The following is a 144,179-nucleotide window of genomic DNA, read 5'->3' as shown; positions in this document are numbered from 1 at the left end:
TCATTATCTGTTCTGAGATCAGATGACGGGGAAGAAGCTACTTTTGTGACATTGAGTTGCGTCTTCAGGTTCCTGTACACCCTTCCTGATGTTAGCAAAAAAATGTTTTGTTTTTTTTTACATTGAAATTGCGTGATTTTTTTTTCATAACATAACATATAACATAACAATTACAGCACGGAAACAGGCCATTAGGCCCTTCTAGTCCGCACCGAACCAAACACCCCTTTCTAATCCCACCTCCCTGCACAATGCCCATAACCCTCCATCTTCCTCTCATCCATATACCTGTCCAACCTTTTCTTAAATAATACAATTGACTCCGCCGCCACTATTTCTCCCGGAAGATCATTCCACACAGCTACCACTCTCTGAGTAAAGAAGTTCCCCCTCATGTTACCTCTAAACCTCTGCCCCTTAATTCTTAACTCATGTCCTCTTGTTTTAAACCTTCCTCCTCTTAACGGAAATAGTCTATCCACATCCATTCTGTCTATCCCTTTCATAATCTTAAATACTTCTATCAAATCCCCTCTCAACCTTCTACGCTCCAAAGAATAAAGACCCAATCTGTCCAATCTCTCCCTATACTCCAGATGCTTAAACCCAGGCAACATTCTGGTAAACCTTCTCTGCACTCTCTCCACTCTGTTTATATCCTTCCTATAATTAGGCGACCAGAACTGCACACAGAACTCCAAATTAGGCCGCACCAACGTCTTATACAATCTCAACATCACCTCCCAACTCCTATATTCCATGCAATGATTGATAAAGGCCAGCATACTAAAAGCCTTCTTCACCACCCTATTCACGTGAGTTTCTACCTTCAGGGAACGATGTACCGTCACTCCTAAATCTTTCTGCTCTTCTGTATTCCTCAATGCTCTCCCATTTACCACATATGTCCTATTCTGATTCTTCTTACCAAAATTCTGAAATGTCTCCCTACCTGCTGGGAGTGGCCGTTCACACAGGAACAACCAAAACTCCAAATATCTGCAAGTTTAGACAGAATACCAGAAGTGCGGTGCTTAAGGAGGCTAGACGTCCTATTCATTAGCCTGCTGTTCATGGACCTCCTCCAGTTCAAATTAGACCTCAGGCATTCCATGAAAAGAACTAGGGGTTGAGGTGGTAAAATGACGGAACAGGAACGAGTCCTTATGCATGTTCAGAAGTTTTACACAGACAGCGTTCCATGAAATTGGGAATAATTTCCTCAAACGCAACAGTTGTGTAAAAAACATAAATGAGAAAAGGACCGAGCCTAAATAAGATTTTTTAGAGTGTAAAGTGTGAAAGAATGTAAACAAGGTGTAGATGAGAGAAGCAAGAAAGTATGCAGATGCTGGGATTCAGTGCAATACAGAAATGGGCTGGAGAACCTCACACAGTGTCCACCAGAAGTAAAAAGCAGTTGCGTTTCGGGCCTGAGCCAGGAATGTGGAAAATCAGGCAGACATGTAAATAAAGAGGGGAGAGGAGAGGGAAGAGGAGAGGGAGGAAGGAGGTGGGAGAGGGAGGAAGGAGGTGGGAGAGGGAGGAAGGAGGTGGGAGAGGGGCAGAGGAGTGGGAAATGGGGAGAGAGGCAGAGGAGAGGAGGGAGGAAGAGGCGATGGGGAGGGGCAAAGAAGAGGAGGAAGGGGAGATGGGCAGAGGAAGGAAGGAAGGAAGGAGATGGGTAGAGGAAAAAGGAAGAGGAGATGGGGAGAGGAGAGGAGGAATGGTAGACAGGGACTGCATTGGCATATTCAGTTCAAGTTTATTGTTATCTGATTGAACAAGTACAACCTGACGAAACAGCGTTCTCTGGTCCTCAGTGCAAAATACGCAGACACACAACCAGACTTAACACACATACATACAAACAATATATATGCAAAACCTATATAGATATGTAAAAATAAATGAATGTTGAATAAATAGTAGAGTTGGAGGGTTTGTTCATCAGTTGTTCAGCATTCTCACTGCGCACGGGAAGAAACTGTTTCTTAGTCTGGTGGTTCAGGCTTTGAAACCTCTATACCTTTTTACCAATAGGAGTGGCAGAAAGAAGCTGTGTGCAGGGTAGAAAGGGTCTTCAATGATTTTGCATATCCTCTCCAGACAATGATCCCGGTAGATCACGTCAATGGGGGGGGGGGGGGGGGATAAGATAAACTGCCATCTTGAAAGTGAAGGTGGAGCTCGGACGAATTTGAACACATTTTTGCACTGCCGAGTTCTACCTCCTACTCATGATCACAGAACCAATAGTTCCAGTAGACCCATTGTTTCCATGTGGTCCTGCCCATCCGAACTTACCTCGACTCCAATTCCCCCTCCGCCGGTCCCTCCCTCCCTACATCAACAATACCTCTCATGGCCTCCATCTCTTCAACAACTTCCAGTTCCGTGGATGTCCAATCTTTATGCACTTCCATCTCCCATACTGAAGGTTTCAAAGCCCTTTCATTTCTTTCTCAACAACAAACCCAACCAGCTCCCCTCTACCACCACCCTCCTCCACCTGGAAGCACTTTTCCCACCAATAACTGGACTCAAGATCAGAGAACAGAAATAGGCTTTTCCACCATTCTATCATGAGTTGATCCAACCTCCTGCAGCCCCACTCCCCGTAACCCTGACTCACTCATTTTCTCCAATAGCTTTCCAGCTATTCCTGTCTTTTTATTTGCTATGTGGAACAATCCATGCTACAAGCCAACCCAGGCAAGGCTCCTCAACTCTTCCTCCGCTCCATTGATGACAATATTGGTGCTGACCTTGTGCACCCGTGAAGAGCTTGTCAATTTTATCCATGTTGCTGCTAACTTTCACCCTGATCTCAAATTCACTGGGCTCACTCTCCCCTCTCTTGATCTCGGTCTCCATCTTGGGAGACAAACTCTCTACAGATATTTTCTATAAATCCACCAACTCCCATGGTTACCTTAGCAACATCTCTTGGAGCCCTGTCTCCAGAAATGGATTCTATTCCTTTCTTTCAATTTCTCCATCTCCGCTGGTCTTCCATTCCAGATCATCCAAGATGTCCCCCAACGTGGATTCCCTTCTATAATCATCAACTCAGCCCTCAACCACATCTTGCCTATTTCCTGCACAGCTCCCTGGCCCTCTCACCCCTTAACACAACAAGGACAGGATTCCCCTGGTCCTCACTACCACTCCAGCAGTTTCTGCATCCAACATATTATTGCTCACAATTTCTACCTCCCACAACATGATCCCACCACCAGATACCATCCCTTCTCCACCTTCCACAGAGATCCCTCCATTCCCACTAATCAGCCCCTCCATACCTACCCAAGGCCACATAGAATGCCACACTTGGGCCCACACCTCCTCTCTCACCACCATTCGGCATCCCAAAGAGTCCTAAGTGAAGCAACCCTTCGTGAATCTGCAACCATTTAAATTCTGTGTCCCATTCCGACAAAGACACGTCTGTCCATGGCCTCGTGCACTGTCAGACTGAGGCCGCTCGCAAATTGGAGGAATAACACCTAATATTTCATCTGGGTGCTCTCCAACCAGATGACATTAACCTCAGTTTCAATTAGATCCCTCCCCATCTCTCTCTTGCCCTATTCCTCTGTCTCCTATTCTCCATCACCCCACCTTCTTCCCTCTCCATTCAGAGATCTTCTCTTCTCCCACCCATATCCACGCATGCCTGTTGGCCTGGGTTCCTCGCCCTGCCCCTTCCCTCCTCCTTTTCTTTCAGGCCCCTTCCTGCCTGCTTTTTGCACAGACCATGCCTGAAACGTTATGCACCTTCACTAACGTTATGCACCTTCACTTCCCATGGATGTTGCACGTCCTGCTTAGTTCAAAACCTTTAAACCACAACCCTGCAGACTTTCCTGTTTTAACATGTTTTTGAACACTAGAGGCATGAAGTGCAGACAGGCTGTGCAAACCAGGAGCCATTTAAGATGAATTCTTGAGCTTTGTGGTTGTTGAACAAACAGCAAACCCTCATTGGTTTTGTTCTCACCAACAATCATTTATGGTTTTCACATAATATTTTTGTGGTCAATTTTCACACTTAATTTCTAGAGTAGCCATTCACCCAGAATGACCTGTGTACAGTTCTCAACCTTTTTTTGCCCTAGACCCCACATTAATTTTTCAGAAAAAAACCATTAGCAAAAAAAAGTTACATATTCAAAAGTAGTTTTAATTAAATCATTTACAGCAAGTGTATTTCAATGCAATTAAGGTCAGGAACACATTTCATATTCAACGACATCAATATGCCAACCATAAGAAACACACATTCAACAACTGTCGTCACTTCGGTGGGAACCTTCCCCCTAACAGTTGCTGTAGATTTTTTGGATTTGAGGAACGAATTTTGTTAGTTTCAACCTTAAATCTCCATGTTTTGTAATTTCCAGTCAGTTTCTCTTAGCTTGTAAAAAATCACCAACAGCACTGAAGCCACATTCTACTAAATCTCTCTCTTTCTCTTTGGCTTGGCTTCGCGGATGAAGATTTATGGAGGGGTAATGTCCACGTCAGCTGCAGGCTCGTTCGTGGCTGACAAGTCCGATGCGGGACAGGCAGACATGGTTGCAGCGATTGCAGGGGAAAATTGGTTGGTTGGGGTTGGGTGTTGGGTTTTTTCTCCTTTGTCTTTTGTCAGTGAGGTGGGCTCTGCGGACTTCTTCAAAGGAGGTTGCTGCCCGCAGAACTGTGAGGCACCAAGATGCACGGTTTGAGGCGATATCAGCCCACTGGCGGTGGTCAATGTGGCAGGCACCAAGAGATTTCTTTAGGCAATCCTTGTACCTCTTCTTTGGTGCACCTCTGTCTCGGTGGCCAGTGGAGAGCTCGCCATATAACACGATCTTGGGAAGGCGATGGTCCTCCATTCTGGAGATGTGACCTACCCAGCGCAGTCGGATCTTCAGCAGCGTGGATTCGATGCTGTCGGCCTCTGCCATCTCGAGTACTTCGATGTTGGAGATGAAGTCGCTCCAATGAATGTTGAGGATGGAGCGGAGACAACGCTGGTGGAAGCGTTCTAGGAGCCATAGGTGATGCCGGTAGAGGACCCATTATTCGGAGGCGAACAGACGATGGAAAATGTACCAATGGTTCCTTTGCTAATGTCGTCGAGTTTGGGTATTTCTTTTCGATCTTGTTAGAACCACATCATGGTTCCTTTCACTTTGAACAGAGTTTTCAGATTCATCATGTTGCAACTCCAATAACTCCTCTTGGTATTGCATTGGAACTTCAGATCAGTCACAGGCCTCCAGTCTGAGAAGCAATCATCTACTACCATTCTCTGGCTTCTCCTGCAGAGCCAAACAGGTGGATACTGAAGTCGACCATGGATCTATGTGCACAGAGGAAAGAATGATCATTGCTGAACATTACAGTGTATTCTTTGAAGAGGCTGACTGTCCCTTGCAGAATAATAACGCTTCCCGTCAATGCCAGGTTGTTTTCAGATGAGCAGAATGAAGACTGTTGGAAACTGGAGCATCAAAGAACGGCTGCAGAAGCTGAGCAGATCAATCAGCATCTGCCCAGAGTCAGGGGGGAGGGGGGGGGAAGGAAACATCAACCTTCTCAGGTCATACCTCTGATCTCGACACAGAGGTTTGACCTGAAACGCCAACAATTCCTTACCCGACCCGCCGAACTCCTCCAGCTGTTGCGTTAAGTTCCAGTTTCCAACATCTGCAGTCTCTCTAAATGAGCAAATGGATTTTCAATGGTGTGTCCGACAGCAGTGTTTAAGAGAATGCATGTTGGTGAAAGGGGGGTGGGGTTCCCAGAGGTTGGTCCTGGGAACATATGTTGCAATCACTGAGGCAGCTCTCAAGTAACACTGGCTCCTGCCTTAAACACAATGGATTCCCAGCTTCTAACCTGCTCTGCAGTGGTAATACCCATGTGGTTGGCCCTGCTGAGTTTCTAGTCAATACTGGTATTGGCGAGGAGGCTGTGGAAGCCAAGTAACTGGCCACATTTAAATCAGAGATTGACAGGTTCTTAATTATTAAACGTGTCAAAGGATACACTGGACAATTTTTTTTAAATATAAAAGATTTGCTTCCTGATATCAAATTAGACAACTTCAATCTGAACACAAAGATAATTTGCTGTATCACGTAGGAAGTTGGATGGCATAGGGATTACTTAAAGTGGCATGTGACTTGAAGGGAGCAGTTTGAAAACCACTGGTTTAAAGTGAAGAGTGTAATCTTTTTCAATGCATTGGAAGGCTTACCATAGATTCAAGATTCCTTTATTGTTATGTCAGAATCAAAATTTATTGTTGCGAACATCATGACGTTGCTTTGCTTGGTGGCAGCGTCACAGGGCAAATATTTCTATGAACCACATTTCAAAATAAATAAAATGGTGCAAGAAAAATGAGATAGTGTCCACGGCTCATTCAAAGGGGGAAAGCTGTCCTTGTGCAAATAAGTGCTCGTCTTCAGGCTCCTGCACCTCCCCCCCCCCACCCACCAAAGGTAAAGGGAGCATAGTCTGAGTGGTGGTGGGGGGTTCCTTGAGGATAGAGGGTGCTTTCTTAAGACACCACCTCTTGCAGATGTCCTCAATGGAGTGAAGTCTAGTGATATCAGTTAATAACCCTCAAATTCCCCCCCCCCACCCCCCGCAAAGTCCTGAGCATTGGTTCCTCTGTACCAGGCAGTGTCACAACCAGACAGAATGCTCTACACAGAATTGCCTTCTGTCCGCCGCATGGCAAAGTGTCGCCATTAGTGTCACCCAGCGCCCCCTCACAGAACCAGAGAGGGAAAGCAGCAAAAGCGAGTTCCTTCAGGGTATCTGAGCGTCCGTGGATTCGCCATCAGCAATCCCGCAGCTTTACAGACACCAGTTCAATTTATCGGCACCCCGGGCTCCAGATCCAAACCTCTGACCCAATCAGGAAGCCTTCGGCACCCAAGGCCCTTCTTGCCCTCAGCGCCCTCTCAAATCTCGGCTCCAACACCTGGTTCTTGTGAGCCGCTCTCCATCAGCCCGCAGTCAGTCCAGGTCCCCCAGGCACTGAGCCCCTCACTGGTCCGCTGCTGTGGTCTCCGACCTACAGGGTCATCTCCTCTGCTTCTCTTTCTCAGTGGGATTTGGGGGGGAGTGTTCTTCCCATTTCAGATGCCCTGCACTGGTCCGCTGCTCCCTGGAGTTTGCAACCCCCTTCTTTGCCACTGCCAAGCACAGGAGCAGCCATCTTGGGCACAACCTTATGGTCTCATGAGCCATTTAACACCGGTACAAAGCCACAGGTATTATGACCGGGCGGTTGAATCCTGCGGAGGATCACCATGTCTCCGCATCCCCGGGACCTACGCCAGAGGCAGTGCTAGTTTGTGTAGTTGCCACTTCCACCTCCCCCCAACGACACCACCTATCCCCCACTCCAACACCGCCTCCCCCCCACTCCGACACCACCTCCCCCCCACTCCAACTCCACCTCCGCCCTGCTCCTACTCAGCCGCCCCCACCTCCATCTCCCGCTTCGACACGGCCACCACCGAAAAATCAGTGCAGCCTGCCATTCAACCACAGACTCACCACCTGGCATGTGTCATGGCACCTTTTGGATGCACTTGCTCCCCCCCCAACGTTAGAACCTGGCTAGGCCCCCTGCTTGCACCAACATTTTTTTCCATTGATCATTGTTAACTAATGTGAAATTGCAGCTGTTGTTCATAACCCCTGTAGACTTGTCCCATCAGTGGGTCTCACACACCCAAGCGGGTCCTGAGGACGAGCTTATTACTTCAGTTCAGCTTACAACACCCAGTGAGTGTCTGCATTACTCCTTCAGTTTGGGCCACAGCTGATTCTAATTAGTTTCTTGGCAACTCCCAAAACTGTGGCTGGTTTCCTTCCAACAAGTTTCTAACTTTGTAATATAAAACACAGCGACAACCACTTCTGCCTGTGCACCTCCATTTCACATTAGTATCCGATGCTCCGTGCCAGTCCAAACATTCGTAATTGAAGAGTGAAATGGAAATGTGGTCCTGAGGTGGGGAACCCCCCGCCCCTCTTTCCCCCAGGGCAATGTCACTGAACAATGGAGCAGGCTCCCATCACTAACATTCTTCCGACCCTCGTCTCTTACCAAATACTCCATTCTTCTTCCACACACACACACAAAAATAATTCTTCAATGACTTTCCGCATGAAAGATCGTGAAAAGACATGTTGAGGGGAAATGGTTTGAGTGTCATTAACCAACTTGACAACTTCAGCAGAGCAGTTGTTCATGTGTTCCGGTGAGAATGCGTCTGAAAGAAGTCCAACTTAATTCTGTTTGAATTCCCTTCCAGCCAACAATTGAAACATAATCCCTAAATTAAACAATCTGGTTCGAGATAGAGAAAAAAAGGAAAATGTTTGGAGGGATGTGGAGCCTTTCACAATCCATATTCAACCCAATGCTGTTCCAGAGCCAGTGGCCTGGGTTCGAATCCCACACTGTCTGTGAGGAGTTTGGACATTCTCCCATATAACCATATAACCATATAACCACTTACAGCACAGAACAGGCCAGTTCAGCCCTACTAGTCCATGCCGTAGCAAATCCCCACCCTCCTAGTCCCACTGACCAGCACCCGGTCCATACCCCTCTAGTTAATCCAGTCTTTTCTTAAATGTAACCAATGATCCCACCTCAACCACATCTGCCGGAAGCTCATTCCACATCCCCACCACCCTCTGCGTAAAGAAATTTCCCCTCATGTTCCCCTTATAATTTTCCCCCTTCAATCTTAAACCATGTCCTCTAGTTTGAATCTCCCCCTTTCTTAATTGAAAAAGCCTATCCACATTTACTCTGTCTATCCCTTTTAAAATCTTAAACACCTCTATCAAGTCCCTCTCAATCTTCTACGCTCCAGAGAAAAAAGCCCCAGTCTGCACAACCTTTCCCTGTAACTCAGACCCTGAAATCCTGTCAACATTCTCGTGAACCTTCTCTGCACTCTCTCTATTTTGTTTATATCTTTCCTATAATTTGGTGACCAAAACTGTACACAGTACTCCAAATTTGGCCTCACCAATGCCTTGTACAATTTCATCATAACCTCCCTACTCTTGAATTCAATACTCCGATTTATGAAGGCCAACATTCCAAATCCCTTCTTCACCACACCATCTAACTGAGTATCAACCTTGAGGGTACTATTTACCATAACTCCTAAATCCCTTTGTTGCTCTGCACTCCTCAGTTGTCTACCATTCAATGTATATGACCTATTTAAATTTGCCTTTCCAAAATGCAGCACCTCACATTTATCTGTATTAAATTCCATCAGCCATTTCTCAGCCCACACCTCCAGCCTTCCTAAATCACCTTTTAATCTATGGTAATCTACCTCACTGTCCACAACACCACCAATCTTTGTGTCATCCGCAAACTTGCTTATCCAATTTTCTACCCCTACATCCAGATCGTTAATATATATAACAAATAATAGTGGACCCAGGACCGAACCCTGAGGAACTCCACTAGTCACCGGCCTCCAATTGGACAAACAATTTTCTACCACTACTCTCTGACACCTTCCATCCAACCACTGCTGAATCCATTTCACTACCTCCTTATTTATACCTAATGCTTCCACCTTTTTTCCTAACCTCCTGTGGGGAACTTTGTCAAAAGCTTTACTAAAGTCCAAATAGACAACATCCACAGCTTTCCCTTCATCAACCTTTTTTGTAACCCCCTTGAAGAACTCAATCAGGTTTGTCAAGCATGATCTACCCCTGACAAAACCATGCTGATTACTCCCTATCAATCCTTGTACCTCCAAAATTTTGTAAATAGCATCCCTCAGAACACTTTCCATCAACTTGCCCACCACAGACATCAGACTTACAGGCCTATAATTCCCAGGTTTGCATTTGGACCCTTTCTTAAACAGAAGAACCACATGCGCCACCCTCCAATCCTTTGGTACCACCCCCGTGGCCAGTGACATCCTAAATATCTCTGTTAATGGCCCCACTAACTGTCCACTAGCTTCCCTGAGTGTCCTAGGGAATATTTTGTCCAGTCCGGGAGATTTATCCACCTTTATCTTTTTTAACACAGCCATCACTACCTCCTCGGTTATCCTTATATGCTTCATGACCTCCCCACTATTTTTCTTTACTTCAATTGGTTCAACAATTTTTTCCCTAGTGAATACCGAAGCAAAGAAATCATTCAAAATTTCCCCCATTTCCTCAGACTTCTCACTCAGCCTACCCTTGCTATCTACAAGGGGTCCAATTTTATCTCTCACTAATCTTTTACTTTTAATGTACTTATAGAAACACTTTGGATTTATTTCTACTCTGTCAGCCAAAGCCTCTTCATGCCTTTTTTTGGCCTTTCTAATTTCTTTCTTAAGATTCCTTCTAGACCCGTGTCTATATGGGTTTTCCCCCTCCCAGGGGCTCCCATTTCCTGTTCAAAAACATACTGGGGGGGTGTAGGTTAATGGGGTGTAAATTGGACGGCATAGACTCATGGGCCGAAATGGCCTGTTACTGTGCTCTGTTTAAATTTATTTATCTTTATCCACATCTATCCATATCCACATCTATCCATACCCACATCTATCCATATCCACATCTATCCACATATAAATAAATCAAAATTTACTTCACCATCAAGTCCTTTTTAGAAATGTAACAAGTAACCACAAGCGCCAAGATCTTAATGATCTGTTTTTTAGGGTCGCTGATTGAGAGCTTAATATCGGCTCGAACACTTGGACGATTCCCTAAAGGTTAACTTGCAGGAAGAGTTGGTGCCAAGGATGGGAAATCCAGTGTTAGCATTCGTTGTGAAAGAGATGGAATAGAAAAGTGAGACGTACTGCCGAGGCATTACAAAGCCTGCACTTGGAAGGTCACGAGCAGTTTTTGGCACCTTATCCAAGGAAGGATGTGTTGGCATTGGACAAGGTCCAGAGGAGGTTCATGAGAATTATCCCTGGAATGACATGGTCATCGCACGAGGAGCATTTGATGCCTCTGGGACTGAATGCACTGGAGTTTAGAAGAATAAAGGATCATACCTCCTATGGACACGGAGACCTGCTGAGTTTCTCCAGCAGTTCTGTATTTTTACATAGGGGTCCCTTCATACACAATGTCATAGATAGAGTGGACGAATAAAGGATGTTTCTGATGTTGGGTGGGGGAAATCTGTGACACAGAATACAAAAATATATCCCTTTAGAATAGAGCTGAGGAGAATTCCCTTCCCCCCCCCCCCCCCCCCCACCTTCAACACACACCATCAAGAACATCTCCAGGGAGCATAAACAAGGATCCATACCACCCAGCACACAATGCTGCCATCAGGAAAGAGATACAGGTGCCACAAGACTCACTCCAATTGGTTCAGGAACAGCTGCTGCCCCTCCACCATCAGGCTCCTCAATGACCAACTCAATCAGGGACTCTAACTTTTCCACTTTATTGATTTTTTTCAGCTCTGTATTGTACAGTCTGTTTGCTAACGTTTCTTTATTTGTTTACAAGTGTAATTTTTTTGCACTACCAATAAGTGGTAATTGTGCCTTGCCCGCAAGAAAAAGAATCTCAAGGTTGTATGTGATGTATGTGTTCTAACAATCAATCAGAAATCTGAAGTTAAAACAGAATGCTGGAGAAACTCAGCAGGTCAAGCAGCGTCCTTTATATAGCAAAGTTAAAAATGCATAACCGACGTTTCAGGCTTGTTATTTTTATCTTTGCTATATAAAGGACCCGAGTTTCTCCAGCTTTGCTTTTTTACTTCAACCATGGTAGCTGTAGATTTTCATGTTTTACATCTGAAATATCTCAGGTATTCACTATTCTCGTCCCTAAATCTTGTCACAGACAACCACATTGATCTTTAAAGGGAACCAATTCTCTCCTGTGTTACTTCTTTGTTATTAGAGAGACCTTCACCAGAAGGACTACTCTGGTTCAAGACTGCTTGCCACCATCTTCTCAGAGTTGCGTAGTCTCCCTGTCAACGTCCAAATCCTGGCAAATTAGTTTGAAGTGAAACGCAAACCTTACACCAGGACTCTCGTTAGCCAGTAACCTTGATCCGGGTCCTTTCCATTCTTTCACAAAAAAAAATCAATCCTGAAATGGCAGAGGCCCAATCGACGTCAACCTTTTCTTCTTCAGAGGTCCTCCAGCAGGGCAGTACGGCACTGTTACGGTGCCAGCAACCTAGGCTAGAATCCAGCACTATCTGAAAGGAGTTTGTATGCGCTCTCTCTCGCTCTTTCCCTCTCTCCCCACGTGTCTACGTGGGTTTCCTCCCACCGCTCAAAAAGGTACTGGGGGTTGTAGATCAATCGGGCTAATGGGCTGAAATTTCTAAATGTTGGGTTTTTTTTAAACAAATTGTGTTCAGATTTCTGCAGTCTCCTGTGACTGTGTGCCCAATACAGGGTTTTCCAGTCTCCTGGAGATTAAAGCAACCTACTTTAGCAAAGCTTATGCAATTTCACTCATCCTTTCAACTCCAACCTGAAGCAGAGAGAGAGAGTAAAGCAGGAAGTCCTGGGAATTACTGAGCGAAACAGTAGAAGTGAGAAATCAGACATATCCGACCTTCTGTTACCAGCTTGCTTTGAAATAAATCTGAACAATTGCTTTTTGTGGTGCTGTTTTTATAATGCATCCCAAGGCATTGAACGTATCACCATTTTAAATTAGCATTGGGATCATTTGTTTCCACTGCTATTTGATCTTTGTCTAACAAGCTTTCTTGGAACTTTGCCACAGCAGTAAATGGTGAGTTTTCTTTCTGCATAGAACAGTCTGAGTAAATAGAAATTCTTGTGGGATTGAAGACTGCATTAAACATCTCTCACACCTGCCCTCTCAGGGGTGACTGGATCTTTTTCCAATGCTGAATAATGTCAGTCGTGGAACTGAAGTGTAGGTTTGAGTCTCAACCGTATTGTGGCAAAGGTCCAGGCCAGCCAAAACACAAGGTACTACAGGTATACATCGCTTTACGAAACTAGAGCATTCCCATGAATCCTTTCCGAAGCCAAAATGGTGCAAATTGAAGGCCCCTTCACTACTATTGGAGGTTATTTTCGCAAAAATCAAATTCAAATCCTTTGGTAGAAGCGAACCAACCATAAAAGCAAATTTCCGTCAAGTGAGTATTTGTAAAACCAGGATAGCTCTATTCCCTTTAGATAAAAACCTGATTCTGGTGGGAAGCAGATCCTTGCCCACAAGTCAACTCTAAGAAACAGCCTTAGGTGCTAAAAAAGTAATTGGAAGACATTGGGGTGTCCAGAATGAACATCTTTCATACTTTTTGATATTGCAGATGGAAGGAAGCAAGACCTGGGTATAAGGGAGAGGTAAAAATGGCAACACTGTCAAAGACATGGTAATGGTGGAGATGCCATTGGTTCTGACCCACAGAGAGCAGGGAGCTGTGGGGACAATCACCTACCGTCGGCTGTACAGGCTTTCAACTGGCTGTTAAAGGAGACATCAGGGGGGTCTGGACTCAAGCCAATGATTGGCAGCGACCTTGAGGGATTACAGACTCTGGGGAAGTGGAGGACAGGTGTAGGGCACCAGAAAATGGGCCGACCACCTCCCTGTTAGAGAAGGTGAAGCAGAGGATATGACACACGGGATGATGACCATGGCGGCAGACCAGTGAGGGCTCTGTGGCTAAAGGACACATGGGCAGCGGGCTGTTGGTGATTCTAGGCGAAGGACCGACATAGGCTGCTGGCCACTGCAGTCAAAGGACTCACACCAGGCTGCAAACTGGTGGAGACCAGCTCAAAACTGTACTGTAATGTCCCATGTTCAGCAGAAATGGAAAGCAACGAGATTGAATGGTCTGCTATCCCCACTAGGAAGTGAATTATCGAAACAGAATGAGAGCTTCTTTAGGTATGCAAGTAGAAGGAGGAAATATGTGAATTCCTAATAAATTGGCAAGGGTAAATTAATATTAGGAAGATGTATTCAGTGTCTACCTGCATGGCAGAGGGGCCAAACTTCAAGAATTAGTGGAGAATCAAGTTTTCAGTGCAAATGAGGAAGTAAAAGGAAATTACTTATTTACTGTATATATGTGAAATATTTGAGTTTTTGGGACCAATTTTTGGGGGGTCAAATTTGGGTCAACTTTTATACAGGTCATACTTTTGACCACAGTACGTACCGTGAATCCTCGCCTCGGTCAGCCACCCACTGGAGCTCCCGACGCCCTGACCCTTAGCTCAGCTACCCTCCCTTCTGAGCTTCTGACAGCCCAGCCACACAATCCTTCTTGGGCCCCAGCCGCCCGCCCATCCGTGCTCCCGATGCCCTGAATGCAGACTTACCATGGTCCCAACCAGTTGAGCTCCCAGTGCCTTAAACACACTCCAGTGGACGGGCAGTTGGAGCAAGTTCCGCTGTTGGGAGCTCGGATGGGCAGGCAGCTCGGGCCAAAATAAAAGCTTGCTCGACTTTTACACAGGTCATACAAACACGTGTGATTTCTGGACCAAAATTTACACTAAATTACACAAATACATACAATCATTTCTCTTTGGTATTACTTTAAATGAGGTAGAGAATTGACAAATGCCAAGGATCTAATGGCTTGTATGCAAAAGGTCTGAACATGGTAGCTATGGAGATGGTTCACATCTATCTAGTCATTTTCTGAGGCTCCATAGTTGCAATTAGAAGGTGACAAATATCTCTCCTCTCATTAAGGGAGGAGAGAGAGGAAACAGCAAATTATCCTTTGGTGGGGAGAAATCACCTCCACATAGCATCCACAGGTAAAAATGGGAGTCAACATCAAGCTGAGATAGTCTTCATTCTTAGAGAATTAAACAAATCTCATATGACATGAAATTGCTACAAGTTTGCTACAAGGCAGACAAATTATCACCATTAGCATTGAGAGGAGAAAAGGCAGCAAAAGAGTTTTACACCCCCCTCCAGAGTCACTGAGTGTCCAGTGATACAGAGCTCTGTGTTGTGTATTGGCCTATATGTGTTGTGTGGTTTTATGTTAAAAAGTGACAGTTTACCTTAGAGAGCCAAGGTGAAGGTGAGCGTGGGGGACAGACTGAGCATGTGCAGAAAATGATCAAAAAATTTCTGGACGGATGAAAGGCCCCTCCCCCCTCCCCTCCTCCCTCCCTCTCCCCCCTCCCCCTCCCCCCTCCCTCCCACTCCCTCCCTCCCTCTCCCTTCATCTCCCTCCCTTCCTCTCCCTCCCTCTCTCTCTGCTGGGGAATTGGAATTTATTAGTTTTATACTGTTATAGAAATTTGTATAGTAAACAGTGGACATTGTTATAAAAGGGGGGATTTTGAATTAAAGTTTGAAGGTGAATTTTTTGTTAATAAAGTAATTGTTCATCTTTACCCCTGTGTGATATGCCTTCTTTGTGGTTGCTGGTTTGATCTTGTAACACAGGGAATTTGCCTCCTGCAGCAGCACGAGTCTCCAGTTCTGTTCAAACCATCAGCAGCCAGAGCCCAGATCCAAACCTTTGACGCCCTCAGCACCCATGGCCATATGGGAGCCCTCAGCATCATCTGGAATCCCAGTTCCAGAGTTCGGTCCTCGTGAGCCAGTCTCCAGCAGCCGGCCGCCTGGTGCAAGTCATGTGACCTCAAGTCACCAGTGGGTTCCTCTCCTGCCACTTGCCAGCGGCTCACTGCTTGTGTCATTCCGCCTCAGAGCCCAAGGCAGGGGAAGTACACTGTCAGAAGGTGCGAGATTGCCCACTTCTGTGAAAACTGTCGCATTTCTTTAAATTATGAGAATAGGAGAGGTTGATGTCCAAAGAGAACTGGGTGTTCTTCTACAGTTATACCCTGTTATACCTCACTTTACAAAAATTCACTTTTAAGAAACCTGTGCATTTCTACCAAAAGGATTGGAATGGGTCTTAGCCTTACGCCATTTTGGCTTCTGAAAGATTTTGTAGGAACGCTCTAGTTTCGTAAAGCGGTGTACCCATACACAATTCACAGAAAACTAACATAAAGGTAATGGTGCGCTGAGGAATTGAAAGAGTAAAGTGAAAACTTATACAGGACTCAGGCAAAAACACATCTGGGCTATTTTGTACAATTTTGAGTTTCTTACCTAAAAAGAGATATTTTTGCTTTAAAAGGAGTGCAGCAAAGATTCTCTAGACAGGGACTTGTGATGTATAAGTTTCTCCTGGCTATACTCTGTATTCTCTGGATTTTTGACTGGTCAGCGGAGACCCCATTTCACAAGACTCTTGGTTTTTCACTTGGGTTTCCTCCAGTTCGTGAGAAAGTTCTAGCTTTTATCATATTGATAACCAGACAAGCAATTTTAATGAAATGGAAAGATGATTCTTCACTTACTCATACAGTGGTTACATGATATGTCTTATTTAAGTTTAGAGATATATTAAAAATAGAAAGTTTCAATTTGACAAGATGTGGGGCCCTTCATAGATTATGATCATAACTGGAAGATTTAAGCTTGGATGCTCCAGTGGTTCTCTGTCTGATATCCAAAGGTCATCATTCAATCCATATCTTTACAATTTTTTTAATATAAAGGTAACCTTGATTAGAGGGAGGGAGATAGATGTATGTGGTGGGAAGGGAATGTTCAGACCCAATTGTTATGCAAACATTTTGCTTGATAAAAATCGTCATTGGCCCATTTCCTTTGGAGTTATGAAACCATGCACATAACGAGTCAATGAGGTACGATTAAAACAGTGGTTTTCAAACTTTCTTCCCACTCACATATCACCTTAAGCAATCCCTTATTAATCAGAGCACCGATGGCATAGGGATTGCTTAAAGTTGGATGTGAGTGGAAAGAAAAAGGTTGAGAACCATTGGATTAAGGGTTGAATATGGGTTTAATTATGGTTGTCATGGATCATATTAAATAAGACAATTTACCCTTTCAAAGGATTGTTTAATTTAGTCTTTTCTTTAATCCAGAACTATTTGGGAATATATTAGGGCAAAGATAAATGGTTAATTACAATATTGACAGTATTTAATATTTTTTAAAATATTGTTAAATAAACAAATATGAATAGGTTTTCAATTCACATTTATATTTAATTTGTGATATGCATATAATATGACCTGTTGTTTCTTGTATTAGAAGACATTGTATGTAGGATTTATATGTTAAACCAATGGTTCTCAACCTTTTTCTTTACACCCACATACCACCTTAAGCTATCCCGACACGGAGACACAGATTTCTGCAGTGACTTTTGGAAGCTTGGTTGTAACCCCATTTTGAAGATGGGTTGCGAGTGCTTAGTTCAGCCTGGTCAAAGCCCTTGTGGTCCATACAAGAGGAGAGGACTGGTTGTATAATGTTTCACCTGAAATAAGGGAAACAGAAAAGGAACTCTGGTGACCTGAAAGAAAGAGGTGAACTTCTGGAAAACCCTGAGGGGGGAAGTTTCTTCAGCAAGACACTGAAGTGGTTGATTAGAAGGAATCACTTGTGGGTGTCCAACAAGCAACAAATCTCTGAAAAGCGACAAGAACCTTCCTGAGCAGTAACCATTTAGCTTTCAAGCCCCAAAGCCTGGTGAAGATTCATAAATGTTAAATTCTGTGCACAGTATAAGAATTGCCTGCAATCAGTGAACTTGGAGGAATGAGAAGTGAGATTGGACTGTGAATCAAAGGACTTTTCTGAACTTACACACACATTACACACATGTGCACTTAGAATTAAAAGGAGGTTAAGTTCAATCAATAGTAATAAGTTAAAGTTTGATCCTGTTTTTATGTTTAAAGAAAATTAAAAGATACTTTTGTTTGTGACCATTTGTCTTGGTGAATTTCTATTGCTGCTGGGTTTTGGGGCTCCTCTGGGCCTGTCACACTATCCAAGGAGGAATAGTTTGGCATGTTTTATTGCCTTCAGATGCTATGCAGATACAAGCTGCAGCTGGAAGTACAAAAATTGGGATAGCTACATGGATGGGAGTGGTATGGAGCGCTGCGTGCAGGTCTGTGGGATTAGGAAGAGTGATACAGGTTCTCCTCAACTTACGATGGGGGTTAAGTTGCAGCAAACCCATTTGCAAGTTGAAAAAAACCATGTCAATAAAGAATACTGCTCCTATCATTTTTATTTTATAATTGCATTTTGGATACCTTGATTCCCCACCAAAAAAATCACTAACGTGCACTGCGAGCGTGGTCGAGTCAGCATCGCGGGAGAGTAGCATATCGCAAGCGTAGACTCAATGCAGAATGCAAAATTGAAAGCACGGATTCGAACCATCGTAAACAAAAACACTAAGTCGGTCCGTTGTAAGTGAAGGAGCACCTGTAGTTCACAGACTAGATGGACTGAAGGGCCTGTTTGTGCTGTTGTGCACCATTGTTCAAAGGATCGAGACTCTAGGCACAAAGGAAAATGGATCAATGAATAAAGCAATGAGAGGAAGATTGTTTTGCTAAGAGTATTATCGTTCTTGAGGCCCCTTATTAACTGAATCAGCAGTAAAAGCTGGAGAAACTGCCGGACTCACAGCGTCCACAGGAGGTAAATATATATTACTGATGCTTCGGGCCTGAGGTAACTTAAAAGGCTCAGGCCCGAAACGTCAGCATTTACTGTTTTACTAGAATCGTGCAGACTTTCAGGTTTCATTTTGGAATCAACCTGCAGCTCCTTCAGTTTGCCCGTCACTCAATCAATCCAGTGACAATCATATCCCTCAACGATCTCTTCAGTTAACCAACAGTTTATTCAACCAGTAACTGTGCAGGCCATTACACAATTTAATAACTTCCTTTCTGTGCTCCAAGTTCCATTAGCAGTTCATTTATTCACTCTTAAATATCAGTCGATGACTTATGCACAACCGTGGCATCCTGATAATGATTAGGAGAATTCAAATGTAATTAGCAACCGACCAACTTATTCATCAAAATGCCCATTGAAGCATCGTTACTTCTGGAACATTTATGAACGGTGCAAAATATCGACTAATCAATTAGTCAAATAGAGGTGAAATTTTAATTGCTCGGCGATATGACGATGGTGTAATCGGGTCTCTCTGGGCCATTCTTTAGCTGAGAGTTGGGGCTTCAAGAGGGAAAGAAATCCGAAGCAAGGCAATAAGCTGATTGTTCCAGAGAATCTGGGAATGGGGCCGATAATAAGGGACACCAGAAATAGAGGGTATCCATTCATTCAGCTGTCAGGCCAAGACTTGCTGAGGAAAGCTTGAACAGAGAACATACAGCACAGAAAGCGGTCTGTTCGGCCCTTCTGGCCTGTATTGTGTGAACTGTATATTCTGGCCCAGACACATATGTCAATCTCAGGCCTGCGGGCCAAATTTGGCCCATGATATAATTATATTTGGCCCACAAGATCATATCAAATATATATTAGAGCTGGCCCGCTGGCCGCCGCGCCAGTATAGCGCATGCACAGCTAATACTACAAATGCAAATGCTTTGCAAATGCGTTGGCGCTGGCCCGTCAGCCCGCTAATCACCCCCACCTCCTCTCTTTCATTAGCATCTGCGACCTGTCGCCCAACTCACATGTAATAAACCCCTTACGAAAAATGGCCAAACAAAAGACAGAAAACAGGACCTTTCAAGACAGGTGGGAGGCAAACTCTGACCCCAGAGTTTGATGAACTTGCATCTAAGAAGAGATGCCAAGTATCTGGTTTAGACCCAGGTGCATCAGAGTGAATCACAGTGTAGCAAGCTAAGCTTGGATTAATATTTTCTTTGGTTAACTTTGGACTGTTCATAGTTGAAAGATTGGATTTGCATTGAAGCAAGTTGTTATTTTTTTTGACTTGTTGGCTTGTGAAAAAAAATACATTTAAATGGAGCTTAAAGGCTATAGAGAAATATTATTTATTGAATATTTTATTTCTCATTTGTTAATGCTTCTTCTGGAAAGAGTTTAACCAAAACTATTATTAAACATTTATTTTAATAAGAAAAAGTTTAACATTACATATATTGAAAGAAGAGAAAACATGCAGATGTTGTTGAAAATTTTCAATAAATATTTAGTTTGGCCCACGACTTAGTCCAAGTTTTTAATTTAGGCCCTCTGTGAATTTGAGTTTGACATCCCTGGGCCCAGGGCTCCTGCTCTTCAAGGTAGGAGTAAAACAGAAAAGTCTGCAAACACCGTGGTTGAAGTTAAAACAATGCAGGAGAAATTCAGCAGGTCAAACAATGTCCTTTATAGAGCAAAGGCAAAGATGCATAACCACTGTTTATCCACCCATTACTCCTGCCTGTGGGACTATGCTCCTCCCCTCCACTTTTGTATTACTGTGGTGAGGGGCTCAAGCCCAAAACGATGGTTATGTATCTTTACCTTTGCTCTAGAAAGGATATGGTTCAACCTGCTGAGTTTCTCCAGCATTGTGTTTCTGATGTTCTTCCAGATGTACCATAGTTTTTAATGCCAGGTTGGGGGTTGATTTAACACTAGATTTACACAAGATCCAAATCTTATGTAAAGGATGTGGTCAGGACTTGAGGAACTGAGTTCAAGGTTAAACAGGTTAGAACTTTATTCCCTGGAACATAGAATAATGAAGGGAGACTTGATAGAGGTATATTTTTTAATAAAAATCAGGATGGATGTCAGTAGAATAAGTGCAGAGACAAGGATGTAGTAATAGAACAAGCTGTAGTGGAGAATCCCAACTCAATTTGGACCGGTAAATGGATGAGAGGGGTCTGGAGACCCATGGTCTGGGTGCATATCAATGGAAGCAAGCAGAATAATAGTGTAGCACCAATTAGATGGGCTGAATGGCCTGTTTCTGCAGTGTTCTAATGAAACATGTAGTGATCCCAAGCAGAGATGGGCTATTCCTTATAGCATAAATGGGCACACATTGAAGATGCCTTAAGGGGTGCAGCATCAGCCGGGAAGATCCTGGAGCCATTACCTCATCCCAAGAGGAAGAAAATCAGTCGTGACCATGTGAAATGAATGGACAAAGTACTCGAAGAAAGAAAAGGACTGGCCCTAAACTGATATTCATTGTTTCTCCCCAGTCAGAGAGAGATGTGGCAACATATTAGCATCTGGTAGCACAATTATAAGACATTGTGCTGCAGTTACTTCCATGCACTTCCAGAAGAGTTTTCAAGGGGCACTGGCTTGTTGGACGCAGCATGGAAACAGGCCCCAACACCCACGCCAGCCAAGGCCAATTTGCCTGTGTTAAAGATCTATCCCCCTGATCCTTTCCCATCCATGGACGTTGCTGTTGTTTCCCCGCCTCTACAACTTCTTCGAGGCATAAAACAGTGGAGCCCAGGGACAGACCCTTCGGCACACATTGCCTGCGCTAAACAGGATGCCTAACTCCACTAAATCTCTTCCACTGGCATATAGAGCAGAGACATGGAAAATTATAGCACAGGCCCTTCATCCCACGACATTGTGCCGACCCACGTGACGAAAGTCTGCAAACGCCATAATAGCCATAAAAATTCTTGAGGAAGAGCTCAGGCCTGAAACCGCCAGTAATATATCTACCTTCACATGGATGCCGCAAGGCCTGCTGAGCTCCTCCAGCATTTCTGTGCTTTAATTGGAATATTAGTTCGGCACAGACTAGATGGGCCAAAGGGCCTGCGTCTATGATTTTAGTTGCTCCTACAGTGAGTGGCTGAGTCAGGGCTGCAGAGTCTAGTCCTGCCCTGTTAGTTGTGGGCAATGTTCCCTCTAATTCTTAGGTTGAGGAATTTCGCCCCAGCCCCACCCCCCACCCCGGAAAAAAGTCTCCGCACACTGAATGCTTGTGCAAATGTTAACTTGAAATGGTTTCAAGATAATTTTGGCCCAGACTATCACTCATGGCTAATAAAACTGTATTGACATGTTTTAATATCATACAAGCATGACTGCATTGTATGAAGTAACATACACTACAACTCCGATGATCCAAAATGTTCAGGACCGGGCCTATGTTAGATAAATGGTTTTCCCCGCACCGGAGAACTGGTCATGTTTTGAAAAAACAGTCCATTAGCAACAGCAAATCACTTCTAAAAGCAGTTAAACAAGTGAAGCTTTTTAAAAACCATTAAAATAATGTTTAATTCTCACCAAAAAAAATGCTGGCCACTGCCGATCACCTACACCTCCCCACTGAGGCCCCGTTCCTGCCAGCAGCCTGACATCCCCAGTCAGTTGGGCTCTGAAAAAAATTTCAGAGAAATGAAGATTTCTCTTTTGGAGAAATGAGGATCCCCAAAACAAATTAGAGGGAGAGAGCACGAAGAGGGGGAGGGCACGAAGAGGGGGAGGGCGCGAAGAAGGGGAGGGCATGAAGAGGGGGAGGGCGCAGAGGGGGAGGGTGCAGAGGGGGAGGGCGCAGAGGGAGAGGGTGCAGAGGGCGCAAAGAGTGCAAAGGGCGCGCAAAGAGCATGAAAAGAGAGCAAAAAGAGAGAGAGAAACCTAATATATATAAATATAATATAAATATAAATATAATATAAATATAATGTAAATATAAATATAATATAAATATAATATAAATATAATTAAATATATAAATAAATGTTCGGATAAATGATTTTGGAGAACCTGATTTTGGATAATTGTGTACTGTAGTTAAGATTTTTAATCTACACTGTTCAGCTTGTTGTTCCATTAAAACCTCTTCTTTATGTGATACAATGTCCAAATTGTCTACGCTATTTTAGATCACTGACCTTTGGTGCACACATTTATTGCACTGGCTACAAAACACATGCGCAGATCAGAGGACACAACAGCTCTGGGTAGCTTTACTCTGAATCTTGCCCGCTGTTTACATTGTGTAGCCTCGCCAGGTTGATCCCTCATTCTGAGGCGAGCCGCAAGTTCTACCCCTGATGTGCCCTCCCTCACTTTTCATTGTCCCAGGATTTGATGGTGGACATGCTGGGTTGCACATTATGGTTAAGTACAAAGATTCCCAGCCCCAAGTCACTTTCATCTGTTCACATCCTGCCCTGTTTTACAGGGTGATATTGCCACACCACATGAAGTGTATTTTCAACACTGAAGACAGAAGTGCCTAAAAAGCCTTGTAACCTGTCTTAATGACTATCAACCTGTGGCACTGATCAAGTATTTGGAAAGCCTGGTGTTGAAGCACATCAGCTCATGTCTGATCAGTGATATGGATCTGTTCCAATTTACCTATTGTCACAGCTGATGGATACCATCTGCACAAAGCCCTGGAACACCTGGACAGCAAAGATGCATTCATCGAGATTCTCTTTATCGACTACAGTTCGACATTCAACACCATTGTCTCCCTCAAAAGCTGATCAGCAAGACCTGGGACTCAACACCCCATAATTAGATTATGGATTTCCTCACTCCCAGACCACAATCAGTGAAGATTAATAAGAACTTCTCCACAATCTCCATCAGTACCGGAGCACCATCCTTAGCCTCTTGCTCTACTCATTTTACAACTATGACTGTGGGGCTCAGAACAAAGACAACACCATCTAGAAGTTTGGTAATACCTGCATCCGGGGGGTGGGAGTGATGGAAATGCTTGAACCAGAATATACATGTTGGGCTGAATGGGCTCCATTATCATAAGATAATGAAATATAAGATATAAACAATAACTTTGGAAGAGAATTGAGTGATAGAGGAATATTTTCAAGGTTTCAGAGAGAACATGGAACATTACAGCACATTATAGGCCCTTCAGCCCTCAATGTTGAGCTGACCAATACAAATCTACTCAATCTGCCATTCTTGTCTGGCATCATAACCCATTTTTCCTGCATCCACGTGTCTAGGGGCCTTTTGAAATTTTCTATTGTATCAGCCTTCACCACCACCACCACCCCTTTCCCCCAAACTTCCTCCCCCCCACCCACCCCACCCACCTTGTAGAGGTGTCCTGCAGCATCTGTTGATCTCACCTTGGCTGTCCATCCTATTGTGGTGATACAACCACCAGCTGACTGCAGGAGGCGCTCTCTGTATCTGCAGGAAGACCCCCTAGAGGGCTGACTACCTGGCCAGCTGTCAATCAGCCAACCCGAATATAGACCTGAGCTGGCCCCCCCTGAGCCAGTCACACAGGGAGCCACCGAAGCATGAAGTGGTGTTCAGACTTTTACCTGAGTAAAGCCTGTTGTACAGTCTTTGGAGTTTTGTGCTTGCTCGCTGCTACCTCAGCGCACTACAAGGTGCTCCTCAACCTATGACAGGGGTAAAAGAAAAAGTGTATATCATGACTATTGTGATTTATGGTGTGAAAAATAAAAAATTTAAAAAAAAAAAAAAACTATGACAGGGGTTACATTCTGGCAAACCCAATGCGTCAAAAGTCAAAGAAGAATACCACGCTTAGAATTTTTTAAATAATTGTTTGTGCTTTCCTCATTCTTGAATACTTCAGACTCTCAGAGTGGTAGATTAGGAAAGGTTTCGATTTGAACCTTGCATCATTTCCACCCAAAAGCAATCTGACTGTGAACGTGGTTATTATCACCGCATAATCGCAAGCGCAGGAACAGATTGTAATTCAAAATTAAAATTGCAGATTCAAACCATCGTACCACTACAAATCCACGACCCTCTGACAAAAGAAGAGTTTTTCCTCATCGGTTTTAAATGGATAACTTCCAATATTAAGACTGTGCCCTCTTGACCTTGATTCACCCACCAAGGGAAACATCTTATCTACATCCACTGTCAAAACTTTTCAAATTCAAAATGTTTGAGATCCCCTCTCATTCTTCTATACTCCAACCGCTCCTCATACGTTACCCCGTGTATTCCAGGAATCATCCAAGTAAATCTCCTCTGCACCCTCTCCAACAACGTCATATCCTTTCTAAGATAGGGGGCCCCAAAACTGCACACGGTACTCTAAATGAGCTCTTACCAATGCCCCATAGAGCCTCATCAACACCTTTTTACTCTTATCACTAATCCTCTTGAAATGAATGCCAACATAGCATTCGCTTTCTTTACTAGCATTCCAACCTGTTCATTAATTTTTAAGGTTTCCCTGCATGAGGACACCCAGGTCCCTTTGCACATCAGCGGTCTGAATTTTCACCCCATCCAAATAGTATTCTGCTTGTGTTTTCACTGCCAAAATGTAGAACCGAACATTTCTCAATGTCATATCTCATCTGCCATTTTTTTGCCCAGTCTATATCCTTCTGCAACTTTTCAGTTTCTTCAACACTCCCTGCTCCATCATCTGCAAATTTGGCCACAAAAAGCCATTCAATCCACAATCCAAATCATCAATACAAATTGTAAACAGCAGTGACCCCAAGTCCGACCCCGATGGAACAGGCTGCCAACCTGAACAGGATCCTTTATTTCAACTGTTTCCTGCCCATCAGCCAATTTTCTATCCAATCGAAGATCATCCCTGTAATTCTATGGGCTCTCGTCTTATTAAGCAGCCTCACATGCAGAAACCTCTTCTGAAAATCCAAATGTACAACAACCACAGCCTCCCTTTTATCCATCCTACCTGCGATTTCTTCAAAAGATTCTAATAGGGTGGTCGGACAGAATTCATCCTTAAAAAAACCATACTGACTTGGGCCTATCCTGCCATGCATCTCTAGTTAGTTCATAACCATGTCCTTGACGATCGATTAATACCTTCCCAACCACCAACATCAGATCATAGGCTTATCATTTCCTCCATTGTCTCCCACCTTTCTTAAACAGTAGAACCTCATTTGCAATCTTCAGGAATCATGGACTTCTGGAAAATCATCACCAGTGGGTCCACAATCTCCAAAATTACTTTTAGAACCTATGAGTCTCATCCAGTCCGGGAGATTTATCAATTTTTTTTAACCATTCGGCTTGCCCCACACTATTTTTCTCGTAATCCTAACAGCATCTAATTCAAAACCTCTGTCTGTCAGGTATATTGCTAACTTCTTCCACAGTAAAGACTGACAAAATATTGATTAAGTTCCTCTGCCATCTCTTTATTTCCCATTATAATTCCCCCAGCATAGTTTTCAATGTCCAATGTCTACATGTATCTTTTACTTTATATTTAAAAACATTTTTTTGTATATCATTTGTCAATCTCGATTCATCTTTCCTAATGACTTTCTTTGTCTCTTTCTGCGTGTAAAAGATTCCCAGACCTGTTTTCCAATGAAATTCAGCTTCCTTGTATGCCCCTCCCCTTTGCTTTCAACTTAGCCTTCACCTCTTTTGATAGCCGCATTACTCCCATCTTTCCATTGACAAATGTCCTTTTCCTTGGACTATCTCTATCCTGCACATTTTTATTACTTGTTAAAAAAAAATATTCTAATTCTTCTCTGCTGTCCTTCCAACTAGTTTGCTTTTCTAGTCAACTCGAGTCAGCTCCTTTCTCATGCCACTGCAATTTATTTTATTCCACTGAAAAATTGATACACCCAAGAACATATTTTCAAAATTTGAAACTTATTTCTTTTATTCCACTGAAAAATTGATACACCCAAGAACATATTTTCAAAATTTGAAACTCAATATTACGATCGCTACTTCCAAGATGCTCAAATACCTTTAATTCCCTAATGACCTCCAGTTCATTGCACATCACGCAATCCAGAACTGCAGATCCCCCGGTGAGATCATCAACAAGCTGTTCAATAAAGCTATCACTAAAACTTTCTACAAACTCTCTCTCAGTGATTTAGTAATTTCCTGCCTTTCCCAATCCCGTCATATTAAAATCCCTCAATTACTTTGACATTATCCTTGTGACATGCCCTTTCCATTTCCAGTTGGAACTCGTAGTCCACTTCCCAGCTGTTGCTTGGTGCCTGTATATAATTGCTAATGTGGTGATTTTACCCTAGTCATTTTTTAATTCAACCCATAACAATTCTACCACTGCTGACCCCTTTGTCCTTTCTATTGATTTAATGTCATTACTTACCATCAGGGCCACACTTCCACCTCTGCTTATCTTTCCTATGCACTGTGTATCCTTGGATATTGAGCTCCCAATTGCATGCTTCATTGAGCCATGTTTCATTAATGACCACAGTCATTTGCCAAGCTGAATCTGTGCAACCAGGTCATCTACTTTCTAATGCTACGTGCATTTAAGTGCCCTTAAGCCCACTATAATTTTTACTGTATTCCTGTTGAACAACACTTTCACCTGCCCCTCCTTTGGCAACATTAACACATTCATAAATTAGATCAGCCATGATCGTATTGAATGGCGGAGCAGGCTCGATGGGCCATTTTTGGCCTACTCCTGTTCCTACTTCCTATGTTCCTATGTTCCTCTTTCTCCATTGTAGCTCCCTAGGGTTCTAATCTCTTCACTCTCATTTGGATTCTCCCCTGCCAAACTAGTTTAAACCTTCCCCAACAGCTCTAGCAAACCCTCCTGCTACAATATTGGTCCCCTTCCAGTTTAAGTGCAGCCCATCCCTTTTGTAGAGCTGATCCTCCCCAGAAATTATCTAGGAATCTGAAGTCCTCCCCCTGCACCAACTCTTCAGCCACAACTTCCTATTTGTGCCCTGATAAGCACACAGCACAGGCAACAAGCCCAAGATGACCACCCTTGAGGTCCTACCTTTTAACTTCCTTCTTAACTCCCCAAATTCTCTCAAGGACCTCATCTCTACTCATATCTAGGTCATTGGTCCCCACATAAATCCAGCTGCTTCCCCCTCCCAGAATGCTGTGGAGTTGATCCAAGACACCCCTAACCCTGGCAGGCAACATACAAACCTGGAGTCTCAATACATTCCAACAAGTTTCCTGTCTGCCTTCCTAACCAACAAGTCCCCCATTACTATGGATTTCCTCTTCTCAACCCTCCCCTTTGGATCCTCTGTGCCAGCGGCTTGACCATCTTGACTTGTCTTTGGTAGATCAAAAATGTAGCGGACACAGCCCAGAACATCAGAGGCAAAACCCACTATCGAGAACACCTACAGGGAGCGCTGCTGTCGGAGAGCAGCAACGATCATCAAGGATCCGCGCCACCCAGCGCATGCTCTGTTCTGGCTACTACCATCAGGAAAGAGGTGCAGGTGCCACAAGACTCGTACCACCAGATTCAATAACAGCTGCTCCCCCTCCACCATCAGACTCCTCAACAACATTTTATTGATTTTTTATTCTCTCACTATTGCGCAGTTTATTTATATTTCTTTATTTGTTTACCATCAGACTCCTCAACAACATTTTATTGATTTTTTTTCTCTCACTATTGCGCAGTTTATTTATATTTCTTTATTTGTTTACAGGTGTACGTTGTGTACAATTCTTTTGCACTACCTCTGCCTTGCTCACAGGAAAAGAATCTTGGGGTTGTATGTGATATTATGTATGTACTTTGACAATAATCTGACCCTACCATTTATTGTGTATGTTTGACACCAGGAATAGCAGGAAACTGGAAGATCGGTTGAAATTTGAAAAGCACGAATGCACATGTCCAAACTTAAATTATCTCGCTTTTATGTAGATGCTGGACCATTGAGTGAAAGGTGTAAAATTTTAGAGGCCTCACTAATTCACGTGTTTTGGGAATATCTCAAATTAGGAAGATTCTGGGAGAACATTTACCAAAACATAATCAGCAACCATGTCCTTTACTTGGGCCTTGTTTGGCTTTGTTCGCGATCCGACTAAACCTTTTGTCAGCACTTCAAGAGAAGGTTTTAGAACCCTCACTGACTCGTGGACAGTGGCTACATGACATAATGGCATATTTAAGTTTGGAAAACAATGAGATCAAGGATTAAAAAGTCCCAGTTTGAAGCGATATGGGGTCCATTCATAGATTAGTGTCGCGGTTGGAGGCCATTTTAGGCAGTTGGGCTGCTCCAGTGATGCTCCGTCTGGCTTCTGGATGAAGCGACCCAATCAAGTTTCTTGTCTCTTTTATAAGTAACCTTGATTAGAGGGAGGGGTTAGATTAGCATAAGTTTTTATTTTGAATATTTTATTTTAAATGTTTCCACACGTGCAGAATTAATAAAATTATACAGATTCCAAAAATATCAAATTAAAATTGCATGCATGATGGTATTCTCCCCTTCCCCAAACCCCTCCCTCAAAACAGCAAACATATAAGATATGATTGAGATATATAAATATAGAAAAAGGAAAGAAAAGGGTTTTTTTTGGATTGCACAGAGAGGTGCTGTCTAACACACATTTATAAAAGTTCTTCGTTGCGATTCAGAGGAGAATTTCGCAGATCTAGAGGTTTACAGAGGACATGGTTACAAATTAAGTCCTAATATTTGGTTGTACGGGCACCAAATGAGCAAAAACGTACCGTATTTATTCCTCAAGCTATGTGTAATATTTTTCCATAGGTATATAATTTTGAATTTTTGCATGCCTAAAACGTTATCAGATTTCCAAATGACTGTAATACATTTCCTTGCCACCACTAACACCAATTTAACAAATTCCAGTCAGTATATTGATAGTTTTAATCAAGGCCTTATTCCTTCAATATTTCCTAACAAAAACAGATCCAGAGTGTGCAGAAAAACTTGTTTCAAAAGCTTTTCATAAATCTGCCCAAAAGGACAAGACCAAGTTGAAGGCAAGGAAAGTTCCTACATCTTCACTGCATCTAAACCATTGATCTGATAAACCAGTTCATCTTCTGTGGTGTAAGATATAACTGTTGTAGATGAGCATTAGTTTAATTTTTTTTTAAATTCCTCTTCAGTGATGAGCAAAATGCTTAAATGTAATTCAAATGATTTTCATTTTTAATTGTAACAATATTAATCAATAATTATGAATGAAAATTGGAAGTTGTTAAGTACCATTTATATATGTTGTAACGTGCGCGCCACCGCAAGTGTGGAAAGGAGAGAGAGAGAGAGAGAGAGAGAGAGAGACGCACACACACGCGCGCACGAGGAGACAAAGTTGAAGACTGGTTTATTGCACTGCTTATATTTGCTTCTCACTACTGACGTCAGGAGTGATGTCATGGCAGCGCCAATCTCCAACTGTGCAGCATTCCCGCTGTTGCTCACTGTTTCCCGCCGTGCAGGTGCTCACCTGGGATGATGGTAATTGGCCCCTGTGGAGTCGCTGTGTTCGCCAGCCATGTTGTGTATCGAGACGATTCCCGGTTAGCGGTCCACTACAATGCATATATTATGATATTTTCTCTCTGTTATATTAACGCAACATGTATATGGGATTATTATATTGACCTCAGTGAAATGGAATAAAGAAATTCAAGATAGAATTTGAAAATAAAACAACACAAAATATATGAACACATAATTTTTTAAATATTTATATAAAGTGGAAAAGGGTGGCTAAAGTGAACTTGGATCCCTTGGAAGATGAGAAGGAGGAATTGAGTTCGGGTGATTCAGCCAAGTCTGAGGCCCTGTGTCTAATATGGAGTCTAACATGTAAAAGAGAGCTGTTGTGAATGCAATGGGAATTTGATGTAAACACTACAGTTACCGAGGTATTTCTGAGAAAACTAATGGATCTACAGATAAGATGGAATGCATCCAAAACACTGAAATGCTGGAGGAACTCAACCGATCTCCCAGCATCCATAGGTGGTGAAGATATATTGCAGACATTTCAGGCCTGAGCCCTTCCTCAAGGTGTGAGTGAAAATAGACAAACTTCTGAATTAAAGTCTGGGGAAAGAAAGAGGGGTAGGGGAAGAGAATGGGAGGGGGAGGAATCCAGACCAACAGACATAAGGTGTTAACTAGATATGAGGAAAGGTGAGAATTTATTTTGGCTCTGTGAAAGGCAGACAGGGAAAAGAGAAGAAACAAAAGGAGACAGAACTAGTGTTAAGGAAATGGGGAAGAAGATTAGGGGGTGGAGGGTGGTTTAATGGAAACCAAGAAGTTGATGTTAATGCCATTGGTTGGAGGGTGCCCAGATGGATGAAGAGTTGTTGTTTCTCCGATTTACGGGTGGCCTCAGTCTGGCAGTGCATAAGGTCATAGATAGATGCGTCGGCATGGGAACTGGATGGGAAATTGAAATGGGTGGCCACCCATCAATGAATGGAGGGAGAGGCAATGGGAGCGGAGCGGTCCTACCCCTGCTCGTATTATGTGGGCAGGCCGGGGAGGTTGCATAGTGGGTTCAGGAATACGGTTGGACCCCATGGCAATCCTACTTTTTATCCCATCAATGAATCCTGATTCTGTCCCCATTTATAAACCCAATACATTGATAAGTTCTGTGGATATGTTTACTTCATTAAAAACACTGGGCGTTACCAGCTGGATAACACTATATTTTATGATTATTTTTTTTTTCCAGTGTGGAATAGAAGGTATTCAACATTTAATTGTAAAATGGGCTTTGTAGTAGATAAATTTACCCAGCTATGGGCTATGGTAAGTGTTCTAAGCACATTTAATGTAGGCTAGGTTATGATGTGGTACTGTGTTCTTTTTCAACATACGAATTTTCAAGTCCATTGTAAGTCAGGGATCATCTGTATTGCGATAAATCATTACCTTCAGAGATATGTTCCCCAGTTGGTACAAGGAACCAGGTGTGTGTAAGAGTCCCCGCTTGTAGTGTGGGAACCGAGTGTAACTGATGACATGAAATTGAGTGGAAAAGCAAGGTGCAGAGGGATATAATTTCAATTTTTTTTTCAAAGCTTATTAATAGTTATAAACTGAAACATTCAGCACAGTAACAGACCCTTTTGGCCCATGAGCCTGTGCCATCCAATTACACCCAATTGATCTACAAACCCCTGGTATGTTTTAGAACAGTGGGAGCCTACGGGGAAAGCCCATGCAGACTTGGGAAGAACATCCAAACTCTGTACAGACAACATGGGATTCATACCCCAGACCCAGTCACTGGCGCTGTAACAGTGTTGCGCTAACCACCACACTAACCTTGGCGGAACAACCCTTCTGGGCACCCTCCAGCCAGATGGTATGAACATGGACCACTGCTTTCCTTTAAAGCTGCTTGCCTTGCCTTCCTCCTCCCCCATTTCCTGCCTTTCCAGTTCTTTCACCTCCACAGCCCTGCCTTTCAACCCCACTTCCCCTCATCACTGCAGTCCCTTCCCTCCCTTCTCCACCTATCATCTCCTGCTCTGCACCCACCCCCCCCCCCCCCACACTCTTTATTCTGACACTCACTGGCATTTCTTCATACTTTGATGGAAGGCTCAAGCCCAAAATGTCAGTGATGCATCTCTGCCTTTGCTACATTAAGGGCACTGTTTGATCTGCCGAGTCTCTCCACCATTCAGTGCTTTTACTTCAACCACAGTGTCCAAAGAATTCTGTGTTTTACACCTAACATTAACCTTGCTGCTAACCATGTCAATAATTTGGTTAAGTGAACAGGTGAAGGTCCTGCAGATGGAGTACAATGTTGGTAAATGTGAGGTCACCTCGTTTGAAAGAAAATCAGGTGCTCAGATTATTATTTAAATGGTGAAAGATTGCCACGTGCTGTTGTGCAGGGAGACCTGGGAGTGTGCGTGCATGAATGACAAAAATGTTGGTGTGCAGGTGCAACAGGCAATCAAGAAGGCAAATGGAATATTGGCCTTCATTGCTAGAGGGATTGAATTTAAGAGCAGGGTGATTTTGCTGCAACTGTTCAGGGTACTGGTGAGATCAGACTTGTGTGTAGTTCTGGTCTCTAATGGAGAGCGGATATACTGGCATTGAAAGCAGCACAGAATAGGTTATCCAGATTAATGCCGGAGATGAGAGCTTAGTCTTCGAGGAGAGATTGAGTCACCATGGACTACACTCACTGGAATTCAGAAAGGTGATCTTATAGAAACATACAACAATTATAAAAAGCATTGACAAGATGGAGATAGGAAAGTTAGAATGAGGGGACATAGTCTCAGGAATCATAGAACATTACAGCACAATAAATGTTGTTCCAACCCATATATTCCTTAAAAAAAGTACTAAACCCTTCCTGCCTCATGACCCCCTATTTTTCTTCCATCCAAGAGCCTGTCTCCCTTAAAGGCCCCTAATTTTCCAGCCTCTACCACCTCCCTGGCAAGGCATTCCAGGCACCCACAACTCCGTTTGTAAAAAAGTATCCTTGATGTCTCCTCAAGGCTTTCCTCCCATCACGTTGTACATGTGTCCTCTGGTGTTTGCTGTTCCTGCCCTGAGAAAATGGCACTGATTGTCCACCTTATCTATGCCTCTCAGAATCTTAAAAGTCTCCTCTCATCCTTCTACGCTCCAAAGAGAAAAGGCTGAGCTCTGCTAACCTTGCCTCATAAAACTTATTTCCAATCCAGGCAGAATCCTAGCAAATCTCTTCCGCACCATCTCCGTAGCTTCCATATCCTTTCTACAATGAGGTGACCAGAACTGAGTACAATACTCTAAATGGGGTCCCACTAGAGATTTGTAGAGTTGCAACATGGACCTCTCGACTCTTGAACTCAGTCCCCCTATTAATGAACCCCAGCATCCCATAGGATTCCTTAACTATCCCATCTACCTGTGCAGCGATCTTGAGAGATTTGGATTTTGACCCCAAGGTCCCTCTGTTCCTCCAGATTGTTAAGTATTTCACCCTATTCTCAGCTTTCAGGTGTGACCTTCCAAAATACATCACCTCACAATTAGCCGGATTGAACTCCATCTGCCACATCTCCGCCCAACTCTGCATCCTGTCCATATCCTTTTGTAACCTACGACAACCTTCAGCCCCATCCACAACTCCTCCAACCTTCGTGTCATCCACAAACTTACTGACCCATCCTTCCGCCTCTTCGTCTCGGTCATTTATAAAAATAATTAAGAGTCCCTACAGAACACCACTTAATCGCCAACCTCCAGGCAGAATCTTTTCCTTCCACCTACGACTCTCTGCTTTCTCCATGCAAGTCCATTTTTAATCCCCACAGCCAAGGTTCCATGGATCCCATGCCTCATAACTTTCTGAATGAGTTTCTCATGCGAGCTCTTGTCAAATGCCTTACTAAAATTCATATAGACCATATCTACCGCCCTATCTTCATTGATTTCCTTTGTTACCTCATCAAAAAACTCAATTAGGCACTTGAGGCACGACATTCCCTTCACAAAGCCAGGCTGACCATCCTTGAGTGGACTGGACTTCTCCAAATGCTCATAGATCCTATCCTTAAGAACCTTCTCCAATACTTTACACACCTCGACGTAAGCCTCTCCAGTCTATAATTCCCAGGATTCTCCCCATTATCTTTTTAAAACAAGGGGACTACATTTGCCATTCTCCAATCCTCCAGCACTTCCCCTGTGGCCAAGAAGCTATCTCTTCTGTCCCTTCCCACCGCAACCTGTATCATGTCTGGTCCAGGGGACATCAATCTTAATGCTTTTAAGAAGATCCAACATTTCCTCTTCCTTAATCTCAAAGCCAGCCTGTTCTATTCTGATCTCACTATGATCAAGGTCCTTTTCTCTTGTGAATACAGACGCAAAGTGTTCATTTCGGACCTCCCCAACCTCCTCCGCCTCCAAGCACATGTGGCCTCCTTTATCCTTAAGCAGCCCCACCTTATTCTCGTCATCCTTCTGTACTTAACGTACCTAAAGAACGACAGGGCTCTCCTTAATCTGACTTGCCAAGGCCTGCTCATGTCCCTTTGAGCTCTCCCAGGTCCTTTCTTAAGGTCCTTCCTGGCTACTATATAATTTCCATCAGCCCTTCCTGCTTCCTGCTTCCTAAATCTAATGTACACTTCCTTCTTCCTCTTCACTAGCTACCTCTCCTGTTTTGTCACCCACAGTTCACTTTTCCTGCCATCTTTTCCCTGTCTCACTGGGACATCCTCTCAAGTGGTCCCTAAACTTCCTCCACATTACTTCTGTACTTTCACCCATGATCATCTGTTCTCAATTTACTCTCCCTAGTTCCTGCCTCATCCCATCGTAATTAGCACTACCACAATTAAACCCTTTTGTCTGCTTTTATCCTTGTCCATAGCTATGCTGAAGCTCAAGGGGTTGTGGTCACTCTCACCGAAATGCTCCCCCACCAAGAGGTCCCTCACCCGACCAGGTTGATTACCCGGAATTAGATCCAGTGTGGCCTCTCCTCTTGTTGGCTGGTCCACAGACTGTGTTAGGAATCATTCCTGGACACACCTGACAAATGTGGCCCCATCCATCCCTCTTGCAGTCAGGATGCTCCAGTCAATATTTGGGAAGTTGGTCTCCCAAAACAACCCTGTAATTTCTGCACCATTCCAAAATCTGCATACTTAGATCACTCACACACACACACACACACACACACACACACACTCACACACATGCACACACCCACACACCTACACACACACACACACACACTAACACATACACCCACAAACACACACATGAACACATGCACGCACACACATGCACACCCACCCAGACACATAAACCTGAGCACATGCACACATACATACACACACCTACCCACACCCACTCACCCCCACACTCACACACACACACCTACACTCACACACATACCCACACACCCTCACACACCCACACTCACCCCCAGACCCACCCACACACCCCCACAAAATCTTGTTGTCTTTCCTTTCCCACACTGGAATGGGACTTGTCTTCCACCAATTTTATATGAATCTTGAATTAATCGTGCACCCTCACTGCCTGTGAACACGTGATGATACACTGAATCATCATTTGGATATTGCTTCATTGCAATTTCCCAAAAGATCAGAAAGAAACCCCATAAAAGATAAGATAAGAAAGCTTTTATTTTTCACATAGCCTTGAAATATCCTGAAGTACCTTTCACACAACTGTCAGTGTAGGATCATTGTCCAGTGTCTGCCATGCACCAGACGAAGTTGTTCGCCCCAATGGAATAATTGACTAGGTCACCAGTGGCTTCCTTTCTCAGGCTTCCAGAGAGGATTCTGGACCCTCTACTCCAGAAAGTGATCTGAGATCCTTTACATCCATGAGGGAGCCTTGGCTTGAAGATGCCTTCTGAAATTTAATACCACTTTCCACTAGTCAAACAGGAGCAGGTCTTGATATTACCCCGCTTCTGTGCCTGAATTGGGTCAAACCCACAACTTTCAAACTTCCGTGGAAAAGGGTGCCCTGGTTAGCGCTGTTACAGCACCAGTGATCAGGACTGGGACCGCGCTGTCCGTTAGGAGTTTGTACGTTCTCCCAATATCTATGTGGGTTTCCTCCAGGTGTTTGGGTTTCTTCCCACCCATAACAACGTACCTCGAGTTGTAGGTGAATTAGATGTATTGGGCGGCATGGGCTCTTGGGTCGGAAGGGCCTGTTTCTGTGCTGTAAGTCTAAATTTAAATTTAAAAAAAGCCTTGGCTTGCTAACAGGCCACGTCAAACACTTGGCAGTGGTTGTGGGAAGCTGCTTTCCTGTGCTTTGGCTCAGCAAGGAGCTGACAACTCAATCCATCGCCACCAATTGTGAGCTTTAAAGAGGGAGGCTCGCCTTAACAGGTAGACCTCCACCAAGTCAATCATGCAAGCTCCTTCGAAAGGTACCGCAAATATTGAGGTGAAAGCCACAAGGGGGGAAGCAGTTTCCGCGATGCAGTGAGATTCACCCCACCCTCCCCCCCCAAGCGAAGCGCTGAAATGGATCAAAAGCAACAGTGAGGTCCAACAATGGTCACCAAAAAGCAGCCAAGTGGTACGTTATGAAGAAGAAGGAGTTTAACTTATTGTCGCGTGGACAGTGAAAAAAAAGTTTAATCTTGCACACTGTCCAGAGGCTTCGCTAACAAGTCACCACACTCTGGCACCATTTTGGATTAAGGGTTAAAAAAAAATAAGGTAGCAAGTTTAATAGTGATGATGGCCAAATAAACTTTTACATTTTACAGGAGCACAGTTGAGAGTGTCCTGTCTGGGTGTGTCCTTGTGTGGGACAATTGTCTGGGTGTGTCCTTGTGTGGGACAGTTGTCTGCGTGTATCCTTGTGTGGGACAATTGTCTGAGTGTGTCCTTGTGTGGGACAGTTGTCTGGGTGTGTCCTTGTGTGGGACAATTGTCTGAGTGTGTCCTTGTGTGGGACAGTTGTCTGGGTGTGTCCTTGTGTGGGACAGTTGTCTGCGTGTATCCTTGTGTGGGACAATTGTCTGAGTGTGTCCTTGTGTGGGACAGTTGTCTGGGTGTGTCCTTGTGTGGGACAATTGTCTGAGTGTGTCCTTGTGTGGGACAGTTGTCTGGGTGTGTCCTTGTGTGGGACAGTTGTCTGCGTGTATCCTTGTGTGGGACAATTGTCTGAGTGTGTCCTTGTGTGGGACAGTTGTCTGGGTGTGTCCTTGTGTGGGACAATTGTCTGAGTGTGTCCTTGTGTGGGACAGTTGTCTGGGTGTGTCCTTGTGTGGGACAGTCGCTGCAAAGCATCGAACCGGAAGGCAACATAGAGCAGTGGTTGTCAACTTTTTTCTTTCCACTCACATCCCACTTTAAGTAATCCCTATGCCATCGGTACTCTGTGATTAGTAAGGGATTGCTTGAGGCGGGATGTGAGTAGAAAGAAAAAGTTTGAGAACCACTATTTTAATCGTCCCTAATTGACTTGTTTATGTGCACGGTTTCAGAACTCCAAAGGAAATGGACCAATGACAATTTTTCTCAAGCAAAATATTTCAGCAATAATTGGGTCTAGAGCAGTGATTCTCAACCTTCCCCTTCCTACTGAGGTTACCGCAATGCAGCTACCGCAGCAGCAACCTGGTTGGAATCCTGTGCTGTCTGCAGGGAGTTTGTACGTGTCCGCGTGGATTTCCACCGGGGGCTCCAGTTTACTCCCACCTTTCAAAACGTGCAGGGTTGGAAGTTCATTGGGTGTAATTGGGCGGCACGGGCTTGTTGGCAGAAAGGGCCTGTTACCGTGCTGTATGCCTACATTTTTACAATTTTAAATAAATAAAAATGTAAAAAATATAATAAAATTTAACATGAACTGGCAAATCAGATTCATTCGCAGCAGTGAGGAGAGAGAAAGAGAGAGTGACTGAGACAGGATTCCAGAGCCGGGGGCCGGGGGGTGGGGGGGGGGGGGGGGATAGAGAGAGAAAGAGAGCGAGAGAGACAAGATTTCAGAGTTAGGGGGTGGGGGGGGGTGGTGGTGAGAAAGAGAGATAGAGAGGATTTCAGAGCCAGGGAGTAGGGGGGAGGTGAAAGTGAGAGAGAGAGAGAGAGAGAGAGAGAGAGAGGATTTCAGAGCCAGTGGGGGGGGGGGGGGGGGGGCAGGGGGTGGGGGGCGGGGTGTGAGAGAGAGAGGATTTCAGAGCCAGAGGGGTGGTGGGGGGTAGGGGTAAAAGAGAGAGAGAGAGAGACAGAGAGTCAGAGAGTGACTGAGACAGGATTCCAGAGCTGGGGGTTGGGGGGTATAAGGAGAGAGAGAGAGAGAGAGAGAGAGAGAGAGAGAGAGAGAGACATGATCCCAGAGCTGGGGGCGAAGGGGGGGTGGGGTAGAGAGAGAGAGAGAGAGAGTGACAGAGAGGCAGAGACAGAGACAGAGACAGGATTCCAGATCCGGGGGAGGGGGAGTGGTGGGTAATGATGATTGCAAATAGAAGGATGGAAGGAGAAGTGATGGACAAAATCTCCAGCAAGAGCAACAAAAGCTGGGAGCACGAGGAGAGATTTTCTTGCTTGCTTCAGGCAGCGACTCCAGCAGTGGCACCAGACAGAACCACTGCCCCACAGCACCCAAGGCCCGGGTTCAGCCATGACCACTGCATAGTTTTCATAATCTCCCCGTGACCTCGTGGACCTCTGCGCGCTCCAGCTATCCCAAAGACACGGTGGTTGGTTGGTTCAATGGCCATTGTATATTGTACTTGCCCTTATGGAAAAAATTGGGCAGGCGAGAAAGTGGGGAGAATAAAAATTGGGATTAGGGTCGGTGTAATCAGATAATTTTGATTTAGTAGGTTGAAGGAATGGTTTCCTGGCTGAGACTCTCAACGAACAGATCCATGATGAGCTATGCTTCTGGAAGACCAACCCTTCATAACCCTCTGCTCTCTCACCCCATTGTTTTTTTCTCTTCTACCTTTTACCTGCATCCAACTGTGACCTCCTTCTTAGCCTGTTCTCCTCCCCCCCAACCCCTTACTCCTTCCTTTCTCACCCCTCTCTGACCTTTTCCAGATACCTGACGACGGGCTCAGGCCCGAAACGTCGACTGCCTTTGACGTCGGATCGGCGCTGCTGAGTTTCTCCAGTGTCTTTGAGCGCCGCACTCGACCCAACCGCCTGCAGACCTTCCTCGCTTAGCTTTGGCTTCCAATGGGCGGTGCCCGCACCCCCCAACCCAAGGGCCCCCTTGGTCAAAATTGCAACCCACTCTCTGATTTGCTGGTGAGCCGCACTGCCAAGAGGCCAGGCGAAGGTTCAGACACATTGCTCCCAGCTGCCAGCTTCTAATGGATTGTGTCACCAGCATAACCCAGACATCCACAACTCCAACAAGTTGCCTTTCACTCCTCTCGCCAGAATGTTTAATTTGACGTGAAACATTTTTTTTGCGCTTCTCCCTTTTGCTGTCAACAAATGCTTCCTTTCAGCATTTTAGAATTTTTTTCCCCCAGAACAAAAACAAGCCTCATTCAGTGGCGCTGAGGGTTTTAGTGAAGCTGCTCAATAGAATGTCTTTCTTTCCGTTGAATTCTGCTTATTTTTCGAGCCACTCTCGGTGTGAACAGGAAGCTGAGTGCTGCTTTGTGCAGCATGTCGGTTTACACAGAGCAGGAGTCACACCGCCTGAATGTTGATGCCTCACAGTTCCAAACCTCACAGAGGCCTGTTCATTCAAAGATGCGCCCAGGGAATCTCTCAGATCTGGGTCTGATGAGATGGGGACATCATGCAGTGAGGGAGGAGAGCAGGCACGGCATCAGCTCATTAATCACAGCTGGTTGAGAAGACAAGGCCCAGTAGTGTGGACGTCGAAGTAAGTTTTTCAGGAGTTTCACCAGCCACAGGGCAGCTGGCGTCTTATGGTCATGGCTGCAGTTTATAAACACGACCCGGCAGATGACCGGTTTAGGCATGCAGCACGCCGACAAGCCCTTCCAGCCCACGGGCCTGCGCTGCCCACAAGCCTACAAACCCCACACGCTCTTTGGAGGATCCTGGGCCAAGCCCCCCAGGAGCCAAGGAGAACGTAGTAAACTCCTTACACTCAGCACCGGATTGGAACCCAGTGGCTGGCACTGTAACAGCGCCGGGCTAAGGGCAACATGAACCATGATGCCCATTGGGTTTTTTAATTCATTGTTCAGGATCAGGGAATAGTGAAAATGCAGAGATGCTGGACGAACCCTCGCAACATCCACAGACGTAAAGAAATATAACTGACGTTTTGGGCCTGAGCCTTTCTTCAAGGTGTAACCCGTTTTACGAATACTCGCTTTGCGAAAATTTGCTTTTACGAAGAAAGCTGTGTTCACTTTTACAAAAGTATTTGAATGGGTTTTCACTTTCACAAAAATAGCCTCCAACAGGGTCTTCACTTTACGTCATTTCGACTTCTGATAGGTTTCACAAGAATGCTCTAGTTTCATAAAGCAGGCTAAAACGGTTTCTGTAAAAAAAAATTGAGATACGGGCATCTTTAATCAAAGCTGAGGAAAAAAGGGAAGATGGCAGGGGGGGGGAGTGCATTGACCTCTGATTTCAGTTAGCACACTCCCCCCATCTTTCCCTATGTCTCCTCTCCTTTAGCTCTATCTTTCTCTCTCTCCATCTCTCTCTCTCTGTCTCTCTCTCCATCTGTCTGTCTGTCTCTTTCTGTCACTCTCTCTCTCTCTCTCACTTCCCTTTACCCCGTCTCCTTTCACGGAGCCAACATCAACTCTCACCTTTCCTCTTATCATATCCAATGAACACCTTTTTGGTCTGGACGCCTCCTCCTCCCATTCTCCCCCCTTTCCTTCCCCACCCTTTGAATACAGGCACCTGTCTCTCTCTTTTTTAACACACACCTTGAGCATTGGTAATCTATCTTTACCTCCTGTGGACTCTGCAAGGCCTGCTGATTTCTTCCAAACAAAGCCATCATGTTTCACTCCAGCGCCAAGGTTTAGACCCAACCTCGGTGAAAATCCAGGAAAATATTTTCCAGACATGAGGGTGTGAAATTTGGCAGAGAACCAAATTTGGCAAAGCCCCTATTTCTCATGGAGAAAAATCGTGAAGTGCGGGCAGGATTAGCCGGGGCAGCTACCAGCAGAGCAATCTGTGGTCGGAGAATGTGGGAGGCTCTGACCAGCCACAGTGGAGGGTTTGAATATTTCAGGTGGTGGATAGGGTGCCAATAAATTTGTCCTGGAGGCTGAATAAATTCCATGCATGGAATTTCAGCGGATCGATCTGAAATTAATTATTTATTGCCCTGGATAATGAACTTGGTTATTAATCCAAGAATAATACAGCTAAAGTCTTGATGCTTGGGGAAGTATGAGACTATCCCACTGCAGTTACAAAGATTCCCCGCAGAGATTTTCAGAACCAACTTCCAGTGAGAAAACCCCATTTGTTGCTTTGCAGCATTAATCTGTCTGACGGGAAAGGATTAAGCCATGCAGCATGGTAACAGGCCATTTTGGCCCATGGGTCCGCACTGGCCAAGCTATACCCCATTAACTTAGTTTTCAAATGGTGGGAGGAAACCTGAGCCCCCCGGGGAAAACCCACTCTGACACGGGGAGAACATACAAACTCCTTACAGGTCCCTGGCGCTGTAAAGGCATTCTGTTATCTGCTACGCCAACTGTGCTGAGATCAGAGTCAGAACTCAGCTTTAAACAGGGAAATACTCAGTGGACAAGATCGCGCTTGACCATCCGATCCACCCACGAGGAAAGGCAGGAAGCAGGCAGACCAAAGGACTGTTGAATTCAGAGTTTCCAGTTCCAAAACACCAAGTCCTCATTAGCAGAAATATAAAAATCCATTTGTCATCATGTAGCAGATGGTGTGGCCAACAACGTCAATAATGCTCCTGCAGAAACCTTTCGGAACTCCAGAAGACAGCCAGATGATGAATGATGAGTCACGTTGAATGACTGGACCAAAATAAAGCTCCAAACAAAAGGCTTGCTGTGTTAGGTTCCAACCCACCAATCAGGAGAGGGTAAACCTAAAGTGAGGGTGGTCTGACTTTTCCTTTTTGTGTAATACATCGAGCTGACGACATAAAGTCTCATGAAATCATCTGGTATCTTCGTCAGGATACCATAAATCATTCTACAGAATGTAGGAAGTAAAGTTAGTCTGAATAAGATAAGGGTCTTCTGGCCTTCTAGACGGAATCAGCAAGTTCTGCATATGCAAGTTCTGCATATAAGAGTTAGTAAGCCCTGAGGGTCGGGAAGGTGTGAATAAGGACAAAGGCAGATTTGTGAATAAGGACAATAAGGACAATGACATGATGGGACACCGACAGGATACCCCTTGGTCCTCCAAGTTCACAGAAACAGTAGGCAGACAGGATTGCCTAATGCCAAACTCATCCAGGAGGCAGAAGAATGTAACTGGGAGGGTACTTCTATACTGAAATAAACTGTATAAAAGTTGGGTGAGCCCCAGTGTGCGTGTGTATTCCCAGGGTAAGGGGAAAGCACCAATTTTGCATTGTTGTATAATAAATGTTCTTTGTTCTCAATTTTTGTCTCGAGCAATTTCTGTGAAGGTACTTGTGTTTCTCACAAATGGGGGCTCGTCCGGGATCCCCCTCCCTCCACTGACAGAGTGCCCGACAATGAGGGTAGGTGCACCCCGGCTGATTCAGCTGGACTCACGGACGGCGGGTGACTGGTCAGTGGATGAAGCGAGTGATATTCGAGAAGAGGCATTGAGAACAAACAACGGGAGGACGTTAAGGAAGCACGCTAGGATAGCTACTGGATCCCGGTAAGAGGAATTTTACTTACCTGTTAGTATGGGAGGTGTGAGTAGCAGGGGAGATAGTCCTAAGGAAGGACGAGATGATCAGATAACTAAGCAAAGTCCGTTAGGATTAATGCTATCTGATTGGGGTGTGGGGAGAACCTGCGGGAAAGACAAACAGACTATGGTCAGGTATTGCTGACTGGAATGGGTTAAAAACCCGATAAAAGGGAATTCGGTATATTGGCCAAAGTTCGGATCTGATGAGGACTGGATGTGTCAGGCATTGAACATCTGGCTCCATCAAAACCAAAGAGATAATATTGAGAGCAGAAAATATGCAGCCTGCTGGCTCAGTGGATCGGTTGATCAACTGGTTTTGAATGAAAAGGAATGTAAGGACAAGAAGGTTGAGAACCTTTTGTCCCTGAAACACAAGGATGGGATGTGTTACATTCCCTTCCTCCACCTTATGCTCCTCCTATGCCGGCTCCTATCTTTCCCCTCTCTCCTATGCTCTACCCTTCTTCACCTTCCCCTCCTCCCCCACAGATAAAGAAAGGAGAAGAAAGTGACCCGTTCACAAAGTACTAGATTACCACCTCAATTGACAAGAGAGGGAGGAGACTTGGATTCAGAACAGTGTGAGACCCTCCAGGAGGAAAGGGCAGAACCCTTTGATTCATTTCCCAGAGAGCAGGAACCTAGACATTATAAAGGAGAGAATGAGCCAGAAATTAACTGGATGAGACCTTTACGGGAAGTTCCCGTGGGAGGAGGTCTCGGGTTCGTAAATGTGCCCCTGACTAGTACGGAGGTGCGTAACTTTAAGAGAGAAATGACCTCCCTGATAGAGGATCCTCAGAGATGTGCCGAACAATTAGATCAATTTTTGGGACCAAATATATAGACATGGGATGAGTTAACATCTATCTTTAGGGCTCTGTTCACTTTGGATGAATGTGGAATGATTCGCCAGGCAGGGATTAGAGTCTGGGAAAGGGAACACCAAGGGGGACCAGAGGCAATACCTGGGGAATTTAAATTCCCCCTGGCAAAACCAAATTGGGATAAGAATACTAATGATGGCCACACATTAATGGAGGAATATAGGGATAATCTGATAAAAGGAATCAGGGAATCTGTTCCAAAGGGACAGAACTTTAAGAAAGCATTTGAGGTTCCCCAAGGTCCCGAGGAGACCCCCCTCTGCATTTCTGAATAGATTGCGTACGGCCATACAGCAATATGGGGGTCTGGATATAGAATCCCCAGCAGGTGAACAATTGGTATTAACGGGCTTCGTTACAAACTCAGCCCCAGACTTTAGAAGGAAATTGCAGAAGACTGAGAATTGGCATGAATAGGGTATTCTTGGGCATTCTTGGGAGGTGGGATCTGTAGACCTTTTCTTTCTTTGGCTTGGCTTTGTGGACGAAGATTTATGGAGGGGGTAAAAGTCCACGTCAGCTGCAGGCTCGTTTATGGCTGACAAGTCCGATGCGGGACAGGCAGACACGGTTGCAGCGGCTGCAGGGGAAAATTGGTTGGTTGGGGTTGGGTGTTGGGTTTTTCCTCCTTTGCCTTTTGTCAGTGAGGTGGGCTCTGCGGTCTTCTTCAAAGGAGGTTGCTGCCCGCCAAACTGTGAGGCGCCAAGATGCACGGTTTGAGGCGTTATCAGCCCACTGGCGGTGGTCAATGTGGCAGGCACCAAGAGATTTCTTTAGGCAGTCCTTGTACCTTTTCTTTGGTGCACCTCTGTCACAGTGGCCAGTGGAGAGCTCGCCATATAACACGATCTTGGGAAGGCGATGGTCCTCCATTCTGGAGACGTGACCCACCCAGCGCAGCTGGATCTTCAGCAGCGTGGACTCAATGCTGTCGACCTCTGCCATCTCGAGTACTTCGACATTAGGGATGAAAGCGCTCCAATGGATGTTGAGGATGGAGCGGAGACAACGCTGGTGGAAGCGTTCTAGGAGCCGTAGGTGATGCCGGTAGAGGACCCATGATTCGGAGCCGAACAGGAGTGTGGGTATGACAACGGCTCTGTATACGCTTATCTTTGTGAGGTTTTTCAGTTGGTTGTTTTTCCAGACACTTTTGTGTAGTCTTCCAAAGGCGCTATTTGCCTTGGCGAGTCTGTTGTCTATCTCATTGTCGATCCTTGCATCTGATGAAATGGTGCAGCCGAGATAGGTAAACTGGTTGACCGTTTTGAGTTTTGTGTGCCCGATGGAGATGTGGGGGGCTGGTAGTCATGGTGGGGAGCTGGCTGATGGAGGACCTCAGTTTTCTTCAGGCTGACTTCCAGGCCAAACATTTTGGCAGTTTCCGCAAAGCAGGACGTCAAGCGCTGAAGAGCTGGCTCTGAATGGGCAACTAAAGCAGCATCGTCTGCAAAGAGTAGTTCACGGACAAGTTTCTCTTGTGTCTTGGTGTGAGCTTGCAGGCGCCTCAGATTGAAGAGACTGCCATCCGTGCGGTACTGGATGTAAACAGCGTCTTCATTGTTGGGGTCTTTCATGGCTTGGTTCAGCATCATGTTGAAGAAGATTGAAAAGAGGGTTGGTGCGAGAACACAGCCTTGCTTCACGCCATTGTTAATGGAGAAGGGTTCAGAGAGCTCATTGCTGTATCTGACCCGACCTTGTTGGTTTTCGTGCAGTTGGATAATCATGTTGAGGAACTTTGGGGGACATCCGATGCGCTCTAGTATTTGCCAAAGCCCTTTCCTGCTCACGGTGTCGAAGGCTTTGGTGAGGTCAACAAAGGAGATGTAGAGTCCTTTGTTTTGTTCTCTGCACTTTTCTTGGAGCTGTCTGAGGGCAAAGACCATGTCAGTAGTTCCTCTGTTTGCGCGAAAGCCGCACTGTGATTCTGGGAGAATATTCTCGGCGACACTAGGTATTATTCTATTTAGTAGAATCCTAGCGAAGATTTTGCCTGCAATGGAGAGCAGCGTGATTCCCCTGTAGTTTGAGCAGTCTGATTTCTCGCCTTTGTTTTTGTACAGGTTGATGATGGTGGCATCACGAAGATCCTGAGACAATTTTCCTTGGTCCCAACAAAGCTTGAAAAACTCATGCAGTTTGGCATGCAGGGTTTTGCCGCCAGCCTTCCAGACCTCTGGGGGGATTCCATCCATACCTGCTGCTTTGCCACTTTTCAGTTGTTCGATTGCCTTATATGTCTCATCCAGGGTGAGGACCTCATCCAGCTCTAGCCTTAGGGGCTGTTGAGGGACAGCAAGGAAAGGGTAGGGGCTGTGTGCCAGCTCCTGGACATTGGGAGGAGCGCCGGGAGTGGGAGAGTAGAGACCAGAGCAGGGGCAAGGGTAGAGGGGAATTCCGGGGACGACGACCGTTCCCGGGACCTCATGGTAATCCCGGTAGGAATTGGGAAACAGGAGCATTAGTTTGCTACCATTGTAAAAAGGAGGGACATTTTAAGAGAGAATGCCCAATGCGAGCCAGGGAGACGTGATCTTATGCCCTGATGGAAGCAGATTATGAATAGGGGGGGTCACGGTTCTCAGTCAATACACACCGTGGGGCTGCACGGAGAACCATTGGTAAATTTAAACATAGGACCCCACAGTGACAAGATGACATTTTTAGTAGATTCTGGGGCAGCCCGGTCTAGTATTTTACAACCACCCGAGGGTGTTAAGAAAGAGGGGGCAGTGATGATTTCGGGAGTAGGAGGAAGAGATTTTACGGTCCCTGTATTAAGGGATGTAAGAATACAAATGGGAGAAAAGATAATAACAGGATATTTTACTAGTTCCCCAAGCTGGAGTTTGTTTATTAGGACAAGATTTACAGGACCAATTGGCTATTGGCACCAGGCCACTGGAATCAGGTATCAGGGTTCAATTGTATGTATTAACCAAGGAGGATCGAGAACTAATAAATCCTGGAGTATGGGCAAAAAGAGGCAAGAGGAGTGTTAGATATTCCTCCCCTGCAAGTTACTTTAAAAGATCCTGAGCAAGTAATTAGACAAAAACAGTACCCAATTCCTATGGCTGGCCGAAAGGGGCTGCAGCCAGTAATTGACCAGTTGGTGAAAGATGGTATACTCGAACCTTGTATGTCACCTTTTAATACCCCAATTTTACCTGTCCAAAAACCAGACGGTACCTATCGATTAGTGCAGGAATTGAGGGAGCTGAACAAAATTATTCTCACCCGTCACCCAGTTGTATCTAATCCCTATACGATAATGGGTAAAATCGATCCCCATAGTAAATGGTTTAGTGTGATTGACCTCAAAGATGCTTTTTGGACCTGTCAGTTAGCAACGGAGAGCAGAGACATGTTTGCCTTTGAATGGGAAAATCCTTTTACTGGACGCAAGAATCAATACCGGTGGACGGTCCTTCCCCAGGGCTTTACAGAATCACCAAATTTATTCGGCCAGGTCTTAGAACAATTACTAGACGAGGCCCCTCGGAGAGAGAACTGCCAGTTGATACAATATGTTGATGATTTGTTAATCACGGGAAAAATGTACGAATTAGTTAAACAGTATACTGTTGAACTTTTGAATTTTCTGGAGAATAAGGATCTCAGGGTGAGCGAATCCAAATTACAATTTGTTCAATCAGAAGTTAAATACTTAGGTCATCTGGTGAGTCAGGGGACTAGGAAAATAAGTCCAGAGAGGATAAATGGTATTCTACAGATCCCACCTCCCAAGAATGCCCAAGAACAGGAAATTCCTTGGTTTAGTGGGATACTGTAGAATCTGGATTGAAAATTATTCTAGCCTGGTCAGATTTCTCTATGATAAACTCACGATTCTTGGGGGCGAAGCTGTTGTCTGGACAGAGGAAGAGATTAAAGATTTTAACTTGGCGAAACAGCGCCTTATTAGTGCCCCAGTGTTGGCTTTACCCGACCTAAATAAGCCATTTGACCTATATGCCAATCCGAAAGGAGGTGTGGCCACCGGAGTACTAACACAAGAGAGGGCAGGCTGTAGACAGCCAGTTGCTTTTCTGTCAAAAGTTTTAGACCCTATTTGTCGTGGTTGGCCAGAATGTGTGCAAGCCATCGCAGCCACTGCTATTTTAGTTGAGGAAGGACGAAAGATTACGTTTGGTGCCCCGATGATAGTTCACAACCCTCACACAGTCCGCAATATTCTCTTACAACGTGCTGGAAGGTAGTTAAAATATGAAGCGATCCTAATGGATAGGGATGATTTGACCCTGATTACGAATAAAGAACACAATCCAGCAGCTTTCTTGGTTTCTCCAAATTCTGACAATACCATAAATGATGTAGAGCATGTAATTTACAGACCAAAATTAGAGAGGATTTAAGCGATGAGCCTTTACAGGAGGGTGAAAGGTGGTTTATTGATGGATCTTCCCGTTGCATTGATGGCACTCGTTATAGCGGGTATAGTGTAGTGGATGGGAAGGAAGGAGTAGTGATTGAAGCCGGTCGCCTTCCCAGTCATTGGTCAGCACAATCTTGTGAATTGTATGCCCTCTGTAGAGCTCTCCAGGGTCTAGAGAACAAGGTGGGCATGATCTACACAGACTCAAAGTATGCTTTTGGTGTAGTGCACAACTTTGGGAAGATCTGGAAAGAGCGGGGAATGATAACTGGGAAAGGACAAAAGTTGATCCATGAAAACTTAATTGTCCAATCTCTAGATGCTCTTACATTACCTGAGGAGATAGCTGTAGTTCATGTACGGAGCCATCAAAGTGGTGACAGTCCTGAAGCACAGGGGAACAGACAGAAAGATGCAGCTGCCAAACAGGCTGCGCTCACGGAGAAAATAGACATGCAGCTGTTACTGCCCACCCCATATGAGGTTCAAAAGACTCCCATCTTTTCACGGGAAGAGGAGGTTTACATGAAGGACCAGGGAATGCGTCAAACTGTTGATGGGTTGTAGTGGACGGCAGAAGGACGGCAAGTGCTGAACAAAGCCTTGGCTCAGCAAATTATTGATCAGCTCCACCAGCAGACACACTGGGGAACACAAGCACTTGTGGATACTTTTGTATGGTCTTTTCATTGCTCGGGAATATATACTATAGCCAAGCAAAGTACTCGGGGTTGTCCAATCTGTCAGAGAGTAAATAAGAAAGTTATGCGCCAGGTAATGCCTGGCGGTCGCGATATAGCTGTACGCCCGTTTCAACGGATACAAATTGACTTTACGGAATTACCTAAGATAGGGGTTTACAAATACCTCCTGGTGATGGTAGATCATTTCACACGATGGGTTGAGGCTTTCCTGACCCAGCACTGTTATCAGGATACTACTGGAGTCTGTGATTCCACGATATGGTATGATTCAAACCATTGACTCAGATCGAGGTACACATTTTACCTCTCAGGTACTCCAGGGTGTGTGTAAAATACTGGGAATAGATTGGCAGCTGCATACCCCATGGCACCCCCAGAGTTCAGCCCGTGTTGAACGAATGAATCAGACCTTGAAAAATCAGCTCACTCGACTTCATGAGGAAACTGGCCTCTCCTGGATTAAATGCTTACCCTTAGCTTTAATTAGGACTCGCACAGCTCCTCGTAAGGACCTTGCCGTCTCACCATATGAAATGATGTTTGGTCTTCCTTACATGGGATTCCACACTGATACCCCTATCCCTGAGGCTAATGACCAGTACATATCTAAATATTTACAGGGACTTTCTACTTCTCTCCATGACTTACGACAGAAGGGTTTATTAGCTCAAAACCCACCCCTGGACTATCCTATTCATTCTATTAAACCTGGTGATTGGGTATACGTAAAAGTATGGCAAGATCACCAACTAAAACCTGTCTGGAATGGCTCCTATTGTGTACTTTTGATTACAGACACTGCCGTGCGAAAGAAAGAAAAGGGATGGAGCCACATCCAACGAATTAAACGAGCTGCTGAACCACAGACTAACGGCATTGATAATCTACCCTCCACCTGGCGTGCAGTCCCTCATCCTTCTGATCTGAAAATTACACTACGCCGAGAAAAAGTGCTGTAATGCTGTTTTTACGATTTGTTGTTATGTTCACTTGTTGGTTCCCAATTTTTGGGAAATCATCAAATTGCTCACGATGTATTAACTCCTCCTGGAACAGGGGCAGCAGAGGTGACAATTATTTAACTTTAGAATGTAGACAGGGCGCAGGTATAGAGTATAGTCATAGTGGGGTATGGGTTAATATAGGATCCCAACATTGGCCAGGAGAACAGAACGGCCCTAGGGGAGTAGATTTGATTTGTATTTCGGCCTCTACAGGTATTAAAAAGGAGTTTTAAAGAGATAGCACAAAGAAGATGGGACAATGACAGACAGAATGTTAGTCAGAATTATACATGTGGCAGAGATAGAGTGAATACAGATGCTAATGTTCACAGACAGGCTGCAACTCACAGGTTCAGTGATACTTATGCTAATGTTCACAGACAAGCTGCAGTTCACAGACAAGCTGCAACTCACAGGTTCAGTGACAAGAAACATCCCTCCCCAACTTGGTCTCCTGTAAATCATCCTTTGGGTCACACAGACATTCGGAATGTTAAGAACCACCACTGTAAGGGAAGTTCCAGTTGTAAACGACATAAGCTGCTCCAGAACACCACAGCTGCTTGGCATTTAACTCGTTTAATCACACTCCAGGCAGCCTTGGAGATCATCACCGAACAGACAGCGATTGCCCTGAATTTATGGGCTGAAGAAAGACGACAAATACGAGCCACAGTTCAACAAAACCGCCTGGCACTCGATTACTCGTTGGCTGCTGAAGGCAGCGTTTGTGAAAGACTGGTTAATGACAATGCTCACAACAGTCAGGCGGTTAAAGACACTTCTTCAGGAGTTCGAAAATCTTCCCATGCGCAGGTTCAGACTTGGCAACCTCGGTCCGGTGTGGAATGGACTAGACTTTTTATTGGTAACTGGAGTCTGATACCCACAGCCCTTATAGCAGCTGGACTCACTATTCTGGCCATTATGGTGCTCCCCTGCCTAAAGACTTGTGTGCAGTATTTAATTCAACGGACCCCTCGTCAGAGCACTATAACCCAAAGGATGTATGTTTCCCAAATTCTGTCTGATGATGCAGTTCGTTTACTGACTCGCTGGGAAAAAGACCAAGTTACATTCCAGTTGAGAATTCACGAAGCGTAGCTAAAAGAAAAGTGAGGATTGTGAGAGATGAGTAAAACTAATATGAAAATATGAGAAATTAATAAAGCCAGTATGAATAGGATAAGGATAGATTATAGAATGTAGGAAATAAAGTTAGTCTGAATAAGATAAGGGACTTCTAGCCTTAGACAGAATTAGCAAGTTCTGCTAAGAAGGTTGTAGCCCTGAGGGGCAGGAAGGTGTGAATAAGGACAAAGGCAGGTTTGTGAATAAGGATAATAAGGACAATGACATGATGGGACACCCACAGGCTGCAGGACCCCCTGGTCCTGCAAGTTCACAGAAAGTCCTGCAAGTCCTCCAAGTTCACAGAAACAGCACGTAGTAGGCAGACAGGATTGCCTAATGCCAAACTCATCCAGGAGGCAGAAGAATGTAAGGGGGAGGGTACTTCTATACTGAAATAAACTGTATAAAAGTTGGGTGAGCCCCAGTGTGTGTGTGTATTCCCAGGGTAAGGGGAAAGCACCAATTTTGCATTGTTGTATAATAAATGTTCTTTGTTCTCAATTTTTGTCTCGAGCAATTTCTGTGAAGGTACTTCTGTTTCTCACACTTGCATGCAATGACTGCTTGAAGTCTGTGATTCAAAGACATCACCAGGTGCTGAGTATCTTCTCTGGTGATTCTCTGCCAGGCCTCTACTGCAGCCATCTTCAGCCCCTGCTTGTTTCGTGGGCTTGTCCCTTAAGTTTTTTCTTCAGCATGTGGAAGGCGTGCTCAATTAGATTTTGATCAGTGCCTGATTTGGCCATTTGAGGTTTTAGCTTTTAAAAACTCCTTTGCTGCTTCCGCAGTATGTTTGCAATGATTGTCTTGCTGCAGGATGAAGCGATGTCCAATGAGTTTGGGGACATTTGCTCGAACTTGAGAATTAATCAGCAGTTACATCATCAATGAAGATCAGTGCGCCACCCAACGTTTCACAGATGAAGTGGTCTGCTTTGGAATTTGGGCAGTTCCTTTTACGCCTCCACACTTTGCTCTTGCCATCACTCTGATGCAGGTTAATCTTGGTCTGATCTGTCCACAAGGCCTTTCTCCAAAATTCTGCAGGCTCTTTTAAGTACTCCTTGGCAACCTGTGATCTGGTCATCCTGCTTCTGTGGCCAACTAGTGGTTTGGATGTTGCAGTGTAGCCTCTGTATTTCAATTCATGAAGTATTCTGTGGACGGTAGTCGCCGACACATCCCCACCTGCCCCCCTGAAGAGTGTTTCTGATCTGTCGGACAAGAGTTTGGAATTTTTGGGATGAGTATTCTTCTGCCATCAGCAGTGGTGATCTTCCTTTGAACACCAGCCCGTTAGCGAATACTGAGCTCACCAGTACGCTCTTTCTTCTTCATGATGTTCCAAACGCTTGATTTTGATTTCCCTAAGGGGCGGGCAATATCTTTTTATGGTTTTCCAGCCTCATAATGGCTTCTTTGACTTTCATTGACTCGTCGAAAAATAGCAACTACAGACTCCAAAGGTCTTAGAACACTTAGAAATAAGCCTAACTCTTATTACCTGAACCAGTGAAGGAATTAAACATACCTGGGTACTCAAACACCTGTGAAGCCATATGTCCCAAACAATATGGTGCCCTGAAATGGGGCAAGAATGAATAAAAAGTGCTGTAATTTCTACATGGTCAAACCAAAATAGACACAAATAACCTTGAATAAAATCTGGAATGTGCACTTCCATTGCATGTGATTACAAATTTAAAACTGTGGGCAAATGAAGAAGAAAAATGTCTTTGCCCCAAAGGTTACGGAGGGCGAGGTACGTCCTGTCCCAAAGCCATCTGGAGGGGGATTGTAGTAAACAAGAAAGACTTCAGATGCTGGGGTCAAGTGCACCATGCACGGGAAGTAACAGGCAGTCGACATTTTGGGCCTGAGCCCTTCTTCAGGAGTATGAAAATGAGGCAGATATCTGAATTTAAAAAGTTGGGGGTGGGGGGATGAAGGGAGGGGAGCCCAGGGCTAACAGGTAAGGGATAAAAGGTGGATACAGTTGGTCGGCCAGAAAGAAGCTGTGAAGTGACAGAGTATTGTACTGATATGGATTACATCCATTGTGTCAAGAATCTATGAACAATGGTGTTCTTTGTCGATAGACCCACTTGACTTCAGGTTGATGTGGAGCTTCAGGACAGTTATAATCTGAGTTTAACCACCAACCCTTCTGAATGATCAAGTCGGCCACCACTGCAGCAGAGATCAGGAGACAATGAACTCCCAACCCCACTGCAGCCCTGAGTCGTTGGGAGATATGGAAGAGGAGATCTTGCATCAACGCACAAGGAGGCTATTCAACCCATGACTTCCAGGGAACCAATCCTATCAGTCTCATTCCTCCTCTCTGCACCCATCCCCCAAATGCTCCCGCAAGTCTGTCACACCCGCTTGATTCCCGTTACCATTGGACCACATGGGAAGCAATTTTAGTTCACTGGCCATGTTTCAGGAAGTGGGAGAAACCTGGAGCACCGGTGGGGGGGTGGGGGGGGGGGGAAGCTCACCCTGTGACAAGGAGACTGTACAAACTCCACCCAGGTGGCACCCAGGGCCAGGATCAAACACAGGAACCTGGAGCTGTGAGGCAGGGGCACCGAGTTCCTTGCCTCTCTTGGCTGACAAAGACCTCCTCCAGTTGCTTCTTAGATCCTGAGGCAATATTATACAAAATCATGAGCGGAATAGCCCAGGGAATGCAGAGGTTTTGCCTAGCATAGGGGAATTGGTAACCAGAGGACATACGGTGAGGGGGGAGAAATCTGTTTATTTACTTATTTATTTAGACCTTCAGCGCGGTAACAGTCCATTTCAGCCCACGAGACCACGCTGCCCAATTTACCCCCAATTAACCTACAACCCCAGTTTGAATGGTGGGAGAAAACCAGAGCTCCAGGAGAGAGCGGATCAGCGGGACCAGCAGAGGGACTGACACAGAGGCCATTTGATTTTACAAAATGTTTTCTTCTATAACTAAGCTGTTTCAGTTTTCTCAAGTAAATTACAGCACTATTATTATTAAAAAGATTTTTCCTATTGTCGAAGCTGGATGTTTTTCCAAGTTTTTCTTTCTGCTACACTGTAGATTTATAGTGAAAGGTTGAGAACCTCTGAACTCATTTTTTTTTAAATTTAAATTTAGACATCCAGCACGGTAACAGGCCCCTTCAGCCCAAGACACCGACACTCCATCGATGTACTCCCAGTGCATTCCGAACGGCGGGAGGAAGTCGGAGCCCCCAGGGAAAACCCACACAGACACAGGGAGAACGTACAAACTCCTCTCAGACAGCGCGGGATTTGAACTCCGGTCCCGATCGCTGGCCCTGCAACTGCATTGTGCTAACCTTGCTGCTTTCAGTGGGAAACCATGGGGCTGGTTGAAATTATGGTTTTCAATCTCACTATCGACGAGACAACAAGCAGCCTCTATTCTTTCTCCAATCAGTTTACTGATGGGTGCCTATCCCCCATTTATTAGTATTGCCAATAGGAATTTTCAACAAGAGAGAGGAATCATTTATTCCAGCAACAATTACTTTGGGGTGAGAAAGTTGTGGGTAATGACTAATCTCTGGAATGTGTGTCTTGCGTCGGTCGACTTCAAACCTAATTGAAATCTTGAGACTAAGGAGGGATGGCAAAAAATATTAATGAGAATGTAGAATTTATTCTTCGACCAGCATTAGTTCCTCTGCATAGATTACAATATCATTTGGATTTCAATTAAAGATCGATTAAGGAAAATAAATTCCAGAGTAAGAAGGAATTAAATCTCATATTCCCACTAACAAATAAAATTGTTTTGCATCTAATATTTAAAATGCACCTTGAAAATGTTGAAACTCATCCATTCCCCCTTCAAGTTTAGTCACAAAATTTGGCCCAATGTGTAGTCAAAAATATAATATTTGTTCTAAAGATATCTCTCTACAATTGGGAGAAAAATATGCCTTGAAATTCTATTAAAAAAAAGAATTTCTATAATTTAAAATTTAAAAATAAATTTACACCCTCCATAATTTGCCCGAACATCTAAATCCAGTACAAATAGGATTAAGATCCTTTGTAACCCTGTTTCCCCATCTAGCCTCAGCACCATGCTAAATCTTTATAAAATTATCATAAAAATAATCTTTCCCTTAATAAATAAATCCCTCATTTGTGTGCTTCATTGTCAAGGCAACTGTTTTGTCCTTGTGGTGCCTGGGCAGGCCATTGCACATCCATCCAGGAGATGTCGTATTGGCTTGGCACTTCTGTAGAAGGTCCAAGACGCTTCAAGTTTTATCTCTCCCTGCTTTGACTGCTCGGAGACAATTGCAACTTCTTCCGAGGTTAGGTTATCCAGAAGTTCCTATTCTCCAGCAGGCTGGCAGACCTGTTGGCAAGGGTCACTGCGTCGTTCACCAACTTGTAGCCGAACAGTTTCATTGCTGGTTCACACACTTGTTGGACCACTCTGGCTATCTTGAATGGCAGAGCAAGCCGCCACTTCTCAAACTGCTCTGAGGAGTTTTTGTGTGTTGAGTAGATGTTGTTGCTGCCCTTGGAAACTTGGGTGTTTTCGTAGATCCACTTTTTGACCTCGGGTGTCATGGGAATGCCAGAAAAGTGGTACATCTCCTGCGCCCTCTTCACGGGCTCCAGTGCAATGTCCTCATAACGCATCAGCAGGAAGCGATCCTTCAGCCAAGGTGGCTGGCTGATGCCCAGTTGCGCGGTGGCCCGGAGGTTCTCGCAGTTCCCTCGGATCTTGCCGACCTCTTCTTCATCTGGAACTCTCCCTTCGTTGGCCCACTTCTTCCACGCGTTGTACTTGCTGGGGAAGGCCACCATCCTTGAGGCCAGCACCGCCCTGGGGTCGCGCACCAACTGAATGATCTTCAGGTTGATCCTGAAGTCCTCCAGAAGTGGCCGGAGAAACTCCAGCTGCCTCAGGCGGACAGTCTTTATGGCCACGTGCTGCTTTTGGAGGCATGCCTGAGTGGCCAGGGTCAAATTGAGGAGCCCACAGTTGCTTCTCCGACAGGGAAACCGCTCGGACCCACCTTTCTTAGGTAGCGTGCAAACCTCTCCCTCGCACAAGGACTTACTGGAGCCTCGCCGGAACAGGATGCCCGTGAGATGGCGGTCGGCCATTGGGAATAGGAAACTTTCCAGTGTGTACAGGTCACACAGCATCAACTGCTGCACCACATCACGGTAGATGATGGAAGAGGCCACAGCATTCATTCCACCCGGCTCAAAGGTGACCGTCTTCTCCACATGCCATAGCGGCTCAAACAGGTAGAAGATGTCGTTGTTCTGGTTGAAGAACTCGCCCACAAAGGAAGAACCAGTCCTGGTCGTCGCCATTAGCAGTAAGTGCTTCCGGCCCTTCAAGCCCTTCATGCCATCACTGCTGGCCGCGCCCTGCAGGGACGTGTAGTTCCTCTGGGCTTTCAGCAGCTTCCAGATGGCAGCAACTGAGTTGGTGAACAGGGAGTTATTCTTCATCAAGGATCTGGCAGAAATCGTGTTGTTTGGCGCCACAGATTCCACGTGCGGGAATTTCAGTGTAAACTTGTCAGATACCCTGAAGGAGGAGAAAGTAGGAAAGTGGCACGTTAATATGATAGATCAATACAAGGAATAAAACCTTCCTGAAACTCAGCATCACAGGTCAAATTAGTTGACGGACCAAAATAGTAAAGAGGATTTATGAATGGAAAAATATGATAAATGACAATAAATAATCGAAGCATCAAAGTATCTAGAACAGAATTTGTCAAAGCAGAGATATTACAAATGTGGGTCAGCAATGGATTTGCATTAAACCTTGAATAACGTTGCTTTGTTCAACACTCATGAGAGATAAACAAAAAAATTAAGAATAAATAAGTAGAATGCCACCCATACTTTGTTATTGCTTGGGTTTGAACCAAGGCCTGGAAGGTGCTGTCTCGTTGTGTGTCTGTGTGTGTTAGCACCGAGGGCCGGAAAAGGCTGTTTGGTTGGGTTCTACTTGTGATATCAGATGACAATAAGCTTGGCTTGACTGTACAGATAAATAAATATCTATTGTTATTAGATATGAGAGCTCCCCCCCCCCCCCCCCATGTTTAATGTGGGCAGTTCCTTTGGCCGTTTATCATTCTCACTGCCTGTTCCTCAGCCTAGTGGTGCTGGCTCCGACACTCCTGAATCTCTTTCCCGACGGGAGCAGCTGTGTGCGGGAGTGGAAGGGGGTCCTCACTGATTTTGCATGCCCTCTTCAGACAACGGTCCCAGTAGATCATGTCGATGGGGGGGGGGAGAAAAGAGGGAGACTCCAGTGATCCTCTCTGCCATTACTATGGTCCTGTGGATTGACCTCCAATCCATTTCTCTGCAGCAACCGTACCACACTGTGATGCAGCCGGCCAGGACACTCTTGATTGAGCTTCTGTAGAATGGTGGGCAGTAGCCTTGCCCCCTTCAGTCTTCTCAGGATGTGTAGTCGCTGTTGTCCCTTCCTGACAATTGTGGAGATGTTTTGTGCCCAAGATAGGTCACTAGTTAACTGAACTTTGTGGAAGTCCATCTTTTCTGTGGTTTAAGGAAACATCCGATCAACTGTACAATAAACATTGGCCCAGCTGGTAACAGCCAAACCCCAGAGTATTTAAGAAGTAAACATAGCAACAGAACCTATCAACTGATTGGGATTATAAATGGAAAGAGAAGCAGGATTAATTGATGGGACAAAGAATGGGATTGCCATGGGTCCAACTGTCTTCCTGAACCCACTGTGCAAGCTTCCCGGCCTGCCCACATAATATAAGCAGGGGTAGAACCACTCCAGTCCCAATGCCTCTCCCTCCATTCAATAGGATCATTTCAAATCCCTGTTCCAATGCCAACTTGTCTGTCCATGGCCTCATGCACTGCCAGACTGAAACCACACGTAGATTGGAAGAACAACCCCTCATCATCCATTGGGCATCCTCCCACAGGTTGGCATTAACATCGAATTCTCAAGTTTCTGTTAACCACCTCCCTCCCATCTTCATTCCCTTATCTCCTTTCCTCTAACTCTGTCTCTCCCCCTCTCTCTTTTGGTTTTTACATATAAAGAATGTAATTTTTTTGTAGTCAATTTTCACACTTACCTCCTAGAGTGGCCATTCACATAGAACGACCTGTTGACGGATATCATCGCATGTAGGTGCAGTAATTACATAGGCTGGACATGAGTCGACGCCGCCCATCACATATGACATACGTGTGACATACGGCATCACTGCATCGATTCACCTGCATCCGAAAAAGCCCCAAGGCAGAAGAGCAAAATGGTTCTAGATCCATAATCCTGTGTATCACTCCAATGGTTCAATATTGTGGTGACAGCTGCTGGTAAGTAAATGACACCTTGCTGCAGATTTAAATCTCCCGTGTTGCAATGTCACGAGCTGAATGCTCGAGCACCATGGTGTCATGGTGTACGTCGTTTTCATCAGCCCGTCTGCCCAGTTAAGTTTAGACAGCAGGCAGCCCGCAAAATTGCTTAGGGCTGCCGCAGGTCAAATTTCGGAAGGGGATTGAGTCACTTGTTTCCGTTCCAAAAATTTTAGACATCCTGCGTTGTGGGAATTTTGTGAAAATTTCCCGTTACACAGCAGCTGTGTGAAAACCATAAATGTCTCTCTTTCATACAGTCAAAAAGCCTGACTATAAAGGCAGAGATTCTCCGCCCTTACGTCGGGAGACTTATCTCCATGAGTGTGCCCAGGCCAGCTCCAAGGCTCCGACTGCGATCCCTTTCAGGTGGAGGGTCAGCAGCGGAGCGCAGCGTTCCACCATCTAGTGGCTGCAGGTGGCTGGCTAGGGGGCTGGCCAATGGCGTCGTCAGCCTGAGACGCAGGAGCGGGATTTTTAAAACACCGAAAGCCCTGCGCGTGTGAATAACGTTGGCTCGGCAGGCAGCGCTGCGGCACCTGTTGCCCCACCTCTATCGACTCCAGAGGTGCCGCTCAACATGAATGCAATGCAAGAGGAGCCTTTTAGGCTTGCTCCATGAAAGTTAAGTTTATATTTTTCCCTCCGTGCTTGTAGCCAGCCTCCAGGCGAAGACTTGTCATAAAAGGACCATCTCTTCTCTTCTCCCCCTGTCTCCAATCAATTCTCACCTTTCCTCTTATCATATCCAATTAACACCTTTTGTCTGTTGGTCTGTGCTCCTTCCCCCTTTCTTTCCCCAGCCTTTAATTCGGACGCATTCGGACAAAGAAGAGCCCAGGTCAAAAATATTGGTAATATATCTTTAGCTCCTCTGGACACCAGGTGATTGGAAGTTCCACCTCCGTTTCTGTTTTGGCTACAATTGCAGCATCTGCAAACTTCTGTGTTTCATACATATCTTCTCATAGCTTTCAAAAAAAGCCCAGAAATCCAGCCTCTACAACCTGCTGAGACAGATTCACCAGATGTTTTACCGAAGTCCCGGCACACCTCAAGTGTGCACCCCCTAAACTTTAAACTAAATCCATTATTTGAGGTTCTCCTATTGGCAGGAACATCCCAGCATCTACCCATTCAGCATCTCAGCTATTCAAATAAAGGCCAACTTCATTTACTCGAACTCCATCTTTTGGAGGATGGCTGATTGAACTGCCTCTTCCCTTTGGATTGAACAAGTACAGCAAGGTATCCACAAGGAGCTGGTACCTCAGCCCCAGAAAGTTCTGAGTACATGGCAGACATTTGCCCTCCCTTATCCTTACAGTAGAAGCTAATTAAAGGAGGCATCCTGTTTGTGGATTTGGGAACAAAAGGTGTCCAGAAAACCGGCAAACATTAAAATTTAGACTTGCCTGCCTCTCATTAGTAAAATATGAAAGTCTGCAGACTGAAGTAAAAACACAAAGCTGGAGAAACTCAGCAGGTCAAACAGCATCCTTTATCTAGCAAAGATAAAGGTATATAATCAATGTTTCAGGCTTAAGCCCTTCATCTCCCACCTTGGTGAAAGGCTCAAGCTTGAAACATTGGTTATGTATCTTTATCTTTGCAATAAGGGGTTCGTTGTTTAACCTACTGAGTTTCTCCAGCATTGTGTTTGTAAACCATTGCATATTTTGTTGGTTAAGACCATAAGAAATGGGAGCAGGAGTCGCCCATCAAGCCTGCTCCACCATTCAGTGAGATCATGGCTGACCTGGCTGTGGACTCCGTTCTGGTTACCTGCCTGTTCCCCAGAACCCTTCATTCCCTATTCCTCAAAAATCTATCAATCTGTGTGTTAAGTACGTACTGCTTGGACATAAATTAAATGTAAATTTAGATATACACCATGGTAACAGGCCATTTTGACCCACGAGTCCATGGCGCCCAATTTACACCCAATTAACCTACACCCTTGATTCATTTCGAATGGTGGGAGGAAACCAGAGCCCCCAGGGGAAACCCACACAGACACGGGGAGAACGTACAAACTCCTCACAGACAGTGTGAGATTCGAACCCTAGTCTCGATCACTGGCACTAACCGCTACGCCAACCATGCTGCCCAATTTAATGTTAATTCAAATTCAAATTGTAAATATCAAATTTAAAACATAAAAATCAAATAATTACCAAATAAATTTTTTGAATTCCCAGGCTAGGATTAGAGAGAGGGATTCTGTATAATGGGCAATCTCCTGATGTTGGGACTAGCAGACAGAGGGGTGCCGGAGAATCATGTCTGTTCTTGAAGAGACCCAGCGCGGAAGCAGGCCCTTCAGCCCACTGAGTCTGTACTAATCCGCCAGCCACTTGTTCACAATAATCCTGCACTAATCCCACCTTTTCCCCTTTCTACATTCCCAACTATGGGAAAGAGGTACAGGAGTATCAGAGCCAGAACCAACAGGCTGAGGATCAGCTTCTTCAATCAACGGACCTGCTCCGAGACTCTGCTATTTATTTAACGATATTTATTTATTTTATATCTCTGTACTGTATATAAATTATTTGTAAATATGTGTGCTATGTCCATATGTGTGTTTGCATGTTTTTTCACCAAGACCAAGGAATGCAGTTGAACTTAGAAAATTGTATGGGAACAATAAACTTTTACTTGAACAATGGCCTGCACACTCTGCTATTCGCCTGCATGCTGGGGACAATATTCAGCACACAACTAACCCGCTAATTTGCAAGTCTTTCAGATATGGGAGGACATCAGAGCACCTGGAGGACACTCAAGGTGTCATGGGGAGCATGCAAACTCCACATAGACAGCAGCCGAGGACTGGATGAGGCGGGATGTCCACCAGCTGAAGTGACTGGGTGCCTGTGCGAGGTTGTTGTTGAGGAGGGCGGTGGGGAGCAGCTCCCTTCAGAAGGTCCAGGCACCCTGTTAATGACAGAAGGCGCCCACGGATGAACCGGAATTTCATTCAGGCAACAAACCTCAGAGATAATGTTTAAAATCATCAGTGTTTAAGAGGTGCTCTGTGATTAGTAAGGGATTGCTTAAGGTGGGATGGAAGTGGGAAGGGAAGGTTGAGAATCCCTGTTCTAACTGACATACTTTGCTTGAGAAAAATTGTCATTGGCTCATTTCCTTTGGAGTTATGAAACCATGCACATAACGAGTCAATTAGGGATGATTAAAACAGTGGTTTTCAAACATTTTCTTCCACTCACATACCACCTTAAGTAATCCCTGAGGACTGGAGAACGCTGTTTCGTTGGGTTGCGCATAAATAAACTTGAAAGAAAATGAAAATTGTTCGTTCATGTTCATTGACCAGGAATTCTCCCGTTAATGGCTGGAAAATAGGTTGACGTAGTGGTTAGCGCAACGCCTTCACAGAGCCAGCGATCGGGAACCAGGGTTCGAATCCTGCACTGTCTGTAAGGAGTTTGCGCATTCTCCCCGTGTCTGCGTGGGTTTTCCCTGGGGCCTCTGGTTTCCTCCCCCCTGTTCGAAACGCACCGGGGGGGTGCAGGTTCATTGGGTGTAAATTGGGCGTCAAGGACTTGTGAGCCAAAAAGACCTGTTAAAATGCTGTTAAAAAAAAAAAGGGGATACGAACACATTGGCTTCACTATCCATATTATCTCCATTTTTAATTTAATACATGGAAGACTTTGAAAAACATCCAAAACTGGAGTCAACAGTGTCCCTTATAATAGCAAAGATATAGATATATCATCAACATTTTGGCCTGTCCTCTTACCTCGATGAAGGGCTCAAGCCCGAAACATCGGGGATGTATCTTTACCTTTGCTACATAAAGGACACCGTTTAACCTGCTGAGTTTCTCCAGCTTTTTACTTCAACCCTGGTGTCTACAGATTTTTCGTGTTTGACAAGGAAGACTTCCTGTTCGAATGAACGATCTTTCTCTCAACTCAAGGTTCAAGGCTCTTTTTATTGTCATGTAACAATACATTAAAAATATAACATACACGATATACTTTAACTTTTGCCTACAGTGGGGTTGGGGGGGGGGGTGGGTGGAGTGGCGCCTAACTCCTTCAACCTAACTCCATTGAGCTGGTTAATAGATACAATCGTTCTGGAGAGGCAGATCAGGAAAAGAGGGAGTGTCTTACCTTGAAATTATATTCCTTTCTTTCTCAATGATCACAAGAGCCACAACAAAAAACAGAATAATTGCATATTTGCTTCTCATTTTCATCGCTACTGGCTTTGAGGCTGGACTCCTGACTCAGAGCTACACGGGTAATGGGGCGCTGCTTCTCAATGCTCCGTCAGAGATTCTGTGAAGCCTGCTCCCAGGCCAGGGCACGGCCAGTCTCCCGGTGAAGGCAAAGGTCACATCGGTATTTTCCAGTCCTCCGCCACACCAACCTCTGCTGCAAAGACAACACAGACAAACAGAGTTGTTAATGTCATGGCTTGTCGGATGCTAAGAAGGACCAGGAGACATGGAAGATTTCTTCGAGAAGTTTTAAACTTTTATTTGCAAGCAAAAGCTGTGGCAGTCAAAGAACTGGTCACTGACTGCCCGCACCACATGGCACATAACCCTTTCATTCTATTACAGCCCTGACATAATCACATTTCTGCACCCAATCATTCATAACCATGTAACTCAGCAGGATGACACCCCTTGGCTCACCACAATTGTTTTCCACCTATTAATCTAATCATGTTTTGAACCATGTGTTTCCTCTTATCTCCCCACCTGCCACTTTATCTTCACCGGGGGCTAGTGCAGTAAATGCATAATTAATGGTTACTTGTGTAGCAAAGTGTGAGTAAATTGCGACATGGTAATGGATTAATGTGGTTTATTTTCCATATGTTCCATACAGAGAGAGAAGAGTCCACACACATGAAAGGTCAGAATAAGCCACAGTAGTTATCCCCAGAATTGGGTTATTTACAATTTTCCGCATTCAGATCTCAAAGTATTCTCTCTTCTCTGGGCCACTAAGTCATAAACCTGCCACTCAATGCCTGAGACAGGAAAAAAAAGACCCGGAAGCCTTCAAAGACATTGTCGTCCTCCTCCTGGACATAGTGCAGATTATGACCAGTACATCGGTATCTGCCAGTGGGATTGTCTGATTATCCCACTCCCTCTCTGAGAATTGAACCAGGGAACGGAAAATCTGAATGGAGAACCTCTCACGTATTCTTTATCTGCACTGCCTGCATTCCAAACCCATCTGTTGGTGCCCTATGAAGATCGCACCAGTCTATATCATATCCATGGAGCCTCTCCATAATCTAGATGTCAGGCCTCCATTTTGTGTTTTAATTCACTTTAATACTTCTAAATTCTTTTAATATTCACTTTAATACTACATTCCTACCTTTTTATCATTGGATGGTAACTACTAAGTTATAATGTCAAAATGGTTCTAGACAAGTAATAAAGGTCTGGACGTTTATATGATAATTACAGTGGGATCGAGGCAGAGAATCGAGATAGTGAGGTTTCACAGCCGACATTTACACAAATAATTGCAGAACAGAGAGCAACTAACAATTGCATGTAAGATATATGACCCTCCGAATATTCAGGTTAGCCAAGGACTCCATCTGTTCTGTCCCCTCGGTCCAACTGATTATGGGTATCTTGTATTGCCTTAGGATTCATCTGTAACTTTAGTGAAGCCCTTATCCCCTACAATCGACCATACGCCACGCTTGGTAGCAAACTGATAATCCACCGCATATCTGGTTTGTTGTGAAGAAGAAGCCTCAATTCTATCAATTCTCGACTAACAGCCTCCAACCCTGCCACTGTCTCCAACCCTGCCCAACAGATGAGATCTATGTGATTCTTGGCAGCCAGCACCCCAGCTGATCTTCCAAGGGATTATGGAGCTGAGGACTCGCCATCTGACATCAGACCCTATAGTCTGCACAACATTCATTTTATCAATATATAAGTAAGACACATTTAAAAAGGTATTACGCCATCACCAAACATTCCTCTTTTCAATCACGACTCTGCTATTCAGTTCAAATGTGAGGCGACAAAAGGCATAACTATAAAGTTCTCATGTTGTAGATGGGCCTTTTTCCTTAAGTCTGGTGGACTCTGATGAACTCCGCCAATCCGGAACTCGCATGTGCGCAGACCGCTACCATGAGTACGGTGGCTGCCACGCAATTGGAGCGGGTGCCGAGCAACTGGTCTACATCCCCTTTCTTTAGTAGCTCCCCAACGCAACACAGTTTGCAAGGTAACATTACACAACAAACGCGGATCGGTCTCTGTACTTGGGGTTTGGTTTACAGATGCACTTGAAGCATATCCTGTAATAGCCCTTTGTGGAGGTGGAGGCCTGTGGTACCTCAACCTGAGAATGTGCACTGTCTGTTAGCTCAGGTGTGGCTGGCTACTGAGGGAGCACCACTGTCTTTATGGTCACGCCCTGTGTTCTGGTACACAGTCTCATCAGGATCACGTTGAACTGGGATCGGCTCCATTCCAGGATATGTCGTCAGTTTCTCCTGTACACTTTCTCTTCTGATCGGACCAGGTATGACCTCAGCTCCTAGCCGTGTTCATCTACCACGCATGGAGAGTGGTGAAATTAAAACCGAGACTAAGGTCCTGAATTTAAATAGAGGGAATTATGATGGCATGAGACGGGAGTTGAGTAAGATTGATTGGGTGGTGTTTATGGGGGAGTTGACTGTGGATAGACAATGGAAAGCATTCACAGATCTAATGGAGAAATTGCAAAAATCGTTTATACCGGTTTGGCATAAAAATAAACCAAAAAAGGTGACTCAACCGTGGATAACAAGGGAAATTAGAGACAGCATTAGGTCCAAAGAGAGAGCATATCAATTGGCCAAAAAAAGTACGACAACCGAAGACTGGGAGCAGTTCAAGATGCACCAAAGGAGGACAAAGGGATTAACCAAGAGAGCAAAAATAAATTACGAAAGTAAGATTGCGGCAAATATAAAAACTGACTGCAAAAGCTTTTATAAATATGTCAAGAGGAAAAGATTGGTGAAATCCAGAGTAGGTCCTTTGCAGTCGGAATCAGGGGAATATATAATGGGGAATAAGGAAATGGCAGACCAATTAAATTCTTACTTTAGTTCTGTTTTTACAAGAGAGGATACAAATAACCTCTCAAGGATGTTGGGAAACATAGAGACTAATGCAAGGGAGGAACTGAAAGAAATCAGTATCTCTAAGGACATGGTCTTGGGGAAATTGATGGGATTGAAGGCAGATAAATCCCAAGGGCCTGATAATCTACATCCTAGGGTACTTAAGGAAGTGGCCATTCAGATAGCAGATGCTTTAAGAATTATTTTCCAGAACTCGATAGACTCAGGATCAGTACCCATGGATTGGAGGGTAGCTAATGTTACCCCACTATTTAAAAAGGAGGGTAGAGAAAAAGTGGGGAATTATAGGCCGGTGAGCCTTACATCAGTAGTGGGCAAAATGATGGAATCCATTATTAAGGATGTAATAGCGGAGCATATGACTAGCAGAGAAGGGATCGGACAGAGTCAACATGGATTTACAAAAGTTAAATCGTGCTTGACAAATCTATTGGAATTCTTTGAGATGGTGACAGGTAAAATAGATGGGGGAGAGCCAGTGGATGTGATGTACCTGGACTTCCAAATGGCCTTCGATAAGGTCCCGCATAAACGACTGGCTTACAAAATCAAGGCTCATGGGATTGGGGGCAAAGTATTGATGTGGATTGAGAACTGGCTGGCAGGTATAAGACAGAGAGTTGGGATAAATGGTTCATTTTCTGAGTGGCAGGCGGTGACCAGTGAGGTGCCACAGGGATCTGTACTGGGACCCCAGCTGTTCACAATTTACATTAATGATCTGGATGAGGGGATTGGATGTAATATCTCCAAATTTGCAGATGACACTAAGCTAGGAGGGGTTGTGTGCATGGAAGAGGGTGTCAGGAAGCTCCTGTGTGATTTGGATAAATTGAGGGACTGGGCAGATACATGGCAAATGCACTAGAATGTGGATAAATGTGAGGTTATCCACTTTGGTAATACAAACCGGAGGGCAGATTACTATTTGAATGGCAATAGATTAAGAGATGGGGAAGAGCAGAGAGACCTAGGGGTACTTGTACATAAGTCTCTGAAGGCGAGCATGCAGGTACAGCAGGCAGTTAAAAAGGCAAATGGTATGTTGGCCTTCATATCAAGAGGGTTTGAGTATAGGAACAAGGATACCTTACTGCAGCTGTACAGGGCCTTGGTGAGACCCCACCTGGAGTATTGTGTGCAGTTTTGGTCACCTTATCTAAGGAAGGATGTTCTTGCAATGGAGGGAGTGCAGAGGCGATTCACCAGGCTGATGCCTGGAATGGCAGGAATGACTTATGAGGAAAGATTGCGCAAATTGGGATTGTACTCGCTGGAGTTTAGAAGATTGAGAGGAGATCTCATAGAGACATATAAAATTCTGGCAGGACTGGACAGAATGGATGCAGATGGGATGTTTCCAATGATGGGAAAATCCAGAACCCGGGGCCATGGTTTGAGGATAATAGGCAAACCATTTAGGACCGAGATGAGGAGGAATTTCTTTACCCAGAGAGTGGTGAATCTGTGGAATTCATTGCCACAGAGGGCAGTAGAGGCAGGTTCATTAAATATATTTAAGAGGGAATTAGATATATTTCTTCAGTATAAGGGTATTAAAGGTTACGGAGAGAAGGCAGGGACGGGGTACTGAACTTTAAGATCAGCCATGATCTCTTTTTAGAAGCGGAGCAGGCTCGAAGGGTCGAATGACCTACTCCTGCTCCTATCTCCTATGTTTCTATGTTTCTATGTTTTTTTTCTATGCAAGTCCAGTCATGGACCTGCGGAGCTTGACGGCTTACCCCTTTACCAAAGACTGGAGCGGTCAGCTCGCCTTGTCGGAGCGCTCCTTTTGTGACAGTCTTTTGCTCAATAGTGGGGCCTTGATCTCATATGGATTTCTCATTTGGGCCCCAAGAAGCTTCCTTGCAGTCCGGTGTCTGTGCCAGAGACCCAAGCGTGGCGTCATGAGGAATACGCCCGTTTTCTCCCTGTAGGACGTATCCATGAGCTGTTTTCACACTTCTCACTGCTCTCTCTGCCAACCCATTGGACTGTGGCTATTCCGAGTGAGGTGAGTGAAGTCTCACTCTGCCATGTCCTTAAATTTTTGGCTTGCAAACTGTCTGCTGTCATCTGATAACAGGGTGTGTGGTACTCCAAGCACTGAGAAGTGCCTTTTCAACTCGGTGATAACAGTTGTGGAAGTAACATCATGTGACAGGTCTATTTTTTACCACCTTGAATATGAATCAATCATCACTAGCTGACATCGCCATTGAAAATGTTAGTTGGCACAGTTGACCAAAGTAAGTCTGGAACCAGATGAAGCTGTAATGGTTCCTTCTGCTGGTGTGGCACATCGAGCATGCTTGCACCTCTTGGTCAATGTTCTCAGTCATTCCAGGCCAAAAAACTATGTCCCTCACTCTCCGTTTCATCGCGCCTGCACCCGATGTCCTCTGTGCAGAATGCTAACATATGTTTTCACCAACAAGTTGGGAATAACAGCTCTCTGGGCCTTCATTACAATCCCTTCCTCAATGAGCAGCTCATCATGGAACGGGAAGTAGAGGTGCACTGCTTGTTCGGCCAAGGGTCTTTAAAGTAGCCTCCAATGCCATGTGTCTCCTTAGCTCCTGAGTTGAGAATAACAGCTCTTTGGCCTTTCATTACGATCCCTTCCTCGAAGAGCAGCTCATCATGGGATGGGAAGTAGGGGTGCACTGCTTGTTCGGCCAAGGGTCCTTAAAGTAGCCTCCTGTGCCGTGTGTCTCCTTAGCTCCTCCAGGCGAGATGAGGTTATGTGAGTGACTTTCATTACGTCAATATTCACTAGATCTTCAGCAGAAATAAACAGGCCTCGGTTTTCCAACACCACAAGCTTTCCTCAATTTCAAGAAGCAGGTCATTCTGCTCTGTGCCCTGTTTAGATTTTATTCTATCCCAGTGGTTCTCAACTTTTTTCTTTCCACTCACCTTAAGTAATCCCTCTGCCATCGGTGCTCTGTGATTAGTAAGTGATGGCTTAAGGTGGGATGTGGGTGGGAAGGGAAGGTTGAGAATCACTGCTCTAGACCCGTTGTTACTGAAGTATTTTGCTTGACAAAAATTGTCATTGGCCCATTTCCTTTGGAGTTATGAAACCGTGCATATAACGAGTCAATGAGGTACGATTAAAACAGTTTTCAAACCTTTTTCGTTCTGGAAAGGTATTCAATCTATATTTAATAGATTATATAATATTTGTGTTATATTAGATCCTGATACATTTTTATTAGGAAATATGCAATCATTAATTGATTTAGGATTAAATGATTATCAGATTTCTTTTATCTATTTAGCTTTAGCAGTGGCCAAGAAATGTATAGCGTCTACTTGGAAAGATAGAAATATACTAACTTTGGACAGGTGGTATTTAGAGATGAAGTCTTGTTTAATTATGGAAAGGATATCTTTTTCAATCCAAGATAAGATGTCTTTTTATAAGTTGAAGTGGACTCCATTTGTTAAGTATATGCAATTAAGTTTGATTTAAGTATGTTTTTAGATGTGATATTTTAGATCTGATAAATCTTTTTTTTATTATTTTTATTTGTCATATTTTTCTTTTTTTTGTGTGTTTTTTTTAAATACATAATATTATTAATTTTCCTAATTCTTCACTCTTTATTTTGGGGGAGGGGAAGGGTGGTTTTTTTTTTATATATATAGATTTTTAGTTCTTGTATATGTAGGGGGGGTTAGACTGAATTAAGTTAGGTTATTAATGTTGTTTTGTAATTATATTGGATATGCTGGATGGGTCACGTCTCCAGAATGGAGGACCATCGCCTTCCCAAGATCCTGTTATATGGCGAGCTCTCCACTGGCCACCGTGACAGAGGTGCACCAAAGAAAAGGTACAAGGACTGCCTAAAGAAATCTCTTGGTGCCTGCCACATTGACCACCGCCAGTGGGCTGATAACGCCTCAAACCGTGCATCTTGGCGCCTCACAGTTTGGCGGGCAGCAACCTCCTTTGAAGAAGACCGCAGAGCCCACCTCACTGACAAAAGGCAAAGGAGGAAAAACCCAACACCCAACCCCAACCAACCAATTTTCCCTTGCAACTGCTGCAATCGTGTCTGCCTGTCCCGCATCGGACTTGTCAGCCACAAACGAGCCTGCAGCTGACGTGGACTTTTTACCCCCTCCATAAATCTTCGTCCGCGAAGCCAAGCCAAAGAAGTAATTATATTATTCTATTTTATATCTTTTTTTTTAAATGTAATCTTTCTTTTTATTCCTGTGATAAAACCTTTAAATAAAGTTTAAAACAAAACCTTTTTCTTTCCACCTTATGCAATCCCTTACTAATCACAGAGCACCGATGGCATAAGGATTAAAGTGGTATGTGAGTGGAAAGAAAAAGGTTGAGTACCACTGTTCTATCTAATCTGCATTCTCTCTCTCTCTCTCTCTCTCTCTCTCTCTCTCACACACACACACACACACACACACACACACACACACACACACACACACGCGCGCACACACACACACGCACACACACACAAAAACACACACACAAAAACACACACACACAAAAACACACACGCACAGACACACACGCACACACACACACACATAAAAACACACACACACACACACACACACAAAAACACACACATACACACAAAAACAAACATACACACACTTACTTTCTCTCCCTCTCCCTCTCCCTCCATAACTATGTGTACTCCCCGAGAATGTTCATTCAATTCCCTGGCCTTTCAGGCACAACATCCCAAAATATTCCCTTCTTTTTGCCAATTAAGTCTTTGTCCCCAATTGCAAATTCTTCTTCTTCTTGAAACAGCTTCTCATTATTTACTCGATTGAAACCGTTTGTGATTTGGAAATTAATCCCCGCTCTTGAGGAGAATTGATATCAGTTCCAACCAAGACATCTCCACAGCAGTCAAAAAAACCATCGAACCAGCTTGTTATTAACTAAAACAGACAAAAAAGTAAACAGTCCAATAATACAGCAGGTTTAAACCAGATCCTATAAAGAGGAATAGACAAATAAATCAGATGAGGGCCTTCAACTGCTAAAGGTTGGAAGCCTTCCTAAAAGGGGTACAAACAGTTCTCAGAAAGAGTGGTCATCTGGACTCTTATGGTTAGGGAGTTTCTTAAAAATAGAAAGTATTCATACCAACGCCAGTACTTCTGTATGGCCTGGGGAAAACTTGGCCAGGTCAGAAGATGACATAAAGTATTTCCTTTGAGGAGAAACAGAGGAACTTTATTTGAGCTAAACAAGAAAATCTGCAGATGCTGGGGTCAAGTTCAATGCCAAATGTGCTGAAGAAACTCCACAGGTCATGAGACATCCATGGTTTATATCTGCAGTTTATCTCTGCCCTTAAGGACACCCCCCCCCTCCCCACCACCACCACCACCCAGGCCATGCCCTCTTCACTCTGCTACCATCAGGAAGGAGGTACAGGAGCCGAAAGACGAGAACTCAGTGGCTTCTTCCCCGCTGCCATCAGATTCCGGAATGATCAATGAACCAAAGACACTGCCTCACTTTGACTTTTTGTCCACTATTTATATTTATTGTTGTAACGTTTACAGTGTGATGCTGCGACGAAACAGCTAACTTTGTGACTTGTTCATGGCGATAAATTCTGATTCTGATTCTCTGCAGTCACATTTGTTCATACCATAGTTTTTTTTTTAATTTAGACATTCAGCACGGTAACAGGTCATTTCAGCCCATGACTCCATGCTGCCCAATTACACCCAATTAACCTACAAACCCTGGTACATTTTGAATCTGGCGCCCCCGTGGAAAATTCACGCAGACACTGGGAGAGCATAAAACTCCTTACAGACAGCGCAGGATTCGAACCCTGGTCCCGATTACTGGTCCTGTAAAGGCGTTGCAGTAACCGCTACGTCAACCGTGCCGCCCCAAATCTTGGGAACATCTGGGGAAGCTGCTGATGGAAACACCAACTCCTCCTTCAGGTGTGCCAAGCGTAACAATATGTACACACAAACTTAAATCCCCTTTGCATTTGCTTATCTTCATCTCATCCCCGCGGAACATGTCCAACTGCACCTGACTGTGCTTCTCATAATAATCATTGATGGGACAGAGGGTTTCCAGTTTCTGGTGCAGCTCAGTGCCCAGCAGAAACTGGCTCAAGGCTTCCCTGCCTTAGAAAATGTTCAGCCTGCCCTCTTCCTGGCACAGTAAGGCAACCTGGTCAATTTATTGAAAGGCTGTTACTTGAACTAGGCCTTAAGGTTAAAAGTCAAAAGTTGAAGGCTGAATGTGGCTCTCTGTGGCTCGAGTTACCTATTATTATAGGTCAGAGAGGAAAGGAAGATGTCAGATTCGTTCTTTGCCTGGCATTTTACTCTCTGAAGGTCTTTTGGCTACTGATGCAAACACTTCTATAAGAGGCTGTGTTCAGCTGATGAAATGTCTTGAGAGAGTTTTACTGGCGATAACTGTGGCTTTGTAGTGGTTATTTGGTCAACCACAACCGACAGAGGCCGCACACACACACACACACACACACACACACACACACACACACACACACACACACACACACACACACGCACACACACACACACACACACACACACACACACACACACACACAAGCTCAATTGAGCATCCCCTCTGGCTGCATCCCTGTGTGGGATGGCAGCTGCACAGAGGGTCATCAAAGTGAGTGGGAAGAGAAGGTTGAGAATCTCTGCTCTAGACCCAATTGTTACTGAAATATTTTGTTTGCGAAATATTGTCATTGGCCCATTTCCTTTGGAGTTATGAAACTGTGCACATTAACAAGTCAATGAGGTATGATTAAAACAGTAGTTTTCAAACTTTTTTATTTCCACCCACATTCCAGCTTAAGTAATCCCTTCCTAATCAGAGCACCGATGGCATAGGGATCACTTAAAGTGGAATGTGAGTGAAAAGGAAAAGGTTGAGAACCACTGGGCTAGATTGTTGTGGAGTAGATTTTCATAGGCCAGTACAACCTTGTGGGCTGAAGGGCCTGTACTGTGCTGTAATGTACTACATTCACTGTAGCATAGATTAAGCTCCCATCTCTTGATTTCTTAAATAATTGCTCGGTCAAATCTTTCCATGTTCCAGCTATTTCCTGTTCAAAGCTTCCTCTCCATTAACTAATGGTTATGATCTCATCAACCTTAAGCAACAATCTTTCATTATTTTATCCTTTTATACCATTCTCAATTTTAGTGCCTTCCACCAGATCAGACTTAACCTCATCTCCATAGTTTCTGGATAATTGGGACCATCCTATTGATCAATATCCTCCTCCGTTGCTTTTTGAAGGGAAGCTAGAAAAACTGTACACAATATATCTGGGACAAGAGCTTGTACAAATTTAAAATCCACTCCAAACCTTTGGATTTCATCAACTTCACAGTTTCTTATGGCCATCAAATCTGTGCTAGTCTGGGCCACATGCATTTGACTCTTAATAGTTTCCAAAAAAGCACTTCATGCCACCAATTGCATAAAATTATTTAGATTGTGGAAGGAAAATATTTGTCAATAATACCTGCAGTGTCCTCATCAAAGTATCAAAAGTACAAAGGTAAAATATTTGACATATATTCCTTCCTAAGTGTGAGTTGCATTGAGACTAAAGGTTGCTCCTCCTTCATTAATCCTTCATCTGGTGGCACATTAACTCTTGTCTTTGCAACTCTTGAATCCTGTAACATCTCCAGTTACTACATGGTGTGACTGGACTTTAGGTGGGTGCATGTGTGCATGTGTGGATGAGTACTTCTATGTGTAGGCAGGTGGGTGTGCATGTCTGTGGGCCCCTTTTTATATGAATGTGTGTGTATGTGTGTGGGCATGCGTGTGCATGTGTGTGTGTGTGTGTGTGTGTGCGTGTGTGTGACTGTGATTATGCACATCAGTGTGTAAGTGCACGCGTGTGTGTGAGACCGCTTGTGTGTGTATGCATGTACATATGTATGGGTGTGTGTGTGTGTGATGTCGCACATGATTGTGTTTCTATGTGAGTACATGCATGTGTGTGCGTGTACTATATATGCATATGTGCATGAGTGGATGCTTGTGTGTGTGTGATCTAGGTGTATTTGTCTGTGTGTGTGTGTGTATCTATGTATGTATGTGTGTGTGTATATATATATTTATTAGTATGTGTGTATCTATGTGTATCTATGTGTGCATGTACTCAAGAATGAAACTGGTGGCTTCCAGATGGTTGTCAATATACCAGAGTTCCATTAGTTTACAACTACTTCCTGCAGCTTTATAGCATCCTTAACATTATAAAATGTCCCAAGGTACTTCAGGCAAAAATTAACAGAGCCAAGAGTTGTAATGGAAGCTACCAGCTTTATAACCAGATTAATGGGCCTTTGGCAAATAGGTAAAATATGACCATTGAGAGACTCTAACATCCAAAATAGGGGTCAGCGGTAAAGGAAGATAAAGCTGCAGGTGAGTAGATGATGGAAGATTGGGTTACAAGTCCAGAGCTTGGTGCTGACTGCAACACAAGCTGTGCAGGGATGTTTGGACAAATCATTTATTTACTGATTTCTGGAAAGCAACACACGAGCTATGAAACACAAGAACTCCTGGGTCCTTGAGGGAGCTGCAGAGCTTCAGCGGCACAAGCACCATCCACGGAGAGAAATGGTCCGTCAATGTTACGGCGCAGACAGGAGCGGGAGGTAGCATGTGGAGAGAAAACCTCCTCTTCACCAACAGGCCCAAGGTGAAACTCCCAGATGCAATCCATTTTAATTCCCCTCACCATTTCATGTACGTCCTCACCTCATCAATTCGCAGAGTGAGGCAAAACATAACGAGGAACAAGGTATCATATTCCTCCAACTCCACGAATTCTTCCCATTGTAGCCCCCCCACCCCCCCACTGTTTCCTATACCTTCTGTTCTCACTATCTCACAAATTTATCCCCCACCTAGTGGTCTCGTCCCCTCTCAATCTCCACACCTCTCCCATCTCCTGCACAGCATCCTATCACGTCCTGGCCACATCACCCTTCTGTTTGCTTCCTCTCCCCAATGCAAAACTGGCCACCCATGGATGTTGACTGACCCACTGAATCCAGATTCATTGTCCGAGGACATACATGACATCACATACAACCCTGAGATTCTTTTTCCTGTGGGCAAGCCAGAATTAGCATTTATTGGTCGTGCAAAAAAACTATACACACCTTATGCATGTGAACAAATAACTGTAAACAGATAACAAATGTAAACAGACTGACTGTGCAAAACAGAGAGAATATAAAAAATCAATAAAATGCACAAGTTAAAACACAATGCTGGAGAAACTCAGAAGGTCAAACAGTGTCCTTTATGTAGCAAAGGTAAAGATACAGAACCGATGTTTCGGGCTTGAGCCCTTCATCGAGGTCAGGAAAAATGTCAGCAGGCATCCGAACAAAAGAGTATATGGGGGGGTGTGGTTGCAAAGGCAGGAGGTGATCAGTGGAGAAGGGAGGGAGGGGACAGCAGTAAGCAAGGGAGAGGAGGGATGGGTGGGTGAAGGGAGGGAGAAGGGGGAAGGAGAGGCGGAAGTGGGGGGTGGGGGAGAAGAGGAGAGCAGGTTAGCCGAAGCCAGAAAAGTCAATGCTTATGCCACCCGGCTGGAGAGCGCCCCAACGGAAAACCGGGTGTTGGTCCTCCAATTGGTGGAGGAGTAGCAGCTGTTCCTGAACCTGGTGGTGACCTTTTCTTTGACCCCCCCCCCTCTCATTGTTCAGACAGGGCCTATGTCATGGCAGAGATGAGACCAAGAGTTGCTCCTTCAGTCCTTTGGCTCATTGACTGCGGCCCTGCCTCCTTGTATTTGCAGTTAGTCTCATTGCATTAAGGAATATAGTCCTGCCTGCTTTCTATTTCCAAAGTGGGCAAACTACAGAAGTGCTCCCAAACATGATCTCATGTGATTTTAGACACGGTAATAGGCCCTTCCGGCCCACAGGCCCGTGACGCTCAAATACCCACAATTAACCTATAACACCACCCCTCCACCATATATTTTGAAGGGTGGGAGGAAATCCAACTCAGACACAGGGAGAACGTACAAACTCCTCCTAGACAACACTGGACTCGATCCCGTGTCGCTGGCGCTGTAAGTATTGCGCTAACCATGTTTGTTGGCTGACTTCCCACATGCAATTTATCCAGTGAAGAATGTTAGATCACGAGGCCGGTGATTTGTTTAATGGCCAAGGGGTCATATCTGACACGTGGTAAGGTTGATTCATTAAACTGAGAAGGCAAGGTGAGGGAGGGGAAAGATGTTCACTCTTAAAGGGAAGTCCCTACGGAGAACGGGTAGAGAGGAAGGCAATGTGGCTGTAGAATCGAGTCTGGGTGAGTTCATGGCCATAGAGCCTAAGAGTAGCAGGGGTTAGAGATGAATGTCACAGAACTCCCTACAGAGAGCAGTCTTTGCTCTTAAAGGGGATCGAAGTCATTCACTGCAATACTGTAATCACTAGACGTAACCTGTTATCTTCTTCCAGAGATAGATCTACCCATTGTGGCTTTGAGAAAAAGTACAATGAACTGTTGAGCAGAGGAGGCCGGACCCCTATCGATCAGGATCCCGAGTTACGTTGTACGGAGAGGGAAAGTCTCAATGTCATCCATAAACACACCTCCATAGAACCAGATGACTGTAGCAGTTAGCGCAACGCTTTTACAGCATCAGCGACCTGAGTTCGAATGCACTGCTGTCAGTAAGGAGTTTGCACACTCCCCCAGCAACCTGCGTGGATTTCCTTCGGGCGCTCCGGTTTTACTATCACTTTCCAAAGACATGGGGTGGGTAGGTCACACGAGCGTAATTGGGCGGGGCAGAAGCATGGGCCAGAAGGACCTGTCACCCTGCTGAACACTGTTAGCCAGTGCTCTTCTCCCTTTCACATCCCCTCCACTCTCCACCATTTTATGCAGGCGTCTGCCTGATTCTTAACACCCCTGCGATGTGAGTTTGGATGAAAATGTAGGAAGGAGGGAGAGTAAATTTGCATGGGGGCGTGGTGGACAGAGCAGAGAACTTCAAAGAATGCAACACAATATAGATATGGGCCGGGAAATGGCAGATGGACTCGTGTGAGGTGTCGTACTTTGGGAGATCATATGACAATAGAGTTAATGGCAGGGCTCTTAAAAGTTTTGATGTGCAGAGCAATCTGGGATCTCCACGTCCACACCTCATTCAAAGTAGCCACGCAAGTGGATAGAGTGGTAAAGAAGGGGTATGGCATGCTTTCCTTCCTTGGAGGGGCATTGAGTATAAAAGTAAGGAGGTCCTGCTGAAGCTATATAATATTTTGGTTCAACCATCTTTGGTGTACCATGTGCAATTCATAAATATGGCTGCTCTTCATCAACTACAGCTCGGCCTTCAATACCATTATTCCCTCAGTGCTGATCAAGAAGCTACAAACTCTAGGCCTCTAAACCCACCTCTGCAACTGGACCCTTCCAACTTTCTCATTGGAAGACCACAGTCAGTACGAATTGGAAACGTCTCCTCCTCACTGATCATCAACACAGGACCATCCCAAAGATGTGCATTTAGTCCACAGCACTACTTGTTATGCACTCATGGCTGTGTGGCCAGGCATAATTCCAATGCCATCTATAGGAATCATAAACGGCAATGAGGAAGCGTACAGGAGGGATCAGCTCATTGAATGGTGGAATGACAACAACTTTGCGCTCAACATAAGCAAAACCAAGAAGATGATTGTGGGGTTCAGGGGAATGCAGCCCAGTCCTCATCGAGGGCTCAGTAGTGGAGAGGGTCAAGACCTTCTAATTCCTGGGTGTCAACATCTCCGAGGATCTGTCCTAGAGCCTCCATGTTGATGCAAGCACAAAGAAGGCTCGCCAGTGGCTATAATTTGTGAGGTGTCTGAGGATATTCGGTATGTCACCAAAAGCTCTCGAAAACTTCGACAGGTGAACGGTGGAGAGTATTCTGACTTGTTGTATCACTGCCTGGTATGGAGGCACCAACTCTCAGGACAAGAATAAACTCCAGAGGGTTGTTAATTCAACCTGCAACATCACAGGCACCCAACTTCACTCCATCGAGGACATTGACATGAGGCAGTCTTAAAAAAGCAGCCTCTATCCTAAAGGACCCCCCCCCACCACCCAGGCCACGCCCTCTTCACTCTGCTAACATCAAGGAAAAGGTCCAGGAGCTTAAGACAAGAAGCACTCAGTGGCACAAGGACTGCTTCTTCCCCTCTGCCATCAGATTCCTGAATAATCAATGAACCACAGACACGGCCTCATTTTTTGTGCACAATTATTTTAATTTTTATTAAAATTAATGTTGTAAGATGGTTATAATATGAATGTTTTGCTGCCGCAAAACACTGAATTTCGTGACAACAAATTCTGATTCTGTAATTCTGGTTGTCCCGTTACATAAAAGATGTGGAAGCTTTGGAAAGGATCCAAAATAAGTTTACAGAGATGTTGCCTAGTTTAGAGGGGAGGGAGAGATTGGATTGGATTATTTTTCATGGAATGTTAGAGGCTGAGAGAAGACCTGATCGACCTTTATAAAATCATGAGAGCTACCGTGTGGTGGACAATCGGAACCTTTTCCCCTGGGCAATAGCATCACACACAAGAGGATGTGCGTCAGGTGAGCAGGAGAAGGTTCGAGAGATATGCGGGGCATCTATTCAACACAGGTGCCCGGAATAAGTTGCCAGGGATAGTGGTGGAAGCAGATACAATACAAGTGGACATGATTTTTCAAAGTTACGATGGCTCGAGTCTGTACTTCGAATTTTGATTTTCGATCTGTACCAGCGCTTGCGAGCTGCACCGTGCTACTCTCTCGCGATGCTGGGCGACGACAGCATCATGAGAGAGTATCGTACCGCATACATCTCATGAACCACGCCTCCCACTGTGTCCGCTAATGCTGTGTGCCGTACGTTTGGATTTTTGACTTACGATTTTTCCCACGACTTACGGAGACCGTGCCAGAACACAACCCCATCATAAGTTGAGGACTACCTGAATAGAGTTGACAAGGCCTTGAGGCAGACACAGGAACATGCAGGGATGGATATCAGGGCAGAAGAGGTTTAGCTTGATTTGGACATCACAGACATATGGATTGAAGGGCCTGTCCTTGTGCTGTCCGTGGTCTACTTCTCCTGAATTAAACCTTTCTGTGGCCAGAGTACATCCTGTATGGCAAAGAACCAAGTATGTCACAGGAGTGGAGATGAATTGAGTCATTGCACATATATTAAAAAAAAATTCCTGGCAGAATTTGCTCAGCGCTTTATTTTTAGTTATAGAATATACACTTCCTTGGTCCAGCGCCTGTTTCCCAGGGCAGGAATTGCAAACACCAGAGGACGTCTGTACAAAATGAAGGGAGGAAAGTTTGGGGGAGACATCAGGGGTACGTTTTTTTTACACAGAGAGTTGTGGATGCCTGGAATGGCTTGCCAGGGGTGATGGTGGAGGCTGAGGGGCATTTATGAGAATCTAAGACAGGCTCACGGATGAAAGGAAAATAGAGGGTTACGAGGTAAGGAGGGTTTGGGGTTTTTTTGACAACAATATATAGGTTGGCACAACACTGAGGACCAAAGGTCTGTACTGTGCTATAGTGTTCTACGTCCCAAGGATGGATATAACGTCTTCCTATCCTTCTTTGCTCACCCACTCTGCTCCTTAAGTGATGACAGGCCTTTCCAATGATACATTTAGGTGCTACTTTCTCCAAGGCTGGTTGTCCTTTGAAGTCACCTGCCACGCCGAGCTGTAGGTTTATGCCAAAACTTTTCTCAACAGTCCAGTCCCCCAAACCATCGCTTGGTTTTGGCACATTAACCCTCGCTGGAATTGAGAAGGATGAGGAGATCTTATACAAACATCTAAAATTCTGAAAGGCAGAGGTGGGTAAGTTGTTCCCATTGGTGGGAGAGACTAGAACTAGGGGACATAGCCTGGGGTAGGACAGAGATGAGGAGGCACTGCTTTTCTCAGGAGGCGGTGAATCTGTGGAATTCGCTGCCCATTGAAGCAGTGGAGGCAACCTCAGTAAGGCAAGGTTTGATAGATTTTTATAAAGTAGGGGAAGTAAAGGCAGGTGGGTGGAGGTGAGCCTGTCATCAAATCATGGGCAACATGGTTAGCAGTTAGAGCAACGCCTTTACAGTGGCAGCGATCGGGACCGGGGTTCGAATCCCATGCCATCTGTAAGGAGTTTGTACGTTCTCACCACGTCTGCATGGGTTTTCCCTGGAGGCTCCAGTTTCCTCCCACTGTTTGAAAAAAACATACTGGGGTTGTAGGTTAACTGGGTGTAAGTTGGGCAGCGCAGACTCGTGGACCGAAATGGCCTGTTACTGCGCTGTATGTCTAAATATTAGAAAATTATTAAAAATAAGATCAGCCGTGATCCCGTTGAATGGTGGAGTAGGCACGAGGGGTCAAATGGCCTACTCCTGCTCCTATTTCAGATGCTCTGATGTTAACTGTGTAGCCTTCGGGATAGCGGGGGTCCCCTGGTTTGACTGACCCTGTTCCATTAAGTTGCTGTGAACACATATCCATATCAGAACTTGGACAGTGTGACTATTGACATCATTAGATTGTTTCACATTGGATACTCTTTATCCAGTTGTTGCAATTTCACCAGAAAATTGGGACTCCATTCCCTGGATCGTCAGGGAATGAGGGGAGATTTGACAGGGGTGAACAAAATTATGAGGCATGTAGATAGAGGAAATGTAAGCAGGCTTTTTCCACTGAGGTGGGGTGAGGCAAGAACTAGGAGTCGTGGATTAAGGGTGAAAGTTCAGACAAACTTCATGCAGAGAGCGGTGGGAATGTGGACGAGCTGTTCGCTGAAGTGATGAATGTGGGCTCACTTTTAACATGTAGGAAAAGTTTATGCAGATATAGGGATGTGAGGCATGGTTGGGGTGCAGGTCAGTGGGACTGGGTAAAAAAAATAGTTAGGCACAGACTAGAAGGGCCAAAGGACCTGTTTCTGTGCTGTGGCATTCTCTGGTCCTAAGGTTTTGAATGGTGGTATGGTTTTATTTTCCCCCTCGATGAAGTCGATTTTCCCTTCCATACCGAAAAGAAAAACACAACTCAAAACAATTTCCACGCTAACTTGTCAAATTGTTGCTGAGCACATTCCAGTGAGCTTCTAAATAGGTGACTGAAGCAACAGAATACAAATGAGTGTAAGTAAAACCGGGGTGTTCAGTGCTCTGGCCAGACTGCCTCGATGCCCAGAGCTGGATACAAAAGGAGACCCTGCTGTAGGCAGACCAAGACACCTCATGACAGGGCTACCATGCCAGAACACTGGGTCATCAGGGAAAACGGAAAGAACTTGGCGATTTTCATTCTGAAGGAGCCAACTGCATCATGGAAGAGCATCAGAGGATTGTAGCATGAATTCAGGATAGAATTCGACAGGTCCTTCCTCACTTGCCGACGGTTGAATTGATGCGATTGTTCCTTGAGCAGAACAGCTAAAGGAAATTTAAAAAAACCAAGAAAGATCCATTTAACTGCGCAGATACTCACCGCGATATATTTCTCAGTTACGATAGTTGCAGACTTGAGTCAGGGAAAGTCCCTTGCACTTGCTGCTCTCGGCTCTCCAGCTGATGGAGGTCCGCGGTGTGGGAGAAGACATGGAAGAAACCTCCACAAACTGAGCTGTGCATCTGATTGGCTGGGCATGGCCTGTCACTGGTGAGATTGCGATGTGTGAGGCAGTGGGCTAGCAATTGGGAAGGCATTGATTAAGGGAGCCTTGGATCATTAAGAAACCAGCAGTCTCCCTGAACTGCCAGCAAAGGGAAAACACAAATGACAGGGTTAGCATAGTGGTTAAGAACAGAAGAAATAGGAGCCAGGAGTAGGCCATTCAGCCCCTCAACCCTGCTCTCCCATTCAATTAGATCATGGCTGATTTGATGATAGGCTCATCTCCTTTTCCCCATATCCCTTAATTCCCTTACTATGTAAAAATCTATCCAATCTTGTCTTAAATATAGTTACGGCTTCAATGGACATTGGATTCCATAGATTCACTGCCCTCTGGGAAAAGCAGTTCTTTAAAAAAATTAAATTTAGACATACAGCACAGTAACAGGACATTTCGGCCCACAAGTCCATGCCGCCCAATTTACACCCTCGGTCCGTTTCAAACTTTTGGAGGAAATGGGAGCCTCAGGGGAGGACGTACAAACTCCTTATAGACAGCGCAGGATTCAAACCCCAGTCCTGATCGCTGGCGCTGTAAAGATATTGCACTAACCGCTCCTCATCTCTGCCCCAAATCTGCTACCCTGAATCTTCAGGCTATGTCCCCGAGTTCTGGCCAATTGAAACAACTTACCAACCTCTACCTTATCTTATGGCTTTCATGATTTTATACATTTCTATAAGATATCCCCTCATTCTTCTAAATTCCAGTGAGTACAGTCCCAGACGAATCAATCTCTCTTCATAAGCTAACTGCTCATCTCTGGAATCAACCTCTTTCAACATAGTGATCCTATCAGCAAGATGCTATAACTGCACCAACGACACAGGTTCGAATCCACCGATGTCTGGAAGGAGTTTGCATGTTCTCCACCTGACTGGTGTGGATTTCCTCCAGGGGCTCCAGTTGCATACCACCCTTCAAAAATAGATGTGGTTGGTAGTGTTACAGGTTATATTATTATGGTTATGGATAAATGCATCTTTAAAAGAGATAGATTGTGGGGGGTTTAGTGTGGGTCACTTCATAAACGCTTCACAAAAGACATCTCATTTAAAATGCAAGAGTTTGCTGAAGCTGGACATTGAGGCTCTGAGTGATTTTGCAGAGATAATGGAACTGCTTTGGAAAGAACTTCAAAAGGAGGTGCAAATGGAACAGACTCCAGCCTCAAGGATTGATAAGATCTTTCCTTGGGAGAGTTTTTACATGCAGAGAGAGGGAAAAAATAAACAGGATTCCTCTCTGAGAGAGAGGAGTCAGTTTTACAGCAACAGTTGAGGCTGCAACAAGCTGGCAGCTTGTTGAAAACTCTCATTTTGAAGACGGGTTGTGAGTTATGAGTTCAGCCTGTTCAAAACCCTTGTAGACCATACAAGAGGAAATGTCTGGCTAGATTGTTTCTCCAGAAATAAGGGAAACAGGAGGAACTCTGTGGTGACCTGGAAGAAGAGGTTATCATTTGGAAAACTCATGATGGGACAGGTTTCTTCAACAAGACACTGAAGTGACTGATTGGAGGAAATCAGCTTGTGTATGTCCAACGAGCAACAAATTTCTCTCTGAAACTTTTCTGAGCAGTCACCATTTAACTTTAAACACCAGAGCCTGGTGTTGATTCATAAATGTTAAATTCTGTGCACAATTTAAGAATTGCCTGATACTGGTGAACTTGGAGGAGTGAGTAATGAGGTTGGACTGTGAATCAAAGAAATTTTCTGAACTTATACACACATTACATACATGTGCGTTTAGAATTAGAAGGGGATTAAGTCAGGTTAAGTTAATAGTAATAAGTTGAAATTTGATCCTGTTTTTATGGTTACTTATTTGTTTAAGTAACCATTTGTCCTGGTGAATTTCTATCGCTGCTGGGCTTTGGGGTCCTCTGGGCTCGTAACAGTAGGTTAGTTAGGTGTAATTTGGCGGAAGGTGTTTCATGGATCAGAAGGACCTTTTACTGTGCTGAATCATTAAAATAAACTGCAGGTGTTGAAGATCTGAATCGAAAACAGAAATAAAAACTCGCCAGGTGATGGTTGAGAAATGTGGACACTTTTACTTTCCAACTGATAAGGTTTATTTCCGCATTTTCTGTTTTCGTTCAGGAATGAACATTGGTTCGTGAGGTCAACTCTGGACGCATTCTGCGCTTGTGCCCCTGACCGATTACCCCTCGAGTGATGGCTTGGGGAGACAGCAGTTAGTGCTGCTGTTTCACCACACCAATGGGCCCAGGTTTTATCATGATCTGCAAGGCCATATGCACAGACTTCAAATGCTGTCCTTGTGCGCACGTGGGTAAATCCCAGAGACCCACTGGTGTGCTAAAACCTGCTGTGAATGACCCCATGTTGAATTTAAATTTAGACATAGAGCACAGTAACAGGCCCTTTCAGCCCACAAGCCCGAGTCACCCAATGGGCTACAACCCCCAGAACATTTCGAACAATGGGAGGAAACCGGATCCCTGAGAAAAACCTATGCAGACACAGGGAGAACCTACTGTGACAGAATATAGATATGTTTTTGGGAAATAAATTGGGGCAAGTTTTAGTGTTGGTCACACACAAACATGTTAAAACAAATCTTATTTAAAATACTGGAGCTCTGCCCCATGCTAGACGTGTCGGGGTCAACAGCCTTTGCAGAAGCTTTGGAGAGTGCCCAAATGGATTGTTGTTTACAAAAAGACAACGGATGAAAGAGCTTGTCGGAGCCACAGATTGTCATGTGGTTTTGCAAGCAGAGCGAGTAAAACAGGTTTTCTCTCTGAGTGTGTGTGAGAGAGAGAGAGAGAGAGAGAGAGAGAGATCAGTTCTACAGTGCTGCAGCTGTAGCTGGGACTGGAACAGGACAAGCTGGCAAGCTTGTGGAAAAACCCCATTTGGAAGACAGGTTGTGAGTGCTTAGTTCAGCCTGGCCAAAGCCCTTGTGATTCATGCAAGAGAAGAGGACTGGCTGTCTAATGTTTCACTTGAAATAAGAGAAACAAGAAGGAATTCTGTGGTGACCTGAAAGAAAGAGGTTATCATCTGGAGAATCCTGAGGGGACAAGTTTCCTCGGCAAGACACTGAAGTGGTTGGGTGTCCAGCGTACAACAAATCTCTCTCTAAAAACCACAAAGAACCTTCCTGAGTGGTAACCATTTACCTTTCAAGCACCAAAGCCTGGTAAACTTTATACATGTTAAATTCTGTGCACAGTATAAGAATTGCCTGCAACCAGTGAACTTGGAGCAATGAGAAGTGAGATTGGACAGTGAACCAAAGAACTTTTCTGAACTTACACACACTTTACATATACATGCACTTAGAATTAGAAGGGAGTTAAGTTAGGTAAGGTAAGTTAATAGTGATAAGTTAAAGTGTAATTCTGTTTTCATGTTTAAAGATAATTAAAAGCAACTTTTGAAGTTTCCATTTGTCTTGGTGAATATCTATTGCTACTGGGTTTATGGGTCCTCTGGGCTCGTAATCAATTCTCACCTTTCCTCTTATTATATCCAATAAACACCTTTTGTCTGTTGGTCTCCCCCTCCCATTCTTCCCCCTTTCTCTCCCCGGCCTTTAATTCAGACGCCTCTCTGCTTTTTGCTTACACCTTGAAGAAGGGCTCAAGCCTGAAATGTCAGAAATATATCTTTACCTCCTAAAGATGCTGCGAGACCGGTTGAGTTCCTCCAGCATTTCTGTGGTTTTTTTTTAACAGACACCAGGTAAATTGGAGGAACAATTCTGTCAATCCGTCTGGGCACTCTCCAACCTGACAGTGTCAATATTGACCTCCACTTTCCAATAACCCCTCCCCGGACTCTCTCTCACCTCTCCCCCTTCCCTCCCTTCTCCTATCAGACAGTGAGCCTCCTGCCCAATCACTTCTCAGCTTCCTTCACTACTATCCTTCCACCTGTATCCAATTACAGATTCCTGTCCATCCCCCCACCCCCATTTTTATTTGGGTGTCTGCCAGATTTTCGACATTCCTGAAGAAGGCCCAAAATGTCGCCTGCCTTTTACTTCCGACAAAAACTGTGTGACCTATGTTGAGTTTCTCCAGCAATTCAACAAAAAAAATTCTGCAGAAGCCAGGGTTGAGTGCAGTACACAAATACATTGGAGAAACTCAGCAGGTCGCGCAGCAACTATAAGGTTAAAGGAGTAGGCAACGTTGCTCCAGCATATACTGTGCGAGTTTCTCCATCATCCTTCTTCAGCAAATGGGCTGAAGCTGGATCGCTTAGAATTGCAAAAGAAGTACAATGTTGAAACCAACCAGCCCACCTCTCATATGGTTCTTGGGTTTCCTGCCTGTCGAAATTCACCCAACTGAGCCAACCTGCAGCTGATCCATTCCCAACCCACACATCACTCTCCAACCAGCACTTCCTTTGCAAACTTTACTCTCACTTTGAGATTGCCAGAGACAGCTGTGGGGAGCAAAATGCAGGGGAGAGGGTGAGAGGGTGGGAGGGGGAGGGGGAGGGGGAGGGGGAGGAAGAGAGAGAGAGAGAGAGAGAGAGAGAAGAGTCTATATCATCTAAAATGCCATTGATCCAAAATCCCTTTATAGCTTTTTCAAGGAGATAATCAGATTTTGAACATCTGGTTTCATGGGATTGTAAATGTTGAAGATTGTTAGGAAAGGGGTCAATTAATGTCATATGAGCAACTGAGGAACAAATATGCTAGACCACATAATACTCTTTTCTGCTATTTTCAATTAAGAGCATATTGAGCTTGGACTGACTATGTTTTTACCTAATTATAGTGAAGTTGAACTTGTTATTAGGAGAGGAATTGTTAAAAAATTTATTTCTGTGATATATTCATTTTTACAAGCAGGAACTCCCAAATAAGGACTTCATAGATCTAGATGGAGATGGGAAACAGATTTAAATATTATAATTGTTGAACAAATATGGGAAGATTTATACAGGGATTGTATGACGAATACTATTAATGTCAGATTTAGATGAGTCCAATATCATTTTCTACATCAGCTATATCTTACCCCCACAGATGTTGAAGAGACTGAAATTTGCTGCCCAAATACCCCAAATAACTGACCAACCCCACACATATGTGAAGAGTGGGTGTAAACTAGAGGACTGGGAGGAAACCTCCACAGACGCAGAAAAATTGCACAAACTGCTTACGGACAGTGTGGGAATCGAACCCCGGTCGCTGGCACTGTAACAGCATTGAGCCCCTATGGGTCGGAGGGCCAGTCCTGGACTAGAGTTTATCCACCAACAGAAACCCAGAGGTAACCTTCCCTGCCGCTGAGCCTGAGACACCAGCAGTGGGTGAATGAGTTCCCACCATGCAACCAACTTGCCAATCAGCGACATTCAGAGATGCCCACGACGTATTTGGGCATCTAGCAGGAGATGGAATTGGTTTGACCACATGCACTCTAACTTGGGGCACATTAACGATCCGCCAAACAGGTTCACACAGGTCTATAACAGATGGCAAATCCCAAGGCAATGGCTCCAGATTGGAGAGAGAGAAAAGCATCGATAACAGGTTTCCTTTCAAGCCTGTTTCACTACTCCATAGTCATAGGTGATCGTGTGTTCTCAGAATCCCAACACTGTTTTCTTTCTTTCCATACACTCTTGATACCATTCTCAACAGGGGCCCTGGGGCGGGGGTCACAACACATTGAAGTAAACTCAGAAAAGACTGTACCACAGGCATTATTCCAGTAAAACTCTGAACACCAGTTCATGCCTTGGTGGCTCCCATGTGACTGGCTCAGGTTTATATTCCTGAGTTGATTGGCCAGGTAGAGTCAGCCCCTTAGGCGGTCTTCCTGCAGGTACAGAGATCGCCCCCTGCAGTAGGCTGGTGATCATATCACCACATGGGTACAGGTGACTTTACAGGCCATTTACTGAAGGATTCCAGAGGACTCATCTGGATATCTGCCTTGGGATCCCGACTTTTGAGTGAGTGCAAGAGCCCACCACTGGAGGATACAGTTGAGCAGGCTCCTGATTCTTAAACTCCTACACCAATCCTGGTTGGTGCGGGAATTCTGATGCCCAGAGAGAGAGGCACGCCTGAGGCAGTGGGAAGATCACGGAGCAGCATAAAATCTGGTTGCTGGAGGGTATGGGCACCAGATACAATAAAACCCCCGTGATCCGGAATTCACGCAACTGGCAGCCTCAATCCACGGGCAAAATGATTGAGGAAAATAAGTGCTCACAATTTAAATAAATAAGAATAAAATAGTAGGTAAAAATGCATGTGTTTAAAATTGTAAAGGTTCTCTGAAGTAACACGTAAAGCTTTGGTGAAGATGGGAGCAAATATTCAGCCAGCGGAGGCCTTGGTCGGGCTCTGCTCATAGCAGCTGTTTGAATAAAGTTGTGTGAATCAGTAATGGCGTCACCCAGGATGAAGAGCTCGCCGTTGGGATGACTCTCTTAAAATGTCTCCTTATCCCTGCTTAGTAAGTCATCCCGGTCCGAGGCTTTATCTAGTAACCTTGGGTGGGGGGGTGGGGTTAATTATCTATAATATTATTGTTCATCTTTCAGGTGGCTCCATGGAGGGGGAGGAACCTCCAGATACAGCGACAGTTAAATGTGACTAAAAATAAAGTAAAATAGTTTAAGGTTTATATATTCATGCAAGTGATGTTTGTTCCGTGTAAATACAGTGTAGTCTATTTGTCTTTTAAACTGTTTATTCTCAATGCAAGTGTATTAGTTAGGCATTGTTAGAATAAGCCTCAAGCCACCGGAAAATTCACTTATCCGGCATCTATGGTTGCTATGGGCATTAATGTATTTAGCACACAAAAGAGGGACCTGCTGAGTTTCTGCAGTACTTTTGTGTATTAACGACAATCACGGCACCTGTTTCTTGTTTCACAGAAATATATTTCGATCAAGTTATCACAGTGTAGCTCAAACAGAAGTGTTTTCAAACAGTGTCGGGATATGACATTGAATTTCCCTTTATCAGCTTGGGCCTTTGTACCTGTTCTCGAACAACTGTGCCACACTGGACACACCTTGAAATAAATCCAGATGCAGAATGTGAAGCGTAAGCATGTTGCATCCTCTGTTGTACATCTGCTTGTTTGCCAACAACCCAGGTGCTGATTGACAGTTGTTCACAGCTGCACCACCTGGGCCTCAAAGGCTTCGCTTTGCACACACCAATGTAATCGTACAGTTTAAAACTGATTATAATAAGAGACCTACAAGCTGTCGCAGACCCACACCACCCAGCACATGCTCGGTTCTCGCTGCTGCCATCAAGGAAAAGGTGTAGGTCCCACAAAACATGTACCACTAGGTTCGGAACAGTTGCTCCCCCCTCCACCATCGGACTCCTCAACAGCAATCTCAGTCACAGACCCCGTTAAGGACTCTTACTTCTGTACTTTGCTAATTTTTGTTCTCTCTGTATTGTACAGTTTATTTACTTGTTTACCTGTGTACAGTTTTCTTTACCAATAATTCTGCCTCGCCCGCAGGAAAAGGAATCTCAAGGTTCTATGACCACAAGACATAAGAGCAGAAATAGGCCATTCAGTACATCAAGTTTGGCCCGCCATTTAATCATGAGCTGATCCATTTTCCCACAGCCCGGCCTTCACCCCCATAACCTTTAATGCCCTGGCTAATCAAGAACCTATCTCTGCCTTAAATACATCCAAGGACCAGGCAACAAATTCCACAGATTTACCACCCTATGGCTGAAGAAATTCCTACGCACATCTGTTCTAAGTGGACGTCTTTCAAACCTGAAGTTGTGCCCTCTTCTCCTGGACTTTCCCTCCGTAGGAAACAACCTTTCTACATCTACTCTGCCCATGACTCTCAACATTCAAAATGTTTCAATAAGATCCCCCCTCATCCTGGCCACGTTGAGAGAGGCCAGTGCACCTCATGCTAGGACTGGCAGCGTTTGCAGCACTGCTATGCCGAAGGCTCAGTTACTGGAGCCAATAATCATTGGTAAGAGCAGGATGGAAGAAAGTCAACAACTTATTAGTGCAGAAGCAGGGAATGAAGTAGAATGAAGTAGGGGGTAGCACATTTAGTGTAGCAGTTATAAGGAGTTTGTACATTCTACCCGTGTCGGTGTGATTTTCCCTCAGGGGCTCTGGTTTCCTCCCATTGTTCAAAATGTACCGGAGGTTGTAGGTTAATTGGGTGTAATTGGGCAACATGGACTCGTGGGCCAAAATGGCCTGTTAATGTCCTGTATGTCTATATTTAAAATTTAAATGTTAACTTTAACTGGCAGCATTCCAGTTGGTCAAGCAAGCCTCACTTCGCCACACCTATACACGACATGGTGGCTGGACTAGGGCTTAAATAACGAGTTTGAACCACTTCACTTCTGGGAAGGGGGGGATCAATGTTGTCATGACAGTGGCATGCACATACATGGGGGCACACATGCGCATAAACATGCACACACACACACACACACACAAGCATGCACGCACATGCACACACAAACATGCACACACAAACATCCACATAAAAAACAATTGTTCACACACACACACACACACACACACACACACACACACACACACACACACACAAGCATGCACGCACATGCACACACAAACATGCACACACAAACATCCACATAAAAAACAATTGTTCACACACACACACACACACACACACACACACACACACACACACACACACACACACACACACGGAGCAATGGTGTGCGCGCGCGCACACACAGACACACACTCACGCACACACACACACTCACGCACACAGACACACACACACCCACCCACATGGAACAATGGTGCACGTCCACGCACACGCACACAAACATATATCACACACACACACTCACGCACACAGACACACAGACACACACACACACACACACACACACACACACACACACACACACACACATGGAACAATGGTGCGCGCGCGCACACATACACACTCATGCACACAGACACACACACACACACCCACATTGAACAATGCTGCATGTCCGCGCGCGCGCGCGCACACACTCACAGTTGAAATGAATGTGACATGGAACAAATCTTGTTTTCTCTGCAAACGTTGGATGTATTCCAGTTGGGGCACCTTGTGTTGCTTTTGAAACTGAAGCTGGAGGAGGGCCACCTCATCTGTACTGAGCTCCACACCATCTCTCCCACCAAAGCTTCCTGATCCACGCTTTCTTCTCCTCCACCGCTTCACTTTACCCTGCCTTTACACAACCTTCTCTGAACCCATTTGCACCCCCCCCTCACTTCTTTTGTCCATCATGGAGAGTCAAGGTGCTGAAAGCCTTTTTGATCACGCTATCAGTGTGATCAGTGTGGAAAGTGCGATGCCACGTTGCAAGTTACCAGCGCTCCCAGATCCCTCTGCTCTACAGAACTCCCTAGATCCTTACCATTAACTGTGTAGGACCTGCCTATGCAGAGGAACACCTCACAATGATGTCCACATGAGTAGGGCCTACACAGGGTGGCATGGTTACAGCACTTGGGGTTCAAATCCCGCGCTGTCTGTAAGGGGTTTGTACATTCTCCCCATGTCTGCGTAAGCTTTCCCTGGGGGCTTTGGTTTCGAGATGTATCAGGGGTGTAGGTTAACAGGGCGTAAATTGGGTGGCACAGGCTCATGGGTTGAACAGGCCTGTTACCACTGTAGGTCTAAATTTAAATGTTTTTTTAAATTAATTTAAAATTCTCTGCATGGGGTGGTCTTTCTCTGACACTCTGTTCCTCGAAAATTCTTCTGAGCAATCTTTCAGCTTCTGACTAACAAAATGACCAAAAATCTTCTTTGGTCTTGAGGAAGTCCATGGCCCAAGCACATTCCTGTCCATAATGCTCCCTTTTATCAGGTGCACCACAGGCTTCCTGCAGTAGTGCTTTGTCCAGAGAATCATTTTGAATTAAACAAGACTTTCGGGAGATGAAAATCAGACCTCTCCAGGCACTGGAGGTCTGAACACACTGAAAGCACTCAGCAGATGAGGCAGCATCTGCGGAAGGAGGGTCTGACAAAGGGTCTTCGATTTGAAATGTTCGTTCTGTTTCCCTTTCCCCTGCCAGACCTGCTAAGTTTCCAAAACTTTGTTCCTATTTCATTTACCGCACAGTTACAGCAGTCCTCAAGCACTGGTGAGGCCTCGCTTGGAGTAAGGGGTGCAGGTTAGGGGCTCCTTATTTAAGAAAGGATGTGCTGGCATTAGAGAGGACTCGAAGAGGATTTACGAGAATGATTCGTGGGATGACAGATTAGCATCTGAGGAGTCAAGTAAAAACACAATGCTGGAGAAACTCAGCAGGTCAAACAGTGTACTTCATACCAAAGATAAAGATACATCACCAACATTTCAGGCTTGAGCCCTTCATCGAGGTAAGAGCAAATTATAGGAAGGCACCCAAACAAAATGGTGGGGGAGGGGGGCAGAGGGAGGAGCACAAACAAAATAGTGGGGAAGAGGGGCAGGGCAGCAACAAAATGGTGGGGGGGAGAGCTCTTGGACTGTACTCCTTGGCGTTCAGAAGAATGAGGGGGGACCTCATAGAAGCGTTTTGAATGTTAAAAGGCCTGGGCAGAGTAGATGCGGCAAAGTTGTTTCCCACGATAGGGGAGTCAAGGACAAGAGGGCACATTGTCACGATTGAAGGGCACCCATTTACAACAGAGATGCAAAGAAACTTCTTTAGCCAGATAGTGGTGTACCTCTGGAATTTGGAGGCCGGGTCATTTGGTGTATTTAAGATTGATAGCTTTGTGAATAGTCAGGGTATCAAAGGTTATGGGGAGGAGGCAGAAATGCGGGGGTGAATGAATGGCAAAGCTGACTTGATGGGCTGAATGGTCATGGTCTTATCCCACCAGAGTCAAGCCCCTCTCACCACCTCTGCACTTTACAAGCTTCTTAATTCTTCCTCCCAGTTCTGACAAAGGGTCTTTGATTCTTCCCATACATGCAGTCTGACCTGTTGTGTATTTCCAGCATTTTCTGTTTGTATTTTAGATTTCTCATGGATATTTTCAAATTCCCTGTGCTTTTTACTTCAATTCTCCCAGCATTTATTTTCTCTGCCTTTGAAGGTATTTTTGTAGTTTGAGTTACAGTAACAGTCAGAAAGTTTCTGAAACAGTGTGTGTGTGTGTGTGTGTGTGTGTGTGTGTGTGTGTGTGTGTGTGTGAGAGTGTGTGTGTGTGTGAGAGAGTGTGTGTGTGTGTGAGAGTGTGTGTGTGTGTGTGTATGCATGCATCACACACACCCACATATGCACACACACACACAAACCCACACCCCCCCCACACACACTCATACATGCACACACACAACCCCCATACACACACACATACACACCCCCACACACTCTCACACTGTACACACACTCACACCCACACATACTCACATACACCCACACACCTGCGCACACACACGCATCCCCACATATGCATATTCACACACACACATACATCTGTATTTGGTTCCAGATTTCTGCATCCCACAAAATTTCCACTCCAAAGCTTGTCTCAATTCTGATGAATGTTGGATTGCCAACATTTTTGGAGGTGATTCAACAATTCTTAATGTATTGAATCAGTGTTGGCCATTCTCATTAGGAGTGCTGAAGAACCAAAAAGATTTTTTGGAGGTAGCATGCCAGATGAAGACTGGCATGAACAATGTCACTTGATAAACAACAGAGTGCTCATTATCATTAAGATTTAAGATTCCTTTATCGTCATGTAATAGTTAAGAACATGCAATATGAGACAAAAGTGCCTTCTGGCTACCATAAGGACTTTATAGCAGGGCACTTGGAAGTTAAGAGAGGATTGGGCAGAGCTCACATGGATCTACAAAAGGGGGAGTAACATTTGCTGGAGCTGATGTAATTTCTGAGCTGCCAACTGGCAGAAAGTTTGAGGAAAACAGTGGATGTGATGTGCTTTGACTTTCAGAAGCTTGAAATAGAGTGCCAAGGATCTTCAGAAGAATGAGAGGGGATCTTATAGAAATGCATAAAATTTTAAAATGGAGGTAGGTAAGTTGTTTCCATTGATGGGGGAGATCAGAACTAGCTTCAAGATCCAAGGGAGTAGATTTAGGACGGAGATGAGGAGGAACTGCTTTTCCTGGGGCGGGGAGGGGGGCGGGGGGGGTGTGAATCTGTGGAATTCACTGCCCATTGAAGCAGTGGAGGCGACCTCAGTTAATATATTAAGACAAGGTTGGGTAAATTTGTACATAGTAGGGGAATTAAGGGAGATGGGGAAAAGGCAGGTAGGTGGAGATGAGCCTGTCATCAGATCAGCCATGATCTCATTGATTGGCAGTACAGGTGATGGGCTGAATGGCCTACTCCTGCTCTTGTTTCTTATGTTAAGAACTATTGTGTTAAAAAGTGCAGAAATATGCCATTCTACCCTCTGAGTTCACATTAGTGCTTTACACTAATCCAACCATACCCCATTTAGGTCTCCCTCCCCACATTGCCATCACCAACCCCCCCAATAAGTTCCAGCACTTATCTCCCTAACCAAACCACCTCCACGCATTCGGATGTGGGAGAAATGGGTGTGTCCAGGGGAGTTCACAGGGAGAAGGTGAAAACTTAATCCAGGCCCTTCTCCGCACACGCTGCTGGACCTGCTGGGATTTTTCAACATCTTATTCTTAATTTTAGGTTTCCAATGTCTGCAAAAATTTGTTTAAAGAGTACTTGGAAGTGTGTGGAGAAAAACAGCAGATGTGCATTTCTATAGCGCCTTTTGTAACATCAGACTGTTCCATTAACACCAGTGAGTGAAGCCCGATTTGAGACATTGCCATTGATTAACAATGATTTTTGTACTCAGGAGACACGAAAGGGTTAACTGCCCTGTTCTTCAAACATGGTATACCTACCTGAGAAGGGCATTCATCCAAAAGACCTCAGCCTTGACGGAGATCCAGAAACCCTGGCAAATTTCTACAGAGGTGTGGTGGAAAGTGTGCTGACCGGCTGCATCATGGTCTGGTATGGGGACACCAATACCCCTGAAAAAGTGGTGGACATATCCCAGGACATCACAGGCAAAACCCTCCCCACTATTGAGCGCATCTTCAGGGAACGCTGCCATCAGAGAGCAGCAACAACCATCAAAGACCCCCACCAGCCAGTACATGCTCTGTTCTCACTACCATCAGGAAAGAGGTACAAGGGCCACAAGACTCGCACCACCAGGTTCCGGAACAGCTGCTCCCCCTCCACCATCAGACTTCTCAATGACAAACACAATTAGGGACTCATTTAAGGAATCTTACTTGTGCACTTTATTGATTTGCTTTTTGTTCTCTTTGTATTGCACAGTCAGTTTGTTTACATGTGTTATCTGTTTACAGTTCTTTATTTGTTTACATGTTTACGCTGTGTTCATTTTATTTTTTGCACTACCAATTAGTGGTAATTCTGGAGTAAGGAATCTCAGGGTTGTATATGATGTCATGTATGTACTCTGACAATAAATCTGAATCTGAATTACATTAGAGTCCAGTGTGAATATTGTGCTTGAATCTCTGGAATAAGGATCGAACCCACTACCTTCTGACTCAGAGGCACCAACGTTTACTGAGTAATTTAGAATCACCACTGAGAGAGGCAGTAAGCATATCTTTCCAGTTGCATACAATGTTAGTCTTGGATTTCTACGCTGCCCAGCCAAGCACTAATAAAGCCCCATTCATTCACAAGAGACGGTGAAACATTTTAATTGGCGACACACATCCCTTGACCAAGTGGACTAAGATGCAGGCTGAAGGCAGTACAAGCAGCCTATGTTGCAATATCTGCTATGTATGTTTGGTTTAGCCAGACCAGTATGACCCCAACTGCATAAAGAGTGACAGAAACAAGTCATTATAGTAAATAGCCACAGCTGCCAGTGCATCATGTATCCCCTTTGTAAACGGTCCAGCTCTAGTATGAGTTTCAATTACAAATTTTAAATCACAGTTATTAATGCGGTGTCAGTGGACTATTAGGGGAAGATTAATTTACACTATGCCCTTTATTACCTCAGGACATCCAGAAGTCCTTTGTAATGTGGGAAAGGCACAGTTTGGAGTCACAGACACCAGTGAGGCAAATAACCTGCTCGCCAGCTTCTCAGGGACGTGTTTTGGCCAGCACCTCGGAAAGACTTAGCTGCTCCTCTTTGAAAGAGTGCCATGAGATCTTGACCGATGGAACAAAGAGCACCTCAGTCTAATCACCTGGAAAATAGCGCCTTTACTGGAGTGCCATCCAAAGCAATTTGCTGAAGTGTGTGGGGTGCAACTAAGCTAACAAAACAGTGAGTCAGAGGCAAGAGAACAATTTGATGAGCAAAGCCAGTGCCATCCAGCTGAAAAAGAACAAGGTGCCAATTTTTTCCTTGTTTGTATGCTAACTTTAAGCCTGATTTTGCGTAGAGGTTTGGAGAACAGTTCTTACGAGGCAAGGTTAACAGAGCGAAGAAGAATGAGTGGTGACTTAATAGAGGTCAACTAGATTATGAGAGGCATGGATAGGGTGGACCTTTATCCTTGGGCGACAGTCGCAAATACCAAAGGACATTTGCTTAAGGCAGTGGGTCTCAACCTTTTTCTTTCCACTCACATCCCACTTTAAGCAATCCTTATGCCATTGGTGCTCTGTGATTGGTAAGGGATTGGTTAAGGTGGGATGCGGATGGGAAGAAAAAGGTTTGAAAACCATTGTTTTAATTGACCCGAATGGACTCGCTATATGCACAGTTTCATAACTCCCAAGGAAATGGGCCAATGATAATTTTTCTCAAGCAAAATATTTTCGTAACAATTGGGTTTAGAGCAGTGATTCTCAACCTTCCCTTCCCACTCACATCCCACCTTAAGCAATCCCTTACTAGTCACAGAGCACCAATGGCATAGCGATTAATTAAAGCCAAGCCAAAGATATGAGTGGAAAGAAAAAAACTTGAGAACCACTGGTTTAAGGTAAAAGGTAAAAAGTGACATTGATTTAGGCATACAGCAAGGAAACAGGTCCTTTCAGCCCACAAGCCGGTGCTACCCAATTACACCCAATTGGCCTACATCCCCCAGTGTGTTATTGAAGGATGGGAGGAAACCGGAGAACCCAGAGGAAATCTTGTTTAAGCACGGGAAGAATGTGCAAACTCCTTTCAGACAGTGCTGGATTCAAACCCTGGTCACTCGTGCTGTAGCAGCGTTCCACAAACTGTGCTGCTTTAACTGTAAGGCTAGGAACTTTTTGGGGAGACGCCGGGGTACTTTTTTTTTAACAGAGAGAGTAGTGGGAGCCTGGAATGCATTGCCTGGGTGGTAGTGGAGCCTGGTACAATAGGAACATTCAAGACTCTTAGACAGACACATGGATGAAAGATAATATGGGTGTGTGGTAAAGAAGGTTAAGATTGTTGAGTAGGTTTGCAATCACAGGTTTAACTACAAGCACAGCATCTGCTGACTTCATTATTTAATCCTGCAGTGCAGGTTTTCTGTGGTACAGGCAGAATATTGTTTGATCTCCTGGTCTTTGCTCTTTACTGTGTTCTCAGCTGTTTTTCGAATTGGCCTTGGATGAGTTTCTGTGACAGCAAGGATCTAAGAAGGAAACTGAGATCAATTCTTATCCATCAGTCTGACTGCGCAAGACTGTGAATGCTTTCGTCTCGTTTCCAATACTTATGTGCTGGGCATTCCAATCACTGAGGACGGAGACGTTCTTTGAGCATCTATGGCTACAGGTCACGGTGGGGTCTGCTCTCAAAAGCCGATCTGAGACTTTCCGAAGCCTCAGACCTGCTAAGTCTGGATTGAGTTTATCGCACTTGGCAAGGATGTCAGCATAATAGAGGTTGTCCTCAACCTGAAGCCTCTCTCTCAACCAGGACTATATGTTGGTCGTTTCTATAAATGGACAAAAGAGTAGATTGAGGAAGATGATATCAATTGCAATGATCGCTGAGAAAATGTCATTGGTGACGTAAGCACAGGACTAGTAATCTCTGGCCCTCATGATTTTATAGACCACTGTAAGATCACCCCTTGCCCTCTTTTCACCATACTCTCTACCTAAATCAAGTTCTCCAACCCTAACAGCAATGTTGGTAGTTCATTCGTATCCTTCCTATGGTATGGTGTCAATTTCTGTGCCCAATATTCTGTGTAGTCTCACCATTGTCCCATTATTGTGAAAAGTCCTGGAGAATCAGAGCAGGTCATGCAGCAGCTAAAAGATTTGGGCCTGAGCCCTTTGCCCTGAGCCTTACCCAAGCACAGCATGTCGCATGGTAGCTAAGTTTAAACCCACCTCCACATCACACTTCAAGCAGAAGGCATGGGCTGGTTACCAGAAGCCAAACACAGGTTGTCTTTTAATTTTTTCCTGAGCATAGCATCAGTGATCAAATAATTTATTCACAAAACTGAAATCAATATAGTCAGATTCTTGGTAACTGATATCAAGAGATGAGAATTGGGATACTCTTTGCTTGATTTAGTTCCAATTAATGACATCATTTAGCTTCAGAAAGAAGTTTATAATTTCAGTGAGCATTTTTTTTTAATCATTACTCATGAGCTAATCCATTTTCCTACTCAGCCTTCTCCCTGGCTAATCAAGGACCTATTGATCTCTGCCTTAAATGTAGATTGGGTCAGGGTGGCCAATTCTCTCACCTGGACACAACAACCTGACAAGGGGGCTCTTTGCCTTTTCCTTGAAGAAGGGCTCAGGCCCGAAAAGTCGCGCATATAATTTTACCTCGCAAGACTGGCTGAGTTCCTCCAGCATTTCTGTGTGCTTTCATGACGACAAACTCACAGCATCCGCAGACTTCTGAGTTTCATGCCTGACAAAGGGCCCAGGCCTGAAACGTTGGAAACCTTTACTTCCTACGGACGCTGCCCGACTTGCAGAGTTTCTGATTGCACAAGTACAACCTGACAAAAAACAGCGTCCCTGGTGCAAAACACGCAGACACACTACCAGACATAACACACACACAGACAAACAATACACACGAAGGACAAGTATTCATATATAAAGTCCAGCTCGTATTTTGATGACTGTTTCCCGATCATAGACGGGTTGTGTATGTCACATTTGTGAGCAGATGAAGTGTGCACTGCCATTTTTTTTTGAAGTATTGCACTCGATCTCAGTGTCTGCAAACTTTATCGGTTAACTCCATACAGCTGAACCGGATCAGTTTTCAAGACCATCTGCCACTTCCACAGTCACCATTTTCAGCAATCCCACACTTATTTCCAGGTCTTAACTTAAATTTGCAGCTGTGAAGATCAATTCGCATCCACGCCCATGAACCTGTGGCCCAGATTTTAGGATGCTCCCTCTTGAAAAGTAATCACCAGTTTCCATCTGCCGAACATCCAGGTCAGATTACAATCCACGAGAGAATTTCAGTGGAGTTAAATGATTCCCAGTTTGAATTGCGCACATATGGATGACAGCAACCGCCTATCCAGAGGGGTCAGCAAGGGGTGAGGGGGTGAGGGGACCAGAAATCGGTACTCTCATGCCATTAGAAAAGCAGCCAACTTATTAAAAGGCTCTTCACACACCCCCCCCCCACCCCCACCCCCCCCACTACCATCCTATCAGAAGTGTGAGAACAAGCACAGTTTCCCCATAATCAGAATCCAGAATAAACTCCAAAACTGTAAAATGATATTGCCTCTGCTCTGGCCCTTGTCCACTGGCATCCCAGTTAATTGGCTGTGCACTGTCCTGAGATAGGAAGTCCTTTGTGCCGTTTCCACTGGGACACAACTCATCCCCAGGGTTAGGAGAGTCTACGTTCAAATGGAAACAGGTGACTTTCTGCTGTCCCTTTACCACTAGTTTAAATCGGCATGCCAGGTTGCCTGGGATATGAGTGGCGGGGGTGGGGGGATTGGTGTCGAGGTGGTTAATCCCTGGTGTGAAAATGACATCATTTGACACCAGCATGCTGACAGCTTTCTTCTTCCACTGGTTGCTGTCCCGACAAGGTGCCAGTGGAAAAGGGGCTTATAACTCTACACTTTTGCCCTGCGTCTTGCACGAGATGTCTCTCTGGTCTGCTCACAAAATGACTTCTGTCGCTGCACCGTGATGATTATCTCAAACCTGGATTCCTTCCCGAATGGATCATTTGAAGAATGAAAGAATTCTCCCAGGTGTGAAGGCCAAACCGTGATCCCTCAACCAGGACGTGAAAATGTTCGTCTGTGATTTTGGAAGCTTCCTGAGCATGGCCAAGATTCAGGATTCAAGTGGCAAGGTTACTGTAGCCATTAGAGCAAAGCTGTTACAGGGTCTTGGGTCCAAATCCGTCACTGTCTGTAAGGAGTTTTCCCCGTGTCTGTGTGTTTCCTCTGGGGGCTCTGGTTTCTTCCTACCCCTTCAAAAAGTACAAGGGTTGTAAGTCAATTGGGGAGCGTGGGCTTGTGGGCCTGTTACCATGCATGCTGTGTGCCTTGCACACAAAATACACAGCATTTGTTTTCCCTTGTTTACCCCAAAAGGAGACACCACTAGTCCAACACACCTACTGAGATGAGAAAGAGAAGCAAAGGGGAGTCCAATCACCACACTGGTGCTCGCAGACACAAGATTTCCAGCACTGGCCTGACGAACACCTGGATTGGAGGGCAGGTCTTATGAGGCAAGGTTAACAGAGTGAGGGCTTTTCCCTTTGGAGTGAAGAAGGATGAAAGGTGGTTTAATAGAGCTGTATAAGATAATGAGAGGCTTAAATAGATAGGATGGTCAGTCAGCACATTTTTTCCACAGGGCGACAGTAGCAAATGCCACAGGACGTCTGTATATGTTGAGGGGTGGAAAGTTTAGGGGAGATGTCAGGGATAGGTTTTATTTTTAGAACTGGGTGCCAGAATGACAGTAATGGAGGCTGGGACCATAGGGATATTTAAAACACTCTTAGACAGGCACATGGATGCAAGTAAAATAGAGGGCTATAGGTGTGAGGTAGGGAAGGTTTAGATTGTTGAACTGTGCTTTAATGTTCACTGCTCTACCCTCCCTCAGCCAACAAGCAGAGGCACAGACGGTTTATAGTCATCTCCTGCTGGCAAGCATTATGTGTGCAACTCCCTTGAGGTTGACGTGGGGAGAGCGTTCTCTCCAAGAACTTCATCCAGCATGCTATCCTTTTGTTGAAGGGATGTTTCTTTTTAATTTAGAGATACTGCCATGAGCCCCGCACCACTCACACACCCCTGCCACTAACCCCATGTTGGAAGAAACCGGAGGAAATCCGTGAGCTAACTCCTTATGGACCGCGCTGGATTCAAACCTGGGTCACTAGTGCTATAATCGCATCACGCTAACCCCTACCCTAACTATTGTGCTTTAAATTGTGCTTTTTCCTCCCACAGTGACTGCCTTCACATCAGCAAGACTGTGCAATAGGGAATGCTTGTGATTGAGGATTTATGTTCAACACCATCAAAGTTTCATCTCTCTCTCTCTCGCTTTCTCACACAAGTTCCTGAGTTATTGAAAAGTTATAAAGTTCATTGAGAATTTCTTTTAAAATACAAACATTTATTTCCTTCATTCCATCTTAATTTTTGACCAGTTAAACAAGTAATATCAGGTAGGCAGCTCAGACATGCAGTAGAAACAGAAAGGTTCCCTGGGCATTGTTCCAGCAGACAGAAACCCCTTTCAACATTGGGAGAGGAAGGGAACGTGGAAAATAGAGAGAGTGTGGGAGGGGGGAAGAGAGAGAGGTTTTTGTGTGAGAGAGAGAGATAGACAAAGAGAAGAGCAGAGAGGGAGGGAGTGAAAAAGAGAGGGGAGAGTGTTTGTGTGTGTGAGAGAGAGAGAAGGGAAAGAGGGAGAGAGAGAGAAATTTGGCCCTGTGGCTAAGGGGATTGGGGGTATGGGGAGAAGGCAGTTACTGGGTACTGAGTAGATGATCGGCCATGATCAAAATGAATGGTGGTGTAGGCTTGAACGGCCAAATGGCCTGCTCCTACACCTATTTTCTATGTTTCTATCAACTGCAAACATTTCCTTTCCTCGGTGGCCTGAACAGACGCTGTGACCCTTGAGAATGTTATGCCCACTTTCTTGTTGAAGGATTTATCACAAATAGAGGCCCTGGGAAAATTCGATCCAATTTGACCTACTGCAGACCCTGTGTCACCTGCAGGGCAAATCAGTGTCACATTCCAGTTTAAAATTTACAGTTTGTGCTGTGTCACTGAGGCAAGAAGTGGCTGGTTCTTAACTCTTACAAACCTCATTTGTCCAAGAACAGTATCTTAGCAGCTGCATCAGAGAAGCAGTCACTCAATGAGGAGTAATGCACACTTGGACTCTGGGACGTAAGAATCCTGTGACATAACACAGGGGAGGGGGAACCATTTTGCTGCTGCGCTGACAGACTTCTCTCTCTCTCTCCACCAACAAGTACAGCTCACATATGATCTGCTCATTATTGCGTTGCAGCATGTGGGAGCTTGCTTCCTATAAATCCACTACTGCTTTTCCTACTTTATAACGAAAACCACACTTGTAAATGTAAACATTTTTTGCAGCCCCTTGAGAGCAAGAGAAGACTAGACAATTGGACATCCTTACTACCAACAACATCTTCCATTTCTGGTAATGATGATGGTCATCCACACTGTATAATGTACATATGCAACGAAATTCTTACTGTAACCAGAGGGACTTGTTAGAAAAAAAACTATAATTCTAAACTCACCAAATTAAATTAAAAGAGAAGAAAGACATGAAATAGATATAAATTCACAGTGATCCTAATGCAAAATATAGTGGCTTGCAATAATCAAGTCAAGTTTATTGTCATCTGGATGTACAACCTGACAAAACAGCATTCTCCAGTCCTCGGGGCAAAACACATAGACACACAACCAGACTTAACACACACACACACACACACACACACACACACACACACACACACACACACACACCACACACACACACACACATGTAGGACAAGTATTCATCTGTACAAATATTCATAAGTAAATGTTGTTTCATGAATACGAGAGTCTTGGATGGTCAGTGTGAGCAGATCCTTTGGTCGTTCAGCAATCTCCCTGCCCGTGAGATGAAAATGTTCCTCAGCCTGGTGGTGCTGGTTCTGATACTCCCAACGGGAGCAGCTGAAAGATGCTGTGCGCGAGGTGGAAGGGGACCTCAATGATCCCAGTAGATCACGTCGATATGGTGGGGAGGGGGGGAAGGGAGACTCCAGAGATCCTTTCTGCCACTCTTAATGGTCCTGTGGATTGACCTTTGATCCACTTCTCTGCAGCAACCGTACCCACATTGTGATGTGGCTGGCCAGGATGCTCTCGATAGAGGTCCTGTAGAGGGTTGATATGATGAAAGCCTTGCCCGCTTCATTCTTCTCAGGAAGTGCCATCACTGTTGCACCTTCCTGACAAGTGAGATGTTGAGTGTCCTCGAGAGTGAACTCCAAGGAACTTGGTACTCTCTACTACAAAGTTGTTGATGTGTGGTGGTGGAGGGTGGTCATTCCAAGTCCACCTGAAGTCTAGGATTATCTCCTCTCAATAGTGCGGACAGTCCATGATTAGGGGATGTTCAAGAGTCAAAAGAAATGGTTCTTGAACCTAGAGGCGCTGGTTCTCAGGCTTCTGTACCCTCTTCCCAAGAGTAGCAGCGCCAAACAATGCAGGCAGCTGCAAAAGCCAGTAAAACTTGCAAGGTCCATCACAAGTTCTGATGCACTTGCAGGTTGTGACCAGGGGGCTGGTAGTCCTTTGTGATGTTGGATGCCTTCTTAAGACAGTGCCTCACATAGATGACTGCAGTGGATCAGAGGTCAGAACTTACGATGAACCTGGCAATTTTTACTACCTTCTGCAGCTACCTGCGTTGTTGGGCACTCAAATTCCCAAACCAATCTGTGATACTTTCCTTTGTAAAAGTTTGATAGCATATTCGATGACATGCCAAATCTTCTCACACTCCTTAGTAAGTCGATTCACCGTCAAGTTCATGAATATTATATAGCTCATGTCAGGCATTGTAACACCATGAAACAAACTACATAAGGGAGGAGAGACAATCCAAGAGTACCAAGAGTAGTGTCTCTCTTTGGCTTGGCTTCACGGATGAAGATTTATGGAGGGGTAGTATAGAGTAGTGTAAGCAGCTCATTAAAAAGGAGAGATAGGCAGGGGGGGATTAAGAGAGGATACCACTGGGGGGCAGATAACCCATAGATAACCAGGATTTCTGGACTGGAGAAGCACTGGTCTCTCTCCAGACTGTAGAGTTTAAGGACGTTGCAGACGAGAATTTTTAAATCGGCACAGTTGGTATAGCGGTTGATGAAATGTCTTCACAGCACCAGCTATCAGGACTGGAGTTCGAATCCCGCGCTGTTGGTAAGGAGTTTGTACATTCTCCCCATGTCTCCATGGGTTTTCTCTAGGGGCTCAGGCTTCCTCCCACCGTTCAAAAACGTACCAGGGGTATAGGTTAATGGGGTGTAAATTGGGCAGCGTGGACCCTTGGGCTGAAATGGCCTGTTACTGTGCTGTATGTCTAAATTTAAAACTAAATCAAGGCAGCTCTTATCAAAGGGTCCCTTCTGGAGATGGGGATGATAGAAGGAATTAAGATGCAGGCAGAAATGATCTTGCAAGGCAAGGAATTCACTGATTTCAGTGCCACATGACTAAAGTCAAGGTGTTAGGGACCACAAATTGTGGCTGAGACTGGCGGCTGGTGTAGGGGTTAAAAACACAGAAATGGTGGAGGAACCCAGCAGGTCTTGCAGCATCCATAGGAGGTAAAGACATTGAAGATGGGCTCAGGCCCAAAACCTCAGTTATATATCTTAACCTCTTCAGGACGCTGCAAAACCTGTTGAGTTCTCTCCCCATTTCTGTGATTTTACTGCAACCACTTTCATGTTTCACTCACCGCTATTGCAGCACCAGAGACCTGGGTTAAAATCCATCTGAGAAGAGTTTGTACATTCTCCCAGAGACCTGTGTTGGATTTCTTCCGGGTGCTCCAGTTTCCTTCCACTCTCCAAAACTGTGCAGAGTTTGTAGATTAACGAGTATAACCTACTCATGAATGCAAGCGTGGGCTCGTGCAGTGGAAGGGCCTGTTACATCTCAAAAATCTAAAAAACTCTACTAAATAGTTGCTGGGTCAAAATGCTAGAACATCTTCCCCAACACATCTTGGAAGTACAATTCCAGACCAACCACATTCCGAGACAAACCACAACAGGACCACAATTCACCACATCTTCTCAATGACAATTAGAAATTGACTTAAGCCTTGCTAGAAGCGGCTGAGCTAGTGTACGAATTTGGGCTCCAAAGTGGCACCTTCTTGGGAAGGCCAGCAGTGTGAGCTCCTATTGGCTTTACATGATAATAAATGTCAAAAATAAGGCATAGAGAGCTGCAACATTACCTCACGTCCCTTGAACTCAATCCCCCAGCATTCCCTAAGCCTTCTTAGCTACCCTATAAACCCACCATGAGAGATCTATGGATTTGAACCCCAAGGTCCCTCCACATTGTTAAAATTCCTGCCATGTACCCTGTCTCCAAGCTTGAACTTCTAAAATGCATCACTTCACACTCATCCGGCTTGAACGCCATCTGCCACTTTTCTGCCTGACCAGTCAATATCCTATTTTAACCTACGACAGCCTTCAACACTATCCACAACACCTCATGACATCTGCTTCTTCTTTGACCATCTGTGGGGAGTAACGATGACTTGCTTCCAGAGGAGATTAAGGCGGCCACTGTGCGAACCACAGAAGAGTCTGGCAGGGTAGGCAGCTTGTGAGGTGATGGACTCCATCGGATCTATACCAGGGTTTCTCTCAATACCATCCCAAAGGGGTCCTTCTCCACTCTGAGCAGACATGGGCCAGAGATTCCCATGAGTCAGTCAGTGGGGGGGGTTGCATTTTCCCAAAGGCATTTCAGCTCCAACCACCAACTGATGTTCTCCTTGCTCGGGAGAGAGTTCCTTTTGTACCTTCAAGGAACTCCTTACTAATCCAGAAATGTCCCCATTGCTTCTATTCTCCATTTATTGATCTTCAGTCTGCTATTTCGGCCGATATATTGTCCCAACATACAAAAGCACTGGACAAACTCAGCAGGTCACACAGCATCCAGGGAAAGTAATGTTCATGTTCTTCCAGCACTTTTGTATAATGTTCTCATTCCCTGGCACCTCGTTTACTTCCTATTAAAGCCTTGGTGAGCTTGTATTTAGGCAATAACCTCAATGCACTTGAGGTGAGAGGGGAAAGCTGAGTGGAGATGTGGGGGGTGTATACATATAGATATATATCTATATACATATACACACACACACACACTGCTACACAAATGTCCAAGGGATAGAGGGTATGGATCATTTGTGGGCAAAAGAGATTTGGTATCACTTTCAGCACAGATATCTCAGGGGATCATCGTTCCAAATACCTGCAAGCTTTGATAATATCTTATCAAAAGTCCTGTGAAAATCCTGACCTGCCATGTCCAATTCTTCTCCCTTCTCCCCTTTTGGTCATGAATTCAAAATGTCATGACCAAGCACACGTTCTGAATCACATCTTGCTGTCAAGGCAAATCTGTCTTGTTGAAGCGTTCTGGCCCAAGACATAGACCATTCTTTATCTCCCACAGATGCTGAATGACCTACTGACTTACCCCGCAGATTGATTTATTTTTGCTGCAGATTCCAGCATCTGCACGATCACAATGGGAGCCTCACACACACACACCCACACCCACACACACACCCACACACACACCCACACACCCCCACCCACACACACACACACCCACACACACCCACCCACACACACCCACCCACACACACCCACCCACACACACACCCACCCACACCCACACCCACCCACACCCACACCCACACCCAGCCACCACACCCACCCACACACCCACACACGCACACACACACCCAGCCACCCACACACCCACCCACACACACCCACCCACACACACCCACCCACACCCACCCACACCCACCCACACCCACCCACACCCACCCACACCCACCCACACACACAGCCACAGACCCCCGGTTAAGGGTCCAGTTGAAAAGGAAAACAATCAGCATGCCGGTGTTAAACCACACCAGGGATTGACAGCCTCGGCCCCTACTCAGATCCCCGGCATCAGCTGATGCCTGTGTGCCGATTAAACCAGTGGAAAATGGACAGCAGAAAGTCACCCGTTTCCAATTTAAGGTAAACGGTCCGATCTCCAGGGATGAGTTGCGTTCAGTGCAAAAGCAATTAGTGCCCTGCCCTGGTTAAGGGTGGCCCAGTGGAAACGGCACAAAGGGCTTCCTATCCCAGGTCTCTGCACGGCCAATTACCTGGGATGCCAGTGTAAGAAGGGCTACTCTCTCTCTCCCTTACCTTTCTTGAATTGGGTTTTATATTTGCTACCTGCTGCCCTGTTGAGAGAGCAACAAAATCTAGAGCAGCCATTTGCAATGGGGACCCTGGGTGGGGTCCACAGCAGATTTAAGTAAAAGCCTGGTTTTCTTTTCACTTCACGTAACATAATTTTTTTTTATGTAGTCAGTAGGAGAGAAGTACGGAAGGATCTGATTCACAGGGAAGGGGGCCCATAAACTTTGAGCTGAAACAAAAAGTTGAGAATGGCAGAAGAATATTGCTAATTCAACTAATAACTCTCCCACCATTCCTTTTGAAACTCTGGGATGCCAGTTTTAAGTTTCCCAATTTTCTTCGTTTATGATATTAATGGTTTTTAATGTTAAGCTTCTAGCACAATATTCAGCTATCCAGAGTAAACATAGAAACATAGAAGATAGGAGCAGGAGTAGGTCATTTGGCCCTTCGAGCCTGCTCCACCATTCAATGAGATCATGGCTGATCTTAAAGTTCAGTACCCCATCACCGCCTTCTCTCCATAACCCCTAATTCCCTTATACTGAAGAAATATATCTAATTCCCTCTTAAATATATTCAATGAACCTGCCTCTACTGCTCTCTGTGGCAATGAATTCCACAGATTCACCACCCTCTGGGTAAAGAAATTCTTACTCATCTTGGTTCTAAATGGTTTGTCTATTATCCTCGAACCATGGCCCCGGGTTCTGGACTCCCCCACCATTGGAAACATCCCATCTGCATCCATTCTGTCCAGTCCTGCCAGAATTTTATATGTCTCTATGAGATCCCCTCTCAATCTTCTAAACTCCAGTGAGTACAATCCCAAATTGAGCAATCTTTCCTCATAAGTTATTCCTGCCATTCCAGGTATCAGCCTGGTGAATCGCCTCTGCACTCCCTCCATTGCAAGAACATCCTTCCTTAGATAAGGTGACCAAAACTGCACACAATACTCCAGGTGTGGTCTCACCAAGGCTCTGTACAACTGCAGTAAGGTATCCTTGTTCCTATACTCAATCCCTCTTGATATGAAGGCCAACATACCATTTGTCTTTTTAACCGCCTGCAGTACCTGCATGCTCACCTTCAGTGACTGGTGCACAAGAACCCCTAGGTCTCTCTGCACTTCTCCCTCTCCCAATCTATTGCTGTTCAAATAGTGATCTGCCCTCCAGTTTGTATTACCAAAGTGGATAACCTCACATTTATCCACATTGTAGTGCATTTGCCATGTATCTGCCCAGTCCCCCAATTTATCCAAATCACACTGGAGCTTCCTGACCCCCTCTTCAGTGCACACAACCCCTCCTAGCTTAGTGTCGTCTGCAAATTTGGAGATATTACATCCAATCCCCTCATCTAGATCATTAATGTAAATTGTGAACAGCTGGGGTCCCAGTACAGATCCCTGTGGCACCCCACTGGTCACCGTCTGCCACTCAGAAAATGAACCATTTATCCCAACTCTCTGTCTTCTATCTGCCAGCCAGTTATTAATCCACATCAATACCTTGTCCCCAATCCCATGAGCCTTGATTTTACATGCCAAAATGTGGGACCTTATCGAAGGCCTTTTGGAAATCCAGGTACACCACATCCATTGGCTCTCCCCCATCTATTTTACCTGTCACCATCTCAAAGAATTCCAATAGATTTGTCAAGCATGATTTACCTTTTGTAAATCCATGTTGACTCTGTCCGATCCCTTCTCTGCTAGTCATATGCTCCGCTATTACATCCTTAATAATGGATTCCATCATTTTGCCCACTACTGATGTAAGGCTCACCGGCCTATAATTCCCCGCTTTTTCTCTACCCCCCTTTTTAAATAGTGGGGTAACATTAACTACCCTCCAATCCTGAATCTATCGAGTTCTGGAAATTAATTCTTAAAGCATCTGCTATCTGAATGTCCACTTCTTTAAGTACCCTAGGATGTAGATTATCAGGCCCTTGGGATTTATCGGCCTTCAACCCCTTCAATTTCCCCAAGACCATGTCCTTAGAGATACTGATTTCTTTCAGCTACTCCCTTGCATTAGTCTCTATTTTTCCCAACATTCTTGGGAGGTTATTTGTATCCTCTCTTGTGAAAATAGAACTAAAGTAAGAATTTAATTGGTCTGCCATTTCCTTATTCCCCATTACATATTCCCCTGATTCTGACTGCAAGGGACCTACTCTGGATTTCACCAATCTTTTCCTCGACATATCTATAAAAGCTTTTGCAGTTGGTTTTTATATTTGCCGCATGCTTACTTTCGTAATTTATTTTTGCTCTCTTGATTAATCCCTTTGTCCTCCTTTGCTGCATCTTGAACTGTTCCCAGTCTTCAGATTTGGTACTTTTTTTAGCCAATTGATATGCTCTCTCTTTGGACCCAATGCTGTCTCTAATTTCCCTTGTTATCCACAGTTGAGTCACATTTTTTGATTTATTTTTATGCCAAACCAATATAAACGATTTCTGCAATTCTTCCATTAGATCTTTGAATGCTTTCCATTGTCTATCCACCGTCAAACCCCCCATAAACACCATCCAATCAATCTTACTCAACTCCCGTCTCATACCATCATAATTCCCTTTATTTAAATTCAGGACCTTAATCTCGGTTTTAATTTCTTCACTCTCCATGTCAAGTGAGAATTCGATCATTTTGTGATCGCTCCTACCCAAAGGGCCTCGCACAACAAGATTGATGATTAGCCCCTTTTCATTGCACAATACTCAGTCTAAAATGGCCTGCTCCTGAGTTGGTTCCTCGACATATTGGTCTAGATAACCGTCCCGTAAACATTCAAGGAATTCTTCCTCCTCAGTATTTTCACTAATTTGGCTAGTCCAATCTATATGTAAATTAAAGTCTCTCATGATAACAGCTGTTCCCTATTGCACGCTTCTCTAATTGCATCATTACTATTTGGAGGCCTATATACCACCCCCACTAACGTTTTCCGCCCCTTGCTATACCTCAGTTCTACCCATAGAGATTCCACATCTTCCGAGTTAATATCCTTCCTGTCAATCGTGTCGGTCCTTTCTCTCACCATTAATGCTACCCCACCCCCTTTTCTTTCTTGCCGATCCCTCCTAAATGTTGTTCCCAGGCTTGCCCACCTTGCAGCCATGTTTCTGTAATCCCAATCAAATTGTATTTGTTTGTCTCAGTTTCCACAGCCAATTCATCTACCTTGTTCCGAATGGTTCTTGCATTAAGATATAAAGCCTTCAGATTTGCTTTTTTTACCCTCCTTGCTCTTTCTGATTTTTTACTTTCGCTGCCTAACCTAACTTTTCCTATTTTATCTTTCCTGTCCTTTGCCCTATCATACAGGTTCCCATCCCCCTGCCAAATTAGTTTAAACCATACCCGACGGCTGTACCAAACCTAGCTGCCAATATATTGACCCCTTTTGGGTTTAGGTCTAACCCATCCTTCTTGTAAAGGTCATGCCTTCCCCATAAGAGATCCCAATGGTCCAAGAAGCCAAAACCCTGTCTTTTACACCAGCCCCTCAGCCACACATTCATTTGTCTTAACCTTCCATTTTTGTCCTCAGTTGCACTTGGCACAGGTAGCAATCCAGAGATCACAACCCTGGCGGTCCTGTTTCTTAGCTTCTGTCCTAGCTCGCTGTAATTTTTTTTAGTACGAACTCTGACAATAAATTTGAACTTTGAATGATTCCAGCCCGAATCCTTGACCATTCTTTCCCTCCCACTGGTGCCAGTCAACCCACTGAGTTCTTCCAGCAGAGTACATTTTATTTTTGCTCCTATACAATGAAATCATTGATGAATCCATCTGACACAAAGTGCTCCTCATCTTCTCCACACAAAATGACCCTCAGAATTGTTTTCCCATCCAAGCTAACAATTTATTTTATTTTCCTCCATCCACTCCAAGTCCATGTTCCAAATTTGGTCACAGTGGTTTTGATTTTCATCTTGTTGGCCAGGAAGACCTAGTATTAGTTAAGCTCAATTCCTAGACAGCCAAGTTGGGTCTGAATCCAACCATGGTGAAAAGGTTGCATATGATTTAATCACACTTCATGCTACTGGCCCACGACTGCTTCACCAGATCCAGCTCCGACAGCGTCATCAGGTTTGCAGATAACACAACAATTGTTGGCCTCATCAGCAATGACAATGAGTCGCTCTACAAAGAAGAGGTGGAAATTCTTGTGAAATGGTGCTAGAGTAACAACCTGTACAAGACGAAGGAAAGGATCGTGGATGTTAGGAGGACCAGGAATGGCCAGCCCCCTCGCTATATATCAACAACTCTTTAATAGCGTGTGTGGAGAGCACCACGTTCCTCGGAGTTCACTTAACTAGTAACCGATCGTGGTCACACAACATATCCTCACTTGTCAGGAAGGCGCAACAGCGACTGCACTTTATGCGAAGACTGAAGTGGCCAAGGCTACCTGCCACCATTCTACAGGAGCTTTATCAAGTGCGTCTTGGCTGGCAGCATCACCATGTGGTACAGTTGCTTGCAGAGAAATGTTTCGCAGGTCAATCCATAGGACCATAGGAGTAGCAGAGAAGGTCACTGGAGTTTTCCTCATCTCACATCAATGTGATCTACTAGAATCAATGCGCAAAATCTTTGAAGACCCTCTCCAATCCACGCACAGCGTCTTTTAGCTGCTCCTATCAGGGAAGAGACACAGGAGGATCAGAACCAGCACCACCAGGCTGAAGAACAGCTTCTTCCCACGGGCAGTGAGAATGATGAACGACCAAAGGAACTGCTCACACTGACCATCCGAGATTCATATTCACGAAGCAATATTTATTTATTTATTTGTACAGATGAAATATTTGTCCTGCGAATGTATAGTTTGTCTGTGTGCTATGTCTGGTTGTGTGCCTATGTGTTTTGCACAGAGGACCAGATTGTGCAATCGGATGACTATAAACTTGACTTGATATGAATTTCACAAACTGGTAACTTGCAAGATGAGAATTAATAACCAAAAGAGACTTATGTGCTGGTTTTTCTCTTATCCCCCTGTATTGTAGAGGCCTAATTTACACTAAGCATTGTCAAGACATTCTCAGCTCCAGTGTGCCCAATCTACAAGCAATGGAGTGTAGAGTGGCTGATTGCGGATTACCTTGTGATCCATTACAGGAAGTTACAGCATTTAGGAAACATTCAGTCAATTATTTTAAACAGCGCAAGCGTCACAAATATCTTGTACTAATTTACAATGGGAAAACATTGAAGCGATGGTCAATATCAGTTTTGGCTGTAGTGGCTGATGAATGATTGGGAACTAAGCTTTATTAATAAAGCACAGCTGTGTCAGAGAAATGTATCTCTCACGGGGAAGGGTTAATTAAATCTCATGAATGTGGTTTTTAAACCCATACTCCCTTACCCTTCAAATTAAAATGCAAGATGAGAGGATGTCTCACCGTAAAATGTGGACAGATGTTACTCAGGCAAATGATAAAGCAGGAATTTCTCGGAGTGCAAAATTCTCTCACCACACTCAACACTGCATGAAACTGCTGGCTTCTCACGCTATACAAAATTATTCTTGTGTTTATATTCCCACCATACAGCACTGCCTTGCCACGGATTCACACAAATCATGGGAATGTTGGGGTATGAATTCTGTTAGTAATACAACAAGAACAGAGAAGTGGAAAGCTTATTTCAATTAATTTTTTTTAACTTCAGTCACGATGTCTGCAGACTGTCGAGCTTTGCTCCTGTCTGCTGCAAAACTCTGCAAATCCTCTTTGAGGGATGCCTATCCTCCAGAGGCTTCACTTTGCTCTCCGAAGGGAGTTCTATGGGATTCTCTCTCACTGCTCCCCAGCCGCCATCCCTGCTGCTCTCAAGCTCTATGGCCACATACTCATCCAGAATCACTTCAACAGCCTCGTTGCTGCACCTCCACCTTTTACCTCCTGCCTGTGGGACTTTCCTCCTCTTCGCCCCCCCCCCGACCATTTTGTTCGAACCCCAGTCTACATTTTGTTTAGACCTTGATGAAGGGTTCAAGAGGACCCCAAAACCCAGCAGCAACAGATATTCACCAGGACAAATGGTTACTAAAACAAAAGTTTCTTTTAATTATCTTTAAACATGAAAATAGAATCACACTTTAACTTATTACTATTGACTTAACTAACCTTACTTATCCCCCTTCTAATTCGAAGTGCACGTGTGTGTAATGTGTGTGTAAGTTTAGAAAAGTTCTTTAATTCACAGTTCAATCTCACTTCTCATTCCTCCAAGATCACCAGTTGCAGGCAATTCTTATACTGTGCACAGAATTTAACATGTATAAAGTTCACCAGGCTTTGGTGCTTGAAAGGTAAATGGTTACTGCTCAGGAAGGTTCTTGTTGGTTTTCAGAGAGAGATTTGTTATTCGCTGGACACCCACAACTGATTTCTTTTTAATCAGTGGCGTCAGTGTCTTGCCAAAGAAATTTGCCGCCTCAGGGTTCTCCAGATGATAACCTATTTTCTTTCAAGTCATCACAGACTTCCTTTTTGTTTCTCTTATTTCAAGTGAAACATCTTGCATGAACCACAAGGGCTTTGACCAGGCTGAAATAAGCACTCAGAATTTGTCTTCAAAATGGGGGTTTTCCACAAGCTTGCCAGCTTGTCCTGTTCCAGTCCCAGCTGCTGGTGCTGACTGCAACACTGCAGAACTGTATTCTCTCTCTCTTTCTCTCTCTCTCACTCAAGAGAAAAAGCTTGCTTGACTCCCTCTCTGCTTGCAAAAGCATATGACCCTCTTAGAAGAGCAAGCTGCACTACAGACAGCGCTGCAGCTCCAGACCTAACCCTCTGACATCTTTTATCTGTTCCTTTTCAAAACAACAATTCATTAGTGAAGTCCCTTGGGCACTCCCCAAAGCTTTTGCAAAGACCTTCAGATCCGGCCAGTTTGGCTTGAGCAGAACTCCAGTATTTTAAATGAGAATTATTTTGAAGTGTTATGTGACCTACACTAAAAAAAAGCTGCCACATTTTATCTCCCAAAATCATATCTTTCTACAATATAAAACACAACATATTCTGTCACAATATTTATAGAGACCTATGAGTGAATGGGAACGTTTGAGATACATTTAAATTTTAATGCCAACAGTTTGCAAATATGGGTTCCATATTTTCCAAAATGTATGATATCTGTCTCTTAAATTATAATTAATTTTCTCAAGTGGACTACAACTTTGAAATTCTGCCTGCCATCCATCCATTCCCAAATCAATATCTGATTTCCAAGTTATAGCAATACATTTTCTAGCAGTTGTCAAAGCAATTTGAACAAATTTTACTTGATACGTATTCAGTTTTAATTTAGGTTTAATTCCTCTAATATCTCCCAGTAAAAATAACATTGGATCCTGTGGGAATCTAACTCCAGTTATACATTCTAATAAATTAGCCAAATTAAAAGATTTTTTATGAAATTTTTGGACAAGATTTAGTATTACTAGCAGAGACAGAGGTAGAATTATTATTATGTACTAGGGATGTAAAGAAATTTTTTTCAGAAATGTATAAATTATTACAAAAGAAGGCTCAAAAAGGAGTTAAATTAAGTCATAAATGGGAGGTAGATTTAAATAAGCAAATAGATGAACACAGATGGATTCAGCTATGTAGAGAGTATGAAAAAGTCAATAAATATGAGATATCGGTTAGTTCAATATAATTTTTTATTTATGTTATATTAAACTCCACAAAAGTTACATAATATGAACTATACTTATTCAGACTTATGTTTTAGATGTGGACAAGAAGTTGGTACTTTTTTTGCAATCAACTCTGCAATTGGTTCTCCTTGATACCTTTGATCACATAGGCCCAGCTGAGCCGCACCCCTTCCCTCACAATGCCCCCCCCACCCACCCCAAGCCAACTGCAGTGTAAAGCCCACCACATGGAGCTACTAGCTCCCTCTTTTCCCTCCTGGCCACAAAACCTAGCTCTACTCCAGAGCTGCGAGCCATGGGCGGTGCTGGAGAACCAATTACTGGGGTAAAGGGTCTGTGCGGTCCTCCGAGGGTGGGGGCTGTTGTGGCAGCATACCCGAGCAAGCCTGTCATGCCTTACTCGTTGTCGTTATTCCTTGTAGTTAATCAGGGTACCCTGATTTCGAGTGAGTAGTGTTAGTTTACTCCTTGCGTCTACATTGAGGAGTAGCGATGATTTGTCGGGAGTAGCGATTATCAGATTTAATTGCATCCAATGCATGTGAACAGTATATAGATTCTGTATTTGAGTGTGAGTGCATTCCCTGTTGTGAATTCACCCCATGTTTAAATAAAGATCATTGTTCGTTGACAAACCATACTCAGTCTCGTTATTTCTTGACCTCTCTGAACTTCTTCTCATATCACACATGTGAATTCTCCATCTTAATGCCATCTTTCTTCCACACTCTCTCTTTTCCACTTGAAATGCAAGGAGGCCATTTGCCCCTTCGTGTTTGTGCCAGCTCTTTGAGCAATCCCACCAGCGTAGCTTTACAGCACCAGCGATCAGGACCAGGGTTTGAATCCCACGCTGTCTGTAAGGGGTTTGTACATTCTCCCCGTGTCTACATGGGTTTTCCCCATGGGCTCCGGTTTCCTCCCACCCTCCAAAAATGTACAGGGGGTTGTGGGTTAATTTGGGTGTAATTGGGCGGCATGGGATCATGGGCCAAAATGCCCACCAATTTCCACTCACCCTTCCCTGATCTTCTGACTTTGCCTTCCCTCTGAGCCCCCAGGGCATCAAGACGTTCCAACATCCGTAGGAGTCACGTGATGGAGTAGTGGCCAGTTGGGTAAAACCAGCCCTCTCCAGAAAAAACAAAAAAAGTCAGGAAAAGACAAAGGTCAAAAAGTATAAAATAGAAGAAATAGAAGATAAAGTCACAGAGAAGAGAAAGAAGATGGCATCTAAGAAGGAGAAAGTAAAAACAACCGAAAAAAAAAGAAAAGTCACCGAAGAAGAAAGAAGAAGGCCTTACCTGCACCAAGGAACAGGAAGCTGTGGTGGCGAAGAGCGCCCCAGCCCCAAGGTTGGTGCCTGCCCTGCGGCGTCACGACCTCCTGACCGGTTGACTTCAAAAATTGCTCTCAGAGTCAAACAAAAGTGCGCAAGCAAAGGAAAATGAAAACACTGACGGGAGGAGGTCTCAGCAGAGAAGCAGGCAGACACAGCATGACCAGCTGAGGGACGCCCAACACCAGGGTGCTCAGCTGGAGGATGAGGATGGCGGCAAGGGAGGGAGTGAGGAAACAGATGAGGGAGAAAGACAGAGAGGTGACCGACCAGAGGATCAGTGGCAGGAGGCCTGATAGATGGGCAGCCCAGGAGGGGAGGACCAACAGCAAGAGGACCAGCAAGAGGAGGCCCAACAATGAGATATAAGAAATTCATCAGGAAAAACAGAAAAGACATAGACCCAAACACAACTACAGACACAGAAGAAGAGGAAGAAGAAGACCAAGATCTTCACAGAGAAATAGAAGGTAAAACAGAGGGACAGAATATAGATAAAGCCTTTTTTGAAGAACAAATGAGATCATTAAAAGAATTTGGTGCAAATAAAAGAAAAATGAAAAGAGCAGAAGATAAAATGCAAAGTTTAGAGCTGGTCATGACAGAAATAGGAAAAAGAGTAGAGAATGTGGAAGAGCGGGAAACAGCTGTAGAAAAGGAAGTAAATGACTTAAGAGAAAAATTGGAAGAAAGTGACAAAACAATTAAAGAGACACAAGAGTTGTTATCTCAGAAAATTGATATGTTGGCAAATTATAGTAGGTGAAACAACAGGTGGGCGTGAAGGAGGGTGAAGAAGGCACAGACATGAAGGAATTTATAAAAGGATGGGCCCCGCAGGTCCTGGGAACGACAGAAATGCAGGAAGAAATGGAAATAGAAAGGGCACACAGAGATTAGCTCCGAAACTACAGGCACATCAAAAACCAAGATCCATCTTAGTAAAATTTTTGAAATATACGACAAGAGAAAATATACTGGAACAGGCAAGGAATAAAGTTAGAGAAGATAATAAGCCATTGGAATACAAGGGTCAAAAAATATTTTTTTACCCAGACACAAGTTTTGAACTCTTAAAAAGAAGGAAGGAGTTTAATTCAGTGAAAACGATTTTATGGAAAAAAGATTATAAATTCACGTTAAGACATCCAGCCGTGCTTAAAATATTTATACCCGGGGAGCAACACAGACTGTTCTCAGATCCGGAGAAGGTACAAAGGTTCGCAGAATGTTTGCAGACAGAAGGAGAGATGAAGAGATGCAAGAAGAATGAAGAAGGGCGATAAAGTATATATAAAGATGTAAAATCAATGTATATGTAAAGAACTAAAGAGGGAAAAGAGAAGGGAAGGAAGGAAGTAAAGGGAAAAAAAAGAGCTTTGTTATATGTGTGAAAAAAAGTGTTTTCTGGAGGTCACTGGGTGGGAGAAGGTAACCATCACTGCAAAATCAGTTGACATTTGCGAGAAAGATCATAATCCAAATGGAAAGGGGAGTTGTGGTTGCCCGGCAAGGGAGAAGAGGCAACTCAGAGAGGGGGGGAGCATTTGGGGTTAAGGTATTATTGAGTGTGGGAATTGTTGGAGTATTTTATGTTTTAAATGTGTTGTCGTACATTGAGTTTAAAAAGAGAAAACTAAGAGATGAAAATAGGAAAAAAGGGGGATGGAGGTGGCGAGGATGTGGAAAAGAGGTGTAAGCAAGATATAAGATGGCCACATTGAACTATATGACTATAAATATTAATGGAATACATAACCAAATTAAAAGGAAGAGGCTACTAAATTTATTGAAGAAAGAAAAAATAGATATAGCATTTGTGCAGGAAACGCACCTGACTTGGAACATAACAAATTAAAGAGAGACTGGGTAGGACACGTAATGGCAGCATCATATAATTCAAAAGCTAGAGGTGTAGCTGTATTAATTAATAAAAATGTACCAATCACAATAGAGGAGGAAATAATAGATCCAGCAGGGAGGTATGTAATGATAAAGTGTCAGATATACTCAGAATTTTGGAATTTGCTCAATATATATGTGCCTAACGAGGAGGATCAAAAGTTTATGCAGGATATTGTTTTGAAGATTGCAGACACACAAGGAAATATATTGATAGGAGGGGATTTTAACCTTAATTTGGATCCAATGTTGGATAAAACTGGTCAAAAGACAAGCAAAAAGAATAAAGTAGCCAAATTTATGGTTAAATCAAAGCAGGAAATGAAACTTATGGATATATGGAGGAGGCAACACCCAAGAGAGAAGGAATATTCATATTATTCAAGTAAGCATAAAACATACTCATGGATTGATATGTTTTTGTTGTCAGCCTATATTCAAGGGAGAGTTAGGAAAACTGAGTATAAAGCTAGACTACTATCAGATCATTCATTCCTGTTAATAGCAATAGAACTGGAGGACATCCCACCAAGAACAACTCCATGCTATTTAAAAGGCAGGAATTTAGAGAGTTTATTGAATGCCAAATTAAAACATATTTTGAAATAAACACTGAATCAGTGAAAGACAAATTTATATTATGGGATGCAGTGAAAGCCTTCATTAGAGGACAGATAATAAGTTATGTAACTAAGATGAAAAAGGAGTATAATCAGGAAATAGAGCAGCTGTAAAGGGAGATAGTAAGTACAGAAAAGGAACTAGCAAAAAGGGATGATATAACAAAAAAGAGATAATTGGCAGACAAAAAAAATAAAATACGAAACATTACAAACGTACAAGGTGGGAGAGAACATAATGAAAATAAAGCAAAAGTATTACGAACTGGAAGAAAAAACACGTAAAATATTAGCCTGGAAACTTAAAACAGAACAAGCTAAAAGAACTGCAATGGCATCAAGGAAAAAGGACAAATAAATAACATATAACCCAATAGAGATTAATGAAAACTTTAAGGAATTTTATGAACAAATATACCAAACTGAGAACGAGGGGAAAGATGATAAAATAGGAGAGTTTTTAGCTAAAATTGAACTGCTGAAATTGCAAGAAGAGGAACAAAACAAACTAATAAAACCATTTGAAACAGGATATATTAAAAAAGCTGCCGAACAATAAAACACCAGGAGAGGATGGATTTCCAATAGAATTTTATAAAACATTTAAAGAGTTATTAATTCCTCCTCTTCTGGAAGTAGAAGAAACACAAAACTTGCCACATTCATGTAAGACAGCAATAATTACAGTAATGCCAAAGATGGAGAAGGATCCATTAACACCAGCATCATATAGACCAATATCTCTACTGAACTCAGATTATAAGATAATAGCAAAATTATTAGCAAACAGATTGGCTGATTGTGTACCAAAAATAGTAAAACAAGATCAAACTGGATAATGTCTGTAATCTTATTAATCTAATTCATGCAGTTCAAGGAAATAAGAAGCCAACAGTGGCTGTTACTTTAGACGCAGAAAAAGCCTTTGACAGAGTATAGAGTGCAACTACTTATTTCAAGTATTACAGAAGTTCAATCTACCAGATAAATATATAAATTGGATTAAAGCATTGTATAATGGACCGTTGGCGAAGATAGCAGTAAATGGATATGTATCGAACCAATTTAAATTAAGTAGGTCAACAAGACAGGGATGTCCATTATCCCCCTCATTGTTTGCCTTAGCAATAGAACCTTTGGCAGAACTAAGAATAGAAAATAAAATAAAAGAGATAAAAATAAAGGAGAAGGAATATAAAATCAGCTTATTTGCAGATGACATCATAGTATACCTAACAGAACCAGAGATATCAATAAAAGAACTACATAAGAATATATGGAGAAATAGCAGGTTACAAGATCAACGCAAATAAAAGTGAAGTGATGCCAATGAGTAATGCGGATTATACAGAATTTTAAAAAGAATCACCATTTAAATGGCAAACACAAGCAATCCGATACCTCGGTATCAGGTTAGATAATAACTTAAGTCACTTGTACAAACTAAATTATCAGCCACTAATAAAGAAATTGCAGGAAGACTTAGAACATTGGAAAGAATTACCGCTAACGTTGTTAAGGAAGGTAAACTGCATTAAAATGAATGTGTTCCCGAGGATACAATACTTATTTCAATCATTGCCAATTCCCTTAACAGAGAAATTCTTTAATGAACTAAAGAGAATAATAAGGAAGTTCTTCTGGAAAGGGAGGAAATGGAGGGTAGTGTTAGATAAATTAACAGAGAGGTATAACCAAGGTGGCTTGCAATTATTATAGAGCCGCACAAATAAGGTATTTTTCAGATTTTTACCAGACAAGGGAAAAACCAGACTGGACTAAGATAGAATGAGATAAAATAGGGGAGAAGGTACCAGAACATATACTTTATAAGTAGGATGAAAAGTTGGTGCAATATAAAAGCTCACCAGTATTGCATCATTTACTTAATATATGGAAGAAGATCCACTTAGAAAGGAAAAAAAAACAAATTACCAAATACGAAAATTATTATTGACGCAAGATCCACTAATCCCTTTTACAGTAGATAACCTTTTCTTTAGAGAACGGGAGAGAAAAGGAATCAAAAGAATAGAAAATGGTTTTTGGGGAAATAATTTATTAACATTTGAACAGTTGAAGTACAAATAAGTCATGGTACAATGTTTGCATATCATCAACTGAAAGCTTATTTAAAGGATAAATTGGGAAACAGATTGAGATTACCAGAAGGAAGCAGCTTTAAATATGTGATTACAGACACAATGATAATTAAAAGATTTATAAGATGCAAGATAAAGAAAATGATGAAATAAACTATAAACCTAAACAAAAGTGGGAAAAGGATTTAAACATAAAAATAAAAAATGAACCATGGGAAAAGTTATGTTCTGGAACTATGAAGAATACAATAAATAGAGTTTACACATGATACAGTATAATTGGTTACACAGGTTATATATCACGCCTCAAAAGTTAAAAGAATGGGATCCAACAATATCAGATAGATGTTTTCACTGTAAGAAGGAAATGGGAACAACAATACATACAATTTGGGCATGTATGAAAGTGAATACGTTTTGGGAAGAACTAAATCAGATATTAAATAAAATCACAAAAAATAACATACCAAAAATTCCAGAGATCTTTCTTTTAAGTAACATAAGAAGTAAAGAATTAGGCCTCAAATTGGATAAAGCACAAAAAAGATTCATTATGATAGCCTTAGCTGTAGCAAAAAAATGTATAATGTCAACTTGGAAAATGGAAGAGAGCATGAGAATATAGCAATGGTACATGGAAATGAATAAATGTATTCCATTGGAAAAAATAACAAATAATTTAAAAAATAAAGTCACGTTATTTGAACAAATTTGGGAACCATACATGGAACATAACAGAGAGAGCTTGCATTGGACCTCCACCCCCTAAAATGATAAGAAGACAAAATGACTTGATTCAGTGAGTAACAAATGGATTATGCATTTTTCTTGTTTATTTTCCTTTGTGTGAAGATACTGTTTTATGATTTTATTGTATTGTATACGTTGAATATGTATGGGTTTTGGAGGGGGGTGGGAAGAGGGGAAGGAGGGGAAGGGGGAAAAAAAGGGAGAAAATCCCATGGTGTATATTTAAAGAGAAACATTTGTACATTTTTTGGTTGATATGGTTCACAGTGTGAAAAATAAAAAAATTATAAAAAAAAGATGTTCCAACATACTTTCTTAAACAGCAGGCCATGGCTGTTCACATGCATTTTTTTCATTGATAGGTTTAGACATACTGCATGGTAACAGGTCCTTCTGGCCCATGCTGTCTAATTGCACCCAATTGACCTGCAACCCTTGCTTTTAAAGGGTGGGAGGAAACCACAGCACCCAGAGGAAACCTAGGGGGAATTTACGAACTCCTTAAAGGCGTTTTGAACCCGGGAAGCTGGCGCTGCAATAGCGTTGTGCTAACCACACTGGATGTAGAAGTTTTTGAAGTTAATGAAGAATAAACACGGGCTGCCCCAGTGCCAAAGAGGTTTCCCAGACTCATTTCTAGGATGTTTTATCATGAGCCGTTCAAAGACATAGTCTGACTATGTGGACCAAGTTGGTGTTCTTGGTGCACCCCATTTGCCTGTTAAAGATATTAGATTCATATTTTTTCGAATTTAGGTGTACAATGTCCTGAGGGTCAAAGACATGAGAAAGAGAGAGAGTCTCAAACAAAAGGTTCAGCAACTAAATTAATGGGCAGGCACTTAAAACTAAGAGGGTAATCAACCGCTCTATTTAGCAAAGATTTGAGAAAGTGAGGAAAGAAGAGATGGACCCAGTATTGTTAACTCTGTGGTTAATGTGAATGGTGCCTTTAGTCTGAATTAATACTGGTTAAGACTCTGGGACAGCATGGTTAGCACAAGGCAGTTACAGCACCAGTGACTCAGGTTCGAATTCCATGCTGTTCGTAAGGAGTTCATAGGTTCTCCCCATGTGTGCATGGATTTTCCCCAGGGGACACCGGTTTCCTCCCACCCTTCAAAACATTTCGAGAATGCCAGTAGATGACATGGACTCATGAGCTGAAAGGGTCAGTTAGCGTTTTTTTAAATTTAACCCTTTGGACATTTTTTCTTCTTCTTTGGCTTGGCTTCTCGAACGAAGATTAATGGAGGGGTAATGTCCACGTCAGCTGCAGGCTCGTTTGTGGCTGACAAGTCCGATGCGGGACAGGCAGACACATTTGCAGCAGTTGCAAGGGAAAATTGGTTGGTTGGGGTTGGGTGTTGGGTTTTTCCTCCTTTGTCTTTTGTCAGTGAGGTGGGCTCTGCGGTCTTCTTCAAAGGAGGTTGCTGCCCGCCGAACTGTGAGGCGCAAGATGCACGGTTTGAGGCGATATCAACCCACTGGCGGTGGTCAATGTGGCAGGCACCAAGAGATTTCTTTAGGCAGTCCTTGTACATCTTCTTTGGTGCACCTCTGTCTCGGTGGCCAGTGGAGAGCTCGCCATATAACACGATCTTGGGAAGGCGTCCATTCTGGAGACGTGACCTACCCAGCGCAGTTGGATCTTCAGCAGCATGGATTCTATGCTGTCGGCCTCTGCCATCTCGAGTACTTCGATGTTAGGGATGAAGTCGCTCCAATGAATGTTGAGGATGGAGCGGAGACAACGCTGGTGGAAGCATTCTAGGAGCCGTAGGTGATGCCGGTAGAGGACCCAGGATTCGGAGCCGAACAGGAGTGTGGGTATGACAATGGCTCTGTATACGCTAATCTTTGTGAGGTTTTTCAATTGGTTGTTTTTCCAGACTCTTTTGTGTAGTCTTCATTTAACCTTTCATAATATATACCAGTGATTTTCAAACATTTTCTTTCCACTCACATACCACCTTAAGCAATCCTTTACTAATCACAGGCCACCTATAGTATAGGGAAACTCAGCAGGTCAAACAGTGCCTTTACATAGCAAAGGGTAAGGAGCCCTTCATCAAGCCCAAAACATTGGTGATGTTTGACCTGATGAGTTTCTCCAGCATTTGTGTTTTTTCACTTAACTACGGTGTCAACAAAATCATGTGTTTTACCTATAGCATAGGGATTACTTAAAGTGGGATGTGAGTGGAAAGAAAAAAGGTTGAGAATCACTCTCATGTACTCTGCATGCCAGTTTTTTGGGACTGGTTTTATACCCAGCCACCAGCTGGTTTGTACCAGTGTTCGTTCTGAAAAAGGTTTACACAGTCCGGAGAATGATATACATCAGTGGTTTTCAACCTTTGTCTTTCCACTCACATCCCACTTTAAGTAATCTCTATGCCATCGGTGCTCTGTGATTAGTAAGGGATTACTTAAGGTGGGATGTGAGTGGGAAGGAAAGGTTGAGAACCACTGCTCTAGACCCAATTGTTACTGAAATGTTTTGCTTGAGAAAAATTGTCGTTGGCCCACTTCCTTTGGAGTTATGACACCGTGCACATAACGAGTCCATGAGGTCCATGAGCCAATTCACATCCCACTTTCAGCAATCCCTTACTAATATAGAGCACTGATGGCATAGGGAATACTTAAAGTGGGATGTGAGTGGAAAGAAAAAGGGTGAGTACCACTGGATATGAGCTCGTTGGTAGTCCCTGAAATCCGGGATGTGGGATCAAAAGGGTTAAAAGTTACAGCAATAATGAGCTGAGGAATTAAGAGCAAAACACAAAAGGTTTACCATCATTACAAAAGGCCATTGGATTCAAATATGAAGGAAGTCACTGATTGATCTGGTTGCTTCCGGCCTAAAGAATTTGGATTACCATTCAGTACTGCTGATTTACAATCCATGTATTATTATGTCTGTTGTTGCTATTGGAACCCAATCCACCTCTTAATTCATTAAATTGGCTGGCATGCGTCTCAATGGCCGGGATCAGCTTCTACCGTGTTGGAAATAAAATTTAAAATTAAAAATAAATTCCAAAATGATCCTGTTGCAATTTAGTTCATCAGACTTACTTGACATGAAATATTTGGGCAAAAAAGTGGCAGATGGATTTCAATACGGATAAGTGTGAGGTGATGCATTTCGGAAGGACAAACCAGAAGGCTGAGTCCAGGGTTAATGGTTAAGAGTGAGGGGCCTTGGGGTTCAAATCCATACACCCCTCAAGGTCACCGCACAGGTTGATAGGATAGTTAAGAAGGCCTATGGGATTCATTAATGGGGGATTGAATTCAGGAATGGAGAAGTCATGTTACAACTCTATAAATAAGACCACACTTCGAGTATTGTGTTCAGTTCTGGTCACCTCATTAAGGGAAGGATGTGGAAGCTATGGAGAGGGTGCAGAGGAGATTGACCAGGATGTTGCCTGGATTGGGCAACAAGTCTTATGAGGCAATATTAACAGAGCTGGGACTTTTCACTTTGGAGCGTAGGATAAGAGGAAACTTTAAAAGAGGTCTACAAGGTTATGAGAGGCATAGATAGGGTGGACAGGCAGCACCTGTTTCCTAGGACAAGATCAGCAAACACCAGAGGACATGTGTACTTAAAGTGCCTGAATAAAATTGGGGGGAGGGGGTGGGGGGAGGAGCACAGTCCCAAAGGCAGGAGGTAATAGGTGGATAAGGGAAGGAGAGCACATTAGCAGGTGGGGGGATGGCTCTGGGAATGGGGAGGGAAGGGGTTGGAGAGCTAGAGGAAAGGAGAGAGGGATGGGGACAGAGGGAGAATGGGGAACAGTCTAGCAGAGACCGGAGGTCGATGTTAATGCTGAGGAGGAATATTCAGAGTTGCTCCTCCAATTAATGGCATCCTCTCCGACCCATTGGATCCCACCAATGTATCTGCCTCCAAGGGCAATTAGGGACAGAGAATACATGCCAGTGAAGTTGGTGAGAATAAAATGTCCAGCTCACATTAACGCAATTTAGTGTTATTAAAATGAAAAAGGTGTAGAAATTCTGCATGGTCCGTAGGAAACAGAATCTCAAGGTTGTGTCTGACAATCTGAACTTTGAAAGTCAACAATTACATCTAGGATGCTGCCCACAGAATGATGGAAACTGGAATTTCCTCCCAACGGACCATATCATTATTGGAATGTCACAGAAGCAATGAGATGCGTGGACATTATGGATCAAAGGTGGATCACCCAGGGCAACAATAGGAAATACCAGAGGTCATTGGTTCAAGGAGAGTGGAGGAAGGTTTAGTTTAGTTTAGGTCCTTTTTTTTTAAAGACAGAGAGTGGTGGGTGCCTGGGATGCATTGCTGGAGGTGGTGGTGGAGGCTGGTACAACAGGGGCATTCGAAAGGCTCTTTGCATAGGCACGTGGATGTAAGAAAAATAGGTTAGGAGTCTGATGTAGGGAAAGAGGTAGATTATTGCTCCATAGGTCGCTCTAACATCGGGCCTGTGGTAAAGGCACAGGACAGTCAAGGAAGAACGGCCTAAAGGGTACATAAAGGTGACAAAAAAATATAAATATTATCATTAAATCACGTTTTGATTAAATACATCTGATACAAAGGATTTAATAAAACAAGGCTAGGAGATTGGATAAAGTAAATGTCTTTTCCAAGGATGATAAAGCCATTCAAATGTCCAACATTTCTGAAGGAAATTCATCCCAAGCAAAAGGTTCATCTAATATAAAATTGGAAATAACAGTTTGGGTTGTAGGAATTGTGTGAACATTTGTGATGCTAAGATCATTTTTGTCTTACAATATGTGTTAATATTTCACCACTGAAGTTGACACATAAACATGAAAAACAAGTAAAAAAGCAAAACAAATGAAAATCTCCAAGCCCATCCATATCAGGAGAGATTTTTGCTTGCTCTTTCTTTTTATTCCTTCAATCAAGATGTTTTTGGGCATGTCATCTTGGTGATACACATTGGACTGGCCTTCCAGGGAGACCGACACCAGCCAAGCACAATCATACCATCAGCGGTGCCTCAGAAACTCGTTGTCTCTGAGTTAAAAGATCGAGGGATGACGTTTTACTCCTGGCAAAACAACCGGGCACAGAATCCAGCCTGGCACCTGTGCAGCACTGGACGAGGCATCAAACCCCAGCCCACTCTAACCTCTCTGGCCAATATGAAATAGATCATGGTACAATGTTAAAGATGCTTCAGAGTCCCTCCCATTGTCCTGGGAAATATTGCATTTCAGTCGACATTACAGAGAAGCAGAATCTTCCCACATTCACCATCCGAGACTCTCACATTCGCGAAACCACACTTATTTATTTGTATATATGAATACTTGTCATGCATATGTGGTGTTGGTCTGTATGTGTGCAATGTCTGGTTATGGGTCTTTGTGTTTGCACTGAGGAACGCTCTTTCGTCAGGAGGTACTTGTACAATCAGATGACAGTAAACACTGAGGACAGGAGGTACTTGTACAATGACTGAATCTTGAGGCTCTGTCCCCTAGTTCTAGTCTCCCCTCCCAATAGAAACCACTTACCTACCTCTCTCTGATCTTTGCCTTTCAGAATTTTATGTTTCTATAAAATCTCAGTCTTCTCAATTCCAGTGAGTACAGACGACTCAATCTCTCCTTCTCATCTGGGGAATCAACCTGGTGACCCTCCTGTGCACCACCTCCAAAGGAGACCAGAATTGCAGGGGGATGGTTCCAGCTGCTCTAGTTGGATGGGTTTTTTTTGGATAAGAAAGCCATCTCAACTGTGGTAAACCACTGTTCCACCGTGATTGGCTGCTATCGACTGGAAACGCCTCCTAGACAGTCAAGGATCAGTCAACCTGATCAGTCAAGGATGGGGTTTGATAGTGTTCGGGTCTTTAATTATTCATTGTACACCACCATTAAATAGTGCAAAACCTCCTGCAACTTCATCCAGTGCGAGTTACCATGGAAAGCCTCAAAAGCTCCCACATGCGTACCCCGTGCAGTGGGGAAACCACAGCTCCTGTCGCCACTGGCCCCGACCCGAACACTGTCCCTCGAGGGAGGAATTCTGCCAAAGCCCATCATCTCCTTGTGCGTTCACCTGGGAGGTCGGTATCTCCCGGTGGACCTTACACTGGGGTGGGGGGAATGACATGATGAGTGAAGCGCCAGGGATTTCATGTGACCGACAGGAGGGGTTGACAACCAATTAACACAACCCGCTCCCATCTGCAAAAAAAGGACTAAATCAGGAAACGAGCCAGGGCTCCCATAAAAGAAAATCGAACAATGAAAGCCAGCGTTTATTTGCTCGAGGACTTTTAAAACTGCTTTGGGTCTCCAGGACGATGCGCCGCTTCGTCGGGTTAAGGAGACGCGCAGAGAGCCCGTGGAATTGGCTCGGCACCTCTGGGAAAGGGACTCGGGGTGTGGAAGCAACTTTCAGCCCTGGGGGCCGGAGACCCGTTTCTGGTCTGTTGCCCAGGGCGTGGAACAGCCCCTTCTGAGGAGTCGAACGCTCCACCTTTGGAAACTGCTTCAAATCCAAGCCGAGCCCAGAAATCCATCCAACGCGGGCGAGAGTCTTGGCTGCGCTCTCTTATTTCACGAGCCCATCGCCGATGTGACATTTGAGAGCGAGATGTCGAGCCCTGGCTCCGAACTGCGGAAAGTTCCGCCGACTGGTCCAGTCCCTGCCCATCCCCCGTCCGAGAGAAAACTTTTCCTCAAACTTTCTTCTGTAATGTGGCGTGGCCCCGCCGGCTTCTCAATGAAACGCCATCGCTGTGAAATCTGCTCGCCAGACTGAGGAAATATTTATCGTCCCAATCAAGAAAAGAATAAACTCCAAGTTGCAGACAACTTTGTTTCTGCCACGAGAGAGAGAGAGTGAATGCTGGACAATCCCCAAACACATTGATCCCCACAATGTCTCAAACACACCCAGAAAGAGGGGTTATTGTTTAAAAAAATACCTCGACGTGTGAAGGCGAGCAGATTAGATTCACATCACCAAGCGAACAGCTCGGGGCAGATCTCGGCTTGGACGTGCCTTCTTTCCCGCAGGCATCGTGGTGACTGAGTGCAGCCCGGGGTCCACAGCGACTCGCTCACTGCCAGCTCAACAACTCATGAATGGAACTCGCTCTGGCTTCGCTTCCAATGGCGCTGCGGTTTAAGTACAACGAGCTGGCGTCTAGTCCAGCCCTCGCTCCCCCTACACCGGGGATCTGGGACTGGACAGTTGGTAACATCCCGGAGAGGAGATGGGGGGAGGGGGCCCAGCAGCAGCCCTAGCCAGCCGTTCATCTGCAGAGGGCGGGGGTCCAGAGCAAGAGGAATCCCACTCTCCCCTCCGCGCTGATGGACAGGGGTCTCTCTCCCACCCTCCCAGGATGTCGCCGGGACCAGAGAGAAAGAGCTTCTCAGCACATCTCCAAAACCCCGGCAATGATGGCGAGTTTATTGTCATACACATCATGCAAGGTACAGATGCACCTAAATTTTTACTGCTGCATCCAAACAGGTACTTCATAGAAAAAAAAACTACTATAGTAGACAGTAAATTAAACAAAGAAGGTGGATAATAAATATAAAATAAAAAAAACACCATGCTCAGCGTTTGATGAAGAGCTCTAGCAAGAAATGTTGGTTATTTTTCCTATATAAAGGACACTGGGGTCTGGGCCTGATGTCCTGCTCACCCAGGGAAAGTGCACGCTTAATACATCCCCTCTCTTGGTGCAGCAAAGTCACCTTTATTTATCGTTCATACCATGCCCGCACGGTAAAGGCAAGAGAGCATTTCTCCAGAAACATATTTACATAAATAAAAGTTAGAATAGTTAAATGCATTGAAATAGTAAAATATTAAGATGTATACAGTAAAAGTCCACAGTACCCTGTCCACATGAGTTCTGGGAATTCAGGAGCCCGATGGCTTGGGGGGAAAAATCTGTAGCCCAATCTGGATGTAAGGGCCCGAGCGTCTAAGGTACCTCCAACCAGACGGCAGAAAGGAGAACAGTTTACGTGAGGGGGTGTGTGGAGTCCTTCACGATGTTTATTGCCTTTCACCTGTAGATGCCTGTCATGGTAGGAAGAGAGCCCCCAGTGATCTTCTCCACTGGCTTCATTATCCTCGTCAGGGTCTTGCGGTCCAAGGGGGTGCAGCTTCCAAACCAGGCAGTGATGCAGTTGCACAGGAAGCTACATTCTACTGAGGATGGAGAGTGGGAGATTCCTCAGCCTTCACTGGAAGTAGAGGCACTGCTGGGCTTTCTTGGCTATGGAGCTGGTGTTAAAGGACCCGGTGAGATGTTCCCCCAAGTGCACTCCAAGGAACTTGATACTCCTTCCGACTTCAATGGTCGAGCCGTCAATGGTCAGTGGAGTGTGGTCTCCCTGGTCCCTCCTTTTTTAAAAAAAACTTTATTTAAAAGATTTTTGAACAGCTTATAATCAAACAAGAGAAAGCAATCAATTTTTACATATATAAAAAAAAACAAAAAAAACACCCTCCCATCCCTTCAGCCAGCCCCCTTAAGGGGAGCCAAATATTAAAGTAAAACAGAATATTTACAATATTTCAAAGAATTTCCAAATTTATATATTCCAAATAAGAAGACCACATTTTAACAAAAAAGGAATAATTATCATGCAAGTTGCATGTAATTTTTTCCATAATGATACAAGTTCTCAATTCATTATGCCACCATACTTTATTAATCTCCACATTATCTTTCCAAGTACTAGCTACACATTTTCGTGCTACAGACAACACTAAACATACAAATGCAATTTGAAATTTATCCAACCCCAATCCCTTCAAAGAGACTATATAGCCCAACAAAAACAATCGCTGGGTCTAATGGTAATTTAATTTTGAACAATTTTTCCAAAACCAACCTGATTCCTTCCCAAAATGGTTGTACTTTAACACAAGACCAGACGGCATGTAAAAAAGTTCCACATAATCCACATCTAAAACAAAAGTCCGAATTACTAAACCCATATTTTTTCAGTTTCTCTGGAGTCAAATATAACTGATGTAGAAAATTATAATTAACCATTCCATATCTTATATTCGTGAATTTAGTTACACTTTCATGACACATAACTTCCCAATTCTCTTGAGGGATAGTCCTAGATTTCTCCCATTCCGGTTTATCGATACTTTCTTGTAATAACTGATACATATCCGAAATATAGCCCTTCTTTGGTATAGAGGAAATCAAAGATTTAAATTTTGTCAACTTAGGTAAATTCATCTCTTTACCATAATTATCTTTTATCAAAGCTCTGAGTTGATAATACACAAATAAAGAATTTACAGATATATCAAATTTCTCCCTCAATTGATTAAAAGAAACGGACCTTCTTCAAAACAGTCCTGAACTATCTTTCTACCATGAGAATTCCATCTCTTTAAATGATAATTGAACATTGAAAAAGAAATAAGCTGATTATGATATAACAGGGTTTGAATTGATAATTTACCCTTCGATCCTAAAACCATATTTCTTTTAACCCATATCTTTAACAAATGTTTTAATACCGGCATATTACATTCCCACAATAATATATTTATATTCCATTTAAATATAAACTGGTGTACATCAACATCAGAAATACACGCCATTTTCACCTTCGCACAACTTGGAAGATGGTCCATATCCATCAATCTACAAACAAATTTCAACTGAGCAGCTTCATAATATTTTTGAAAATGATGTAACTGAAGTCCACCTAATACATATTTCCATGTAAGTTTATGCAAAACTACTGGTGCTAATTTTCCCTTCTATAAAAATTCCCGCACCACTCTGTTCAAATCCTGAATAAAGCTCTTTGAAAGTAAACATGGTATCAACTGAAATAAATATTGGATTCGAGGAAAAATATTCATTTTGATACAATTTACTCGACCAATTAACAATAACGGAAGATTTTTCCATTTAATCAAATCCATTTTAATCCTCTTTAATAAAGGAACATAATTGAATTTATATAAAGATGTATCATCTGCATTTACTATTACACCCAAATATTTAATTCTATCTGACCATTTTAATTCTATAATATTTTTAGATTCTGAATACTCTCCTTCCCCAACTGGCAGTATTTCACTCTTGTCCCAGTTTACCTTATATCCAGATAACTCCCCAAATTTCAACAAACAATCTTGTAAATATTTCAAAGACTGCTCCGGGTCTGTCAAATACACTAATACATCATTCGCAAATAAATTAATTTTATATTCATCACCTGCAATTCTCTTCCCTTTAATCTTATCATTCTGTCATATTGTCTGAGCTAACAGTTCAATAGCCAATGCAAACAAGGCTGGTGATAATGGACAACCTTGCCGAGTCGATCACGTTAATTTAAATAATAAAGAAGTTTGACCATTTGTCACCACCCTAGCAATTGGATTTTTATATAAAGCCTCAACCCAACCAATAAAATAAGGGCCAAAATTAAACTTCTCTAACACCTTAAATAAAAAATTCCATTCAACCCTATCAAAAGCTTTTTTCCACATCCAGTGCAACCACCATTGGTGGTTGGGTTCCTATCTCGATGCATTGACCAGTGTTATCAATCTAAGGAAATTGTCAGATGCATTTCTATTCTTAATAAAACCTGTTTGATCTATATGTATCAACTGAGGTAAATATTTAGCAAGTCTATTCGCTAACACTTTCACTATAATTTTATAATCTACATTTAATAAAGAAATAGGTCTATATGAAGATACTTTCAACGGATTCCTATCTTTCTTTGGAATCACAGTAATTATAGCACTCGAACAAGATTCCAGTAATGACTGATCCTCAGGTATTTGTGGTAATACATCTCTAAATACAGAAGATAAATCTTCATAAAATACTTTATAAAATTCAGCTGAAAATCCATCATCCCCTGGCGACTTTCCATTCGGCATCTCCTGTATAGCTTCTTTAATCTCAAAATCTGTAAATGAAGCTTCCAATTCTTTAACCTCCTCCTCCCTTAAAACAGGTAATTTTAATTTAGATAAATAAGATTCAATAGAACCAACGTCCTGCTTTCCCTCAGAAGTATATAATTTTTGATAAAATTAATAAAACTGATCATTAATTTCCTGAGGTTTATAGGTAACTGTTGAATTCTTTTTAACAGCATTAATAGTTCGCGATGCCTGTTCCATTTTTAATTGCCATGCTAATACCTTATGAGCTCTCTCACCCAGTTCATAATAACTTTGCTTATTTCGGTAAATTAAACACTCATACTGTAAGTTTGTAATGTATTATAGTGTAATTTCAACTTTGTTAAAGCAGCTTTTTTAACTTCTGTAACATTTTTCTGAAATTCCTTTTCCAACTCAGTAATTTGTTTCTCCAATGTTAAACTTTCTGCCATATATTACATATTAACTTTCGTAGTGTAACTAATAATTTGCCCACGCAAATATGCTTGCAAAGCATCCCACAGTACAAAATTAGTACTTACTGAATTAATATTCTCAGCCAAGAATAAAGTAATCTGTTCCTTAACAGTAATAAACTCTAGTTTCCTCAGTAACATTGTGTTAAACCTCCATCTATAAGACAATTGCACCACTTCTGGACTTGCACAGGAGAAAAACAACAGAGTGATCCAACATAACTTGACTTTTATATTCAGCCTGTAGTACTCTACCTTACAAATGTGCCAACACCAAACAAAACCTATTCAAGAAAATGAATCATGTTTAGATGAATGAAAAGAAAAATCTTTCTCTGTGGGATTTACTCTCCTCCAAATATCAACCAAATTCAAATCTTTCATCAAAGCTCCTATTTGTATTGTCGTCTTTGATTTCTTTATACTTTTCGGAGATCTATCCAATAAAGCAGGGGTGTCAAACTCAAATTCATGTAGGGCCAAAATTAAAAACTTGGACTAAGTCGAGGGCCGAACTAAATATTTATTGAAAATTTTCAACATCTGCATGTTTTCTCTTCTTTCAACATATGTAATGTTAAACTTTAGGATATAACTTTAGGAGGATAATGTTACAGGTCAGGAGTAGGTAGCTCAAGTTCACCCTTTGCTTGACCTGAGGGAAACATATTTGGTCCCTGTGGAGATGTAGTCAGTATTCACAGGCTGTGTCCATTTTGGCCTGCATCAGGACTCAGCATTTCCTGCTCACTCCTCAGGCTCTAGGCCTCTATTCACCCTCGACACACCATCCCTCTACCTGACCAGTCCTTTACCCAACCTCTACTCACCCCTCACTCCACTCGCTCTGCCTCTACCCACCCCATCCTATACACGCCCCTCTACTGCCTCTCCCCTCAACCTGTTCCTCCCTCTACCCATCTCTCACCCTCTAATCACCCCTCCCCTACTCGCCCTGCCCCTCCCCTTTTACCTCTTCCCTATCCACCCCTCCTTCTACTCAACCCTCCCTCTAACTGCCCCTTGCACCACCATAACTTCCCCTGCCCATTACTCCTCACCTACACCCTCTGCCCATTCCTGCTTACCCACCCACTTAGGCCCAGCACGCTGCCAATCAGCCTTGCGGACAGCCACCATCTCTCTCTTCACGTGCAGTGTCGAACCAGCCGTCCCTGGGGTCCGCGCGGGTGCAAGCGCTGAAGGCCATGGCGACCGGGAGAAGTGCGCTCGCACTGTGGAAGGGCCGTCCAGTGCCAGTCGCGCGGGGCTCGCGCTGCCCGGGGGCCGTGCGCAGCCTGCCATGCCCGTCGCGCCGACACGAAATCACAGGCGCTCGCCCATCCGCCACACCGCTCGACAGGTGGGAGAAGTGACTGGTTGTGCGGGGAGCCTTCCAACTCTCTTGCCGGCTGATGACATCGACAGACTTCTCGTGTTACAATTTCTCGTGTTACAATGGGGAAGGATGTGCAATGAAGGGGGAGGATGGTGGGGGTGACATTACCAAAAAACAGCATCGGCTCTCGCTGCAGGGCGGGCCACCTCTAATACATTTTTGAAATGATCTTGCGGGCCAGATATAATTATATCGCGGGCCACCAGAGTTTGACATGTGTGCAATAAAGGATCCAAAACACAGTGGCAAGATGGCATAGAGGGAAGACGTGCAGTTCCACCTTTCCTCAGTTAGACATAAATACCCGATTTTAAAACTTGTAAAAGTGGTTAAAAATAGTATTTACAGACTTTGAAATAGTGGACGATTGAAATGGCAACAAACGTGAAGAAATCAAAAACTCAGTTACAAAAGAAATGACCTTATAAAAGTGTTGAAGAATTGAAGCCTACCTACCAAGTTGAAGCCATGGAGTCATTGACTGGAGCTCCCAAGCCTCAAAGGACCCCTGCTTGGCTGAGTATTACGCCGGCACCAATCGCATGTCTGCAAGATGGCACTGGTTCTGTGATGAGCTTGGCCGGCCCTGATTCGCGCCCCCGTGAGCTTGGGCACATGGGCGGATTTGCCGAGCGGGGACAGATGTGCAAGCCCACAGTAGTGCCTGGTGGTCTAGGGACAGGCAGCGTAGCTTCGGAGGAAGCACCTGCATGGTCGGTGATTCTTCCGGGCATGCGCCATGCGTCGCAAGTTCGGGAATTATTAGAGAAGCTGTGGGCTGTGGGGGAGCCTGGAAGATGGTGGGCTGATAAGGTCGGCATGCTGTTGATGGGTATCCAGACCCGGAGCCACACTGGAAGAGGAATCATTGTGTCAGAAGAAGAAAGGAGCCCAGCGCTATTAGAACAAACACAGGAAGAATATATGGGGACTGGGACCAGAGAAGGTAGGCCTCAAGGGGAAGTGATGAAACCTGGACTGGATTCTATGTTTACAATATTGGAAGGGATTGTTCATCAAATGAAAACCATGTCAATGCAGATGTCTACTCAAAAAAACAAAGGATTCATGGAAGTGAAAACTAAAATGAACAATATGTGTGAAGAGATGACTTCTATGAAGAAAGATATGACTGTAATTAAAAGTGATGTTAGTAGATGTATAAAAACAGTGGACACTGTACAGGATAATTTTTTTAAAATTGAAGCTTTTTTTGAATGTAGAACCAAGTGGATCGTAATAGAGAAAAAATGGAAAAAGTGGAGGATTCTTTCGTGGATTGGGGGATTCAGAAGAAGGAATTATTGAAGAAGAGAATCAAGGTCAAAGAAATAATGTAAAAAATTAAGGTCTCCCAGAAGATATGAAAGGTTCAGATCCGGTAAAGTTTTTAAAGAAATGGATTCCTGAGGTAATGGGCAATGAAGTTTTTCCAGATGGTTTGGAGCTAGACCAAGCACATAGAGCATTGAGGAAAAAAACATTTCCAGGTCAACCACCAAGAGCAGTTTTGATTCGTTTAGGATAGAGAAATGATATTAAGAGTTGCGGTGCAGAAGGCACGGCAAAACCAGGCTCCAATGATGGTTCAAAATAATGATGTGTTTTTTTATGCTGATCTGAGTCAAGAAATTATTAGAAGGCGCCGAGAATTTAATTCAGCTGAAGAATTATTGTGGTGAAAGGGTTATAAATTCGCTTTTCGTTACCAGGCTGTATTGAAAGTTTTTTATGGGAATTTTCAATCTCAATTTTTTGAAAATGACCATGATTCAATTAATTCATTGCCAGAATTACGAGGAAGTGGACAGTCGCCATCATCGTCGCCTAAAAGGAGGGTAAATGGAAATGAGAATGGGAAACGCGGAAAGAATGGAAAGTTGAATTGACGCAAAGCCTTCTTGATATTGAAGGCCCGGAACAATCATTGGGACTGGAATCATTGGGTTGAATATATTTTATTAAGTACTTTGTGAAAATCTGACTAGGGGGGTGGGTGACACTGAGACTTTATAGTCATCTGCCACTAGTGGGTTTTACCACACCCAGATTTTTAGGGAGTTACTACTTTTTAGTAGTTTGTTGGGGGGTAGTATATTTTTTCTCGATTTCTTTGACTTTTTTGAATTTTTATATGGGGGGAGGGTTCAGAATATTAAGGGAATTAGAAAGGGGAGCAATATTTTATAGTAGTGTGAAATATATTATTAAATTCACAAAATGTCTAATTTGAACTTTGCAACTTTTAATGTCCAGGGATTGAATAATCCAATTAAGCGTAAACATAAAAAATGTACATAAAAAAATGAAAGTTGATATTGCTTTTTAACAAGAAATGCATTTGACTGAAAAAGAACACTTGAAGAGAGAGTGGTCATGTGTTTTCTTCTTCTTTTAATTCTAAGGCAAGAGGTGTAGTTAATTCATAAGAAATTACCATTTGAATTGGAATCATTTGAAGGAAATGCTGGGAGGGTTCTGATGGTGAATCGTAAAATTTTTACTGAATTCTGGACCTTGTTAAATATTTATGCACCTAATGTAGACGATTAATGGTTCACGGCTTTTTTACTGTTAAATCAGGCCAATTAAAATATTTTGATTGGGGGAGATTTTAACTGTGTTTAGGATCCCCTGGGCCCTCCTGAAGTTGACAACCATCTCTTTTGTTTTTATTAACGGTCAGCTTTGCACCATTAGTGATGATTACTGCATCCATAGCCACACCTTCTAGTCAGTGTCCCTCATTTTCGCTGCGTTTGCTATGTCATGGTGTGACCGAGTGTCCGGCAGTACAACTGGATGGGTAGGTTGGGCTTGATTGGCAGCGAGCCTAAGAGAAGGAAATCTCTGATTTCAAACCTGGGCAGATGGGGCTCATTAGCCTCACCAGACCATCCAACTAGAAGTACACTTCGACGTAACACCTACAATCCGAGGACCTGACTGTCATCGTCCCAGCTTGCTAAGCCATGACAGAAGGTGTAAAGGCTGGGGCCCAGTACTGAGCACAATGCACTCTACCTAAATATATCTATTGTGCAGGCTCGAAGGACGTGCCCACCACGTCTACGATCTTTCTTGGATCTTCATTCATAATGCCAAGCCATGATAAAGGACACTGATTTACCAGCTGAGTTTCTCCAGCATTATGTTTTTACTTCAACCACTGTGTCTGCAGACTTAGTCAAGTCAAGTCACCTTTATTTATTGTTTATACTATGCAGGACAATAAAGACAAGAAAACGTTTCTCTAGGACCACAGAACATATTTACATAAATATAAGTTTGAACAGAAATTAAACACATTAAAATATTAAGACATATGTTCTGCGCATTAAGGAGCCTGATAGTTTGGTGGGGAAAAACTGTTATCTTATCTGGACTTAAAAGGCCTGAGATAATGATGCAGATAATCCTTTGCTTAAGTTTTTTGTAGAAATACAGCACAGTAACAGGTCTTTCCAGTCCATGTGCCCAAGCTGCCCAAATTAATCTCAAGATTCAAATTTATTGTTGTGTGATAAAGACAGTGCAATAGTATGCAAAATTCACTGTTGCCTGCTGCAAGGCAAATAGATTCACCATCGGCAGAAATTGTCCGAAGCGCCTCTTACAGTCAGAGAGAGAAGCAAAAGAGTCTCCCCAGAGTCACCAAGTGTCCGTGGATTTGCCTCCAGCACTTCCACAGACACACAGACTTCAGCCCAAACCATTGGCAGCCTGACAAGTAAGGAGATGTTATGTGAACTCTGAGGAACTTGGTGCTCTCCACTCTCTCTATTACAGAGTTGTTGATGTGTAGTAAAAGGAGGTCGTTCCTCCTCTGTAATACGACTTATCATTGTTGCTGATGAGGCCAACGACTATTGTGTCATCTGTAAACTTGATGACACTGTTGGAGCTGGATTTGACAATGGATCAGAAATGTGAACAGGATAAATGTTACCAATTTTATGGATGTCAGGCTATGCTAATGGTGACATTTTGTTCGCCTTTACAGCAGGTTGAAGCTGACATATATCATATAAATTATAAATTTTTGTTTAAGAAACCTCGAACCTAATTCTCCATCCCATTCCCATTCTGACCTCTTTACTCTGATGCCTTCCTGTTCTTTGCTTAAACTATAAAGAAGGGCTCAGGCCTGAAATGTCTATAATATATCCTTACCTCCTATGGAAGCTCGAGACCGGTTGAGTTCCTCCAACATTTCTGTGCGTTTCTACTCTTTGGGAGATGACGTTATATTGATGAGGTATCCTTTTTAAAATATTACCTTTACACAAGGTAAACTAATGATAGATCAGGTCACTCATCAGAGCGCTACTGGTACCTTTCGCACGGTCGAGTGGTTGGTGACTAAACCAACTCCCCCACCAGGCTTGCCTGGTGTGGAGAGTGGCTAGATACGCTGCAGGATGAAAATCAAGACCTGTCAAAGGACAGACGAACCCTCTCGTGGGGACAACGGCCATCGAGAAAACACGTACCGTGAAGGGTGGAAAGGGCATTCCTTGCATCGAAGCTTAATCGGGCCATTCACTGGAACAGAACTTCCCCCAGCCGTCTTGGACCTCACCATGCCACTGGATCCGGGAGAGGATGTCAAAAGGGTGGGTCTGAACCTGTGCAACCCCCCTACCCACCTAAACCCATTCATTCACACACTGTTCCTTTCTGAGATGCGAGGTATCCTCATATCAAACCCCACGAACTGACTGACTGGAACCATCATCATCCTATGGAATGGATGGCCAGAAGAAGAAGATGAATGATAACATAATATCAAATCATATCATATACATATTACGCATCAATTGTAAATTAGAAGCATAACCTTATTATTTCGTACAGGACTAAAGGCAGCAGCATCTAAAATACAAATGACAAAGGATTAAACTTTACTTTTGATCATGCTGAAATCAATAAAGTGTTTCAGGAATTCTATTCAGTTCGATACAAATCTGAATGTCCTGATAATACTATTTCAATGGACAGATTCTTGCAATGATTGAATATTCCCAAAATATCACTAGAAGATCAAAACTTGTAAGTTCCAATTTAAGAGTTGGAAGTTTCCCAAGCTATTTCTTTTCCAATCTGGCAAGGATCCAGGTCCGGATGGCTTTATGGAAGAATTTTTTAAACCATTTACTGATTTACTTGCCCCTCAACTATGTAAAGTATTTGAAAGTTGTTTTTTTTCTAGGACCTTACCAGCAACTTTTTATGAAGCATCATTCTCTTTATCTTAGTACATTTTCTGTACTTTGCTGAATGCAGATTTCAAGGTTTTAAGATTTTGGCCAGTAGGTTGGAAAATACCTTCCCTCTGTTATATCTAAAGATCAGACTGGATTTATTAAAGGTCATTATTAACATTTTAACAACCATAGATTATTGAACATTATTTACTCCCCTTTGAATATAATTCCAGAATGTGTAGTTTCTCTAGATGCTGAAAAGGCTTTTGACAGAGTGGAGTGGAACTATTTATTTGAAACATTAAGGAGAGTTAATTTTGGTATGGGCTTTATGTCATGGATTAAATTGATTTATAGTACCCCATTTGCTATGGTGCTTACTAATAATAACAAGTCCTTCTTATTTAGGCTATTTATAGAAACTAGACAGGGATGTCCCCTTAGCCCCTTGCTAGTTGATCTAACTTTAGCACATCTGGCAATAGCCCTTAGAGACACTCATGAGGTTCAAGGGATTGTCAGAAACTAAGTAACTCACAAGGTTTCTTTGTATGTAGATGACCTATTCATTTATATTTCAGTTCCCGAAAGATCTACCCCAGCTATGTTATCTGTGTTTTCTCAATTCAGCTCTTTCTCTGGATATAAATCAAACCTTCATAAAAGTGAACTTTTTCTAATTAAGATGCAAGCCCCCATCTACCACTAAAGATTGTGAGAGATAATTTCACATAAAATTACTAAACAATTTAAAGATTTATATAAACTCAATTTTTCTCCTCTATTTGTGTATGTGAGATTGTATTTTTCTAGATAATCTCCTTTATCATTATCTTTAATAGTTTGTAATAATGTAGTTAAAATTATAATATTACCTAAATGTTTATATCTCTTTCAAGTGATTGCAGCTTTCATCCTGAAGTCTTTTTTGATAATATTGACTGAAAAGATTCTTCCTTTATTTGGAAGAACAAAAATTCTAGAATTAGTGAATTCAATTTACAAAAATTGAAAAAAGATGGAGGTATGGACCAACCTAATTTTAGATTTTATTACTGGGCTATTAATATTCACTATCTAACTTTTTAGATATTTTATTCTGACAAATTGGATCATCCATTATGGACAGATTTAGATCTATACAGCAGCATTCATGGGTCTCTTTATTGGGTACCTTTCTTCCATTTAGTTTTTCCAAGATCAATAAGGATAAATCTAATCCAATACTCAAAATATAGATTGCGAATCTGGTTCCAATTTAAAAAACTTTGTCTTATCTAGTGCTTTTTTGACCATCAATAATTGATCAATCCTTCTCTGTAATGAAAATCAAAGGTATTATTTCTTTTGCAAATTTATTTAAGGAAAGTTGTTTAATGTCTTTTGAATATCTGGCAAGTAAATACAACTTACCAAATACCAAATAATCATTTTTTCTAGATATTTACAGATCAAAGATTTCTTAAATACCATATAACCGGGCTTTCCATTTGTAAATCCACCAGATCTAAATTCTCAGTAAGGATTATTGGAATTATATGATAGATTATTGAAATTACGTCCAGTACTTCATGATAAGATTAAAAAGGCTTGGGAACTGGAAAATTAGATATCATCAGTGAAATTTGAAGATACATGGCAACCTTTTATGTCTTATTTTCATTTGATGCAACTGTTTTTAATATGATTAGATATTCTCACTCTTCCAGATGAGATATAGTCTTACCTTTGTTTTTTGATTCACGATATGAATCAAAAGCTACAAAATATATGTAACCCTCAGGATATGCTGATCAGATGTTTTTTTGATTTAATTTTCTTTAATAGAGTAAGTTATATTATGTATAAATGTAATATCTACTTTTGGTGTCTTTTCTGTCTTCACCCAGTGCAGTGGACAGGGGACCGAGTGTATACAGTTTGAAGTTTTATATGTGATATTGTATTTTCAGTTTTGTTCCCTTTCCTTCATTGTACTGTATTTATTATAAAAACAAATTTAAAAAATGTAAAAAGAAGGAAACTACTTAATTGGCAGCACCCTTCTGTGAATTACAACCCCCTACTACTATCTCCCTTCATGATATTTTATGCTGAAGGTGTTGTAACATATGTGGCCGCAGTCATACGTTCAATTAGAATCTGCAGACTAATTTCAGGCTTGAAATCCATTCATTTTTTTTTCCAAAAAATACACTTTATTATTTACAATACAAGAAAACTGTTAAAGACATTTTACATTCATAGTGTAGTGTCCGTGCTACTGCAAAGTGTAGAAAGAATGACACACACACACATGAGGAGTCAAAGTCGAAGACTGATTTATATTCTCTCCCTGCTGCTGAGGACAGGAGTGATGTCTTGGCAGCACTGATTTCCAATTGGATGGTATTCCTGCCATTGCCCATGGTTACCTGCCATGCAGGCAGTCACCTGGAGCGAAGATTGATGGCCCCCGCAGGGTCTGCGCAGTTGCCAGGATCGTCGGCCATTTTGTGTGCCAGGTTGTGACCCGGTTAGCGGGCCGCTACAATAGAATCAATCATATTGATATATTCTTGTCATTGTAAATTTTATATTCTTCTCTCCATACCCCGTTACCACCAATGTGGCCCCTTGTTATTTCTTCCCCCCTCTGTTGGTTGAGGGGCTTCCCCTCAGTCTCCAGTAATGGGAGGTAATGGGAGGCTCCAGTAATGGAGCCTGCAGTCCTTCCCCATGGCACCCTCGCATTGGCTGCACCAATGTCCCTCAGCACATACTCCTGCAGCCAGGGAATGTACCAGTTGGCAGCATTCCTGGACCAACATCTCCATGCACTGAGAGACAAGAGGTTTCAGGCAGAGCATCTTTCACCAAGGTGATGGTCTTCCAGGAGTTCTGGATATCAGACTCGGAGTATGTCCCCGGGAACAGTGTGTCGATCAGAGTCCTCTGTCACACTGCAAGGGCTCTGCATCCTTCTCCACACACTCTTGGCATCCATTAATTTTTTTTTCCAAAAATATACCTTATTCGTAATAAATTATATACAGTACAAGAGAAAAAAAGCTGTTCGGAACTTTACATTCATCCTTTCAATCATATTGGGTAAGTTATTGACAAAAACCAAAACATTTACATAGTGTCAGTCATCTCATATTAAGTAAGTTATTTAAGGGAAAAACTGTTCATTAACGTTTTGCAGACTGTCAGTTACCTCATCCATGTGTATTTCACTGTGGCACCTTGTTGTTTCTCCCTCCCCACTGTTGGCTGATTAAAGAGTGTCCCCTCTGTGTCTGTTAATGAGAGGTCTCTAAACTGTGCTCCTTCCATTAAAAATGACCCAGTCTGAGCAATTGGTGATGTTGCGGCAGAGCTGATGAAGCTTGAAGTGAAGATGAACCCAGCAATGAAGGAGTATCCACCTTTTACTTAATGGGTTGGCCAGACCAACGGAACAAACATCTTTGCACAGATCTCCCTGTTGGCTCATTCCTACGTCACAGGCCCTTTTGAGCTACTTTGTTCATCTCTTTTGTGCCCATTTTTCAGTCAGAATCTCCTGAGGTGCTCTTTATTCCACAGGCTTTTCTTATTCATGATTAAACCACAGCTGACCTTCATTCTTATCTTACAGGGGCTTGCAACCAAATGTTCTGTCTTATCTGTGGCCAGTCATCTATTCTCCATTAGGATTATCTTTACTTCTTTTGTTCTTGCCCCAGTTTCTCTCAGTCTCCAATTCCTCTCCTTTTCTTCCTGGTTTCTCAGTTACGTTACCATTCTTCGGCCGAGTTAAATGTTTTCCAGAGAAAGTTTCAAAGCTTGCTTCCCTTACCGGATTTTCTTCAACATCAACATTCAATTTATTGTCATTGTAATATTACTTGAAATTGCTTTTTCCTGCCATAAGGCAGACAGATTCGCCATCGGCAGAAATTGCCTGAAGTGCCTTTTACAGAGAGAAGCAAAAGAGAGTCTCCTCCAAAGTCACCGAGTGTCTGTAGATTCGCCTCCAGCGCTTCTGCAGCCCCCGCGGCCACATAGAGTCCAGTCCAAACCATTGGCCACCCGAGCTCCAGATCCGAACCTCCAACATGGTCAGGAACCCTTCGGCACCTCCTCGCATCCAGGGTCCAATACCCCCTCAGCCAGTTTTCAGCCAGTCTCCAGCCTGGCATGAGTCTCCCGACAGCAGTCTCTGGCAGCCCACCACCTCTGTGGGTCTCTCGCCTCGAGTCGCCAGCGGCCCACTGCCTTTCAGCCACAGAGACCCCTCACAGGTCACCATCCTGAAGGTTTTCTTTCTCTGATTCTCCTCAGACAGAGGTTGAACTAGTCCTCCACTTCCCCGGAGTCTACAATCCCTTATGACTGCTGCCGATTAAAAGGCGCTGCCATCTTGGGCACTGAGCCCGCGGATGCAGGATTTTAAATAAAACTACCATCGGCTCCTTTAACGAGCCATTTAAAGTCTGTGCCAAGCTGATGGCAGTTGATTGGGCAGTTGGACCTCGCAAGAGCACTGTATCTTGCTCCTTGCTCCCTGCGGATCACACCTGCCGTTATAGCGCTCCAGCAGTGCCACCATTTTCTGTTAACGGCACCAGAATTGCCATAGACCTTGCATTCCCCTTCTCCATTTCAACACTTTCATCTCGAGGGTAGCCAATGGTAGGATTTGAAATATATTCTCAGTCTGCATCAGTGACAGGGATTCCTTTCCCCCAACCCCACACC

At 43.8% G+C, this 144,179-nt stretch overlaps 1 protein-coding gene across 1 annotated transcript; it reads right to left on the bottom strand.

Annotated features, from left to right (window-relative positions):
- Nucleotides 1-55,123: 55,123 nt before the first annotated feature.
- On the bottom strand, nt 55,124-128,553 carry LOC138737563 (carbohydrate sulfotransferase 3). The gene is made up of 3 exons (XM_069888231.1): nt 128,393-128,553; nt 62,675-62,938; nt 55,124-56,685 (listed from the first exon to the last, which is right to left on the bottom strand). The coding sequence occupies exons 2-3, from the start codon at nt 62,758-62,760 to the stop codon at nt 55,446-55,448; spliced, it is 1,326 nt and encodes a 441-aa protein (XP_069744332.1). The 5' UTR covers nt 62,761-62,938; nt 128,393-128,553; the 3' UTR covers nt 55,124-55,445.
- Nucleotides 128,554-144,179: the final 15,626 nt, after the last annotated feature.

Source organism: Narcine bancroftii, chromosome 6 (genome assembly GCF_036971445.1).
Source record: "Narcine bancroftii isolate sNarBan1 chromosome 6, sNarBan1.hap1, whole genome shotgun sequence".
In the NCBI taxonomy this organism is placed as follows: domain Eukaryota; kingdom Metazoa; phylum Chordata; class Chondrichthyes; order Torpediniformes; family Narcinidae; genus Narcine; species Narcine bancroftii.
This window is presented reverse-complemented; position numbering and strand designations above follow the sequence as displayed.

Coding starts and splice junctions, on each gene's coding strand:
- LOC138737563 (XM_069888231.1), bottom strand. CDS start 62,760: ATGAAAATGAGAAGCAAATATGCAATTATTCTGTTTTTTGTTGTGGCT. Junction 56,686..62,674: donor GAAAGGAATATAATTTCAAG/GTAAGACACTCC, acceptor CTCCTCCTTCAG/GGTATCTGACAAGTTTACAC.